Genomic DNA, 141,838 nt, shown 5'->3' with positions numbered 1-141,838 from the left:
TGAGACACGGATTTGATCGAAGTAAACAATCTGAAAGGATGCAGCCGCTTCAATTACTGCTGCTCTTCATGGTTAGATAACCTCCTTGTACTGCTTTCACTCATTTAAAAATAACTCTATTAGACTGGAACAACAGCAAACAGAGCCCTGCTGTAAGATAACAATTGGTATTGTGTTGTTGCTGCTATAAAAACACCTTTTTGGATCAAATATGATAGGAAATTGTCAACTCAACATGGCTTGACAGGGCTGCATCCGACTTTGTTAGTTATCAATGCGGAACTAAATCTGGATTAACACAAGAATAAAGATTAGTGATTTGAAAGCTATAACCATGTATCATCATTTCCATTCAAAGTGTTATGACCCAGAAGAAATTAAAACAAAGGAAGCAGATAGAGGCAGAGTCTTGCTCGCCAACTGAACACATGGCTGCTGATGGAGATATTGCCTAATGCCGAAGTTAAACATGTGACCTGCCTCCAACAATACGACACAGTCTCTCTTAACACTTAACTTCCTCCAGTTTCCACACGATGACGGTTCAATTGGGGCTTAAAACCTGTTAAACCAGAGAGACCCCGGTACCGGGGCACTGCCGCAACATCTTGCAGGAAACAGTGTCTGAGGGCATGTTCATTTAATAAACTATGAATGTTTTATATCCATGTAACGGGAAGAAACTCATCTAACTGATCATTAACGCTGAGCCTCTGAATTAGCAACGAGCGAAAAATGCTAACAGATGACTGCACCGAAATTCACTCACAAAACCTTATTATTTATCTTTGCTGCACATCCAACACATCGTTTCACATGGTGAGGTGACACAGAATCGAAGGGTACCCTCATTATCACTCAATTATACGAAATCGCGACTTTATAAACAAAAACAGACATCAAAACATGTTGTAGCTAAAAATGCTAACATGGCTCACCTGTGTCGTAGTCTGGTCAAACGTGGTCTTCAATGGCATTAAAACGATAAAAACGCTGCTGAAGTTAATCCATAGGTTAATCCAATGTGTCTGTGTCCCTTTGAAATGATTTCTGATAATCCATAAGCAATAAACCTGCTTTTCGGTTTCCCGATGTCAGAGCTAGAGACAACTTCACTCTCATGTAAAACTATGTGGGCGAAGCCCACACCTTTTTGTTTTACCATGTGTGTGAGTGGGGAGATTCCCCTTCGATTCTATTGGCTCTAACGGTCAGAAAGAGATGTCAATCACCAAAATCGACCAATGGGTTCCAGAGAAACGGTAAAACCCCCATTTCCACCCAAATCACCTCAGAGGTGGAGTTTTTTTGGCTAAACCTCTCTAAAAAGGTCAAATGTCACTTGTTTTGCATCAATCTTGATACAGGGTACTTATTATATGTTGTACTTTGGATTCCTAAAGCTTTTAGTCTACCTTACCATCATCCAAGGGTAGTTTTCACTATAAGTACAAAATAATTTGTTTTATGTTCAATCTGAATTTTCTTTAAAATAAAAAAACATCTATATTGTTCGGACTCTTCTACATCTAACGCACATGTTTATCATTACTTTGAGGAAAAATATTATTAATTTAACAATTTTAGAAGGGAAGATATGGTCATTTGTTCTGGGAATGTCATTTTCGAGCCTGAGACCTGAAAAAAAAAGGCTCAGGGCTAAACTGGTTAAAACAGACCCCACTAAACCCCAAACACTATACCTTCTCTGATGACATCCATCCTTGACAGGACCAGTCCAGAAAGTGCACTGTCCAGCAACTCTGCTTATATAGTGAAAATAATTAAAAAGCAATATCCCCATGAATTACATCCATATTGGTTTATTTCGCACTTTGGGATTTAAGTTCAATTCCAACTTCTGCTGACTTGACTTGAAAAGTTGGTACAGACGTCCATGGTGCCCAGATGATGTATTTCTAATACTTTGAGAATCCCCTTACAATGTTTTTACTGTCACTATCAGGGTAGCATTAGTGGTTTTGAGTTAAATGTCTGTGAATTTATTGGATGGATTCCAAAGAAAATAGGTACAGTCTTTCCTGGCCAACTGAATTTGAATAACTTTTAATATTACCTGACTTTTCATTTAGGGCTATCATTACAATATTTAATTGTCCAGTACTTTGGTTTCTGATTAAATAGCTACAGAACTGATGACAATCTCATCAACAACAGATGTACTTTGTTCATGGTATTTAGAAATTAACAATTTAAAATAGTTAACACCAGCATGTTAGCATTATCATTGTGAGCATGTTAGCATACTGACATTAGCAACACTGAGCAGCCTCACAGAGCCGCTAGCTTGGTTGTAGACTCATTAACCAAAACAACAATCTTTCCCTAACATTAACCATATGGTAGTTGCCATGCACATTTTCCAATAGCAATGTTCTGTTGATAGGGTTGAAGAAAAGAGGACTGAGAATGAAGCCTTCTACCTCCCACAAAGTCCCCAAAAGTGCCTAATTGTCTGTTTTGGGCAATACATTCCAAGAGAACACCTAATCAGGATTTGGGGAAAGGGGTTAAAACTGAGATTGAGGCTTCCTGGAAGGAAATGCCACTCTCAATAGATTTGAAAAAAGTTTGTGTTTGTGTGTTGTCTTTGTTTTTTCCCCTGGGGGTAGTCAGTAAAGAGGTTGAATGAGGATGAATGACAGAGTGTGAAAGAAAGAGTTTGTGTGCAGCGTTCTCTGCTAAGCTCCACACAGGACCTATCATTACCAGATGTCACAGTGAGGGTGGCTGCCAGGCGAATCACTGCTTATTGCTTTAAACTCCGTCTCTCTGCCTCTTTCTCTTCGGCTCCTTCCTTCTTTCTTCTTTTTCCCTCGCCCTGTCTCCCTTCTCCTGCCCTCTCTCTCTCTTTTTTTCTCCCTCGTTCTCCATTTCCAGCTGTTTTTGGAGCACACAGCAAGAACCAGGGAAGTTCTCCACCAATTGTTTCTGTCCTCAGAGGAGCTTGGCGGTCGGACCCTCCCTCCTTCTATCTCTCTCCCCTCTCACTCCTCTGTCTCTCTCCCCCTCTCTCTCCTCCCCTTGTTGTGACAGAGCACACCTGCTTGATCTTGGCTGCACGCGCTCTGAGTCCAATTACCCCATAGGCCCTCGCAGCCACTTCACAGTCTCATCCCCCCCACTCGACTGGATTTTTGTGAGTCAAGCTCATCTCTTAAACTATCTTTGCCTTGCTTCAACTGAGAACAGGTATGTAACTCCTTTATCTCTGACATAAGAAGAAAGTATGAGTAAAAGTGGGTGAAATGAGGTTTTTTTAAAAAGAGAGATTAGAATAGTTTTAAGAGAATTTTGCTGTAAGGTGACCTTTTTTATGACAAAGTCTAGTATTCCTTATTCAAAAATCAGACTGTTTGCTGATGATATGTTATATGATTTATGTTTGTGAAGATAAGAATCCACCTTTTTCTCTTTGTGTAGTTTGTTAAACTGGGATTGAGTATGTTTGTTCCACCTCTTCATAAACTCATGTATGTATATTACATATATGTTGCCAGGTCTTGTTCCCACAGCTCTCTTGGCTTTGAGATGAGAGACCTTTAATAATTTCCAGTCCAATCTGCATACAGCTCAGTGAAAAGAGCAGCGGCTATAGTGAAGGGGGTGTGGTAGTGCAGTTGATGCTGGTACCTCACTCCTCTGCCAAAAAACGTATTATCCTGGCCCGTCGTTAATCTGCAAGGTATTCAACATTAAGTGCCATATGGTGTGTTCAGCATTTATTCAGATAGCATTTCTAACTTTGTTGCTTTTTATTAAAAGCATTTGGACACAGTGTTTGTTGATTGTTTGGATGCAACCCATATGGAAGTGCATCGTTTTGTGAGTGAGCTGTTTTAAACATGGCACTCTGATTTGTATTGCTTACATAAAAACAAGGGTGTGAGTGAGAGGAATGCATACAATTAAGATTCTAGAGAGAAGACTTTAGTTGGAAGTTTGGAAAATACTTTTGTTGCATTTATTTGTTCCCTTTCTCTTTGTTTAGCTTTCTTTCGTTCTTTTCCTCCCTTTTTTTCTTTCCCTCTGGCAGTCGTGCAGTCTACAAACAAATGAGGGGGAAAGAAACTGAAACAACAATGAGGATTTATTTGTGTTTATTCAGCTCATAATTGCTTGTCAGGACATTGATTTGGAAAAAGTCGTTTTTCCTGCTTCTCACACTTTCCATTTCAGCAGTTCACTTGAGAATGCAACCAGACGATTCGAACCCCAATCTCTTATCTGTCTGCTCTGCGGCCCTGTTTCTTCTCAAAGTCAAGCTGCCCACCGTGGCTTCGGCTGCTGGGTTTTTCACAGGAGCAGAACAGGAACTAAATTGCTAGGGGCAACATAAAGTGAGAGGCTTTGAAGAGGCAAAAGAAAAAAAGCTGTACCTGGCAACGCACGGTTCCATTAATCCCGTAATGGTACAGCTTCCTCTATCAAAGGGAGGACTGAAGGCTTCCCGGCAAGCCACCACACAACTCTTAGCTAACTCATTACATCCTCTTTGCCAGAAGGGAAAAAACCTAATAAGGCTCAGCTGCTCTGAATTGAGTGGAGTGAAACTGAACAAGGGAAAAAGTGAGACAAACAAACTAGAATGCAAAAGTGGGATTTATAATCAAATACAGACTACATTAAGGCATAAACACAGTTCTGAAATAAACTCAGAACAATGAAAGTACTTCAGTAGTTTATACTTCTAAGTTGAACTGATGTTTAACATTTAAACCAGACATGAGTGAAAGGAAGGTTGGAAGGAGACAAGGCCCAGATTTGCTCTCAAGGCTGCATTTCTTTCCATCCGGATTTCAACTCTCTGGGTCAAGAAGAACAATGGAATTTAATGGACATCAGCCATGAAGGCTTTTCCACCCATTGCTCACTGGAATAACAGAAAGTTCCACATGTCAATCTTTCCGGCCAAAGGTTTAAAGGTCAGACAGGGAAAGAAAATACCATAAGCTCGGGGAAGGAAGGAAAAGAGCACAGAAAGGGAGTAGGAGATGGAAAGAGAAGAAAGGTTGGGCAGTTAGTCCACGTCTGTGCAGCGCAGACTGTTGATAATGGGACTGAGGTTGATGGCAGGCCGACAGCTCTTCTCATGGAACAGCTGAAATGTGGTTAAACCACTCGTTGGCTTTCTCATGCCATGGCTCCAAACAACAAGAATGCTTTAGAGACCCTTAAATGATCCTTCAATAATAGTTATGGCTCTGACACTATTTGTTCTGCATGAAGAAATGTTACTGATAGTAGTGTCTTGGGCATTGTTGAAGCCAAGAACATCCAATGCAAACATACATGGGAACTTGGATGGCTATTTTCCAGACAAGATTAATTTGGCCTCTCACTCCGATTACAAAAATGCTTTGACTCTGAAATTGTTTGTTGGCCGTATCTTTGCATATTTTCAGATACACATGTTCTCACTTATAAAATCCCCTGATATATCAGACATTCGTTTAAGAAGAAAGACCACTGACTCCTCACACCACTGCCAAAAGAAGGGCTTGTGAACTCCCTTTTTTACATTTCTACATGAATATTGATCAGGCGTTGGTGTGTAACTGTGGGAGGAGAACTCATATTTATGTGCTGATGGGTTAACAGGGCCAAACGTGTTTTAAACGTCCTGTGGCCTTGTAAATACCTTTCAGTGATTCATTGCTGATAGACACTGAGCAGAAGCAGACTCAGGCCAGAGAAGAGTTGGAGAGGAGGGGATGGAGTGGAGAAGGGAATACAGGATGGAGTTGGTGCCTGCTTTATTTTCTTCCATTTAGTTGTTAAAATGAAAACATCCCATGCTCAAGTCTCTTTCTTTCATGCTTCAGAAGTTTGAGTGTTGATATGGTAAACGTTGTGCGGATATCTCATTCATTTTCTAAGCTCGATAGTTTCAATGGAAGGCAGTGACAGAGGAGAAGTGACAAAGCAATGGAGGGAAAATTACTTTACTCCCTCATGCGAGCCCTGCTTCCTGTCTGGGAATCATTAGTAATGCTGGGGCCAGACATGGGGGAAAGTGGAGAGAAGGGATGAGACAAAAGAGAGACACGGGAGAATTGGCAAGGTCACCGACACCACAGGAAATGTCAACCTCCGCCCATTTTTGTTCTTGGTCCGACTTGGGATGATGAATGGCAGGTTTCAGTGACGCGAGAGAAGAAGATAGAGATGGTTCGTGTTGCATTTACCACACATCCTTTTCTGGGATGTGGCAGATTGTAAATCTTTTGAAAATACAGACTAAACCTTCTCACGGCTACTATTGCTTTTAACTTTTTGATACATCTTTTCTATATCCACCATAGTTCCACGTGCAGTGCTTCAACAGGCATCGGCTGACCATTTGAGTTCCTTTCAAATGACTACAAATCCTGTTTCAAGTCACCACAGCCTTATTCAGAATTAGACTAAAATCAAAGATGAAGATGTAATCTTCTGCATGTTTATTTAGTCCATTAGTGGGAATGCAGTGTTCCTGCTACATTTGCACTGATTATTGTCAGCCCAGATCTTTTGAATAAAGCCTGTCCCATTTCCATCATGAAAGGTGTCATACGGTCGTACCTTAATGTGATGCTCATTTCATAAAAAACTTTGGAGATAAAGACTTTAGAATTATATACTTTTAATACCCTATACCCAAATAGTAAAACCATATGTTAAATCTTTACAGGGTGAACATAAATACAAATATATTAAAGTTTCATCTCAATATGTAAAATGTAAGAAATGGTAAAAAAAAGTCAGATCATGTTTATTCTAGGCTGCAGGGCACAACAATTGTAACATCAATGTTAGACTTCCAGCTTTGCATAAGGATTGCTCTGTTATGGGATAAAAGGTATTCCCCTTATCGATTTGAAAGACATCTTCTTCAAGGGGATTAGAAGTGCTGATCCTGGAGAGATGAAGTGTGTAGCAAGGTCAAGTCATGTTCCAGCATGCTGAGTTGGCAGCCCTCGCTTTAGCATGCTCACACACACACAGACACAGGTGTGAGGAGTCTTGTGCTCAGTAGATTCTTTAGGTGTGTATATATGTGTGTTTCTGGGGTAGGGGGGCATCATTTCAAAGCAGGCCGTCCCGCAGGGCCAGGTGTGGTGTGTGTGAAATGAAAGATCCAACGCCCTGGGCACAGCAGGTTGTCTCATGCATAGAGGTGAAAGCTGCTAAAGGCCTTGAAATTCAGATTTTGAAAAGAAAATTGAATTTGACAATAACTCCTTGTTCTCTGTTTGGAATTAGAGTGACCTTCATGTTCACAGGCACGCCTTGGTTGACCATGTACCAATTCATTCACAACTCTTATGTTCATACATAGCAATCCCCTCAATCTCCGAATTCTAAATCCCTTAACTCAATTATATGTATACCATCTATAGTTTATTCTGAAGATGTGTTCACAAATGGTTAGATATTGTCCAATTTTTTTCCGGAAAATCCCTTATACTCCCTTTCCCTGAGTTTATCTTAAAATCTGGCTTTAATCTCATCACGAACAAGGCCTGGTCCTGATTATGACTCACAGAGTAGCAGTAATTCTTGTTTTTGCAGTAATTCTGCGGTCATTAAATGCCCATAGAGCTTAGCTTGAGATCACTCTCGTTCGGTTATCCTTTTGCCTGTCTGGATCACATTAAAAGCTGCTGAAGCATTTATGGACATAGGTTGATGGATTGATGGCAGCACACATGGAGGGTCATTTGAAAATGCAAATGTGCGTGTACATATTTATGTGCTTTTGGCCATGGGTCAAAGCAGGGAGATAAGGTTCAGTACCCAGGGGTGAGACCTCTGGTATATTGTGTGCATTACTCTTCCTTTAAGCAGAGCTGGTACCCCGTCTTTGAAGATAATTCTGAATGTTCCAACCTGCAAGATGTGCCAGATGTGAAGAGTTCCTACTAGTAACTTTTATCAGAAGGGATACACTGACTTTCAAATACTTTCCAGAATTGGCAATTCATGTATTATACTATAAAATAAACGAATCTGGCAACCAAGCAGGATACAACAAACCATCAAAGGGATATACAGTCACTTTTTTACCCAGGATTGTTTTGCATTACTTAATCCATAACGTCGGCTGCCAAGGTTTTTGTTTGATTGAGCTTTCGGCTGCGCTTCGATAAGAGAGCCTGACACAGCCAAGATTACTCAGTCTGCTGAAGACTGGAACAACGTGTACTCTGGGTCTACTGTATGTTCAGACCGGAGCTTTGTTTCAACGCCCCCTAAGTACTTCATGTTCCCAAATGGGATAAAATGGCAAAAGCTTGCATGGAAAACTGCATCTACACTTCAAACACTGTCTGACACAACTCTGGGCTCTTAGTGCCGACTTATGAAATCACCTTTTTAAATGATTTTTTTTTTTTTCCGCTTCATAGCAACAGAACAAGAGTAGAAAAAAGAAACATTAAGAGGCAGAGCTATCCCATCCAACACAACTCCCCTCTGAATGGAAGTGATTCCAGGCTTTGTCATACTGTATGCAAGCACTGTAACCACTAGACCGAGCTGTACAGTGTGTCAAAGTGGTGGCTGTTTTGTGGACAGGAACTATTATTACAGCCTGTGTAGAGAGTCCCTCTGAGCCTTGATCCCATGACCCTATGTGACCCTAACCTGAATATATACTGCATCAGTGCATCTCTTTCTCTTGCTTTCCCCCCCAAAGACACACACTTTGGAACACTTTTAAAAATATTTAACCCTTAACATGTATTAGTTTTACTCATTCCTACAGTTTACACATATAAAGATCCACACAGCACTTGTGCACTTGATTTCATGCACTTAAAAACCAAATATGTTTGCTTTAATCACAGCGATAAATATGCAGATATTAACTCAAATGACAGAAAGTGATCAAAAATAGCACAAGATTTTCACCCATGCACACAGTCCTTATAAACATGCCCAGAGTCCCTTTCAGGTCTGGCCAACTAATGGTTTTGGATCAGTTTCATCATCTTGGTTATGATGTTCAGGTCAAGGCCTGCTGCAGACCGGATTCTCCCAAATCATTTGTTAGCAGCTGCGGGTAAAGTCCGCCCTTCAATTATTGTGGCACCAAGAGGGAAGTCAAATTTGGTTAAACGCATGACAAGCAGATTGCTGGGTCTTTAAGACGCTGCGCTTGTGTCTCTGTGTGTGTGTTGCTGTGTGTAAGGTCAGGGAGTTTTGTGGATCTCTACACTGAGTTTCAGAGGGTGTGTGGATGTATCAACTGGTCTGTGGCTGTGTTAAGAAATAGAAGACAGCATACATGTAAAGGAAGCAGGACTCTCCCAGTGGCTCCACTAGCAGAATAGAAGCTAAGGACTTTAATGGCAAATAAATGACTACTGTGATTCATTGCTTTTGGATAGAAAATGGAGCACAGTGGTGTACAGTGGCAGCCAATGCAGATGTTATGTATCAGTCAGTGTGGTTTCTATGTCCTTTGCCAAAGGAAGTGACATTCACAAATTGTATTATGGTATCAAGATAAGTTGGTAGCTAGTAAATACAATGAATTTTATAAAAGATTGAAAGAGTTAGCTTAAAGTGAGGGATGAATACAGAAATATAACATAACAGTTAAAAACAATTGGCATTATCCATAGGTATGGGCATGACCAGAATTTAACCCAGACCATATTACTTTGTGAAACAAATCTTTTTTGTTTGCTTTCTATTTCTTACTAACTTTCATTTGGTGCTTCTAGGGCTTGTCCCTGTGGACAGAGTAATATTGTGTAATTATCTCATTTTGGTTTGCGCTAACCCACGCTTAATCTGCTTTGCCTTAAACGGACCAGTTAAATCGCTTATTTGACCACCCTCACAAAATTGTTGCACCCAAGTGTTTAACCTTCCAGACCTCAGCCCTCCACCTCTCACCTCTGCCCTTTGCTCCTATGGACTTCAATAAATGTCCTCCTTCTCTCTGCCCAGTAAAATGATAACCTCTTCTTTAACAGTAAATGAGAAACAAACAGTTAAGAAGAGTATCGTATTTTCCAAACTAATCATAGACAGACTAGTTTGAAAGTGTATCCACCCAGACCTTTGAACTGTGTGCTCTCGTCCTCAGGCTCCCTGCTCGTAGCGCCATGAGGTCGGCCTGTCTCTCTCTGCTCCTGGTCACCGCCTGCTGGGCCCTGCCCTTCCGCCAGTCCGGCTTTTTAGACTTCATGATGGAGGACGAGGCGGGATCAGGTCAGGACGAGAAAACAGATGTCTCTCATCAGGGTCCTTCAGTCCGTACCTCGCCAGAAGGACCAAAGTGCCCCTTCAGATGCCAGTGCCACCTGCGAGTGATCCAGTGCTCTGACCTCGGTAAGAAACTGGACCCCCCACTGAAGGTTCATACGGTTGTGTGTTTTCCCAAACATCAGTCATCTTGATCAATCGTAGACCCTTATAGCCCTTCAGCCAAGTCTATTTTCTCAACACGCCTTCTTCCAGTTTCTTGTCTAAAGCAGGCCTAGATTTAGCTTGACAATTGAATGGAAACACAGCTTATGTGACTTTATTTAAATAATGGTTGAGAAATGCAACAACCTTCTTGTTCACATCCATTTCCAATTAAGATTTCAATGAGCTCGCTTAAATGGATGGGATGGGATGAGGTCAGACCAGTGTCTGCAGTAGTTGTATTTTACTTTTATAATTCAGAGTGACATTAATGTTTTCAAAATAGCAAATCGCTCCACCGTCCACCCAAAGCCACAGGATCATTCCGGAGGTATGTTATGTCACGCATAATTGCAAAGTCCTCCAGAGAACATGACTCCGATGTTGACACCTTAATTGCTAACAGATGGTGTGAGACATTTCACTTCCTGTAACAATTACATTATTTGCCCATTTTTGTCCAAACATATTTTTAAACATTGTTGGTGATTGAAGGTTAGATTGGGGATTTGGAAAGTCCCGAACAGTCCCCAATTTTAACAAGCTTATTTCCCAATGTAAAACGTACTCACCAAGGTTGAAACTCTATAATGACTTTGTCGGCTTTTTAATTCAGCGCAATCACAACAATTTACTGCAATGTCATTTTGTTGTTTGGGGCTTATCCACTCTGTTTGTCTTCAGCTTGAGTCATCTTATACACTTTGTCATAGAAAAGTCCCTGACCTCATTTATTATTGTATAAAAGTGCTTCGCTTTGCAGTTGTGTTTTTTGACTCTGCTTTAATTTGGAAAGGATGGGCCACAGACTTTAAGGAGGCAGATGAAGGACAGGAGGGAGTGACACAGATGGATAAATGAAAAAACTAAAAAGAGGAGTAGACAGACATAACCAGCTCATAACCTTCTGGATTAATAGGCCTAAAATGGACTGTTAAACTCAGTTAGGCAGGTGGCGCAACAGTCAGAGCGACAGACATGATGTTCAGGAAAAGGCTGGTTCCATTACATCAGTCCTCCAGTGGGCCCCTGTCAGCAGCAGCACTTTCTCCACAGAGCTTTATTCTCAACTCATGCATTGGCGTTGTTGGCTTCGTGCCTGCATCTGTTCCCCAGACCTGCTGGCCCGCACGCAAACACACACACTCGCACAGGATTAAAAGTTATATGTATATATTAGGGCACACACACAGGCCTGGGCAAGACAGAAGCGTCTGCTCACCATCCCAACGCACCCTCTCGCTTTTGTAGATTTGTCTGAGTTAGTTTGCATCTGGTAGTATGACAGCTAAAACATTCAGGGTAGAAAATGTAGCCTCAGGTTCCGATTTGCTTATATTTGCCAACTCTGTTAGAAAGAGGTTTTAATTATACACAGACTGGCACAACTGCTTAATGTCAGTTGTCTTAAGCTTAAATGGCACAATCAACAGCCTCACTGATTTAAGAGTGACTGATAATGGTAGATGTGTAGTAATAAATCAAAACGTACTCATATTCCATGAGGCAAGCAGGCCATTGGTGATGCAGCAATTAACTTTCCCGGACACAGCGCCAGACAAGAACAGGACATTATATAAACAATGTCGTTAATGCTTGAACGTTTCCAAGATGGCTAAATGAGTACAGCCCAAAGCAATCATCACTTGATTTCCTAATCACCTTTTTTAAAATAGAGTGATTCATAGTGACTATAGTAATGAGTGGTGCCAGACTTAAGGTCACGAGCCAAGTGGCTATCAGCTGAAAAGTGAGATGCTGACCAAGACATGACACTCAACAATATTTATGTGCACTAGTCAGCTCATTTCATTGTTGTTAGAGTGTTATTTGTGTATGTGTTATATAACCAAGGGTTTGTATTAGAAGTACAACTGTAGGTATTTTTAATTCTTTGTCTTCTTATTTTACGATAATGAATGTTACTAAATGGTGGGAGTAGGTCAGGGTTAGGGTTAGGGTTAGTTTATGTTGGAATGTCATTTCAAAAATAATTTTATCGTTTTGGTGTTCGCAAGATACAGATAAAAAACGGGTTAAAAGAAAATGTGAGCATCAAAAGCTGAGTCTTACTTTGAGAGGAACAATAGAAAACAAAGTGTGTGCAAGTATAGAGGTAGACCGTGTGGTGCTACAATAATGGAGGTGACCACAAACAGCTGTGATGGTTTGTGGGTCATCTACTGCCGAGTTGGAAAGGCTGACAGAAAAGCAAACGTAGCTGAAGGTATTATTTGGGTGACTGAGCAGAAGTCTTCACAAGCTTTTAGGACAACATGTCTCCAGACGTATGTGGACTGGAGATGAACAGTGTAAGCTTCTTTGTTAAACAGTTTATTCTACGCCTATTCCTCTGAAATGTAAACTGCCCATCATGAATCTCTGTGTATTTTTTGGGTTACCACGGATGCAGACAACCATTCACCGTGACTCCCAGCTGTCTTCTTTCAATGTTTTCTAAAAGCGATCCACTCAACCAAACAGGCTTCACTACAGATGCCATTTTCTGTGTCACATTAGCCATGACGTTACGCGATAAAGTCCAAGCTAAACGATTCGACGTGACCTCAGTGTCCAGGTATGCAGTCGCTTACTTACTCCAAAGGAAATGTGTTTTAAGGTCCATTTCCACCATCTGTGCCCTAGAGCACATCAAATACTTATTTGGTCCCTTTGGAATGTCATTATAAAACCCATTCTTTCCTAGACTCCCTAGATTTTATGGAGCATGCTACGTTGACAAAGCAGACTTTGTTATTTCAAAGTGTCGCTACTGTGAACTCAGTAACTATTTTCTGCTCATCCAGGTTTCTTATTCTCTGTTTTTAAGGGCGTTAAGTTCCAGAAAAGTAAGAAAGTACTTAAACAAAGCATTAAATATGTATAACTTAATTAGCAACAATCAAGGTAAAGTTCAGAAAGAAACTTTGGTAGTTAGTTTTTGATCAGATTTAGGCCAAAAACTAATCTCTCACTCAAAAAATGTTATCAGATTTAGTCTTGAATGGTACTTGTGTTATTTGTGCACGGAATATTTAAAATAAAAACTTTTCATTTCAAACTAATGTGAAAAGTTATATAAGAGCTATCTCTCAAATGAATCTCTGAAACTGGTCCAACTTTGGCAGAACATTGTGTCAATTCTCAAATTAAAACATTGAAAATGAAATATATATAGACCCTTTAATATACAATGGACATGATTTACAGATCTATACGTCCTTAGTATTTCGGTAAAACTCTACAACTGATGAAACAGAGCACTAAATACTCTAATCATGATCATAAAGATGAGTCGGTAGCTGTTTAGTATCCATTTTATGTTGAAATCAGAGTGAAGTCACCACCAAACCTCAAGTTTAGTTTCCCATTCTCAATCATTCTGATGTCTGTAAATATATTCACCATCAGGTCTGAAGACCGTCCCTGAGGACATCCCAGCTGACACCACCATGCTGGACCTGCAGAACAACAAGATCACTGAGATCAAGGAGAATGACTTCAAGAACCTCAAAGGACTACATGTAAGAGAACTGTCATCTGCATATGCAGAGCTTCATGTCTGTGTATCAGTCCAACTGTTATGTAATGGTTTTTGTATGTAACCTTTAACCAAACTGCAACCATTTATCAATATTAACCTTCATGATCCCCATGAGGAAACAAGTGTCATTGTTAATTTATTAGGTTGTTCTTAACGGAAGAGTAAAAGGGCAAAGCCTAATGGGAAATAAAACAGATTGATGATGTCCGATTTTGTCATCATGAGAAAAAAGTTGAAATGTGGGAGTAGAGTAAAATGTCAAACATCCAACTTTTACAAAAGATTCATTTATTATACATTTACTGAACAGTTTAACTTTATTCTCTGCATTTCAACTTTATTCTCGAAATGCCTGGCACCATTAATTTATTACTACATAATAACAGTTTTGTGTACCGTGTCGTCAAATATTTCCGGAACAATTGCTAATTTCACAAACATGGACTGCACTTCACCTCCCAATCCCATCCCAAATTATTTTCCGTCCCCTTCATATATCCTCCACTCCCCCAGTCACCAGGTGCATGGAAACTATTCACCCGTTGGCCTTACACCCTAACGCCTCCAAACTTCTGGAGATTTCCTGCTTGCAATAAATACCTCCGTCTGACGGCCAGGGCTGTTTCCTCTGTAATGTAACTGGCCTCTCAAGGGAAGGGACCACATACTTCACATTTCCTCGTGAGAGTCCTCTGAAAATGCTTTAGGGATAACTCTGTAGTGGACTTGAACACGACCCTCAATCTTAGGACAGCAGCTTAGCTCAAAATGTCCTTTTTTGCAGAATCTCATCTGGAATCATTTTTCTTTTACAGCCCCATGGTGCATTTGCAGCAGGAAATGTTTCTGAGTGAAAGACAAAACATTGAAAGCCGTTTAAGTGTAACGTTTCGAAATGCAGTTCATATTCCATAACAATGGAACAGTAGACACTGTGAATTCAAATAAGGAACAGACTGAAAACATCCTTTTAAATTCCAGAGTGTTTGTACTCCCCTGGAGAGTTTTGGAGATAGTGGTAAAACTCAACAACCCCAAGCAGCAAGAATAAAAAGATATACTAGAATCTAATCCCCCTGGTTTTCTTCCCTAAAGGCTCTGATCCTGGTGAACAACAAAATCAGCACCATCCACCCCAAGGCTTTCAGTCCTCTGCACAAGCTGCAGCGTCTCTACCTGTCTAAGAACATCCTGAAGGACATGCCCGCCAACATGCCCAAGAGCCTGCAGGAGCTGCGCATCCACGAGAACGAGATCTCCAAGATCAAAAAGGCTACCTTCGAGGGCATGTCCCATGTCATCGTGATGGGTATGAGAAAAACAATATTATTTTTGCAGATATTTATTTGGATAGCAAGCCGTTTCAAGAGGTGAGTGTTATTCTTCAGCAGCTGGTCACATTCCCAGATGTATGTCTGTGATTTTAAGCACGTATACACTTCAGTGAAAGTGGTGGAAATATTTACATAGATAGAACCAAGTGTTTAAAATGTAAAAGGAAACTCCACTGCCAAGTTTCTAGTAGTTTCATCAAAACAAGATTCCCTTTTAACCTAAGTTAAGGGTTGTTCAACGTGCTGCAGAACATTTGTTTTTGGATGTATTGAAATATACATCTCTACATATACTTGACAGTGCTTTAGATGTTTCAGGGCAAACAATGTACCCTGTCAAATGGTGAAAAATCTCCCTCGGGTCACACTGGGGCCCTTTAAAAGCTGTGAAGGATAAAAACAGTCATTTTAGACAGTGTTTTTTGTATATATTGTTCAAGTGCATCCTTGCATGTGAATAGTACATTTGATTGATTTTGTTTTGGAAAGAAAGAGACCAGAAGAGAATTTTGCCTCATGGCATTTCAATGTTGAGACAAGATTTACACCTAGTAGTCTGGAAGTGATGACACTGCAGCCTGTTAATGTGTTGTTTTGTAAGAAAATGTGTTCCTCTTCAATCCTTTTTTCACGCTTGTCATTTGATAACTGATCTCTAACTTCTTGTTTCACAAATTACCAGTTTCATTTTGTTATTGCTCAACTAAAGTGTGGATTCAATCATATTAAATGCAATGATAAAATAACTTTAATCTCTGACCAATCAGGAAATCTGGCGTGGAGAAAGGCTGCGTTGCAAAGACAAGCTATTCTGTTGCCCAAGACGTTGTTTACTCATGAGTCAGCTCTTTTTTTCCGTAACACACCCGGAGAGGGATGAACTTCATAGACGTGATCCGTTCCGGCTGTTCTCTCGTGTTTTTCTTCTTTTTGCTCACAATTGTTTTTCTTCTATTCATTTGTTTTAGAGCTCGGGTCCAATCCTCTGAAGAGTGCAGGAATCGAGGCCAATGCTTTTTCTGATCTGAAGAGGGTCTCTTACATTCGCATTGCAGACACCGAAATCACAGAGATCCCTAAAGGTAAAGCGCTCAATTTTATTTCCACAATTAGTTTGGCCTAATACAAATTGTATCCAGGGTCGACTAAAAGCCTTATATCAACAGAATGCATGGTGGATTTAAGTCCACAGCAAAACTAGAGACTCAACGTAAACAAAACAAAACGGCATGGTCATTCAAAACTAGCCTGTCTTGGGGAGGGAACATATCTGGTGTGTTTCCTTGAATTATACCTGAAACCCCAACCCTAACCCTAACCCTTGGAGCTGAAATGTAATTCCAACTTCCTGTTTATACATCAAAGTCACTACATAATGTAATTTACTGTTAATCTTTGTCTTGTGGGTTGCCAGGTCTGCCCAGCTCTCTCTCTGAGCTCCACCTGGATGGAAACAAGATCTCCAAGGTGACCGCTAGCAACCTCGAGGGCCTGAAGAACCTGGCCAAGTAATAACAATTATGATTCTCTCTTAATATATAGCATTATTAATTCATTATAAAAATGTGATTATTTAACTACTTTTAAACAGCTGTCACTGTGGTGCCAATGTCATTGTTCATCAACTTTTTCCTTAATTTTCAAATATTCTCCTGCTGACGTATGCTGTGTTAACATGTTGTTTGACTTTTTTTATAACATTATTACATAAAAAGTAGATATAGATCTATTTAAAGTTAAGAGTTAAAATTTGACAACATTAGCCACCATACAGTACTTGTCAAGGACCAAGTGGTTGTAGCCGAAAAAAGTTACTGTTTAGTATTTAGCAAGAGGACTTAAATGACATACTCCCCTTTGGAAACACAACTTCTGCATTTCTTATTCTGTTTATGGTATCAGTTTTTCGTTTTCTCATCCTTTCATTCTCGGGTTTGTCATAAATGAACTTCACATGGAACAATAGTTCTCGTATAACCATTTAAGGGATTTACTGTTAAAAACGTAAAGGTCCCATGTCATGCTTTTCCGGTTATTACCCGTCCCCTTGTGTGTTATGTAGCTTTTTCTGCATGTAAACGGTCTGCAGAGTCAAAACCCTCAAAGTACACCCTGTAGCGAGTAAAACTCTAACACAGAAAAGACCTGTCTATATGCTGCCCCAGAACGCCTCGTTGGAGATTTCTCTTTTTCCATTGTTTTCTTCCTGGGTACAGTGACGTGCCCATACCCAAATGGACCAATCCGTGGAGCCGTTACGTTACGTCCACGGAGCGGTTAGGTTAAGGCCACACACACACACACACTCAATCTTTTCTCAGCTGCAGCTCCGCCGATTTCTTCTCCATGAGACGGCGGGACGCTGTGAGTCGGTGGGTGAGCACACACACAAACTCCCAGCCAGGCTGCGGGTGTGTGTTCGGGCTGGGTTTCGCTGTGTCTCGCTGTCTCGCAGACAGCCACTGGGCTCATAGGGAGGGAGGGGCAGGAGCTCCAACAAGCCGTTTGGGACAGGGAGTGAATACATATACTATACAGAGATGCTGTATGAGAAACCAATGTGATTTTGGAACATTGCACAATATAAATCTATTTTAGTAGACATCAACAATGGAATTATGATCAGTAGAAATGGCCATGACATGGGACCTTTAAGGGCTAAACACAGTTTTTGGATAATCAAAATAACTGGTTTGCTTAGATAAATGTAGACTCACTGTGTTTATAAGATTACTGCTCATTGTGCCAAAGATAGTATACCGTTCTTGAACAATGAGGGCTTTGATGCATGTGTGGATGTTGGAGAGGATATGAGCGGAGGATAGTTTTTATTTCCCCTCTCTCATAATAAAAAATACACTGGGAAAGTAATGGCCTTAATGACAGCTGTAATTCCTTATCTTCATTTCCTCTGTTTGGGGATCATTTTGGCAGCCAGAGACATGTCATTAACCTGTTAAGCCCCAATCCTGTTTTTCAGGTCTCAGGCTCGAAAAGGACATTTCCAGAACAAATGACCATAACTACACTTCTAAAAGGGGAAAATTAATAATATTTTTTCTCAAAGTAATGATAAACCTTCAAGTCTTCAAGTTCCTGGTTTCTCAACTCGCCCTTTTGTTCCTTGATCTTTTACACATAGCACTTTTCCATGTCTCATCTTTCGTATTTTTTCCGCAGGCTGGGTCTGAGCTACAATGAGATCAGCTCTGTGGAAAATGGCACTCTTGCTAACGTCCCCCACCTGCGAGAGCTGCACCTCGACAACAACGCTCTCACCACTGTTCCTGCTGGCCTGTCCGACCACAAGTACATCCAGGTGTGTACTGCATTTTAATTACTGTACTTGTATATTATTACATTGCATTTAGCTGACGCTTTTATCCAAAGCGACTTACAATAAGTACATTCGACCAGGAAGACACAACCTTGAAGAAAACAGAATCATATAAGTACATCAGGTTTCATAGAGCCAAACATTTCAAGTGCTACTCAACTGGCCAGTCCTTTATTAGTATATAAGTGCTCTGTTAGCAGTTCTTTGTTAGTAATTCTATCGCTCGAAGTGGAGTCGAAAGAGATGAGTTTTCAGTCTGCGCCGGAAGATGTGCAGGCTTTCTGCTGTCCTGATGTCAATGGGGAGCTCATTCCTATATCTGCTATTAATCATGGTTTGAATAACAACAGCATCACAGGAAGATTGGTATCACAACCATTTAGTTCCAGCAAATTACCTCTGCTCGAGCACTATAGTTACATGTGTCATTATATTACAGTATAAAAACAGTCAGCTCATTTTCTCCCCTCTCAACTATACTGGAAGAGTTTACTTTGTTGCTTTTTTGCATTTTATTTGTTTAGGTTCACGCTGCCCGATTACAAGTCAACTAAGGCTTTCATAACCAAAGCCACATGGATTCATTTAGTTTGTTTTTTGGGTAAATTGTTGATAGCCAATCATACTAAATTGTTACAGATTTTGACAGTAGGGGGGAGTATAAACAGACTTGGTTCAATGCCCTTTAGTATGGCCATCCCATAAAACCTTTTAAAGGGAAATTTCATGTTGTTGGCTCGTTAAATATATTCACTACTGCTGAACTAAAACTGCACACCTGTCACACGTCTTTTGTGGTTATTTTGTGAGGTTTTAATTGCATTGTTCTCAGCAGTCATAACTAACCAAACTATTATCAAAAACAATAGTTTGGAGAAATACAGTTGTGCTGAACTGGATTCCCCCCCTTACAAATTGGGACAATGAAGTAGTCATATCAGGTAATACTAAAAGACAAAGGGTTTATATATGAATGTCTGAATATTTGAAACTCGAAACCAGCATTTTTTTAAAGTAGGATGTTAAACCAAACTATAATATCACATTGTAATATCAGGACAGGCCAATAGACTAAGCGTTCTTAGACATGGAACTATTTTTCAAGTTTTTGTGATCTTTTGCATACATTAAACAATTTCTGTTGTTTAAGATGGCGATTTTACTTTGCTATAACTTTTTTCAATTGTAAAGTTGTCTGTGTTTGGACTTCTGACGCCTTTGGAATCTGTAATTAGCATTATATTGTCAGCCCCAGTGAGCGGCATGATTAAGGCTACTGTGCTGCAAACACAATGCACAGCTGCTTGGTTGTTTTTAGCCATGTTTATATATGTTTTTTATGTGCTTCTGTTTTTAAAAACATGTAGGCTTGCTTGTTCTCAATGTGAAGCAGCATCAATCTTAGTCATTGTGAAGTTTTCCCACAGTTTTAAGTTAAACATTATAGAGCTATATTATTCAGTGGTGACATGTGATTATCTTCTTAATGCACTTCCTACTCAGTGACCAAAGGATGTCATTATTTAAATCCCTTGTCTAGGTGATCTACCTCCATACCAACAAGATTTCAGCTGTGGGAACAGAAGACTTCTGTCCTCCTGGTCTCAACCACAAGAAGGCCATGTACTCTGGCATCAGCCTGTTCGGCAACCCTGTTCCTTACTGGGAAGTCCAGCCCATCACCTTCCGCTGCGTCTTCGACCGCTCCGCCATCCAGCTCGGCAACTACAGGAAGAAGTAGAGCGTCCCGCGCGCCTCCGCAAGGAAGTGTGTGTTTGTAAATGATTGTGTGAAAGTTTTCTAAGTATGCATGTATGACTAGAGCCTCACAACACTGACCCCCGGCAACACTGCCTCCCCAACAAATGACAATGCCATTATTCACAAAACTTTAGTGGACTTAAACGCAACATATCATTTTTATTGTAGCTTAAAGGTTGGTGCAACAGTACACAGTTTACACAGCAAACACCAGCATACTACGGTGATGCTCTCACACACAGCACATCATTCATAGAAATAGCTAGGCAAGCACTAACATTGCAAATATGTTCTTGCATACATGTTATTTTCATTTAACGGATACATTGAAATACAGAGGTGATTTTTAACCAAATGGGAAATGTTTAAAAACCTACTTTAAGTCAGCTTTCTTGACCTTGAGCCATTGTATGCATTTTAAGAAACCTGGCCTGTAGAGCAGGCAGCAAGGGGTTAACTTGTGTTTTAAAATACCTTTAACAACTGGTATACTAGAATGTACTAGATATTACCTGTGTACTAGGAATAGCATTCAGAGTGTATTATTACCTTGAAAGAACTTTGAGTTTCTATTTGTATTGTTCTCAATTCAAGGGATAAAATCAACCGTGTCTTCTATCACATTGTGATTTCTTGTGCTGATTTAGTTTTGGGTGTTTTTACATTTTTTCTTCATCACACCTCCTATCTTGTTCCTCCTCCTAGTGTATGTTGTTCCATACAAAAAAACAAGGTGAAAATAGCTTATAAAAATTTAGAATAAACCATATATGTTTTAAACAGAAGCCATTCCCAAAGATTTATATGCATGCTCTTGTTTTTTTTCTTGCAACTTGAACCTGATGCTTTGTGGAATCCCTTGTTGATGCTTGTCTGTATCTCACGCTAGTTTCCCTGTCATTTATTTTTTCCTTTTTCAAGAATAATTGGATGGTGTATGTGGACCGGCATGCCCACTGCAAAAATGTTGGTGTGAATGTTGTATGTATAGACGCTGTATATAAATGCTGTATAAAAAACCTCTCGTTTTACTTAAAAGGCACAAGCACTTACCATAGCTCAGACTTAATATATCAGCAACAACGGTGTTCCTCTTTCTTTCCGGAGCAGGGGCTCCAGCTAAGGTGTCCTGAACAAAATAAAAATACTAATGGAAAAAGTAGCCGTTTTTGATGGATGTAATGATCACATTTAATTGTGGATGATGTGAATGATGATTTGTGCACCTGGTCACTGGATGGTGCCACAGTAGCTACAGCGCTCAAAGAAAGATGGCTGCGGCTTCCTGGCAAACGAGGTCAAGAGGAGGCACAGGTCAAATGTACTGAGGAACAGGTGAGACATCTTAACGATAAAGAACAAACATATTCATTAGGTGAAGGTGCAGACACATAACTATGATAAAAAGCTTTTCAAGTTGAAATGTCCAATAAGGTCGCCATGTTTGACCCATCAAAAAAATTCAAATGTTTAGAAAATTTGTTTTTTTATTGCCGAAATATGGCTTGTAACAATTTGGCACCATGGACACTTTTAACAACCAATTATGAATCATTTATACTTATATCAAACACTATGTCTTTTAACTAAAGCACTAGTTCTTCTGTTAACAATTCGTCACAATTAAAGGTATTACAAGATTGAGACTGTACTATAGGTCTGATTCCAGGGCCGGACTGGGACAATAAGTCAGGCCGGGAATTATACACCCAGCCAGGCCACTACCAGTTTTCTTTTGTGCCATTTTCCTGGATTTATTTGTCAATATTTACAGCGTTGCTGCCCATAGTGATAGCCCTAAACTTTAAATCTACTACCCCAAAATAAACATATGGACATGGGTTACTATTTAAAAAAGATGTGCAAATCTATTTAGGAACCTATCCATGTGAACATATTTTAAGTGGAGGTGGACCTCAAATCCAGGGGGGTCAGGGGGCATGCTCCCCTGGTAAGATTTTCTTTTTAAATGTTGGACTTAAATGCATCAATCTGGTGCACTTTGAGGGGGAAATAAAGAGACTACACCCATATGAAACAAAACTACATTTAAATAATCATAAAATCATAAGAACATGGCCATAACCAATAACATACCATATCCAATATGAAAAAACATTGAAACTTGTTTATTTGTTTTTGGTTCATTTATAGTTGTGAGTGTGTCTGGGCTCCTGAACCAGCCTCACCCGTCTCCCCCTCTCCCCCCTGCTCCTCTTTGAGGCAGCAGCAAAGACTAGTTTTAGCTCTCAACAAGTTTTTAAAGTTTATCTTACCATTTTTCACCTAGTTAACTTTTTTTTATTATTCATGCATATTTTACTAATCACTCCCCCTTCAAAAGGAAATATGTGTTTACATAAATGGTGACTAAACCGTTTGAGACCCACAGAGAACTTAGACTAAGTTAACTATCCAAACACTCAGAGTCCTTTACCTCACCTGAGCTGTAGTTATCAGCCTCTCAGTCTGACAGGAGAGGACTCTCCTCCACCTTGTTGACAGCCCATTATATCCGTTAGCGCAGATAGCTAGCACCAGATGCTAACAACAACAATACACGTAACCGGTGCACGCTTTCTCTCTCGCTCGCGCCACACATACACTCCCGAGCTTGAATGACACGAGACCTGCACGAGACCAATCGAGGGCATTAGTATTATCTGTATGAAAGTGGCCATGTCGGCAGGCCACATCATGTAGACAGCCAGTCACCCTCTGTGAGTCAGACCCACATTTGTGCAGCGTTGCGTTCACAATACATACATAAAAAAAAAAATCGTCAGGCCAGCAGGCCACTTAACAGGCCAGGCCATCGGGAAACCTCCCGGTCCTCCCGATGGCCAGTCCGGGCCTGTCTGATTCTACATTCTATGTACGTACAAGGGGGCCATTGCTCAATTTGATGTTCTCATTTTATCAATTTAACTGAGACGTAGCTACCTTTGCTTTAATTAAATCAGCATTAAACAATACATTAATTAAATATGTGTAAATTACACTGAAAAGAAACCTTTTTCATAAAATATGAAATTATATAACAAATGGTTAACAACATACAGTACTTATTCCAAGTGCATCCTCCCATTTATTTTCTGTATTCCCTTATCCTGTGTAGGGCTCAGGGGGGTGGAGCCATTCCCAGCATGCATTGGCCAAGAGTCAAGGTACATCACAGGATGTACTGTACACATTTATAGGACACATATGGATCTATATATACAAATAGTCCAACAACGTGTTCAATTTAAAGTCTTCAGTCCACCATGTCTATGGTTTGGGAAATAAAACTGACACAGGGAGGACATGTTGCTTCACACAGCTTCTATAATACACAATCTTGCTGTCACTGGACAAGGTGAATTAATGAGCCACTCAGGGATTCATCATGTAAAACGGGAAGTGAAATGGTTGGGTGGAAGGTCTAAAAATAGTTCTAATTTATGGTAGATTATTTTTGCTTCCAGCTACCTCTGCAGGCTCTTATTCATTTTGATGGGTTGTGTGGTCTGAGGTTAAAACAATATTTGCACACAGACCATTCCTGGCCTCTGATATTTATAATCCTTCAGTCATTTAAAAGACTGTAATGGGAATATTTAGGTTAGAGAAGAAGGAATGGAGATCCCTTTAGACGTGTGGTGGTCGAGACTCCTGCCTCTGGAAACAGGTTTTATGGTTTACCGATTGTTTTATTATATTGCATTGCATGGCTTAGAAGTGATACATGTCAATAGTTAGTTAGTTTAATAGGTTTATTTGTCCGCTATTGTTCTTCTTAATGGGGCAGTTGATACCAAAACAATTAGTACATTACTGCCACCAACTGTTTATTCTGAACACATTCCTTTCTGTTTCTTAATTTATCATTTGTTACTATTGTTAGACACATAGACCAACCAAACACATTTTAATGTAAGAAACCAAAACTAAAATAACATTTGAGTTTAAGAGTAAATGATAGCAATAAAATCTGGAAAATGTATTAATAAATGCTTGGGTAGAAGTCGTAAATGATGTAATGTGTGTCATAAATGAAGACATTATAACAGATTTTGTATTTATTCTTCAATTTATGCACGTTGAACGTTGGCACTTTTGACCCTCCATAGGCTGCTTTCCTTACTAAACATTATTGGTGCGTGGCGTTAAATTACGTATAAACAAAAGGCATAAACCGTATAGAGATTTAATGAGTTGTGATTGGCTCAAAATTCTCCCCCTCTGATATGTCTTGGGGGGGGGGGGGTTCAGACCACGACACAGTGAAAAGCATCAGTGTTTGAGCGCTGGCTCTCATCCCAACACCTCAATTTGAAAAGCAACGTGAATGTACTTCAATCTGTTGCCCCCATGTGGTGGCTATTAGTATAGCACTTAATATTCTTTGTCTCTCTCCCCCTTCACACACTTGCAAAAGCCGTTGCAACTTCATGTCCTCACCAGACGTCTATCTTTTATAGACCATGGGCACTTACACTTATTACTTTAGGCCCATTGCCAGTATTTGTGTGTGTTGGTTCATGTAGATTGAGGTTACTGCGAGGAGAAGTACTTTGAAAAAAAATTCAGTTGTGTGCAAATATGTATCCATCAACTGAATTCGTAGCATATTTGCACATGCTGTACACTCATTGCTTAGTGCGTTTTGTGTGTGTGTGTGTGTGTGTGTGTGTGTGTGTGTGTGTGTGTGTGTGTGTGTGTGTGTGTGTGTGTGTGTGTGTGTGTGTGTGTGTGTGTGTGTGTGTGTGTGTGTGTGTGTGTGTGTGTGTGTGTGTGTGTGTGTGTGTGTGTGTGTGTGTGTGTGTGTGTGTGTGTGTGTGTGTGTGTGTGTGTGTGTGTGTGTGTGTGTGTGTGTGTGTGTGTTTATTTGAAGTGCCTGTCTTGGGGCATTTAGGAAACCAAAGAAAGCTGAGCAGCTTCACCGTGTTGAAAGCAAAGACTGGTGATCCTGCCAGAGAGCTGATACACATTCATGCAGAAGGTTATTTAAATCTGCAAATCCAAACTATCTTATGCAGTCTACACACCAAAGCCTGTGCTTACCTGTCTATATATATATATATATATATATATATATATATATATATATATATATATATATTAAATTATGCAATCAAATTCTCCTATCAACACCTCAAAATGTGTTAAGCCCTGTTATTACTGTGTTTTTACTGTTGCATTTTAAGAAGAAAAAACGTTATGATCATCCCTTAATTTAGAGATTGTAAGAAGATCCAGGATAGAGATACAGGTAGTTTAAACACAAATGAATAATTGTGTGAAGCAGATCTTCTCGTGTGATTTTAGTGTCAGCACGTGTGTGAGAAGATGAGAGAATCACTTGGCCTGCATCGAGATGAGCCTTTAAGTTTTTAAGTGCAGTGCTTACCACGTGCCACATGGTAGGACAGAAGGTGATGTCTGGCTGCTGTCTGAGATTTTATTAGAGGCCTCTCTGTGTCCATGCCAAGAGGTCCAAGAATATCCCTGTTTGCAAATATGCTTGCTTAGGATCTCCATCTGTGTACCTCTGTCAGAGCATGTGTAGCCCTATGTGTATCTTAGTTGTAAAGTATTTTTTTGTCTGTCCGTGCGCTCGTATTTATGTGTCTTTAAATGTGTGTGTATTGTTGACTTGGAAGTTAAATTCAGAGAGGATAGTTTACACTGCACTCTTACAAGTGACAGATTGTTTGACATTTCAGTGTTTCTCCATCCATCCATCCATCCATCTTCTCCCGCTTATCCGTGGTCGGGTCGCGGGGGTAGCAGTTTCAGCAGAGAGTCCCAAACTTTCTTTTCCCTGGCGACATCAACCAGCTCTGACTGGGGGATCCCAAGGCGCTCCCAGGCCAGAGAAGAGATATAATCCCTCCACCTGGTCCTAGGTCTACCCCTTGGTCTCTTCCCAGCTGGACGTGCCTGGAACACCTCCTTAGGGAGGCGCCCAGGTGGCATCCTAACTAGGTGCCCGAACCACCTCAACTGGCTCCTTTCGACGCGAAGGAGGAGCGGTTCAACTCTGAGTCCCTCCCGGATGACCGAACTTCTCACCTTATCCCTAAGGGAGACACCAGCCACCTTGCGGAGAAAACCCATCTCGACCGCTTGTATCCGCGATCTCGTTCTTTCGGTCATGACCCATCCTTCATGACCATAGGTGAGGGTAGGAACGAAAATGGCCCGGTAGACAGAGAGCTTTGTCTTCTGGCTCAGCTCTCTTTTCATCACAACGGTGCGGTAAAGCGACTGGAGATTGGATGGCCCGAGGGAACTCGGTCATACGCCTTCTCCAAGTCTACAAAACACATGTAGACCGGATAAGCGTATACTCCCAGACCCCCTCCATGATCCTTGCGAGAGTAAAAAGCTGATCCGTCGTTCCACAACCAGGACGGAATCCACATTGTTCCTCCTCAATCTGAGGTTCGAAAATCGGCCTGACCCTCCGTGTTTCTCTTTATGTTTTATCTATGTTATATAGGCTACTATATATATTCTTAGTTGATTTACTAGTTCTGCTAATCAGCCGTGCAGGAACGTGCATGTTTTTAACTTTAAAATCACCAAATGGTAATGTTTTGTTAAAATAAACTGCACTAATGCAAAGATTAACGTTTATTCTAACAACTGATTATAAAACTAATGCAAACATAGACATGAGATAGAGTTTAACATTATTGCATCCAGTTATACTCCTAAATACTAATTCGTATGTCAATAATCTCTTAGCATAATATGCATTGAATGTTTTCCTCACACAATGTTTACTAATGGTTTCTTGATTGCAGACAGAGAAAGATAAAAGCAGCTTTTCAAATCTAACCAGCAACCGCCAAAATGACAATTAGCTATTATCGTGCTAGCTGGTGTTAGCAAGCTAGTAATTAAGCTAACGCTAGCTCTGTAAGGTGGTTGGAATTGCTGCCTCTGACTGGCTCCTATGTTGACTCAACCCAGTCTCATGGCATTTCGTGTTCACCAACACGATTTTTAATCTATTGATTCGTGTTCACCAACACGATTTTCCCCTTTTTTTCGTGTTGCACAGCACGATTTTAAAAGCAATGTATTTCTACTGGTAATGACGCTCATGGAAGCACGGCATTCGTTTGTGTCGGCTGCCCTTAAAGGCAATGTGAGCGTCCATTCTCATTGGATAATGGAGAATTGTACACCCGAAAGTAAGTATTCCCCTTACTGTCGATTGATTTTACAGTGATATCTGCACTACTCATCGACTAAAAAACACCAGATTATCCTTGTTAATTACACAACATTGATTGGTTTAAATTGTGTGCAATTTTTTTGTATTTTTCCCCTTCGATTCGGAGAAACAAATCTTTTTTTGGAGTAAAGGATGGCAGAAGACACTACACTACCCAGAATCCCCAGCTATCGTTTGGACTACACCATGTGCTCTGTTTGACAAACCCCGTTTTTTTTCACCATTCATTCCAATGGCTGGCGTCTATGTCACGTGATCTTCACATTTCTCCCTGCAGAAAAAAAAAACATGGCCGAACTTCGTTTTATTCTCGGTGGAAAATGCCTCTTTTAAAGTTAGTTTGGCCATTAAAATGCGTTTTGATGTCATTTGATGCGAGAAATATGAGTTGTTATTTCAGATTATGTGTGCAGTGGATGTACATGATCTTTAGTTTGCTAGTTATTACGAAGATTACTTCAGGAAATTGCGTCCATAGAACGTTTTCATTGTTACCAAGGTGGTTGCTAAGGACGCTGCTATCGATATTATTTCTGTTATGTTGTGTAACTGTTTAATGGTGTTATCTTTATTGCTACCCCCTTCCACGTCAATGTATAGTGTTGGTCCACAGCGCAAACATATTAGTTTAACAAAATCTGCATCTAAAGATAGCCTACGTTATTTCCCCCTGTGCAATTCCAGTCTCACATCTCACAGCACATAGTCATTAACAAATACCGGAGGCTCGGCGTAACCCTCGGAGCACACTCTCCAATCACAGAGCTTGAGGACTATCACAGGGTTTGTCAAACAGAGCACATGGTGTAGTCCAAACGATAGCTGGGGATTCTGGGTAGTGTAGTGTCTTCTGCTATCCTTTACTCCGAAAAAAGATTTGTTTCTCCGAATCGAAGGGGAAAAATACAAAAGCATTGCACACAATTTAAACCAATCAATGTTGTGTAATTAACAAGGATAATCTGGTGTTTTTTAGTCGATGAGTAGTGCAGATATCACTGTAAAATCAATCGACAGTAAGGGGAATACTTACTTCCGGGTGTACAATTCTCCGTTATCCAATGAGAATGGACGCTCACATTGCCTTTAAGGGCAGCCGACACAAACGAATGCCATGCTTCCATGAGCGTCATTACCAGTAGAAATACATTGCTTTTAAAATCGTGCTGTGCAACACGAAAAAAAGGGGAAAATCGTGTTGGTGAACACGAATCAATAGATTAAAAATCGTGTTGGTGAACACGAAATGCCATGAGACTGGGTTGGTTGACTATGTGACTCATATTGAACAAGAACACGGATAACTGTAATAGCGTGCAGGAACACACTTTTTTTTTTTAAACACAGCATTGTCATTGTGTAGAGCTAGTTAATCTTAAAGTGGTATGAACGTTAGAGTAAAAATGGCACATTAGACTGTGGCTTAAGTCCTATGTAGAGCAAACATAACCCTCTTTGGCTTCTTTACATGATTTCAAACTGTTTATTTTCACTTTAAACATCACAAGAGAGATGGTTTTAACGATGAGGACTATTAAAATGTTATTAGCAAACATGATGCTGTCTTGGTTGATGTTTTTTTAGTATTAAAGTTCACCTATTATGCAAAATGCACTTTTTTACATATTTTATGCATAAATATGTGTCCCCGGCAGTGGCGAACCGCCAGTGCCGTCTAGGCCCTCTCTGACGGCCTAAGATATTCTACTAAATACATAATATTTAAAAACATTAAACGCATTTTTTTTTTAATATATATTTTTAAAAAACATATTTTTAGTAATATTTTTCATTAGTTTTACCAAAATAACTTCAAAGAAATAAATCCTTCGAATCTGCCTATTCAGTCTCTGTTTGAATGTGAAGGGTTAAATGAAAGAAGCTTGTCTCTGCGAGGTGAAGATAGGAGCTGATTGGTGGTTATGCTGTAAATTCACAGAGGGCCCCATATAGTAACTGAACGAGAGAGTAACGTCAAATGACAGTACAATTGACCAATCATATCTTCCCTCTAAATGGGTGGGTTTTATTATCACGGACTTTATGACAAGTTCCGCCCGCTGTGAAGCTTTTCTTGTTTCCATAGCAACAACAACTTCCTGTCAACAGCATAAACTCACCTTCAAAATAAAAGCATGCCAAATTACACTTAAGACATACAACTGCAACGAAAGTAACAAACACAATGCAATATCCTTTTCAATTTCAAAGAACACGAATTGGGTTATTTATTTACAGGTGTTGTTTTGTGTGGTAGAAGGTTGCTTCCATTGATGCGTTTTGCACCCCGAGCCGTTGTTTTGATATTCCGCTGAAGTATACGCTGTGAGGTAATAACTCTTTATTACGGGGTGGGTGTCAGAGGGCCTAGGTATAAAAGTCAAGGCTCGCCACTGGTCCCCGGTGTGTAAGGAGACTCACAAAGTGTCAGAAAATACAACTCTCTCTCTTTTCCTCTGTACCCACATCTCTAAAAACGGGGGTACAATGGAGCTGATCCAGATTTGCTGCGGTCATGACGTCATTACTAAAATGTGGGCTGGCTTAACGTTGAACTCCTGGCAACGTTCCGCCCACCGTCCAACCTTTCGTCCCCATGTACAGTCGGCTAGCTGAATCCCCTCCTGCAGCTGTGTGTCTGTGTATTTAGCAGGATATCTACGGGAGGGACTTGGAGTAAAGTTGTTATATATATATATAATAGGGCTGTCAGTCGATTAAAATATTTAATCGCGATTAATCGCATGATTGTCCATAGTTAATCGCGATTAATCGCAAATTAATCGCACATTTTTTATCTGTTCTAAATGTACCTTAGAGGGATATTTTTCAAGTTTTTAATACTCTTATCAACATATGAGTGGACAAATATGCTTTATATGTGTGTTTATTATCATTTGAACAATGACAAATATTCTCATGAATATTAAACACAACAATCTCTGAACATTACAAATATTCGCCTCAATTCAACCTGGAACCTCTCATACAATAATACAATACAGTGTGTGTGTGTGTGTGTGTGTGTGTGTGTGTGTGTGTGTGTGTGTGTGTGTGGTGTGTGTGTGTGTGTGTGTGTGTGTGTGTGTGTGGTGTGTGTGTGTGTGTGTGTGTGTGTGTGTGTGTGGTGTGTGTGTGTGGGTGTGTGTGTGTGTGTGTGTGTGTGTGTGTGTGTGTGTGTGTGTGTGTGTGTGTGTGTGTGTGTGTGTGTGTGTGTGTGTGTGTGTGTGTGTGTGTGTGTGTGTGTGTGTGGAGAGAGACACTGTGATGGATCGTTGGAGCTATGTGCAACTCAAGGCATATGCTCAAATGGGAGCAGCCTGGACGCTGCAATCATGTTGTGCGCACTATCCGTACTGAGTGTGCTGACTTTTCGTACAATGTCCCACTGTCTGGCTGCCTGCATAAAGTCAAGTGCTCGGGGAAATGTCGCTCCTCTGTTTTCATTTAAACAGCTCCTTATATCCGTTAGCGCAGCTAGCTAGCACCAGATGCTAACAACAGCAATACATGTAAGGTATGCCTCGCTCGCTCGTGCCACACATACACACACCCTCCCGGTCCTCCCGATGGCCAGTCGGTGCCTGCCGGTGAGCGTGGAAGTGTGGTCTGCAGGGTCTGCCACAAGTGGGCGGCAGGAGCGGGGCTGTCAGCATCAGCTTGTAGAATGTATTTTAAACTTGATGCTCTCTGAAACTACGGGGCGGCCGAGGACAAAAAATACACATGCGTTAATCGCGTTAAAATAATTAGTGCCGTTAATTTTTTTTTGCGTTAACGCGTTATTAACGCGTTAACTTGACAGCCCTAATATATAATACATACAATGGCACTGTTCTAGCGGTAAACACTTAATAAAGAACATGTCAAGCTATGTGCTGTATCAGAAACAATGCGCAACGTGTTTTGGAAGTAATATGACCTTTGTTTACATTGGTAAGCATCGCTAACACGAATACTTCATTCACACCAACGCAACTCCGGTTCAAGCTCCGTGCTAGAGCTTTTCAGGTTCAGAACCAGTTCTTCGGTTTAGCTCTGGCTCTTTTCACACCGCCCAGAGTCCGACTGGTAATGCGTCGTTGCGTCATCGTTTGCGTCATGACGTAACCGTTTGCGTGCCTGCTTCATAAAGCCAAACCGCGCGGATGAAATCAGTTGCATTCATTTCTTATGGCTCTATCTGCAGCTTTTCCGGAGTCATTTCTGTGGTTTAGTTATATTCTTGTAAAAAAGTGTACTCGTGTCAATAACGTTTTTTTTAAAACACAACTGCTTCCGAGGTCGGTCTTATTTCTTAAGGTGGACTGAACCATGAGTGTGGAGTAACATTGTATCTTTCATTTAAATGAACTGTAAACTTCACCCAGGTATTTAACAGCTGTTCTCAAATGAACACATGAAGTAAAGTTTAATATTTATAGTTTTATAGATTTATAACGAGTTATAATGAGAGGTGATCAACGTGAATGCTCAGGTTCCACCTTAACACGCAGACACGTTGCTTCACCATGAGCAGAAACCTTATACCAGAGCCTTTTCTTATCAAGCTACACATTTGTGGAATCAGCTTCCAGTTTGTGTTCGGGCGGCAGACACCCAATCCGTTTTTAAGAGTGCGCTTAAGACCTTCCTTTTTGATAAAGCTTATAGTTAGGGCTGATTAGATTCAGCCCCTAGTTTTGCTGATATAGGCTTAATTTGTCGGGGGACATCTTACTTCTTCCTTCTCTCTGTCTATACCTGTGTACTCTCATGTTCCGATTAACCCAGCTTCCCCAAATTTCTCTCTTTTTGGTGTCTATATACGCTGGGATCCGGAGTCATGGATGATCCTGCGGTCCTGTGTCCTGCATCGCGAGCCCTGGATCTTGAGTCGTGGCTGTGGTCCTGGATCATAGGTCCTGGATGGATATCCTCGTGGATTCATCTTACTATTATACACACATGCATTTCCAAACATTTGGACTACCTATGTTGCAAATGTATTATCTTTTCAATTTACACACGGCATCTATTGCACGTCTGTCCATCCTGGGAGAGGGATCCCTCCTCTGTTGCTCTCCCTGAGGTTTCTCCCATTTTTCCCTTTAAAACTGTGGGTTTTCTTCGGAAGTTTTTCCTTGTACGATGTGAGGGTCTAAGGACAGAGGGTGTCGTATTGTCATACTGATATTTTGTACAAACTGTGAAGTCCACTGAGACAAATGTAACATTTGTGATATTGGGCTATATAAATAAACATTGATTGATTGATTGATTATACAGTCTATGGCAGAAACTCTGAAACTCTTGTTAAGTTTCTCCATCGTTGTGTACAAACTGGATAAAACGCGGGCTTTTTGTTGATGTGCAGGAGTTGATGTTGTCTCTGCCCCTGCCCCCGCCTCGACGTAAGCGTGACGTATGTGGCAGGGTATCCGCTAGGATTTTTTCTCGCCGGTCAAATGTCCGGGCAGAATTTATTTTACCGGATACATTTGAAACTTACCGGTCATATTTCAATAATAATAATAAGAGTTGTGTAGCAGAGTTTCCGTTAGCAGGTAATTACCGGACTATGACCCGATATGCTGATGTTTAAAACACAGTTAATGGGCTCATTTTTATATTGCTTCAGTTTATAATCGTAACAGATCGAAAAATTCAGATTCATTTTCCAATAAATTATTCCACAAACAACAAACAACATAATTATTACATTCAAACAAACTACTTGTAGTAGATAACGTACATTATTCAAAAGTTTACATTAACTTTGAATAATAACACGGGAGAAACGGATCCTCTCTTTTCCTCTCTCCTGACAGCCCGTCAGTTTCTCATGCAACTCCTGCAGCTCGCTAAACAGAGGCGGGGCTTCAGGTGATTATGCAGAGCTGCGTGTCTCGGTCTGACTCAGCAGCTGATCTGATCTCTCTCGCGTGTCCGGTTATACTTCACTCGCGTTTATGTCCATATCGATCAGATCCAGCTCTCCTGATCGGCCTTTATAGAGAGCACCGATCAAACTATTAAGAGTGAATATCGGCCGATAATGACCGGCGGCCGATCTATCGGAGCCGCCCTAATTATTACCAGACATTTTGACCGGCAGGTTTTGAATTTACCGGTTTTTAATACATTTTACCAGCTAAAAACCGGTAATTACCGGCTAACGGAAACCCTGGTATGTGGTGCTTTTGCTCTGGCCGGACAATTTTTTAGTGCTTGAAACGAACTGGATTCCGGAGCTAAGAGGCTGCTCCGCTGCGGTGTGAAGAGGAAAACCCGGTGCTTTTCAAGCTCCAGCTCCGAACCGGCCCTGAAACAACGTTGGTGTGAATGAGGTATCAGAGCTAACGCTGTACTGGAGAGAATATGTGTAAAGAAGCCGGATGCAAAAAAGGTACTCACCTTGTGGTAAACTCGCGAGAGAGAAAGCTTTTGAGCTCCATACTGTTTCAGAAATAATGCTTGATGTGGTTTGGAACATAATATGGTGTTTAATCATGGCAGCGTTTAGCTGAGTTTCTGCTGGAAGACAGCCTTCTCTTCACAGAGCTCACCGCTTGCATGCAGAGGCTCAAAAGGGGCATGGCCAGCAGCAGCTCGGGTTACATTTAACGCCATGGACCCAGAATCAGCTTTAATATCCATAAGTTCAAGAGTTTAACAGACCTGGTAACGTTAGCCATGTCAACTTTGACACTGACGTATCGTACACGCGGTTCCATCACGTTGAAGCTTGCCGGTAGGCGTGTCTGGCGCACGACCAACAACCAATCAAATTAATCTCCCGCCCTGGACACACAAGCACGCGGTTTGATTGGCTAGCGCTTGTACTGGCATATGATTTGATTGGCGCTTCCGTCAACGCTTGAAAAGTTTAACTTTTCTCAACTTTCACCGCGAGCAACGGAGGCAAAGCGAAGCAACGGAACCGCAATTCAGTTCGGCAAAGCGTCACGTCACCCCATTCAAAGTGAATGGGAAGCGTCTCCGTTGAAGCATTATTTTGTATCCGTTCGGAAAGGATGGAAGTAATCAGAAATGAAACATGAGTGGGTTTATAAGTATCCATCGCCAATTTGTTCGAGGATGTCATCCATCATTTCACATTTGTACAAGGAACTCAGCAAAATGACTGTAAAAGGACAAATCAATTACAAACAATGATAAAAGTCAGTCTGAATATGGCGTGAAAAACAGGATGACTAATGTCTGATGTGTGGTTCTCAGCCTCAACAAAGTCAAAGGCCACCAACCCTCAAAGAAAAAAACCTACTCTGCAAGTTACAGATGAATGGCACAATGTTGAACGTGCAATCTCTTCTTACGTTTATCCCAGGGTCTCATCTAATTTTCCAACAATTCCATCGCATGTATAAATCAATAGTGAAATCATTAAGAAACAGTACCTTCTGCATTATTGGTAACTGTCATAAAAGTGGAATTATACAACAATACTAAACACCACAATATCATAACAAGTAATCCACCAACTGTCAAATGAATTTTATGCATTTTTGCAAAAAACAATTGGACTTAAAGGCAATGTGAGCGTCCATGCCCATTGGATAACGGAGAATTGTACACCCGGAAGTAAGTATTCCACTTACTGTCGATTGATTTTACAGTGATATCTGCACTACTCATCGACTAAAAAACACCAGATTATCCTTGTTAATTACACAACATTGATTGTATTGTGTTGGAGGTCAACCAATCACAGAGCTTGAGAACTAATCACGGGGTTTGTCAAACAGAGCACATGGTGTAGTCCTAAACGATAGCTGGGGATTCTGCCATCCTTTACTCCGAAAAAATATTTGTTTCTCCGAATCAAAGGGGAAAAATACAAAAGCATTGCACACAATTTAAACCAATCAATGTTGTGTAATTAACAAGGATAATCTGGTGTTTTTTAGTCGATGAGTAGTGCAGATATCACTGTAAAATCAATCGACAGTAAGGGGAATACTTACTTCCGGGTGTACAATTCTCCGTTATCCAATGGGAATGGACGCTCACATTGCCTTTAAGGGCAGCTGACACAAACGAATGCCGTGCTTCCATGACCGTCAAATCCCGCCGCAGATGGGAATACATTGCAATCAGTTGAAAGCTATTTGCGTCCCTTTATGAAGCTGAAGGAGCCTAGGAGCGTCACCACTGCACGCCACGGGACCCTGACCAAACGTAGCTCCTGGACGATTATGGAGTGAGAGTGTGTTGCTGAGACCTATAATTTATTGATGAAAAACAATATAATAGGGACACCTGTTAAGTCCGAAGGTCCCCGCCGGCAGGTACTTTCGTTTTTTTTTTTCACGAGACTGTGTCTCAGGGGATCTTAATATTTAAGAACCTATCTCAGCTAACTGACGAGACAAACCATTTTTACCAAAACAAAACACAAATCTCATAAGAAGCATCTAAATGACCCGAGCGAAAAATGCTAACCTATTACTGCACCGATACTCACTCCTAGCTCCCTTATTACTTATCCTAGGTCAGGCATCCTCAAAGTCTGGACTCCGGTCCAGATCCGGACCGAACCACAACTGTCTCTGTACTGTAGCTAGTAGCCTAGTTTCACCTACCGGGGTGGCAACTGACACCCTAAAAATAGGCCTTGCCACCCCAGTTGGCAGCTTTGTTTTGAAAGAAAAGTTGTGGCTCATCGGACATTTATGAGAGAAAGTCTCTAATGTCCGAGTGCAAGTGAATGCAGCACAAGATGCACGTCATGTAACCCCTCCCCCGGTCCTGGCGCGAGTGTGGACATATGATTGGCGGCGATTTCATTTGAACGGGACGGCGCAAAACGAGAAGCATTCGGACCCAAGCACTGAAGGAATGAGGTATTTGCGGTCTACACTGACAGAGAAGAGACTGTCAGTTTGGCTGTACTCAACATTGAATCAAAACGCACTAAAGCTGTTGATCTTAATACGTTTGTGAGGCGTTTTGCTGAACAAAATAGTAATCGCCGCATTCAGCTGTAAATTAATAGACAACTTGATGCTCTGCTCACGGATGAGCATACAAAACTATTAAGATGATGACCTTACGTGTGTAAATATATTTTTTTTTTCTTTGAGGGGGTCTGCCCCCAAAAGACAGTTTTAAGTCCTGAGAAAGTCAAATAAGACGGTGTGTCTACACTGCCCAGCCAAAAAAAAGTAACCACTTTGATTGAACTAGGCCAGTAGGTAAGGACATTCCACTGGATAATAACTGAAGTATAAAAGAATGCATGACTGAAGTGATGGAGACCATGTTGCAGGCAAACAAAAAGAGGAAATAACAGGTCAAATCAAGCAAATCCCCCTCTCAGATTCCACAGCAACCAGAAGAACATAAATACTGGCTGGTGATTTGATTAATCAGCTTTGTGATGGAATAAAAAATGCACAGTGCATTTCCTTAGCTGTGGGTGAGTCCACTGACACCACTGACAATGCTCAGTTGCTGGTGTTTGTGAGTTGTATGATGAGGCAAAGGGGGAGTACCCCTGTCCTAAGTGCACATCCAACACATCGTTTATGATCGCAAGGAGACACAGAATCGAACGGTGCCCACCTCAACACTGAAAGATACAAACTCGACGTTATCAACAAAAACGTACATCAAAACAAGTGGCGCTAGGTAGCCCACAACGCTAACATGTCTTACCTTGGTTTTGTCTGGTCTAAACTGGTCTTCAATGGCATTAAAACGATGGTGTAGTTAATCCATAGGTTAATCCAATGTGACTGCGTCCCCTTTGAAATGTTCTGATAATCCATAAGCAATAAAACAGCTTTTCCGTTGCTTGATATCAGAGCAGCGATATTTCTCCCCTCTTAGGCAAGCTAGCATGCGCAGAGAGGCTACCATTTTTTTAACATGAGAGTCTATGGGACGATTTCCCTTCGATTCTATTGGCTCTAACGGTCAGAAAGAGATGTCACATGTCAAAATCGAACAAGGGGGGCCAGAGATATGGAAAATCCACCCAAATGGCCCCAGAAGAGGGTTTTTTTGCTAAATCTGTCTAAAAAGGTCAAATATATTGATTCTGACTTTTCTACATCCAACTCACAGGTTTATCATTACTTTGAGAAAAAAGATTATTAATTTAACCCTTTTAGAAGGGAAGATATGGTCATTTGTTCTGGGAATGTCATTTTCGAGCCTGAGACCTGAAAAACAGGCTCGGGGCCTAACAGGTTTTAATGTTGCTCATTAACTTGAATTAAAGACAAGCCACATTCAATTCTGCCCTTTACTATTTCACACTGGGCAGGTAGCACAAATATACATATGAATTCAAAAACAATGCATGATTTGGATATTCACTGAAGAAATACAACCTATGAAGAAATGTAATACCAAGCAAATTGACATATATATTGTTGAAATGTAATATATGAGTAAGATAAGTAAGATAACAAACCATCTCAAAACCTTCGTAATTAGATAATTTGCATGTTTTTGGTGGATGTCTTAGGTCACCTTTGAGAGGTTTTACACTATTAACCCAACAATATCAATTACTTTGCCACATGGCCTGTGGCACATTGACTCTAAGTCCACCTATCACTGAATGTTAGTGGAGAAGCAGGCCATTGTTATACTTCTGACAACAACAATCTTGCTTTCATATTGTGGAGGTTTTTAGAGGCTCTGTACTTAAATGACAAACAGTTTGTTCTGGTCCTCAAACAGCATTCTTTTTTAAGTGTGAAGGGGCACAAAAAAAGTGACTCACAAAATGACTTGCAGTGATGTGATGGATTATCCTCCCTACACCATTTACAAGGAACTTATCAATCCAATGTGTTAAATGTCAATAAATCAACGTGAAATGTCATAGAACTATCTTGGGAAACCGAATATATTGAGTTAGAATGTGACGAATGAACGTTTTCCATACAGGAGAAATGCGTCCAAGATGGCATCCAAGAATGGTATGTGAGTAGAGTAACAGACCGCACTGCGACCAATGCAATCCAGACGTCAATTCAGGGCATGCTGTGCTGGTGTGATGGACGTCGTCCACCAACAAATGGGAGAAACATTTGGTCATTTATCTCCTCCACCCCCTTTCTTAACTGTGCCTATCTGATGAGTAGAACAACACCCACGTGCATTTTGGTCATGTGTATCTCTATTTGTGTAGATAATAACAGGTTTACAGTACTTAACAGAAAGTAACTATTTTGATTGGCTTTAACTTACATTTCTGACCTTACAGTTCCATTTATTTGACAAAAACAGAGGAGAGGCAATGTTTTCCTTCAAATGTTATGAACTTCTTCTCTGGCTGTCTTACAACCTTTTTGTCATATTTTCCAATGCTTTATTGACGAGTCGAGAGGTACAGCTGAATGTATTTCTCTTCAAAACCGGCTTATGGGTTAAATGGCTGCCAGAGATCGTTTTCACATTTTTCCATGCAAAGCTTCTCCAACTCTTTAAATTGTTCCACAAACAGTCTCCCCAACTGAACCCGAGTGTCTGCTTGCACACACTCCAAGGTGGTTGTTTGGAGGACAAGTAGAAGAAGAAGTGATTGATCTGTGAAGGTGATAAACATTGTAAAAGGTGAAGGTGTTATTTAGAGCATCTTACTTGTTGTGTGTAATAGTTGTGTTCTTTGTTGCATTTTGGCTAGTTAACAGTAGTTTTTGGATGTTGCTTGCTCAGAAATCCATACCGATGACTCCTTCAATTTATGTGACGACCTGACTAAAGTTGAAGCCTCCCCTCCTCCCTCTCCTTCTCTCCATCTACCCCTCGCTGTCTCTCCTCCCCCTCCCTCCTTCTTTCCCTCTGTGTTTTTCTCCAGAGACCTCAAGCTTTTGAACACCACACTGTCTTACCTACTGCCCTTCCACCCCACGCACACACAGATAGAGAACCACAGGTAAGCTTGCATGTGGTTGCATGGATTTATGATTTCCTGTTTGATTGTTTCTCTGTATTTCTGTTTTCCGGGTGAGATTATCAGCTGTCACTGTCAGGCTTTTGGGCAGTGGCTAGTGCAGAAACAGAGAAGGCAAAAATTCCTGTGCATGGAACAAAAAGAAAAAACATTTTAGAAGTTTGAGGATTTGCATAACGTTTCAGAAAAAAAGGTGTATTTAGCTAGATCTTGCATGTTTATACAGAACTGCAGTGGCTATGTAAACTGTTTAATAGTTTTCTGTGACTTTGGGGAAGGATCTGTTCTGCACTTGGATCCAGTTTCTGCATTTTTTATGTGTCTGGAACTAATCAAACTTGTTCTGCATTGTCTGCAGGGTTGATGTTGTACAGTCATGATCCTAAACTAGTTATATGTCTGATTTAAGTTGTTCATTCTGTTGGTTTTCTTTGTTGTATATAAAATGAAAGGATTAACATCCCTGTATTTAGTGCTTCATACCATCAACATATGTTTAACATGAGTGCATTGATGTACGTATATCTTTATCATGTACTACTCAAACATCTGTTTTGCATTATTGCTCAATAGCTTGTTTGTGTAGAAATGTACCAAGTTGATAGATGAAGTGCTGCAGATGAAGTAATGCAGTTAGGTTGAAGCTGCAGCTGCAATGATGTGGCTCGACACAGATCATTGAATCAAGAAATCTTGCACTCATTGGACTCTTTTGTGTTAAAGTTTTATTTTATCCTTCACCTTTTTATTTGATGCATTAATACATCCTACTTTGGCTTTTGAGGCTTTTATCAAACATATCCATTAATTAGGGTTAGGGTTCAATGCTGTTATAAGTTAACATTTGTTGCTTTTGACCCCTCTAACATATCTTCTGCTTTCACTTTCCTTCTGTCTGTTGGATCTCCAGAAGTAATGTTACCTCTTCGTCTACCCCTGTTGTTCCTATTGGTCAGTGTGGCCCTGTGCCAGAATGATGATTATGACTACCAACCTGCTTCCCGGCATGGGCCCTCAGGGCCTAACTGTCATCAAGATTGCGACTGCCCATACAACTTCCCGACGGCCATGTATTGTGACAGCCGCAAGCTCAAGTTTGTTCCAGTAGTCCCTACAGGAATCAAGTACCTGTACCTTCAGAACAACCTGATAGAAGAGATCAAGGCAGGAGTGTTCGATAATGTTACCGACACCCTTCGCTGGCTGATACTTGACAACAACCAGATTACCAATGCTAAAATAGAAAAGGGCACAATCGACAAACTCAGTGCCCTGGAGAAATTATACTTCAGCAACAACAACCTGACAGAGCCAGTCATCCCTCCCTCAAAGTCCCTTGACGAGCTGAAGATTATGCACAACCAGTTGTCCAAGTTCCCTTCTGAACTGTTGAGTGACAAGGAGAACTTGACCTTCGTCAATGTTCAATACAATCAGCTAACCTCTGATGCCATTGTGGGGGCATTTAAAGGGCCGAAGAAAATGCTGTCCCTGGATCTGAGCCACAACAAGCTGAAGAAACTGCCGGCTGGAGTGCCCGGTTCACTGGAAATCCTCTACGCTGACCACAACGAAATTGAAAGTGTTGGAGCAGGCTACCTAGGCAAGCTTCCCTTGCTGCAGTCCCTGAGGCTCTCGCACAACAAGCTGGTGGACTCCGGAATCCCTGCAGGAGTGTTCAACGTGACTTCACTGGTGGAGCTGGACCTGTCCTTCAACCAACTGAAGTCCATCCCTGAGATCAACGAGCATCTGGAGCAACTCTACCTCCAGGCCAACGAGATTGAAAGTGAGTGGAAACTCTTTACTCTTGTTTGACTATTTTTCTAAAGGTGCTTTGTGGATCTCTCTTCATGTTATGTCTACATTTAGAATGCCTCACAAAAGGTTTCCTCATCATAAAATATGTAAAGTCTACTATTTGGAATATTTGAAATTGTGAACTGTTTAAAACCATGTATGGTCGTCCTATTTGCTTTCTTTGCAGGCATATTGCTATGATTCTTTGGGCGTTATTGCCAAAGTGTACCTTTTGAAGCCTCGTATAAGAGGTTTTGATGGTATATAATAACTTTTGAGTCATTTGTTTTTCTGCCAACATCCACAACCTTCTCTCCATTTTTTGCAGAATTTGAGCTGACAAGTCTTTGCAAGTATGTTTCGACTACAAGCTTTTCCCACCTGAAGCATCTGCGTCTGGACGGTAACATGGTCACTCACAGCAGCATGCCCCCTGAATCCTCCAACTGCCTGCGCGTGGCCTCAGATGTCATATTTGAATAAGGACCTCCCTCAAATATATGCCCTCTCCATGACCCCCTCTCCACTACGATGACACAGATCAGTCCAAAGGCTTCTGGATTAAAATGATGTAATATCTGTAATGTCCTCTTCATCATATTAATTCATATCTGGAATTAATCAAGAGCTGGGCACATTTGAGATACAATATATGGCAATACAAGCTATCAACAATTTCGCAACATATCTCATGCAATCCAAACATGCAATAAAACGTTTGGATTCATCAAACATCGTACAAGAATTTGGGATATTTGGCTCAAGGTACGATGTGTGATCTCAGTGATCTAATGAACATGACGGTATACAAAATACAAACAAATGTAATAATTAATGGACCAAAAGTTTTATGAATAAAAATGTATTCATTTACTTTGATAATAAACACACACATTCCAAACTTGAATTTGGTGATATTGAATACAGACCGAATGGAGTGAAAAATGGCTCCAATGTCTCAATTCAGTCGTCAATCGTGATTTTGTTGTCTGTCTTGTGTGTTCCAATGTTAAGCATGTATAATACAATGTGGGTACAATAATGAATCCATTGCTGTGCAAAGGACCAGTAAATAAAGGACTGCGTTCTCAGATTCCAATGTATAATGCCTGATGTAAGAAATTATGAGCAAATATAAAGAGTAGTTACATAGACATATCATTTGTAAACAACTTAAATTGATCAAATTGGTTTTAAGAAAAATACCAGTGTTTGTTAGTCGTGTCTGCCTTCTTCATAAATGGTGCATTGGCTGAAATACCATGTTTTCTGAATGATTGACTTCTTTGAGCTATAAAATAAAACAAATCGATAATTAAACCCAACCAATAAACCTCCTTAATGCCCAAGAGAAGAAGAGAAGAATGAAGGAGACATGCTTAAAAAACATTGGTACTAACCTTGAAACTACTTACTCAGTTCAACCTTGAGGTGATACTGTAGGAGGTTTTTCTGGAAATCATAAGTCAAATGTTTCTTAACGTGAACTCATTTCTAGCTGTCTACTTTTATGTGCATTGCTGATTTGTATACATTTGCATTACCTGCATGCAACCAATGGTACCATTCTTTTATAATAAACTTCAGCTTTTGCAGTTAAGGCGCTCTCATTGTTATGTTGTTGTTCACCATGTTTAAAAACTGCTTCTTATCAATACAACTTGGCAGCAGTGTCATTTGGGTTGATGTTATTAGAATAATGTTTTTTTTAACGTGATTTTTGTGTTGCCTTTGACTTGGTAACTGCTCTTGGATTTGCTTTGAGGAAACCAAACAGAGTTCAATCAACTATGTTTCCAGCATATTTGTATGATGAATAAACTTTGAGCATGTATGGAAACAAATTTGTGAAGTCATCTCATTTGATTGAGCATAAACATAATTAACATTAAGGATTGCCCTGCACATTTAATTTATTTGCTTATCTAAATGTACTCAAAATATACTTCTAACAATAGTGAATGTTTTTTGAATAATGGTTTATTAATTGTTGGTAAAGCAAACATTAATTATATATAAATCCAAAATAGCCACTATTTAGGTGTGACCAGATTATAAAAGAAACATATATATTTTGCTAATTTAATAAAACTATTAGTTATGCAGGCTTTATAAGGTATGTTTTATTAAAAGTTGTCTGAATTAACCAAATGCTAGTATTCTTTTCATTAATGTCACTGACCACACAGTGAATTTGCTGTACCCAAACCTTGCATAATAATCGTATTGCTCTTCAATGGTTAAACATGTAGTAGCCAGTTACATTATAAAACCTATCTCACAGTCTGCTTTTAAGAACAAGCTGAAGCCAAGTGAAAGCAGCCAACAAACAAAACAATAAGTTAATGGAGAATACGTCCATTACTACTGGGCATGATTATTTCCACATTACTTCTTATCCTGTAAAGTGTGCTTTTTTTGGCAGCTACCATCTTCCTTTCTGGCCTGTTTTCAAGGAGTCATACCTTGTGGTTTTCCCCTGTTTGCCCATATTTTACCTTGTATTTCTCAAGTCATTCATTTACTGTAGTTACAGAGAGAACCTATGATCTGTCCCCCATTTCAAAGCTGAGGAATGAAACAAAAAAACAGCTGGTCCTGGAGGGATGCAGGGGTTGCAGGGTTTAGCACATAACCACAGTTATGAGTTTTGTTATTTCAATGAAATTAATCTTGGATTATTCTTTGGCACAAATCAATTATTATTTTTAGGAGCACATTAACAAATGTGGTGGTCTGTATTATGAAAATATTTATAACTTCATAAAGTTGTCAATTCTTGCTGTGGATTGTTATTGTGAGATCATCAGAAAAAGACTCTGGATTATGTCAAAGCCTAAAATGTCTGCTATTCATTATTAGTTGATGTCTTCCAAACAGTATCAGTGTCCAAAAAGTCTGGGAGCAACTGCAGACTATTCTCCTAGTTTTGTACTTCTGTAATTATAAGATTTAAATAACATTTTTATTCTACAGTATTGAAAGACAAGACGTTAAACTGACTATTTAATAGTCAATTTCTTAGGATGTATTTTTTGACATAAACCACTTAATTTAAAGTATAGATTGTGCCCTTCCAAAACTGTGTACCAACTGTAACAATTACCACTAATTGATGTTGACCACATGTGCTGACACCACTAGTTTCTTCTAAAAGTCTTAGTCAAGAGTTCCTTACTAGAGCAGACACTATTTAAGATGGTTAGTTGATTAGATTCCTGGCATTTACATATTATGTAAACGGCTTCCAGATGTCCCATTTGATTTAGGCTACTGCTAGGTGTTTGTAATTAGATCCAGCTGTAGGGTTGAGTTTAATTTTATTTTGACTCGCTTGTGTAAATGAAAGTCGTCTGTCTTAAGGTGCCGAGTGGTCATTTAAATACATAATTATGCCATTTAATACATCCTGGGAGGTACAAATATTATCAGTCTACTCACAACCACTACCATTACAACATGCTACATGTTTGTTTTAGCAGCTTTCACATTTCCCCTGTTTTAATATGGTCATTCGTACCGATCCCCAATCTAGGACAATTTCCTCCTCTTCCTCCTGTGTTACCCTTATTTAAATCATGAGTGCAGCTCCTGCTGTCTGTGTCTAGACAATAAAGTTCTTTTATAAAACCTTAAACCTCACATCCTCCTGCTTGACGATAAGTGAAAGTATAATCAGCTGTTGAAGACTGGCAGCCAAATTCCAAAGACCCTCCTTTAGTCCAGACCACCTCCAGCTGTTCTCTCTTTTTACCGCTGTTGTTATTATTATTCCTTGTCTCTAACTTGTCTTTAGAGTCTCAAGTCAGACATTTCAGAATTGCTGTTTGCTATCCCCCTATCTCTTGTACATTCTCCTCCTTTTCCCTTAAAGTTTAGACAGATGTGTATACACACTGCTGGAGAACAGTGACAGATAGAAGGAGGGGAGTCAGCAGCGAAGCAAAAGATTGAAGCAACCCTAACCCTAACCCTGGAGGGTCAATGACCACTACATAAAAAGAAAGAGTCAGAAACTCCAAACTTGGTACACACAAGCAGGGGGGAGACACATGCACGCAAATCAAATGTGTTGATTGTACCACTTACCGTTCCGCTGTTATATGAGGATCATACCTTTTTGCAAGAATGGGTTTCAATGACTGCTACATCAAAGGAAAAAGCTAGAGGCGACAAACTGGGTACACATGACAGGAAGGAGGAGACCATCAGATACGCCACATTTCATGACTCTTGCACTCACCATTGGGGAGGTTGTTTTTTTTATTCTAACCCCTATTCCAAACCTAACCTTAACCCATAAGGAGCTGAATTATCTAAATAGGTTAAAGGCTCCACGTTTACTGGAATTACACATGTCCATGATATTTGATGGATGAGCCAATATAAAATGAATAAAGTAGAACTTTAGTATTGCCTATCTTTGATAGTGATCTGGGGCTCCTGCTCTACCGCACTAGACAGTGTTGTATTTCGGAGCTGTTTCTGGCATTGACCAGGTGTTCAAATTCTCTACAGTGACAGTCAATCATATATTATCCCTTGTAGGCATGATGGGAAAAACTGCAAAAAGAAGACATCTGTTTGAAAAAGAAATAAAGAAAAACATAATCCACCTGGTGTGAATGTCTGAATGAAAAAGCCCTCTGTAAATTCACCTGACAGCCTACAAAACACAACGAATGGCCTGTCAGCTGAAATGAGCCATGAAATGGTCGTGCACCCAAATGGACCAAATGGTTAAGTTGGGTGGAGTGACAGCAGTTTCACACTTAACGCCACGCCACACTGATGAATTCACATTTTATAAAAAACAAGGGGATAAAAAAAAAAGAGGCGGAAAAAACTGCTGGGCTGGCAGAAAAGTAGATAACACCATTTCTGAAAGGACATCCCAACTCTCCCACAATTGTCCTCCCACAGACAACACATGCTCCATCCTCTTGGTTCAACTGGTGTCCAAGGTGCAGCCTTTGGGGAATTCAACTTACAACAATACAAGTGTAACAGGGGACACTCATCAGAGTTCATTGGAAAAACAACAAGAACCAAACAGCACCTGACTGAATGCAGACCTCTCACACCTGTTCGGGGAGCAGGTAAACTTGAAACCTGATGTACTTATATGATTCTGTTTTCTTCAAGGTTGTGTCTTCCTGGTCGAATGTACTTATTGTAAGTCGCTTTGGATAAAAGCGTCAGCTAAATGCAATGTAATGTAATGTAATGTAATGTATCTTTCTTCAGTAATACATCTGTTTAAGAGAGGAGGAGCACAGGCTTGGGCAGTGCCGTTTTCAAATGTTTTTTATCTGAATTATCTTCATCTTTTGATGTGCTGCACCTTGCTAGCATCTGTTCCAGTACTTGCAGTTTAAATGTAAAAGGGGTGAAGGAACCTTGGAAATTAAAAAAGTGTTTGAAAGTGTTTATGGGCACGTTGTTACATGCCGTTTTTCTTTAATTTGGTCTAGTTTATGAATTACAATGCTTAATGTCCGGACATAGATAGATTGATAGACACAATTGTAATCAATCAATTTGCTAAACTATGGCTCAAGTGTATACATAACACATATCTTGGAAAGTAAATTTCACAGCCAAACCAGTTATTTTCCGCATTATAATTATCCATAAACACAGTTACTTTCTCAGCTTTATAGGCAGAAAGCCATGTGAACTTTTCCAAATGTTTCAAAGTCATGTGGATTTAAGTAGAGCCTTCAAATGAAACCGATCCTGCAAAACATAGCTGGCTCGGACACAAAGCCCCTTGCAGGAAATCAGCATTATCATATTCCTCTGCATGTGTTACTTCTCAGTCTACCAGGCAGATTGTAGTCAAGATGTATTCATAGTAATATATATTTATTTAAGATGAGATACATAAAGCCCATAATGACAATTTTCAATGATTGGGATGTTCAAAAATGATTATGGATATCTCTAAATAACTACACATGCTGTGATTAAAAGATAAAGAAATAGAGAATGGCATGCAAGGAAGTGAGGTGTAATGTCCTACACAGCCAAGATATTTAGTACAGTAAAGTTTCCATTCATCTTAATAGGAATGTGTCATCAAAGTACAGTTTCTCTTAATGTGCGGAGGGCAATCACCGTTCATAGACGCACCTTGGCAAACAGAGGAGGAGCTCTGATGGGATTGCATGGCTGATCATGGATAAGTGTTGCCCCTATCCTCACACAACTCAACTGTGATTATCTACATTCAAGCCTTTACCGGCGTCATCCCTTGGAATCAGCACGATCTCATGTGAGCGTGTTTAAAGGTCACCCATCCTTACGCTGGCTAGTTTCTACATAAACAATTTGCCAGGTCAGTGTGCAGTGAAATCCCCAAGATTATGCCTGACCTCCCTCTTATTAAACCATCACCTTACATGTCTGAAGACAATGTTTTGTACTGAAGCAGTCTTTCATCTTAACGCTTTAGCAGTATGGATTCCCTCTCTTTCAATGTAAACTAAGGTATTCATCAAAACAATTTACAGCATTTACAACAGCCAAATATGTATGATGCCCCACTTGTTACGAAAAAAGAAGGTTTGACTCAATTGAACCCCATGACAATTCAAAATGCTGTTGCATTCAAATGATATTCAGTATAAAAAGATCCATCTTTTTGACACAAGTGAGGTCCATTTAAACATTTACACCAAATCTGACCCAAAATGTATCAAAGTAAGGCCTCATCCTTCCAGGTGAATGATGGTGATCATGTGCTTAGGGTCTTGGTCTAATTGGCATCTCGCTGGCATTCGGAGACAATCCTCTCTGCACCACAATTATAATGAGCTCTATTTGTTGACTTTGTGTACATTCTAAAATCTCTGTTGACTGCAAACAAGGTCAGACTTTACAATTTGCATAGATTTGCAGATGAATGAATCCTGAATCCGATCGCACTTTGGACCCTGGACAAAAGATTGACAAAGGACACCAAGGGCCAATAAAAAGAGGACGGGTTGTGAAGCCAACAAACAAAGTACACTTAGGCTTGTATTAGCCTGTTTGTAAGTGGGCCAGGTCTTGGTTTAGCACATTATATACTAACATGGGATTATGACCTGTGATCCTGAGAGAATCTCATTGGCCAAGGGAAGCTTTGGTGTCATCATGAGTCACAGGTTGAATGAAAAACGTGTGGTACAAATACAGAGAGGAGAGAGGTACAGCCTCGTCTTTTTGGACTACGCCCAATTACTTGCTGAGGAACAGCAACACAGGCAAAACGGACTTTACCAAGTTCAAGGTAAGATGGGTTTCTGGAAAGCAATGAACAATGAAACATCTGGTTGACATTGTTAGTAGTTTAGTAGAAGTTTGTCTTTCGACAACTGATTGGATTTTACCTTTGTGGAAGCATGGATCAGGCTTTTATTATTTGCGCCACATTTCGTATCCCAAAGCTGTGTCAAGAAGCTTTGACTGCTGTACAGTGAAAGAACAAATCTTTAAAAGCAGGTGTGCCGACTTTGACTTTGAAGTGCGTCCATCCTTGGAAAAGTGTGGAATACCCCGAAATGAGTTCCAGACAAACGTTGAGTGCATCAAGAATTTAAACAAGCACCAGATGACAGCTGAGATGAATCAAGAACATGCTTATAGATGGTTGGAACGAAGATGATAGCTGACTTCAGATTATGTTCATTTCACCACTCTTTTTTGTTTTTACTAGGGCTGTCAGTCGTTTAAAATATTTAATCGCGATTAATCGCATGATTGTCCATAGTTAATCGCGATTAATCGCAAATTAATCGCACATTTTTGATCTGTTCTAAATGTACCTTAGAGGAATATTTTTCAAGTTTTTAATACTCTTATCAACATATGAGTGGACAAATATGCTTTATGCTAATGTTTATTATCATTTGAACAATGACAAATATTCTCATGAATATTAAACACAACAACCTCTGAACATTACAAATATTCGCCTCAATTCAACCTGGAACCTCTCTCATACAATAATACAATACAAATGGGTGTGTGTGTGTGTGTGTGTGTGTGTGTGTGTGTGTGTGTGTGTGTGTGTGTGTGTGTGTGTGTGTGTGTGTGTGTGTGTGTGTGTGTGTGTGTGTGTGTGTGTGTGTGTGTGTGTGTGTGTGTGTGTGTGTGTGTGTGTGTGTGTGTGTGATGGATCGTTGGAGCTATGTGCAACTCAAGGCATATGCTCGAACGGGAGCTGCCTGGACGCTGCAATCATGTTGCGCACTATCCGTGCTGAGTGTGCTGACTTCTCGTACAATGTCCCACTGTCTGGCTGCCTGCATAAAGTCAAGTGCTCGGCGCAGTTGTGGCGAAATGTCGCTCCTCTGTTTTCATTTAAACAGCTCCATATCCGTAAGCGCAGCTAGCTAGCACCAGATGCTAACAACAATGCACGTAAGGTCTCTCTCTCACTCGCTCGGGCCACACATACACACACCCTCCCGGTCCTCCCAATAGCCAGTCGGTGCCTGCCGGTGAGCGTGGAAGTGTGGTCTGCCACAAGCGGGCGGCAGGAGCGGGGCTGTCAGCACAGTGGCGTTTTCTCCTGGAGGCCAAGGGAAGCCAGGCTTCCCCTGTTTTTTCGGATTGTAGTTATAATTTAAATAAATAAAAACACTTTTTTTTGTTTCGATAATTCTCCTTTGCTGTGTGTTGCTGCCGGCCCGTCTCTCCCCCATTCTCATTGAGTATTTTACAAAGAGTGAAACAAACAGCGCCCCTCTAGATGTTATGGTGAAACAGTAGATTGCACTCACTGTTGCGAGAGGAGGCCAGCCGAATCTGGCTTCCCTTGGTGGAAAAAAATTGAGGGATTGACCAATCAGATGAGGCTCACGTGATGCCCCTGCCAACCTGTGATTGGTTAGGGCCATGCCAAGGGAAGCCAGAGGCGGCTGGCTTCCCTTGCCTCACAATCCAATCAAATCGCATCAACTTAGTGTTGCAGTGACGCTCCTAAAATCCGGAAGTAAGCTGCTCTCGGTTTCCCTCGACAAAAAAGCAATGGGAGTTCTCCATAGGATTTTGGAAAATAGCTCGAAATAAGGTCAGTGGATAACGAACCTGTTAGATAAATGCAAGTTTTGTTCAGTCGGATAATATCCACATGTCTACCCTACTTTTATAATTTTCGAATGATAAATCTAATCGATAGAAGATAGATAGCGCCACTGCATCACTCTCACCGCCGTTAGAAAGAAGCAAGCAACTGAAGCAAGTGCAATTATGGAGGGTGGAGATTTGGAGTATTTCATCAAAAGTAATTGTACTAAACTTCCGTTACAGCAGCAATAACAAATACAATCTGATGACAGGCCGATGCCCAAACTGGAGCAGCGAGGAAAAAAGGAGCGAATCGGACGTAAAACGTTAAAGGTCTCCTGATTTAGTTTGTGAATGAATGAATGTTATTAGAGTTTGGGCTGGAGAGTGCGTGCGGACCTGTCGGTTAGATAACAGGTGTTTGCAAGTCCTGCATCTGATAAAAATGTGTATAAAATGATACCGGGTGCTGTAATCACTCATCTGGTTACGTTATTACATTACATACCACCACACCCCCGACCCAAAAGAAAGGACGTATTATTGGCTTCCCCTAATTTTTTTCCCACACCACGCTACTGGTCAGCATCAGCTTGTAGATGGTATTTTAAACTCGATGCGCTCTGAAACTAAGGGGCGGCCGAGGAAAAAAAATACACATGCGTTAATCGCGTTAAATTAGTAGCGTTATTTTTTTTGCGTTAACGCGTCATTAATGCGTTAACTTGACAGCCCTAGTTTTTACCCTTCTCTGTTACATAGCATTGATTGTATTGCACTCTTAGAACTGTTTGTACCCCTGTTTATAGTTGTAGCATCAATAGCATTGTTGTATCAGCTGTACAAAACAAAGCAAGTGGACTTCCAGATCCATTGTAAACTTAGCTATACATGTTGCGATGAACGTCTATTGAATATTGTGCATCTTACAACTGACATGTAAAACCTGAGCTTCAAGATTGTCCTAATGTAATTAAAGTTGACCTGGCTCTGCATCCTGTCTCTTATCTCAGTTTGTCATTGGTAGGCAAGGAAATGATCTAAAAAAAAACGTGTTACCTCGCTCTGTTGGCACCTGCCATTGGAATTTAACTATAATGACATTAGTGGTAGAGCATGTGAAATGTTGCTAATTTGGGCCAGAGTTTAACTAATTTTGGATATGTGCTAGCCGTATGATTAACAGCATTTAAAGTGACTGTTTTTCATATTTCTAGAGTGAGAAAGGCTAATCTAGGATCACGAAACATGTTCTCAAATGCAAACAAGTACGGGTCATCAGTTACAATGGGGTTATGATTTCTTAGGATCTTATCTATTATAATGTATTTGTGCTGTATTTGTTCTTAAATGTTGTTTGCTTTTATTCTGTAAAGCACTTTGAATCGCCACGTGCTGAAAAGTGCTATATAAATAAAATTGCCTTGCCTTGCCTTATCTGATCCTCTGTACCTTGGATGTCTAGCGCATTCAGATGTCTATTTGCCTATAATATTTTCTCTCTTTTCCTCATAGATTTGGAGGAAAAATGGCACTTCTCCTGGGCCTTCTCTGCACCTTGTGCCTGGTTGGGCAAGTTCTTGGCCAGGACATAACTCATGAGGAATATTTGGCCCAGATTCAAGCCTGCCCTCGGGAGTGTAGCTGTCCCCCCAACTTCCCTCGTGCTGTCTACTGTGACAATAAGGGCTTGAAGAGTATTCCCAAAATTCCTCCACACACATGGTATCTTTACCTGCAGAACAATTTAATCGAAGTGCTGTCAGCAGATGCCCTTCGTAACGCCACACAGCTGCGCTGGCTGAACCTGAACCGCAACAAAATCACTAGTGAAGGAGTGGAAGAAGGTGTCCTAAGTACAAAGCCTAACCTGGCGCACCTCTACATGGATGACAACCTCTTGTCCTCTGTGCCATCTGCCCTTCCAGCCAGCCTGGAGTCTCTACGTCTGTCCCGCAATCGCATCTCCAAGATCCCTCCTGGTGTCTTCATTGGTCTGGATAAACTTAACCTCTTGGACCTCCAGGCGAACAAGCTGATGGATGATGCTGTGACCGAGGTGAGCCTGAAAGGCCTAAACAACTTGGTGCAGATCAACCTGGCCAAGAACCAGCTGAATAGCATGCCTATTGGCTTACCTCCCACCACTACCCAGCTTTTCCTTGATGACAACAACATTGAGAAGATCCCCGCTGGCTACTTCAAAGGTTTACCAAAAGTGGCCTTTCTGAGGCTCAACTACAACAAGCTTGGCAGCAGTGGAGTTCCCAGAGATGTGTTTAATGTGTCCAGCATTTTGGATTTGCAGCTTTCCCACAACCAGCTGACTGAGGTTCCCCTCATTCCCGCTGGCCTTGAACACCTTCACCTCGACCACAACAATATAAAAAGTAAGTCTGACATTAACCAAAAGCACATACTGCTACTTGTTTTGATGCATGTATTGTGTAGATTCATAGTGGGTTCGTTCTATGTGTTCATTAAATAGGATTGTGCATCAGAGAAGTATCCTGAAATGCTTTTGTAAGTCATTTATTGCCTTTGTTTTTACAGGTGTAAGTGGCGCAAACATCTGTCCTGTCGCCGTTGAGGCTATGGAAGACTCCTCCAACGAAAGTGTTCCTCGCCTGCGCTACCTCAGACTGGACGGCAATGACATTAAGCCACCAATTCCCAGAGATGTCATTCTGTGCTTCCGTCTCCTGACGTCCATTGTCATCTAAGATCCAAAAAAAATCAGCATGTTCTAGAAAATTCAAATGTTCTCAAAAAATGATGATTATCTGTGAATATGGCATGAGTAATATTTGCACCTATGAAAGTTTCTTCAGTTCCAGATACCATTTACATTTTTCAGAAAAATTCTAACTAAAAAGAAAGTACAACATTTACAAGGAACAAAAGATTTAAACACGCTTGGCACTTTGTTGACCACTACTTGTGCCTTATGTTGGTGTAACATCTTTACATACAATTCAGAATTACAATCTGATTGTAATGTAGCATGACAGTGATTAAGATGGATAGGAGAACAACATGTGTTTCATTTCATTTCAATCTTTATTTCGAACAGATTAAAAAAATAACAAATAAAAAATAACAAATGTGAAAAACAGAATACCGTATTGTTAAAATACAGTATTTATCCACATTCATGAGAATATTTATATATTCAACAAAAAAAAGTCTTCATATTAATAATAATAATAAAAAATCATATGTGTCCGAAAGGGAGTAGGAGGAAGCAAATGCTTATTAATTCCCGCCCCTTACTTGATCAATGATTGTCCTTTAAATCATTATGCAAGTTATTCTGGTATGTTAATAGCAAGTTGAGGACACATTATTGTATTATTCTTTTTTATAATATTTCAGGAAAACCTTAGCTTTATTGTAGACTTGAAGCCAAATTAATGTATTTTGTTTCAGGTTTGTTGTTTTACTTCGGACAATGCTCTATTTTGCAGATATGCATATTTACCATAGATAATAATTAGATTTCATATTTTAAGAAAATATGTAGAAACCTGTGAATATTCATGGCCAAAATCCATAATGTTTTTTAAACAAAAGCAATACATGTTTATGTTTTTTAATGTCAAAACGTATTTTTTAATGTTGGTAATTATTTGTCTGAATGAACCGAGCAAGAGATTGTATTTTATTGTCTTAATTTGAATAAAAATCTGAAAAAAAACATGAGAAAATGACCTTGTCTAATTTGTCATTTTATGTACAACTCCCGTGTTTAAATTACCTTAAAATCAACCTTAAATATAAGAAAAATAATACATTTGATATATCCACACCGGTTGATCCAAAAATTAACTCTCAAATATAATCCATGTTTCTGTTGGCATAACAATTTGATCTCAAAGTTAATTACCAAGCTTCTACATAGGGGATTAACTCTACAGACTTCTCATGTCTTTAACAATGCACTCTGTATGGATATTTTATTCAATGCTTGGCAGAAGAAAACTCCATGAATATGAATCCCAGCCTATATGGCAGGTGCAGAAGGATTTCTGGCTTTCTCGCTACGTCCTTTTCCCCTCACTCATCAAAAGGTCTAGAGTTACCATGGGAGGGAAAGAGAGGAGTGGGCAGGTTGAGACAAAAATCATTGCCAAATAAAGCTGACAGTGCAAATCTGGGCAGTACTGTGTGTTTCTTTTTTGTTTTGTTTTATCAATGCCCACTGAAGACAGTCTATTTAGCATGTCCTTGAACACACCCACATTGGTGCAGAACTGGAAAATAAGTACTTCCCGAAGGGATCTTCCTCCCTCACCCCGAAGAAGTTCATTCTCTGTCATGTCATGATATAGTATCCCACGACTGAACTAAATTGGTAAGCCACAATCTTAAGCAAGCGATGGGGCAAAGAGAAAAGCAGCTTCAACGGAGAGGGAGGGCAGAGGCCTTTCTCCAAGAGGGGACTTCCTCTCAGCACCATGCTAACAGGGGCTCCTCACAGAGCTCCCATTGTGTGCTAGGGCCCGTGGATCCCCCCCATACATGAAAGCAACACATGCCAGAGTTTCACTTCAGGAAAAGGCGGACAAATATTTCAGTCTGGTTGAGCTCTTAAAAAAATAAAGGATACGCTTGTAAGGGATACAAAGTTGTTTTGCCATTGGGGGGCCTTTGCTCTCTTTTTCTTTCTGTGTCTGGTGTCTGTATATATAAGTGTGTGTGTGTGTGTGTGTGTGTGTGTGTGTGTGTGTGTGTGTGTGTGTGTGTGTGTGTGTGTGTGTGTGTGTGTGTGTGTGTGTGTGTGTGTGTGTGTGTGTGTGTGTGTGTGTGTGTGTGTGTGTGTGTGTGGTGTGTGTGTGTGTGTGTGTGTGTGTGTGTGTGTGTGTGTGTGTGTGTGTGTGTGTGTGTGTGTGTGTGTGTGTGTGTGTGTGTGTGTGTGCGTAGTGTTTAAGGGGGTCGTGCATGTGGGTGTACGGTATGGGGTGGGTGCACTCTGACTGACCAAAAGCAATCTGCTCTGGTCCAATCGGTCTCAGTGCCTACCTTCACACATAAGCAGCAGGGCACTCAGGTCTGCCTGGCGCACAGACTTACACCTACACACACACACTCGTCACATTAACACACACACACGTTTCACACACTTCACGCACACACCCTCCCCTCGTCAGGGCACCCTGCTCGACCTCTCACCATTGGCCAAATCCCGGAGCCCTCAGCATCTCCATCACGGCTGAAGGGACCATTCGGGAAAGCAGGAGACAGAGGTAAGCGTTCTTGGTGTATCTTCATGCTGGCTCAATGGATCTTTGGTGCAGGGGATTAGGCAGGCAAGAGAGGGTCTACTTGCCCCTCCAAAAACACAGCTATTCACGATTTGCAGTGGAGCTTCTTGGCTAATTGGTTGTTGGTGCAGCAGCTTTATTTTTTCACTCATGGGATTCGCTTTGGTGACTTAAATGTGAAACTTTGTTGTCCTTTGGCAATAGCAGTGGTTGAAATATGTTCGATGGTAAAAATAAAATGTAAGTTTCAGTAGATGTGATTCGGGTGTGCGTTCCCGACAGGTGTCTTTTTTTTACAACAAAAGTAATACTGAACTATTTTGCAGTTTTGACAGCTGCAGCATTGTTTTGACATAATATCTGATCATGCATGAATTTTGATTCAAGAGATTCTACAAACTTTTCCCTCAATTTCTGTTTTTAAAAAATGGTATATATATATTTAATTAGCTCCCACTAATTCCAGAAATTGTGCTGATAATCTTATTTGTCGTTCATATTTTTAAAAATTATGATTTATTTATTTGTGTCACTTTATCACAGTTTTTAAGTTCTTTTAGGCCTTTTTGGAATACAAATAAACGTGTTGGCAGTTTGTTGTTCAACCTATAGCAACAGGATGTGTGTGAAATGTGTTTAAAGGTAAAAAAGCTAGAATGAGTGGATATCAGGAATGCCAAACACGAAGCCAAGCATAACACGGAGGTAGTCCGGAGGCTATACCGATACACACACATACACAGTTTGCACACACAGCACACTGTGATGGCCTGTATAAGCACACCTCTGTCTCCAGTATAGTCCCTCTTTCAGTGTAGCCATGCTGGATTTCATAGCCTCATGACAGAAAGTCTATTTCAGTAAGGATGCTGACCAGTAAGCACACCTTTTCTCAATAGGGTGCACTCAGTTCATGTTGGTCATTTCCAAGAGATAATGACAGGAGTGTGTGCAACATTAGTCAATCCATCTGATATCAACAAAGATTGATTCATGACTTAAATAACCTGATGCTGGTCAGTTTTTTATAATCTGTCCTCATCCCAAAAATAGCAGCAGAGGTTTCTCAATATTCTCTCTCTGAAAGATAGGTGTGTTAAGACAGAGTGTGCATCTGTGCAAGGATGTGTCTTTTAAAGTGTGCGTGTGAATGTGTGTGCGTTGTAGCACCCTCACTCCTGAATGAAGCTTTTCCTTGCAGCCGTAACTCACTGCCATCCTGTCCACAAACCTCATTGGAATTTGGAGTTTGAGTGCTGAGACAAGCAGCCACCGGGCCTCATAAAGGCCCTCTGTAAAGGGTGAGGGGTCGAGTTAGCATAGAAACCTCTCTCTCTCTCTCTCTCTCTCTCCCTTGCTCTCCCTTGCTCTCTCCCACTCGTGAATCTTTTTCTCACTCTCTCCATCTAACCCTGAGGGCCAACACCTTGTCCACATCTCTTCTCTTCTTCCCTCGCTCTCCGTTTCTCTACCCCGGCCTAGAGGACTCTCTTTAAACTTTTTTTCTTGGATTTGAAGTCATCTATCCCAGGCTTGCAGTCGTGTAGCTACACCTGCTATCAGTGTGCTATCAAGTTCCTCTACTGACAGATGATTGAATTCCTACGCACCATGTTTGTGGTGCCATCTCATTAGGCATTAATTAACTTGTGCTAATCGTGTAAGCACGTTCCACTAGGGATCTTTGAACTCAACGAACCTCACTAAACTTGGTAGATCTGTGCTGCTGAGGAAATTAACAAGATTAGGAACAGCAGCTATCTGGTTCAGGGCCGTGCAGTAGATCTGCACCCAGTGAAAATCATACATGCTAATTTGAGATGCTAGTTGAAAGACCTTCTTGTCTGCACAGTGCACACCTCAATAATTTTGTTGAATCTGCCAAAACCTTTATGGGGTTATTAGTAAAAAAAAGACTTAACTGTGTTTTATTGGAAACAAAGAAACCCAACATCTTTTTCTTTTAAATACATTTAACGCCATCACCAAAAGATCCTACACTGAAATTATATTTCCTGAAGACTCATTAATGGTCCCATGGTTTCTTATCAGATCAACTCTGACTTTTAACCTTTGACACGTCACAGGCGAGCACTGATTTGAGCCAAGATGGCTGCTCCCTGGAACAGTGAGCCTCTGGCTACAGTGAAGCAAGAGGCCCTCATATTTCAATCCCTCCAGCTGTCTTCACCTCAGTAATGAAATCACTGACCTTAGTGTTGTGAATCAATGTCAAGCAGCATAGGCTGGTTGTACATCCAATATCATGAAGACATGCCTTGTTGAAGCGCTTCTAACGGGGGCGGAACAATGTTTTAATACTTTATTCAATTATTACAGACTATAGTTTTGTACTGTACAAGTAATGTTTATATATCTTGAATTTCTGCATGTTTGTTCCTTTTTTACTAAAGCATTAAGACACATAACACAAATACATTGAAGACATTTTTCAACTGTACATCTATAAATGGACGTTCCCTGTTTGACTTGAAGTATTTCTGTCTGTGTCAAGGTGGACGACAGTATGAGGATGCTTGTGCGGCTCGTTTGGGGACTCTTCGTCCTCAAAGCGGTGGTGGCTAGCCCCAGAATTTCCCGACAAGCGGACTTGGACACATACGATAGTGCCAACTACGATGTGGATCTAGACAATTCAAATTTGGAGAACCAAGATAACTATGACTATGAAGAAGAGCTGACAATTGATGATCCTCAGGTAAGAAACTGTATCGATTGAAAAACAATGTATAGGCGAAATATTCAAATACCATGGCCATCCATTGTACAAAGGCAACCATTGTGCTTTCAACGTTCACATTATCTAATATTCATATTCCTCCACTGATTTAGAAATCGGCATACACATTAGTCTACGGTTTGTTTTTGGTCACCCGGCAGTTCAAGTAATGAGATGCGTTTTGGCTTTAGCCATGCTAATTGGGATTGACAACAGATGTATGCAAAACAATTTATTCATTATAAAGTTACTGGTGAGTCTGTTTTATGGTGTTCAATCCATGATGCATAGCTGAAGGACACTAGTTAACCCTCTAACCATAACCCTAACCCTAGTTGTTCTCGTCACCAATGCAAAGTTGAATAATCACTGGAAAACTTGTGAAGACAGACTAAAAATATAATTGTTTCACAACAACATGATATGTTGCAGGCTCCTCTAACTCCCATCCTTTAAGGATTCCATCTAATTACACAACTCTGTAATATTGGCAATAATTTGGTTGATTTTGAACTGAGTATAGTGCACAAAGCTGGACAGCATTTTGTCCATTTTCCAAATGGCAACAGCTGTTGCCATTTGGAAAATGGACAAAATGCTGTCCAGCTTTGTGCACTATTATGGCCAAAATATTTCACTTTTATACCTTGGCCAGCCACCATTTAAGTTATATGCAACAGAGTATCCACAGGCTGAATTATTTTGCATCTGGAGTAGTTTTCATACCTGGAAGGAAACCGTATTTATGCCCCATGGATATATTGGCTACAAAATGTAAGAAACATTTTGATTTGTTTGTATGTTTGTTCTTTCTTGTTGGTCTGCATTTACAAGAAACACAGGAAACACAGATGGATTATTTTGCATGTGCTTGAACTCAAGGACTCCTGTGCTCTCTGGGACTTACTTTTCTCATTTTGGTTCAAGCTCCGTAAAGCACAACAGCTTTTTAAAAGATGAGTGCAGAAGAGAGGCAGAAGGTTTGATGGATTCCACAAGTGCCCTTTAAATCAGTTCAAGTTGAGTTTGATGTGGCAATGCTGCAGGGCATGCTGGGAATGCAAGCTTTAGCCACATTTCATGTTGCCGTTTATACCTCTTTGTAACACGGAAATTAGTCCAAGGCAATGTCAAGATGTTGGATTTTCAACAGGCTTTCTCTTAGCCAGGGATTTAACTTGATGTGGATAGCACTCACACCAGTGCTGTTATCTCAGACCAATCCTACAAGCCAATGCAGATTTAGCAAATATGACAAGATCTTGAAAAGCAAACAACATAAAGCAGTGAATTAATTTAATCCACTGTTGCAAAATATAAAAACGTTTGCCTTATTTTCAAAATGATAAAAATATGTTGAGTTTTACAGCTGCGTGCCACACATGGGAGTGTTCAGTGTGGAAAAGTTATAATGTGCTGGGAAATGGTTCTGATAATGTCCCTTTGTTTAACAAGCCTGCAGTGACACAGCACATTGCCACAATAATTCAGGGTCTTTGGGCGCAGGAAAGGGGAAAACAATACCATTAGAGCTATAACAATCTTCCCCACGTTGTTGTCCCCATTGAAATAACAAAGTTTGGACTCATAATTGCAGCCTTGCGTGTTGAGAAAAAGCGTGTTGCAAGGACATTTTGTTTTGTTTCAGCTTAAGATATACTGGTTGCTTAAAAAGAGCGAGGATTAACCAGATTTTATTCACACACACACATCAGATGTCAGGGGAGAAGTGAAGCAGTGATGAGCTCCATGCCTCTGGAATGCTGACTCTTTACTTTCCACATCCAGTTCTCTGGTGGTATTTCTCGTCTTTCTCCTCAGAGCTTGTCTCTTTTCAGAAAGGTTAAGGCTCATCTACAGTGTTAGCCAAGCAAATCGTCTTCAGTCAGCTGCATACAATGGTCTCTGCAAATGCTTTTATCACCAGTTTTATACTAATTTAGATGTCTTATATAGTGTCACACATATTTAGTCATTTTGAACTAGACTTTAACACCTCAGGTATTAAACTTTACATTAATGTCTGAAGCTGAGGTTTGTGCTGCTGTTGTTTTGGATTGCAAAGTACTGTATAGTAAGAAGCCGCCTAAAGTTCTTCATTTGCTCCACTTGGAAAATAACTACATAAATACAATGTTACAACATTATCCATAATTAACAGTGCTTTAATGTAGTGTTCTTTTTAGATTTTGTTTATTTATATTGAGAAATCATTCTTAATTGTTTCCAGGATTTGTCTCCTCGAGAGATATATGAGAGGATTGATACCCCTCTCACATCTGTGTAAATATGAAGCTACATTCCGTTAGCTTAGCCTAGCATAATGACTGGAAAGAGGAGGTAAATAGCCAGCTGTTCTATGGTAAAAAATGTATCAAAACTTGACTCATTCTCACAATATTAAGTATTTGTTTAATCCGTACTAAAGTGTAAAAACAACGTTACATTTTTAACAGCCTGGATTTTGTCTGTCATCAATCTTCTACTAGCCAATAAAGAGAGTAAGCATATTTCCTGTGCATATATTACGTTGGCATTGGCTTTGGGCTGGAGAAGTTAATAAATATGGTTGAAAATGTGCCTTTCATTTTCTCAAGACTTCATAAGCATAATTAGACGTTGTACATGCTGTGCAATATCAGGGTGAAGAACCATGAGATGGTTGATCATTTCACATCACATTTTTCTGTGATGATCCATACTGAAGCAATCCGTTCGGTCATTGTGTTTTTTGATAAGGAAACAGCTGGTGTAGTGTGAGGATTTTATGGAAACTTCACTTTTCGTGCTAAATGCACCTACTGATTGGTACGCTATATAGTAGGCCTACAGCAGTGACATTTGGCGTCAGTTTGATGCTCACATTCAACGTCTTTCCCTGTGCATTCTGTAGGCTATTCCCATACTGTTTCCAGAGGGGTTTTTCAATATGTTTGGTTGCCAGCGTCTTCTTTCCCCTCGGGTGTAGATGTTTGCTTTGGGGAAAGGGGGGAATGAAGGGGAGAGCTGCAGCGAGCAAACTGTGTGCAAGACTTTTCAAAGGCCTACCTTGTTGTATCCCAAACTGTGTCTCTGCCAAGCTTTAAAATATGACTGGACATCTTTTCATTGCAGCATTTAAAGTCTTTGCATGCATTTACCAAGTTATATTTGTTACAACCAAGCACTTGAAGGTTGTACTTTGTAAGGGAGTATTTACTGTATGTCTTGATATACATTTATTTTGATACCTCTTACCTACATCTGATTACCGCGGTTGAAAGCAGCTGAGAGAACTAAAATATGGATTTGTGCAGCTACCATGTGTGTCTTGGTTCCACAAGGACCATTCCCTTTTTGGAGGGTTGAGTCTGCCTTGTTGGGCTGAGAGTGTCAGGTATTACCTGTGGCGGTGTGTGGGGGTTCAGCGCCCTCGTCTGGAGAGGGATAGAACTGCAGGTTATATCTGAACGACTGAATGCAATTATAATACCAGATGGATAAACCCGAAGCTTTTAATGAAGAAACCACAAAGCACGGTGATTCATCAAGCTTGGTTGGTTAGGCAGAGGTGTCTTTTCATTTATTGCCCAATATAAAACATAAATGCTGCAAAGCCTTTGTTTATAAAGCAATTAGATATTTTGAGGAAGAAAACATTAACATGACGGCAGGTTGTATAGTCCTTAAATGTATCTAAAAGCACCTTAAACTAAATATAACCAGTTACTGTAAAATGAAGCATTTTGGGTCACATAATGTGCTGATAAAAACATTTCTAAAAAGATCCAAAAAAAATGTTTTGTGTATGTCCTCATTGACAAAGTGATTCCTATGCATTCCTCCATTCACAGTTCTTAACCATGTGAGAATTAACAAGAGCTCCAAACTCAATACAAAGAAAGTTTCTTTGTTGTGGCATTCATGGCAAGAAGACAACATGTCTTTCAATGATTTGTATACCTGTTGTTATGGAAAATACTACTAATGTACAATAATATATTAAGTATGTGTGTGCTATGAGTGCTAATGGTCAATGGCAAGTAAAAAGGTCCTTCACTTTTATCCCGTTGGTACACAGCAGGTGTTTTTTTTACTACACAAATGTTTTTTCATGGAGGTTGTATCTGAGTGGTCATTACTTTCTAGACTCTGGATAAATCTGCGCACTTGGCTGCCATCTTGTGGTAAAGATGCTAATGATCTCATGGTTCTTTGTGTTGGTCCTTGATAACATTGATGTGGCCAATTGGACTGTGTCACATAAGATCCAAGATTATTATTTCTGAAGGCTTCTCATGTTGTTTGATTTCCTTTTTTCCTTCTGAGTGTTATGAATCAATTGTCTGCCTGCTATGATTCAGTTTCCCAATACTAAGTAATAGTAAACAGTTAGTAACTCTATGCAGTGCATAAAGTCTATTAAATAAGGGGGAGACTGTTTTCATCTCTTGAAATCACTTTTAATGGATTACATTTATAATTGATCATACAGCAGAGGCTATCACCTTTATGTCATTGGCTACCAATGTTCAGTGTATTTCTAGTGTATTTCATTTCTTAATTAAGATAGCATTTTATACTTGACCAAACATTGAAATGTCTAGGTTAGATCTGTTCTGTAGGCACAACATACAACATGCAACATACTGAAACCCAGTATATTGTGTGCAATAATAAGAGGATAATATTTGCTTCTTTAAAGAATATTTACCAGAATCAGCTAACATGGAACAAGCACACAGCCATGTGCTTCGTTGACTAGTTTTGGGGTTATTATTTGATGTACAGAAAAATAAAAACAGTTAATATCACCCATACATTTTTTACTCAAAGCTGCTGTCTTTCCCTCAGATAGAGATTGGAACACTCGCACCTGACTACAACTACCCTGTAACCGAGGCTTCAGAAGAACAAGTAGAAGAAGAGGAGGAGGAGGAGGAAGAGTTGCCCCTGACACGCCAGCTCGTTCCTCAGGGTTCAGGGGGCTCTGGGGTTCTCATGGGCCCAAACACACAGAAAGGTCTGAAAAAGCACACACTCGTAAACATAGAGTTCAGTGGGTGACAGAGAGGGCCTTGCTCCGGTCTATATGAAGTTGTAAAAGGACAGCAGCCAAAGCTCCTAACAACGATACTCTAATCTATTCTCTAAACTCTTCTTCAACAATCATCTTTTCCATGTGCATGTCTTCCATTTAACTAGCTGTTATGGTTAAATGTGTCCTTTTCAATGACTTTGTCCATTTGTTACCAACCACTTAACCTAATCATCACTGTTAGCTCCATGCCTGATTAATGTTCTGTTTCACCTGTCTGTTTATTAATACCTAATCTTGTCTCTAACAAGAGGTGGAGCTGCGTCTGACGCCCATTGACATCCTTCATGTGTCCGGGGATTTTGGAGGCTCGTTAGGGTCCGGGGCCTCGGGAGCTTCTGGGGCTTCTGGGTCTGGAGGCTCAGGAGACCTTCTGGTCTCTGGTGGCTCAGGGGGTTCCGGTGATATTGTCTTTATCTCCGGAGCCTCTGAGGAGCTCCACAGCTCTGGGGGGTCAGGGGAATTCTTGGCATCAGGGGATATCTTGATATCTGGGGATCTCTCGGGCTCCGGGGATCTCTCAGGCTCCGGGGATCTCTCGGGCTCCGGGGATCTCTCAGGCTCTGGGGATATTTCTGGAGCCTCTGGAGATCTTGGCTCTGGGATTTCTATTGAATTCCCCCTGGGCTCTGGGGCCTCTGGAGACCAGTCTGGTTCTGGGTTCTCCGGAGATCTCCTGATTTCAGGGGCCTCAGGAGGCTCTGGGGTTTCTGGGGACGGTGAGTCCGGTTCCTCAGGGATAACATTGATATCTGGAGGTTAGTATGCCTGCCAGAAAGGCTTTTGGCAACTCTATTTCTTGATGTGTCTAAAATCACCTGTCATACTGATTGTCTTGAATTCCATTTAACTTCCTTTTTAAATGTAGTTAAATGTTGATTTGTTTGCCTGAAATCTTACTTTATTGTTTCTCTTTGTACGTTTTCATAATCATGGTGCTCCTAGCCTCATGTGTAATCAAAAATGTGGGTGTGATTGATTAATGGGTTGATTGATTGTCATCTGATCCCTCCACCTTCCTAATCTCATGTCTCCTAACCCCAACCCTTGGCTCTAACAAGAGGAGGAGCTGCCTCTCATTCCCGAGACTATCCCTAGCGAGGCATCAGGTGCTTCAGGGGAGTTCTCGGGAGCTTCAGGAACCTCAGGGGCCTCTGGGGATCTGGGGATCTCTGGATCCTCTGGGGCTTCTGGTGCTTCTGGCTCTGGAGACACAGTGGTCCCTGAGGTAACTCTGGTTCCTGATATTGATAAAGGTCAGTATCTAATCTAGACATATGTTTAAGGCAAGGTTAAAACTAAAGTCCATACCTGACACTCAAATCGGTATTTCAAAAAGTCAATACTTACCATGAACAAGGTGCCAATGCCATTGCTGAGGCAATGAATCTTCTTATGAACTGGCTTTGCTTTTTGAGACCAGCAGCTACAAAGGTACCCTGTGGAGTTTCTGACCAACAGTAGTGCTATAGAGAATGTGTTTTACGAGTATACCTAAGGAAGAACATGCATGCGGTACATATTTCTGAAGCTTGTTTCACACTATTGTTCTGAATAGTGGCGATAAAGAGGAAGCATTATGTTGCTTCAGGAAATTCAGTGAAGAAGAAGACTGCTAGCCATTTAACATGTATGTAAACCTCCAGTCCGCCTTGGTGGCAATGGGAGAAAAGAAATCCCCCTAGAACGCTTTTTGCAAATGTTTTATGAAAACGGTCACTATCATTTATTTGTCAAACCTGAAGAATACACTACATGTGTTTTGTATGATTACCAGAAACTCCACAGTGCACCTTCCAAAAGAGTTTTTTAGAAATATAAATGCTTAGAACGGTATATTCAAACTTAAGCAATGATTTTATTTATGTACTTTTTTTAACATAATTGTTTATACCAAGTCCAATGTTGTTATCTAGCCTTGTAGACATTGGGACAACTTACAACCTAGAGATGAAATCGCATTTGGACTCGCTTTCTCGAGCATTTTGTGCCCATCACCTCTCATATCATTAACTCCGACAAAACGTTTTCATTTAACTTCCATTCGTCAGTTAAATGCCATAACCGCTTGGTTCACACTGCAAATAAACTGTGTGTAACTTACCACCGTGGCAACCAGTGGGCTACTGATTGCCAGTCATGTCCATGCTGATCTAACCTGTTTCTTTAACACCTAATCTTGTCTCTAACAAGAGGAGGGGCTGCTTCCGACCACACCAGAAACCCCTCAGGAGGGTACTGGTGGTGTAGAAGGGTCAGTGAGCTCGGGTGAACCTGACGAGCCTGATGAGCCTGAGATTGACAGGAAAGGTCAGTATTTAGATACACAGAGAAGAATGATAACAAAAAAATGTCCGTTCACTTTGGAACTTGTCAACACCATGATATCCTGAATCCTCATTTGATTGACTTGCCCTTTGGATTACTGTCCTCTGATTATACCTCTTACTTTTTCTTATTGTATTACCTCCCTCTTCTTTGATCCTTCTCATTAATGTGCTCCAGGTATGCCCACTTGCCTGCTGTGCACGTGCCTCGGTGGTTCGGTCTACTGCGATGACTTGAAGCTGGATAGTGTTCCACCTCTTCCTAAAGACACCACTCACTTCTACGCCCGCTACAACAGAATCACCAAGATCAACAAGTCTGACTTCGCCTCCATGAGTACGTTTGAAAGAAAATGTAGAAATGCAAGACAAGAGATTTTCAGAACCTAGTATTAAGATGATGTTTTTTCACATCCTTTCAGACAAGCTGAAGAAAATCGACCTAACCGCCAACGAGATAACGTCCATCGATGAGAGAGCATTTTTGGGTCTTCCCGAGCTGGAGGAGGTGTTGATTCGAGAAAATCATATCTCTCAGCTGCCTGCTCTCCCAGAGACCATGAGCTTGATCGATGCCAGCCAAAATAACATTGGCACCAAGGGTATTCACAAAGAGGCGTTCAAAGTACGTACAACTCCATCCCCAGTCAATAAAGGCCAATGTGTCAGTAGTTATAAGGTTGTTTATATGTTAACGCTTCTATATTCGCACTTCCAAGTTTATTATTATGTCTTGAGGTGCTAGTCTTGGTTTAAAAAAAACAAATGTAATTACAAACATATTCATATACAAATGTTTGTCATATCTAGGTTTAATAATAACATTGGCGTATACAACATCGTTTGATTTGATTGATTCTCCAACATCTTTATACGTTATATAATTTGAGAGTATTTGATATTTTGGTGTTCTTTACAAGACATAATTGTTATCAGAGGTGGGAGAAGTATCCAGATCATGTACTTACGTCAAAGTAGAGTAGAGTGTAGGAATACTCTGTTACATGTAAAATCCTTGCATTGAAAATGTTACTCAGTAAAAGTACTCATTCTGCAGATTGCCCCATTTTAGAATAATATATGATATGTTTTTATTATAATTATTGATGCATTAAAGTGTTGGTAAAGTTGAAGCTAGTTTTAACCTCTGAATTGAAGTGGAAGTACAAAGTAGCAGAAAATATAAATACTCAAGTAAAGTGCTAGTATCTCAAAATTGTACATTGCTTGAGTAAATGGTTGTTTATTTTTGCACCACTGATTTTTGTATAATTTATCTTTCTATCCAGGATATGACCGGCCTGTTGTACCTGTACCTCACAGACAACAACATTGATTACATCCCTGTGCCTCTACCAGACAGCCTGCGATCTCTACACTTACAGGTACATCTGCTTTGGCCCCATGGATCCTCAATTCCCATCAATGGCCAACACTAAAATGCTTCTGTTTTTTTACATGTTTGAATTTGATATGAAAATAAGGGAAATGAGAAAGCAATCTGGAATAATAAATCAACAGGCTATCTTCACCCACAAAGGTGTTTTCACTTTGGTCTGATTGCACCTCTTCTCTTGTCAAAGTGGGTGGAGCTATAATGAAATGACATGATGTCACTAAACTTCACAAACCAATAAGAATGGGTTTTGCCCTAACAGGTGCAACACAATCAAGCTGGTCAGAGGGATGTCAAGAACTCACACACAAGGTCTCATTCGGCAGATTGACAACACCTGTGTGGGGGGGGGGGGTCATGGGATAGCCTTTAAGAAGCTAACTCAAATGAAAGAAATCCTTCCATGCAGTTTCTCTGCACAAAAGCTGCAAACACTTCCTGAACAGCCCGAGAAACCAGACGTATTAATGCCCCCCTAACAAGCAAACACTGAACGTTTTTGACACTGGTATCCTACTGAATCCTTTCCAAAAAGCTTGTTTAATCTGTTCAGGTTCTGCTTTCAACAAACAAAACAAATTGACCCCGATAGAGGACACAGGCCAAAGTAGTCATTAACCATTCAAATAGATTTGTATATTAAAGTGTTGGTGGAGTTTCACCTCCTTGTACTTTTTACCTCAATCTTTTACAGAGTATGTAAAATTGTGTTGGAAAAAACTTCTCTGATTTAAAATGAATAAATATGAAAATATAAATATATATTACACATGACTTTCCTGAATGTACAAAGCTGTGAAGGTTGATGATCAAAGAACACATTTGATATCTAGCTGAATGACTGTATGATATACCAGAAGAAATAAGCAGAAATTATCCACATTAGAGGGAATGAAACTGCCTTTTTTGCACAATAACTATTGGAATCTATTATAATAATTGGGTCATTTGACTATTTTTCTTATTTTTCCAGAGTAACAAACTACTTTGTCTTAGGGAGAAAAAAAAAATCTTGCCTATATAAGGGGCTAAAAGTCATGGACTTATGTCAAACAGCAATATAAGGCGATAAACCCTGCTTTATTCTAATCTATAATGATTACATTTCTCCATGATAATATGATTTATCAAGAGTTACATACGCATTGAGACGTATCTCATTATGTATCTTCCTATCTTCTACACAGCGTAACAATATTCAGACGATGCACGAGGACACGTTCTGCAACCTGAAAGACTTCAACTACATCAGAAACGCACTGGAGGACATCCGTCTGGACGGCAACCCCATCAACCTCAGCAGGACCCCGCAGGCCTACATCTGCCTGCCCCGCATCCCCATCGGGGATCTCATCTAACCACAGACACAAACCTACACTGTTGCACACGGACTCACACAAATACAACCACATGCACACATCTTTGTACATATTGACACACCAAAGCCACACATGCTAACTATTTATCAATACTCAAAATTAAATTAATTGCAATTACAAACTCATACATGCTGCTGACATATATTATGGATTGGTAAACATTTGTGTGGAAATGTATGTTCCATAAACAACGAACAGATTCTGGTGATCAAGCACATACATACTGCTCTATCTTTCTGTTGTTTTAGACTTTTATAACGCAACGTAATGAATTTGTCACTCTCACATTCCCTCACAAAATGCATGTTCACACACATAAGAACTTTTTCATAAGCCAAACTGTTCCGCAACTTGATTTATAGAAAACAAGACAACATTTGGAGAAATCAGTTTATTAAAAACCCTCAAATGTCATGTACGTGTCTGTTTTAGTGTTTGTTCATGACTGGCAAAAAAATACAACCAGTAATATTTTTTAATGTTTTGTTTTGTAAAAAAATAATATTAATATAATATTAATGACAAATCTAACACTTTTGGAAATGTATACTAGCATAAACTTATTGAAGCTGGAGCTTAATGGAAGGTACATTGAGTATCTAATGCAATAAAAGACGCATTTAAACACAATCATTTGTTGTAAAGTCTGTACTGTAATATAAAAATATATATTCTGAAAAAAAGATTTTTTACATGAACTGCAATATTTGGTATAATTCATTTCAGAGTGATGTTTAAACCGTGCACAATAGTCAATACCAAAGACTCTAATGTCTAGAGTGGATCAAATAAAGAATATTGTTTGATTTGGGAGGGGGGGGGTTGTTGATTTTTATTGTGGATGGGGTTAAGAATAATGCTAATAGCTTGCTATTGTGTGCTCTGTATGGAATAACCACAAGTGAATAAAGTTGTTTTGAAGACCTCTCCAAACTAGGAGTGGCTCAAAGTTTTCATTGATGGTGAATGTACATTTTGATTTGTATGGACTTAACTAATTTAGAAAACTGCTCAAAAATACTTTCTCCATGGATGTGTTGTGCAGAGAAGCCTCATGAATCAAAAGTTTTCAATAAGTTTTTCAAACAAGTTGAGGAACTGCTCCTTCCTGTCTGTGACATCTGAGTGTTTCCGCTTGCGGCTGTCTTCTGTACCGTCCTCAGTCCTTTCTCCGGGTGCAGAACGTCTCTCCAGCCTGGCTTTCTCTCTCTCCAGAGCCAGCCGGTCCTGTCTCACAGCCTCCTTGTCCCTGTCCAACATCACCTTCTCCCTCTCCAAAAGGGCCTTTTCTCTCTCTATGATCGCCCTCTCTCTTTCCAGGGAGGCTCGCTCTCGGTCCAGAGCGGCGATCTCCCTGTCCAGCACCGCCCTCTCCCTCTGTAGCACCTGCTGCTCCCTCTCCATCACCCGTTTCTCGCTTTTCATCAAGTCCCTCTCATGCTCCATCTCTTGCATCATGCTTCCGTCCTCCGTGATCTCCTCATCCTCGTCTCCGTTCAGGGTGACCTCAATCTCAGGCTCTCCTGCGATGGAGGCCATAGAGGAGCTAGGTACCATGGGTATCTTCCTCCTCTTGCGTTTGGAGATTGAGGGGAAATGAGCGCTGCGGGGTAAGGCCTCGAGGAGGGGGGTGTCGCCATCCAGCCGACCCTCCATAGCGTCGTCCATCACGTTGAAGAAAGGCCAACCTTCAGGGTACACTTTCACTCCAGCTGGAGGGTTCTTTAGCCCCTGAAGAAGAAAAGTTAAAAATCAAAAACAACATTTGTAAAAGTGCTTGATAAATCTATGGGGTTCTTTGTTCCTGTACCTTGTATCTCTTCTTCAGGTTTTCCCATTTTTTGGATGCTTGAATATGGCTCATCTGGTAATGTAAGCGCATATGTTGTAGGATTGCCCTGAAAAAACAACACACAAAAACATTAGAGCTAACACAATGAGTTGATCTATTCAATATATATCGAATATTTATTGAGTCGATAAATCAATAAGTTGTACTATTATTTTTTTAAATATATAAATTCCCAAATGTCACTGGTTTTAGCTTTTTTAAATATGAATGTCAACAAAAACGTTGAACTTGATGTCCTACCTCCATGCCCACATGGACGTATTTCTCTTTCCAGAGAAGAGGTTATTATTCTTAACCCTCAGCTTCACAAAGTCTTCAATTTCCTTGACACTCACTGAGGGAGAGAGAGAGAGAAGAAAATTGTTAGAAATTACTTCATGAGGGCTTTTGTAAAATATAGATAAAAACTGAAACCCTCAACTCAAATCAAGCATAAAAACGTATTAAAAATCAGTTTTTTTAATGCAGTGTGCAGACTGCATTTCAGCTGATTATGAGCAGTGTCACCCTTAATTACAGAACGTGTACCGAATACTGGAGTCCATACCCTTTTTAATTCAATTAAAACATAACACCATCTCAAACTGTAAAAAGCAACTAATTTAAAATGAAGTTAGCAGACCATACCAATCTACTGTGTATTAATGTGTGGCCTCATGGTAGGTCTATGCTCACTTACACAAATAGTACATAACAAACACAACCTACATACCAGTGTGTAGGCCAGTTTAAATAGCCTGCGTGTATTAACCATATTCCTTGTTATTGTTGAATTAATTCTTACTTCCCGGGCACTTCAGCGTGGAGCCCACTTGCTAGGATGCTAGGTGCCCAAGCTAACTCTCATTATCTGTGAGTTAGTTTGAATAAAACATAACTTTTCCTGCTGCTTATACTTACTTTTATATGTGTACTCCACGGGGCACACTTTATTATAAGTGGTGCTCGTGTAATCGTGATCTTCGTTTTCCATGTTTCCCTCGTTTACGTTCTTCGTTTAGTACCCTTCGTAGGAAAAGACGGGAAGGTACTTCCGCCTTTAGAGGGACCTAATCTTCTTCTTCTTCTTCTTCTAATAGAGCGGGTATAGGGCCGTATCGGTTCACCATTGCCATCTAGCGGTGTGGAGGTTTAGCATACTGCTAAATAAAATAGTAATATTACATAGAATCCAGCTGTTTTTGCTCTCCCACGCAATATTTGTGAACCTATACAGTTTACAATAACACTTTGAACGTTACATTGACATTGCATATTGTTTAACTGCTTGAATGTGTATTCCTTTAAGGAGTTGTGTAGTTCAAATCAGCAGTCGATCTTGCTATGATTTCACATCTGCATTACCAGCTGCTCGTCAAACAGCGTGTGGGAGTGGCTGTATATATATAAGTTAGGGAAACGAAAGTGTTAGATAGAGAATGGCGTCTGCCTGTCGTGAGTGCTTTTTTAACATCATTATAATAATATTCATACTATAATAATAATATAATAAGTTACTTATGTGTTTTTGTTTTATCGACATGCTTAGGTACCCTTTTGCTCTGGCCACTGTATGTTATTATATGCAAAATGAGACATTTTGAGTTGTAGTAGATGTTGATATGAGGCAAAATCAAAAAAGATTAATAGAAGTCTATATGCCACGTTATAGGGGAAACACGATGAAAGTATTACCTCGCAATCGGACAGTCAGACACAGATTTATAAGAAGTGGCGATGATTGTTTGAAAACATGACATAAAAGTTTCAGTTTCGTTTTTTGATGAGCTCTCTGTTCTACTCTGGTTCTACTGAAGCCCAAACATATATAGTAATAATCATGGTTTACTTTAATTTCTCATTTACTCGGAGTTAAATTAAATTCAGGGTTATTATCTTTCCTTCATTATACATTATTTTTGCAACGTGTAGATCATGGCCATAAAGCATAGGCCTACTGGATATGATCTAATGACCCAGCAGGGGGCAGCAAATAAAGATAATAAGTCATTTTTTTCAATATTAACTTGCACTTTCTTTTAAAATGTGTTTTAAAATGTACTTCAAAGAATATCTTATGGCCCTTTATTTTAAAAAACGAATAATTAAAAAGTTAGCTTTGATTAATTGTTTACCATTTCTCATTGAACAAATATCAGTACAGAAAACAATTGCAACATAACAACTAAAAGTGTCCCCACTTTTCACCCTTAAAGGATAATGATCATGTTCAGTCATTATCAATGGGAATTTTGTTCAAGTGTTCACCAAATATGTAAACACATTTTGATGTGTGTTTTTCATTCTCAATTATTGTTTTGTGCCATTGTTCCCAGATGCTGACGAGGAAAAGCCCTCTAGTGACCCTGAATCCTCCTCTGAGGCGGAATCAGACGCCAGTGAAGAGTCTGACAGTGACAGTGATTCAGATGAAGGAGATGGTTTTCAGGTTGGAGAAGATGTTTGAGTCAGCATCTATTTATTGCACATAAAGCCACAAGAGGTGGATCCATTTAAGGCCTTACGTATTTTTTAAGGCAGATGTTATTTGCACCCAGGTGACTTTAGTGGAACATGCTAGTTGTATAGCTACATTGGCTATTTACACCCTGGGTGTACTGTTAAAATGTAATAAATACTTTTTTTTAAATAGTTACATTATTGGAATATCATAGATGTTATGCTAAAGAGAGTTTATTGCCATGTTTGACACCTTCTATTTTTCACACTGATGTAGAACTTTACTTTATTTACCAATTGAGTGATTCAAAAACTTTCCATTTTCAGTTGGATGGGAACGGGCCCTGCAAGTATTACAACAAAGGCCGGTGTCGGGATGGTGAGAGGTGCTCTTTCCAGCACGTCTGCCAGTTTGCCCTGATAGGAAGCTGTCGCTACGGGTCCAAGTGTAAGCTGAACCACCCCACAGGCGGGGGGGAGCCCTCTGGGGCCAGCAACCGGGATTCAGGCCGATCTACGTCTAGTGGTGAGGAATGTTAGTCCCGATTTTGTTGACTGGAATTATCTTATCGACTCATCAATTAGTGGTTTTGAGTCACTACAAACGTCACTTTTTACTTTGCACACTGTCATTTTTCAAAAAATGTAATTCTACATTTTGTCTTTTTAACCAGACTCAAAGCTCACTGATGGTAGATGCTACCAGTGGCAGCTGAATGAAAGAAATGGTTGGATGGATGTTGCCAATGATCACATCCTCGAGGCCCAGTATTCGCTGCCTCACTGCAAAGGCATTACAATCTACAACACACGATACGGGTAAGAGATAACAATGCAGTGCCGAAACATTTTCTACATCAAAAACGGTTTAATGACTGATCTCTCTGTCTCTGTCTGTAGGGCAGTGAGTATAGATTTTAACCGGATGAGAGTGAATGGAAAGAGTCTGAGAGTGAGACGTTTGGATGATGGAAACACTGTGTGGATCTGGTACTGCACACTGAGTCGAAAGTGGATCAAATATGGAGACAAGGTAGATAGAATTAAACGTTTGGACCATGTGCAAAAAAAAGTCCCTAGTTTAACATTTGATCTTCTTGGTCAATTTGACAATGAATACTTTTTTTTCTGGACAGGACTCAAAGGGCCACCGCAGTCCTGTGAAGAGCTCTGACATAGAGAACAAGTTCCAGAGTAACCCAACAAGCTCTGTCACGTACAACGTCGGTGCTAAAACCTCTGAGATTAAATTCAGAGGTGAAGTATACTCAAAAAACCTTCACCAAATGCACATGTTTACTAATCCTGTCCAACTAAATCCAAATGTAGAACATTGTGCCATTGGGAAGTACACACCCCATGAGAAATCAGGGTCGTGTGCACACATTAAAAGCAAAAGTTGTGATAATGAAGTCAGGAATATCCCAACAAGAATCTAAAGATATAGTGGAGGACCGGACTGCAAACCTAAATAGAAAACTATTTCTGAAGTGAAATACTTCCCAGGGAGTAAAAACCAAACAGCAGTCATTGAAATGTAAATACAACTGTAGAATTGAATAATGTCATTCAAACATATCAGCATTCAAATGTGCAGAAGTGTGCTCTTGAATGTGCGCAGATTACCTAAAATCAAATCCCAATCTATGTGTGAACTGGATTGTAAATTGGCCTAATGTTAGTTTCTTCTTAGAAAGCAGCTTTATTTTATTCTTTTTTTTGGCAGAAATGCGACAGGTGTCCAAAAAGAAAAAGAGAAAAGTAACTCGTCGACCACTGTTCCGACAACAGCTCGCAGGAGCACAGTGAGTCTGGATTGTGTGAATAAACCATTTCCCAAAGTCAAACCATTTCTTCAAATTAATCCAGAATTTTATATTTACAGAGCTTCTCAAGCACTATTAGCTTTCCAGAATCTTTCTATGGGCTCCAAACCACAGTGGCAGTTTGAGGGGAACAGTGGAACGTGGCATGTGTTCAAACACAGGGCAAGTTATCTGGTTCCATTAAGCTAAGAAATTGTATCTGTCTTTGTTACGAAGTGCAAAAAACATGATGTTTCAAATGGTTTCAGCAGAGAGGAACGTCGACTGAATGCTCAGTAACCAGTGATGAGATCGAGAGGAAGTACCAGCAAAACCCCCAGAGCAGCATGACCTTCGACGTGAAGGGACAGACCTACAAACTGGATTTTGCAGGTAGTTATTTTTCAAAAACTGTAAGAGGACACATTTTTTTTACTGGTTAACTATTTACTAATAAGTTCATGAGTTTATAAATCGTGGTTTGTTACTAGGAAATCCTATAAAATACATGTTCCTGCTAAATAAAGGGTGAAAAAACAACTCTCCCTGCTATAATGAACTGTAAAGTTGCTTGAAGAGTAATCCTGAAACACAACATACAGTAGAGCATTTATTTATTTTATTTTCCCTCTGCAGCGATGATCCAAACCAACCTTAAGACCAAGCGTTCACGCAGGATCCGACGTGTGCTGGTGTGAGAATTAAAGGAGATTTGGAAGAGCTCAAGAAGAAAATCTATAAAACAATTGTGCAATACCATATTTATACAATCAATTCAATCTGAGATGTGTTTATTTGGGGTATTTGAAGCAAACTTAATCATTGCTATGAATTGACGTGGCAGTACATTGGCGTCTTTACAGAAGAAATACATAATTCAGGATAAGATGGAATGATGCCAAAGACTGTTCTTTTTTTATTTGGATTTTGTACAAAAAAAGCTTTGAAGTTTACCAGCTCACCTAAATGCTGCCTGACAAGTTTTACCTCAGATTATGGATACTTGACACATTTGCCGTTTGCAGAATTTTACACACACACACCGTACAAATACTTACTACCATACTATAAGATGACATTACACATTTTAGCTTAATGAGGAAAAACACTCCTGGAATGATCAGACTTATATTTTATTATATATTTCATATATTTCTTATATTTCATATACACACTGCCTGTTATGTTATAATATCATTGATTGGTTTGGCAATATGTCTAATGCAAATTCAAGGTAAATAATAATTACCTTTTTTAAGTGTTTTATAAAAGTCAGGGGGTTGCATAATGCAATATAAATATGTAATTATTTCTGCTCAAGATTCAAACTATTGGATCTTAAGGTTTACTCTACTTCATACATATGCATTTTCGTTCAATAAAAATGGATCTAACCCTTTCATGCATGAATTATGAAAGCCTCAGTCAGGATTTTTTTACCAAGTGTTATTATTGCTCTTGGTGCATGAAAAACAAGATTTGAACTTTTTTTTTTTTAATCTAGTTTTTTCAAAGAGATTTTTATATGTCCACTCAGGTGGACAGTATGCGTTTCAAGAATAACGAGGGCCAGGGGCCAATTTGAGGCCCCACGCACAGTTATTTGATGAGTGCTACTGGAGCCTCGCAGCGCGAAACCGTGCCGCGCCACCCTAATTGCGCCACATAAGCGCATAGGTGCGCCTCAGATGAGGCCCCCCTCCGCAAGGTGTGGCCCCACACAGTCTGCATGATCTGCCTGTAGGGAGGGTCGGCCCTGGGAACAACAGCAGCAGTACCAGTATGAATTGTAGTTGAAATATAGCCAGTGATGCATGACGTCCACTGTAGTGGACAGGTGGTTAATCATGATTTCCTGCCAACATAACATCAATACTTTGATAATTTATGAATTATATGATTCCTTAGTTGTTACTTGATGTCACCACCTTTTTTATACCTGCAGGGGACGCTTTCCATAAAAGGATTGACAGGATATAGATGGGTGACTTGGTCCATGTGGCTTTCTGTCGTCCATCTTGGTTTAGAGACATGTATCATGCACTTACACTGACTTGGCACTGAGTGGCAGTGTATGGGATGATGCAATAGGGTCCTATGTAGTGGCTGATGGTGCAACTATGCAAAAAAAAACAATGCATATACAAGAAAACACCTTTTGAATAGCTGTCCACTGTAGTGACCTCTATGCATGAAAGGGCTAATGTAATATTGTTTTTTGTTTTAATATTTTGAAAATGCACTATATCGACAGCTGTGTTATCCTAAATAAATCCCTGTAGACAAAGAACACAAGACATAAAAACTTCACTTTTAATAATATACAGTTGCAAGAAAAAGTATGTGAACACTTTGGAATTACCTGGATTTCTGCATAAATTGGTCATAAAATGTGTTCTGATCTTCATCTAAGTCACACCAATAGACAAACACAGTCTGCTTAAACTAATACCACACAAACAATTATATGTTTCATGTTTTTATTGAACACACCATGTAAACATTCACAGTGCAGGGTGGAAAAAGTATGTGAACCCCTAGGCTAAAGACTTCTTCAAGAGCTAATTGGAGTCAGGAGTCAGCCAACCTGGAGTCCAATCAATGAGACGAGATTGGAGGTGTTGGTTAAAGCTGCCCTGCCCTATCAAAAATACACACCAGTTTTGAATTTGCTATTCTTAAGAAGCATTGCCAGATGTGAACCATGCCTCGCACAAAAGAGCTCTCAGAAGACCTACGATTAACAATTGTTGACTTGCATAAAGCTGGAAAGGGTTACAAAAGTATCTCTAAAAGCCTTGATGTTCATCAGTTCATCATAAGACAAGTTGTCAATAAATGGAGAAAGTTCAGCACTGTTGCTACTCTCCCTAGGAGTGGCCGTCCTGTAAAGATGACTGCAAGAGCACAGCGCAGAATGCTCAATGAGGTGAAGAAGAATCCTAGAGTGTCAGCTAGAGACTTAAAGAAATCTCTGGCACATGCTAACATCTCTGTTGACGAATCTACGATACGTAAAACACTGAACAAGAATGGAGTTCATGGGAGGACACCACGGAGGAAGCCACTGCTGTCCAGAAAAAACATTGCTGCACCTTTGAAGTTTGCAAAAGAGCACCTGGATGTTCCACAGCACTACTGGCAACATATTCTGTGGACAGATGAAACCAAAGTTGAGTTGTTTGGAGGGAACACACAACGCTATGTGTGGAGAATCCAAAGGGTTCACTTTTTCTTGAAACTGTATGTATATATGTGTGCATACAAAATACAGATGCAGCTTCCTCAAGTGAGATTAAAGTGTAACCAGATGTGGGAAGTCACTAAATTCATTAATTCAAGTACTGTACTAAAATACAATTTTGAGATACTTGTACTTTACTTGAGTGTGTCCATGTTATGCTACTTTACTTTTTTATTTTACTCCACTACAATTCAGAGGTAAATTGTGTACTTTTACTCCACTACATTTATTTAATATCCTTAGCTTCTTTGCACATTTGGATGAATGATGTGAAATATAATCAAGTCTTAAATCAGACTTTAGTTCCACCTGGAGTAAATTCACAAGCTACCCTGCAGTATACAAAGTCATTCAAACTAGCTGCACCTTCACCAGCTTTGAGAACACTTTAATTATCAATCATTATAAAACATATCATATATATTATTCTGAAATGGACCAATCTGCAGAATGACTACTTTTACTTTTGGTACTTTAAGTTTAGTTTGATGCTAATACTTTTATACTTTTACTTCAGTAACCTTTTTATTGCAGGACTTGTACTTGTTGTAACAGAGTAGGGGAGAGTGGGGTAAGTAGTGCCTTTAAAGCAAGGGGATTACAGTAATGCCTCCAACTAAAATATGTACATATAGTTTAGGATGTTGTGCATCCCTGGGAACAATCACTTCGGATCTTAAATAAACTGTTTGAGAAATATAGCTTTAGAAAAAAAAGTGGTTTTGTGGCACAACTTGCCCCCGGTGCGGGATAAGTTGTGCCATTAGAGACAATACACTGGGGTAAATTGTGCCATTGATAATTGAAGTAAAACAGATAATTGTAATCTCACAAACAATAATGCTATATAAAAGCAAGACAAATTCAATACAAAATTATTTATTTAATGTTTATTTAAAGTTTTAACAACATCAGAGGCCACTTTTCTATAACAAGGCCGTTGAACACCTAACATCCTACTTGTCCAATGCTGCAGGGAAATATGAACTTCTGTTCCCTTCTGGCTGTACCACCGAGTTTTGTGGTGTGGCCAATTTGCTTAAACAAGGCCTAGCGCCACATGAACACATACTCAGAACAAAATTAAAATTCCAAAATGAGCACCTAATCATCTGCAAATCATCTGCATCTGAATCTCTTCACAGATTCGGCCTACTACTGAACATCCCACTTGTCAATGCTGCAGGGGAATGTGAACTTCTACTCCCTTCTGGCTGTACCACCAAGTTTTTGTGGTGTGGGTAGTTTCTTGAGCACATCACCTCTAGGGATGACTCCTTCATCATTCTCTCTAAATGTGAAGATGGGCTTTCCATCAACAGACCTCTTACAACTTTGCTTCAGAAACTTTGCACTGATCTCGTCACCTTCAACATTCTCCACCAATCCAACATAGTTATAGGATTTGGATTTTTTACCTGCAAACTTCACAATGACAAAGTCACCAGTAGACAGATCCTTGTCACCATCATCATCATCACTCTGGACATCTGAACTCTCATAATGAGTGGCATCGCTAAGTGGAATCGGAAAGTCACTCTCTTCTGAGCTACTGGAGAGCACTTTCTTTTTGGGCTTGGTTGGTTTTGACCCTTTCAGAGCCCCCTTCTTATTTCCACTCCTTTTCTTCTTTTCAGCCCGTTCCTTTTCTCTGCTGTGTGTCTTCTCCAGGCGATCTTCTGCCTCATCATTGGTGGTGGAGCTTTCTTCTGAGCTACTGTACACAGCTGTTTTCTTCTTGGTTTTGGTTTGATTTGCAGCTTTCAGAGCCCTTTTCTTCTCTCAAAAGCCAGTTCACGGCATTTCATGACACCTATGCCATGAAACCTTGCTGCTCGTGTCTTAATATGGTCAGCCAGCTCTTTCTCCATGTTCTCATTGAAGACTCGTTTGGCAACTGCTGTTCTTTCATAGCCTGGCTTTGTTACTTCTCCTATTTTTTTCTTATCCATATATCTTTTTATGGTCATCCTGCAGATCTTCATCTCCTTTCCAACCTGACGTATGGTCTTCCCCTGTTGCACCTCTTTCACTGCTCTTTCCAACTCCTCAAGAGGAGTTGAAACCATGTCTGTCTTCCTTTTGTATTTGCGTGGCATGATGGATTTTGGTCTAAAATTAAGAATGTCACATAGTTTTAGTGATCAAATGTAAGAATACAATGTACAATAACAATAAAATACAATAAAGTAATATATAGTAAATAATCATAAGGCCCTTTGGCACAAATCACCCCAAGCCCACCATTTTGAAAAAAATACATCCCCCAGCTGTTTTGACCTAGCATCATGCTAACTGTATAGACTCATGGTGTAGCTTACTAAAGCACTAAAACATGTGTGAACTGTTTTCAAAGTTGTCTAAATTGTTCAAACACAGCAATCAAAAAACCTTGATCATAGAAATGTTACTTTGGAGGGCAAAAAATGGTTTTTTTAACTTAAATGTGCTTACCTGAATTGGAAATGGGGGACCCTGATGTAAACAAGACGAAAGTCTTTCTCTGGTCTGCATCCCCTTAACAATTGTATGTTTTGAGCTGTACTGTACTGTACCCAATATACAAGCTGTTAATAAACTTTTCAATCAATCAATCAATCAATCAATCAATCAATCAATCAACCTCTCAAGCCATGTGTCTCCCTTCTTTGCAGGATGATTGAAATGGATGCCTCTTCAAAAAGATGTGGTCACATGACCAACTTCTTCTATGGTTTTCTAGATAAGATAACAGGGGTGGCAATACTTGCCATATTACCCCACTCTCCCCTATTCCTAAACTCTGGTACTTCTACTTTTACTCAAATACACGATCTGAGTACTTCTCCACTTCTGAGTGTGACCTTACTGAAAAGATCATGTTGTTCATTCCTGGTTTTGTTGCGTGAGCAATTCACGTGCAATCTGTGCGTGATAAACCTGCCCTGAAACGAAAGTGAAAGAAAAGCTTCTTTAAAAAGTAAACCATCACATCAGTTTCCGAGTAAGAGATATTCAAGTGGATTTAATGGAACTATAAAGGATATCGTTGCAGTACCTTTTTTTTCTTTTTATTTCCGTTTTTGAAACAGCCTTGATGTTATTAGGACAATATTTCGTAACATCATGGTGAGTCTTCGTCACGGAATCACTTAGACTCTAAAAGTTTCTTTGTGATGTGAGATGAACATATTTGTGTTTGTTTCTCACAGGAAAATGCTGACGAGATGAACCATTGGCAGGAGACTGCAGGTTTGTATGATATTTAGAATTCCTGAATGACTTCTTAGTACCTGAAGTGTGCATCTTAGCCTTTCAGCTAACTGCTTCCTATCAGGACTGTCGACGTTTCCAAGAAACAAATGCTTCAAATTGGAGTATAACATGATTAAAAAGTATGAAAGAGTGATAGAGTACATGACAATAATATGACATATTTCGATGAAGTCAGACATAACTTGGGTACTTTTTTAACCTTTCGACTAACTTTATTAGCACACTAGTGTCAAACATTAACCTGAGTTGTCAAAGCTCTTTGTCATCAATAAAACAGATAGATAATGAGATCCCATATGTTGTTGTTTTACAGTCAATGGGAAACATTATGAGTGGCAGCTGTCAAATGGACATCTATGGCTGCCAATCGACAATGACCATTTGATCGAGACCCACTACTGCCAACCTGGAGCTAAAGGAATCACCATCAACTTCAAACATATGTTAGTGTTTTACTCATCTGAGATTTACAGTTTTCAGCATTTTTTAAGTCATAATTATTATATATATTATACGTTTGAACAATTGTTGCAGCCTGTCATACAGTATTTAGATACTTTTTTTATTTTATTTGCATTTTAAGAAATTATTTGATTACAACTCGTACATAAAATAACTACATAACAATCCAGAAATCAGGAAACATTAAAAAAAATCATGAAATGGTCATTGTATGTGTTTTGTGTTCTATAACTCACCCATGTTTGCCATCGGTCATCAAAGACATGATTCTCATGGCTATTTTTTTCATTCCTTAAATTTAATCTACTAGATTTTTCCATTGTGAGTTGATTAAGTTATTGTCTTTTAACCAATTCCTTGTAATTTGTTCAATAACTGTTATTCTTATTATGAAAATAAGTAGGAATCTTTGTTTTTCCTCTGTCCTCTGGTAAGTTAGTAAGTTCTTGTTTAGAGAAATGCCAAAAACATTTCTCTTATTGTAGTTAGATTCTTAAGGGAATAAAACTACATTGGTCATGAGGATGGTGACAAATGATAGATTACTCAGAAGTATGTGGTGTTAAAACATGCCGTATAACATCTTTTTACAATCCAAGAAATATCTCAAATGTAATCCCATGTGTCTCCACAGGAAGGTGTTCATAGAATTTGATGAGCTGCTGACTCAGAATGTAGATCTGAAGGTGCAGAGACTGAGTTTCCTCCCTCAGGGCCAGACGGAGGACATAGGCTGGTACTTCAGAGATGACCAGCTGTGGCGTGAATTTGGATCCCAGGTGAGGGAAATCCCAGGCAACTACCATTACATTTATTCTAGCTGTGGAAGAAGTATTCAGATCCTTTAAAGTAACAATGCAGCGATGTAGAAATACTCTATTGCAAGCCTTAAGTAAAAGGACACAACAAAACAACGACATGTAGTCATACGCAAATCTGTTTTAAGGTTTTGGACTTTCTTTCCTGTCCTTACATTTTGGTGAGATATTCAATTATTTGAACATGCATTGAAAAAGGAAAATAATCACATAAGTGGAACTCATTGAATCAAATGTGGCCCTGACTATGACGTAAATAAGGTAGCAACATAGTAAAGTCCAAGTACCTCAAAGGTTTACTAAACAGTTTTTAGTAACACGCTTTCCTCCCCAAGAGCTCCAACATGCAGTCCTCGTCCATCAGCAGTGGAGATGTGGAGCGTCAGTTCACTCTTAACCCTCGAGGATCTTTCAACTTCACAGTGTGCTCCTCAAGCTACTCACTCGACTTCTCAAGTATGGGATATTTTTTTATCTTTTGAGCTCAATAAATTCAATATATTTGTCTTTATTGATCCAACCGATTTTATTCGGCAGTCATGACACAAACAAACTGCGTCACAGGCCTGCGCAGAAATCTACGAAGGCGTCCAAAATTCACTTTCAACGCAGAGAGGTGAGACTTTATCTGTAGGAATCATAAACTTATATTTGACTTGTTTACATGTTTAAATATACACTAAATATGACTAGAAAGGCAATTTCAGTAGTTAAACCCTGAATAAAATGTGTTTTTCTCTGCAGCCGTTCCTCCACTTCAGCTTCCTCCTCCAAGCTCACAGGTGGAGGCTACAGGTGGGAGTTCATGGGAGACGAGGGTATATGGACTGAATACAAAGCAAATGTAAGTAAGGCTTCTAAACCATTTTTTACTTTCAGCCCGAAACACTAACTTTCTTAGTTATGATTAGTTGAATATATTTAAAGGTCCCATGTCATGCTTTTCCGGTTATTACCCGTCCCCTTGTGTGTTATGTAGCTTTTTCTGCATATAAACGGTCTGCAAAGTCACAAACCCTCAAAGTACACCCTGTAGCGAGTAAAACTCTAACACAGAAAATACCTGTCTATGCTGCCCCAGAATGCCTCGTTGGAGATTTTTCATTTTCCATTTCCATTTTGGGTATGGTGACGTAACCATACCCAAATGGACCAATCCGCGTAGCCGTTACGTTACGTCCGCGGAGCCGTTACGTTAAGTCCGCGGATTGGTCCATTTCTCAGCCTGAGACGGCGGGACGCGGCGAGGCAGTGAGATACACAAAGACTCACAGCCAGGCTGCGGGTGTGTGTGTGTGCTCGGGCTGGTTTCGGGCTGGGTTTCGCTGTGTCTCGCTGTCTCGCCGACCCCACGCAGCAACCAGGAAACCACACCAGTAAGCCAGCTCACACTGTCCGCTCCTCGCAGTAGCGAGCCTCACAACGTCCCGCCAACACGGCACCCAGACAGCATTCTCATCTGGTTGTCATTACTGGTGTCATTTTCTGGTTGCTAACGCCATTGTAACACATAATCACTGATGTTCCGCTGTAACGGTGGTGGACTCATCAGAACAGAGTGGGCGAGCTGACCAATCAGAGTACACTGGGCTCACAGGGAGGGGGGGGGGGGGGGGGCAGGAGCTCCAACAAGCCGTTTAGGACAGAGAGTGAATACACATACTATACAGAGATGCTGTTTGAGAAACCAATGTGAGTTTGGAAAATTGCACAGTGTAAATCTATTCTAGTAGACCTCAACAATGGAATTATGATCAGTAGAAATGGCCATGTCATGGGACCTTTAACTTGTCTGGTGAATAATGTAACAGTTACAGCGGCATCTGGTGGTCAAATTACAAATGCTTCCCTCTATTAAATGGACCTATGTTTTCTATTTGTGTGTAGGTATGTTCATTTGATAGCGCTGCCCTTGAGAGACAATACCAGCTGAATCCTCAGGGCCAACATCCCTTCAAGATCAGAGGATTTTCATACACGCTCGACTTCTCTAGTAAGGAACACACATACAGCTACACAGCCACTCCTGCTAAACAAAACAATCAATCGTTTTGCTTTAGTAGAGGAGAGCAGTTTGAATTGCCATTAAAACCCTGTACGCTTGTCTGTCGTAGGCATGAGTCAAGTCAATGACACTATCGGGACCAGGAGAGCAGTGAGGAGGACTGCTGACTCTGGGAGTCAACAGGACAGCAGGTCAGGAGATACATTTCACCCTTAAACCACCACCATAATAATCATTAATAACCTTAGTTTAAACACATACCATACTTCTTATTTGAATTAACCAAAGTCCCCTCATTTGAAAAGATACTATACTATAAAGTATATTGCAATTTCAGGGGTGCCTCTTAATTAATACTATACTTCATCTTCCTAATAATTCATTTGGTTTGTGTTATTAAGTAGAAAGGGGTCAAAAGACAAACACTGAAACCCAATTACACCTTAAAATGAAAAAACATTATTAAGAAGTGAAATGTTCCTTATTCCCTTCTCATTTGTAAATGCATTTTCTGCTAGACTCATGTCTCTGTCTCTTATGTGCCAAATCTGCCTGGCAACACCAGCTCATTTAATGTGGCAGTAATATGTGAACAGTGTATGCTCCTGTGAATATGTTCCACTTCTATTATTCTATTCTGCAGTTTGGGCACTTCACCACGATGGCAGTTTCAGGATATCGGTGGAATGTGGAAAGATTATTTAAATTCCAAAAGCAGCATTTCCAGTCAGGACATTGAGCGGCAGCACCAACAGACCCCGTCAGGCTCCATGAAGTTTACCGCCAACAGGTTTAGCTATGAGCTAAACTTCTCAGGTGTGCTAAAGTTCTGTTTTGTAATGTCCCCCTTTCAAAATAAGGTGGTAATTTCACAGTAATGAATCATTCTGTTTATCAGGAGTCTAAATGTGCATTGTTTTCTTTTCGCAGCCATGACTCAGAAGAACATGTCTACAACCACCACCCGATCAGTGAGGAGACTCAGCCAGTGACTGTGGGACGTCAACAGATGTAGAAGTTGTCTTAATGTTGATCCTCACACTGACCTCACTTCCTGCCTCAGGTTGTCTCTCAATAGAATTATTCTGCATTGATTTTCACAAACTGTCTTTCATTTTGCTTATTGAATGACACAATAGGATTACTTTAAACATGAAGTTGTCAGGGATTTTTCATATTGACTAATTTAAAGGGGACCTATCATGCAAAATGCACTTTTGTACGTCTTTTATACATGAATATGTGTCCCCGGTGTGTCAGGGAACTCACCAAGTGTCAGAAAACACAACCCTCTCTCTTTTCCTCCATACCCAAATCTCTAAAAACGGGGCTGTAACGGATCTGATACAGACTGATCCAGATTTGAAATATCTCTGACGTCAGAAACAAGGAGCTCCGCCTATATGGGAAACTCCACCTATCAGGGGAATGAGAGGTTGCGTGGCATAACAGCATGGTAACATGACGCTCGTGCCTCGCCCCCCTCCTTTGCAGGGGAGCGAGGTCAGCTGCAGCTCATTTACCACAGAATCAGCCCTTGCAAAAACAGGGCTGGAATACAGCAAATAGAGCTAAATGAGGCATGGCTAAAATGCATGTCTGTTTGGTATTTTGAAAAAAAAACTTCACAGACATGTTTTATATAGGTATGGCCCTACAACATATTATTCAAATATAACATGATAGGTCCACTTGAACGTATCCCCTCTAGTGCCTTATAGTGGCATTGCTTTCTATGATTAGATTTAGAAGCTTTGGTTAGGTTACTTTAAAACATCATAAAGATACGTTTTTGGGGTTTTAATCAGGTTGCGTTCAGATAAAAGGGGAACTCCACTGATATGACATTGCTCTGTCTGTTTACAGGTATTGGGGAGCACTCTTGCTTATGTGGGGATAATGTTGTATAAAGCTATTAGGACACCAAATATAAGTTAAATCTGATCAAAATTGACTCGAGCGATGTCAAAAAACTTAAATAAAAAAAATAGAGTCGGTTGGCACTAAAGACAATTTAAAACATCTTGGGGTGTGGAGAACTTATCTTTGTTTGAGGCTTCAGCTTGAGGCTACAATAGCAGCAAGTAGCATAACACTGCCAAACCTTTGACCAGAATGTCAACCGCCAAGTTGCATTGTGGGTAATTTAATCACAAGTGCGTGAAATAAAAAAGAAATACCTTGTGTTCTGCTGCATCAACTAGGATTTATTTTTGTTTAAATCTGTCCGGCAATATTATAGCACAGACATACTGAATCAGGGAAGTAGCCTACTATTAATGAAAGCATCCTAACATGTTTATGATTCATGAATGCTGTCTTTTAATCAGGGTTCTTTAAAAAATAAAATTAATATATATATATTGTTTACCTTTTTTACCTTGAACCAAAAAGTTGACTGAGATGTATATTTAAAGCTGTCTGCTAATGTGCATAAACATTTCAAAAATACTGCCATTTCTGCACTTCATTTCTACATTAAAGTGATTTAAACTCCACGGTCTGATGCAGTGATTCAAGCCATCACACAAATAACCAGCAGCCTTTGAGAGGTTTGATTGTGTACTTTCCTTTATATGTACAGATGTTCAGTGAACCACCTCAGAGACCAGCACCTCAACACGTAATACAAGGGCAACACTACACACATATCGACAGCAGTGGTATACAAACAATCTCATTTGGGGTTCTGCTAGGATATGTGACGCACACTTCACAGATCACATCCACTTGAGATGAAATCAAAACCACCACACAATTTACGCCAAATCACTGAAACATTTGTAGTCTTGTATGACACAGATTGGGGAATGTAGAGTCAAAATCACACTGCCATGCGGATTGAAGGAGCTCACCTTGTTAAAGAGGCATTAATACACAGAAACAAAAATTGAATCCAGTAACAAACAGCATATTAACAATCACTGTGAACACACTGTGACCGAGGTTCATCTAAAAACCCTAAGGTGGTGTAGTTATCTTCCAAAATGTAAGATTTAGAATGAGTACACATTTTTTGAAATCTGACAATCCTATGTAGTTTTCTTTCTGTCGGGTGTAGATTAATGTAAGGAGCCATTCCATGTTCACGCTTAACAACCAACAAGGATTATTGCACCAACTCATCTAAGGCCTCTCAACCATTATCACAGGGATGTAAAAATGCCAAGGCCCTCACAGAGCAACCCATCTTTAAATAACTATATCATATATACACTTCTTCATAACCAGCACTGGTCCTCAGACAGCTGAAAAGTGCTGAAAATATATAGCGATCATCTTCATCATTGTATAAACTGGTCAACAGGAAGGAGGATTTGGAGACGCTTATAAACTTCCGAATAGTTTTTCACTGGAATCTTTACCGGAAAATAAGCTTTAGATCTTTTGTGGTCAAGTTCAGTAACATGCGACAAAGCAAGTAATTTGAGAAGCAGCGGATTAAAAAGTGAAATTATTAATACTTGAGTAACAGATGAGTGCTGTCTGTCTAATCCTACACATGTACCCATGTAAGGCACAACAGCCTAAGCAGTGCATGTGGTCCTTCACGTTTGCCTTTAGCATTAGCATCTTTTTAAAGGACGCTGCTGTAATAGCTACTCCACACATCCCATTCCACTATAAGACACATAAATCGTCCATACTGCATTTACAGATGTTTTAGTTACCAGAGGAGGTGAAAGGTTCGTCACCAACCAGAGAACAGTAACCCTTCCCTTTTCAACATGCTTGCTTGGAAGTCGAAACAAGCAAATAAGAGCATGTTTTGCAGCTTTTGAACCTGATGTTGAAAGAATAAGACAAAAGGGTAAAAAAAAAAAGAAGAGAAAACTGGATCAACAGTTCACTCGGAGGTGCTGCAGAGACACAGTTACCATGGAGACGGACTGCAGTGGGGCTACCTCTCCCATCTAAACTGCGACTGTTGGGCTTTCCATTTTCCTCCTTTCAGATTGACTCTGGAGGATCTTCCTGGATGCAGATCAGTGCTACTCTGACATTTTTTTTTAAGCCAACTCTCTGATCCCTTTAGACATGCAGCCAATCCTAAAATAGTCCAGAGAAGCAATAAAGATACAGCAGCCTGAAACTGAGCAGATGTGAAGCCACTTTTTTCCTTCTTTTTCTGCCAATTTTGAGGGGTGATTCAGCCACTCGTGATATGAACACAAAACTCTCCTGAATTAACTGAGTTGGGATTCATCTCAACTCACGACGTTGGGACGCCCGAGAATGTCAAGTAGAAAATCAGTAGGAAACCGCAGCATGTAAAGAAACACAGCTTAGAAGAATTAGTACCCACCCCAGCCTTTTGTCCTTGTGGTCAAGTAGAAATTGAATCAGGCGCAGGTTAATTTGCCAGCTGAATGTGAGCAGAATTTATACTAGATCATGTTTAAAAATACACACAGCAACACCCTTGATCGGATTTGAAATCTTCACATTCAATCAGTGTCTTGTTCAAGGTTCTTTTATCCAAAATTACTAAAATAATATGTTTAATCTGGCAATCTAGCCGAACAAGTCTTTCAGATCGTTGTTGACAGATGCGCTATGTTTAATTCCACTTTGGTTCAGGGGGCTGGGGGCAGCAGCAGAGGGTGGAGCAAAGTTCTGCGGGCTGAAAAAAGGGTTTGCTTGCATCCCGAAGCTGCTGGGCACCCCTCCCATAGCAACAGGAGCAGCGTGCATCTGAGTCTGAGCGTTCTGGGCCGAACCAAACTGATTGAGCCACGGGGCGTTGGTGCTGGGCGGGGCCATTTGGTTGAGGGTGACTTTGGGCTGGCTGGGTTTAAAAAGACTGTCCAACGCTGACAGATCTTTATTGGTCTGCCCGATGGGTCCTTGACTCTGCGTCAGAGCTCCGAAGTTGGGGGTGCTGGTGGTGGTTGCCATGCCGCTGTAGAGGCCGGGGCCCGCAGGACGCATGCCCATCCCCATGCCCCCTGCCTGGAAGCCCATGGACGGGTTGAAGCCGTTGGAGACCGGGGCGCCCATGGAGCCCACCATGGGGCCGGGGGAGGGGAAGGCAGCGATGGTGGAGCCCTGCACTGGGGAGGGGCGAGCTGTGTTGGCCAATGAGAGGCTGTTTAGCGAGGTCATGTTGTTGAGCAGGCTGCTGGTCAGATCTTTAGTCTGCAAGAAAAACAAGATGCGGGTTTAAACTCATCAAGTGTTTTATAAGGAGACCCTGAGAGGCAACAGAGTATGACAAATGTTGGTGATATATTGTTTTTGAGTCAGATTTCATTATGTTTGTGGCTTAGGAACGGATGAAGAAAGAAGAGTTTCGCCTGCATGATTTTGTACATATATTTTGTTAACACTAAGCCCGGCATGGAGAAATCACCTGGAAATAAACCATGAGAGATTTCAGTCCTATTTATGACATGGTGTAGTAGCAAACACTTATCAACTAGAAAAATGAAAAATGTTTCCCATACCAATTGAATTAAGGGCTTTAGAAATATCATGTAGGCAAACCTTTTCTCACCTGTACTCAAGTCATAATTAGAGAAGGGAAAACCATTTAGATCAGTCTTAGAAAAATGGATTTCCACATTTGTCTTTCCCTCAGTTGCCTCTCCGTAGTTAGTTTTCTGTTCACAGATTTTTTGAGGCGTTACCTTGGTGTTGGAAGTGTTGGCTGCTTTGATGCTCTGAGGCGCTAAAGGCTGCTGGTTCCTCAGCTTGGCGGCCTGCTCCTGCTCCTTAGCCAATCGCTGCTTCTCCTCCAGAGTCAGAGACATCTATGGGGGGCGCAAAACAAGAGAGACCATGGAGAAATTAGACTGGTACCTAAAGGTGGACATTTCTGGATATTAGGTATGACATTGTTTTCATACTCTATTAGGCTGTGGGGCGGCTGCTGCAGGTCCATTCTCTTTCCCATTAACCCCTGAGGAGCCAAAGATATCATCAATCTGAAAAAAAGACACATTTAAAGTGAATTTTTGCACCACAGAAAGGTATAAAACAAGAACTTCATTGTAAAAAAAATGGTGTTCACACAGTACTTTAAAGATAATCTCATGTTGTCATAGAAACACCCTTTCACCTGGTTGCTGCTGTTAGGAGGGCTCTTGTTCATCTCTGTCTGGTTCCCTGGGTTTGGGATGTTTATACTCCTGTTAGAAGAGACACAATGAACTGAATCAGGAAGCAAAAGGATTTGAACGGAGGCATTCATAAGAGCATGGTTAGTCATGCCATTATCATATTCATGTGCTAATTGCTTTCTGAGACAGATCCATTACCCCAGATAATAGTTTGTATAAAATCCACATTAATATGTATAACCATTTCAGATTTAGTCAGAGAGATTCCAAAGGAGGATATAGTGGGGGGTGATTCATTAAATGTGACACGCACCTCTGCTGCTCCTGCATGCTGTGCAGCTGCTCCAACTTGGTCTTGTGTTCGGCCTCCATCCGATTCAGCATTTCCCGAATGACCGCCATGAACGAGTTAAACTGGGATGAATTGGACAATATTACATAAAAGGGAACAAAAGCAATTATGCAGATGATCAAAATATGTCGCATGTGTGTTGTACCTGGCTAAGGTTGAGGTTGTTGTCTATACTCAGAGAGACCAGGTGGGGCAGGCTCTTGGTGGCAAGGTGTTCTTTGGGGATGCCCAGCTTCTTGTGGCTGAAGGTGCACTTATAGATTCCTACAAGAATTCAGAAGTCAAATAACCAATCATTAAGTGTTTAAAATATGCCAGTAAGCAGTGATGCATACAGGGACATACAGTATATGTGACTTTGTATTTGTTATTATCTATCTAGCAGAGGTGGGAGAAGAGATCTTGTAGTTAAGAAAAAGTAGAAGTACCAGAGTGTAGGAATACTCTGCTACAACTTGTACAAATTCCTACATTCAAAATGTTACCTGAGTTAAAGTACAAAAGTATTAGCATAAAAATATACTTAAAGTACCAAAAGTAAAAGTATTCATTGTGCTGATTGGTCCATTTCAGAATAATATATATGATGTGTTTTCTAATGATTGATCATGAAAGTGTTCTCAAAGCTGGTAAAGGTGCAGCTAGTTTGAATGACTTTGTATGCTGCAGGGTAGCTTGTGAATTTACTCCAGGTGGAACTAAAGTCTGATTCAAGAGATGATTATAATTCAAATCATTAATAAAATGTTGAAAAGTAACTAAAGGTATTAAATAAATGTAGTGGGTAGAAGTACACAATAGCCAAACAATTGACTTAAGTGCAGTGCTTGAGTAAATGTACTTAATTACTTTACACTACTGCTTTCTAGAACGTTTTAATTCAATCGCATGTTAATAATAAAACGTTTATTTAGAAATGTGCATTTTTCTCCAAAACTGCATCAGGACATTCTCTTACTTTTCCTCCAACAAATAAAAAAAATACAAATATCTCAATTTTCCAGATCATTCAAATTCAGCTAAAAGAAAGAAATGCAGTCAATCATATTTATCTCCAACATATTTGTATAACAAACTGTTACAACTGTTTAAGGACTTCAATTTGACATCATGATCTGTGTGTGTGGCTGTTTTTTTATTTTATTTTTTTAACAGGTATCTGAGCAATGGTTTATCTCTAGTAGAAGTTGAGTGGAGTGTGGCTTGTCCTTTTTCTTTACCCAGAATCCCCATGAGTACTGCTGGTTCTCTGGAGGGGATCTGTTGTAGGAAGGGCAGGATCTCATCGATGACGTACCACTTGTCAAGATATTCCAAAATCTTCCCCAGACACACCAGGGAGTTCACTCGTACCTACCAATAACATGGAAAGATACTTAAAACATCTAAATACATTTGAAACTCAAACATTTCAGTAGTTGGTAGAAGAGTAGAATAAAGGTGTTACAAAGGGACAAGGTCAACAGTATAGACACCTAAAAGGAATCACTGTAGAAACACTATTGTTGCCTGGGAAACAGTACAAGCTGAGAGCAGAAAATGTTGATATTGGAGACTCACAGCAAGTGAAGAGGTCTGTAGGCAGGCAGATTTGATTCGAGGGATGAGAGCGTTCTTCATGGACGGGTAGTCGATCAGGTTGGCAAACGTTGGGATGATGTTCAGGCACAGCTCCTGCTCAGCCACGGATAACACACAAGTTAGGAAATCTGACATTTATATGATGCCAATGCATCAAATCTAACTATGCTCTGAAAAGCAGCACTGAAAACACAAGTATGCCATGTTCAGTAATTGATTTAGTGTTGACTTCTCTGCTTTACAGGGTCTCCAACTGCCTGAGTTTACCTGAAACTCAGCAAAATGTAAAATACTAAGCAGCCCTACCCCCCCCTCCTCATACCTGGATCTGTACAGAAGGCGCTTCCAGGGCTCTGTAGACCATCGGCAGCACGCTGTTCTTAATCTCCTCTGAGGGGGTCTTGGTCAACAGCAGGTCCATCTTCTGAAGGAATATCAGCAGGATCTGTGCAACACAGGGACTCAGTCAGGAAAACAAAAGCTCATGTTGTTCTCTACATATGACTGAAGTAGTAAATGGAAGAGGCGGGGCTATAGGTGGCTGATGATGAGCATTAATTTAGACAGACAACACAAACTAGTGACAGGAGCATATTCACAGCAAAGACCACTCACCATGTTACTAGCCTGAAGATGCATGGGAAGAGAAATACAGAGAGAGACAAGTCTTGATAAAGTGACAGACCAAAGCCAAACAAAGCATGCTCTTTAGATATATTTAATCAAATCCCCAAAACACGAAATGATCATGCAAGGATTTAAAGAGGGAAAGCACATTCTAGCCAAAGCTTACAAACAATAGTCATTTTTAACGCTTGTTTCTGTGAGGGTGTACCTGAATGGGCTCCTGCTGCTTGAAAACAGGCGTGAGGTCGGGCATGATGAGCCGGACGTACTCCTCCTTGGTGCACTGCTCTGCGATCAGCAGCACGTTGGGCAGCACGAAGGGAACCATGTCCGGGTTCACAAACTCTGAGGTCAGAGCCGGAAGGATCCGATACACCACCACTCTCTGAGAGACAGGAGTGGGTCACAGAAGCCATGAAGGAATACTCAGACTGTAATACTGCATGTTCATGATGAGTTCTCAAGGGACCACATTAAGGGAAGACAAAACAGGAACTAAACATGTCAAGAAACTGTGCAAGAAATTGACTCACAAGTGCATGTTTTTGTACTGTGCCAGTTAACACACAACTAAACAGAAAGAGAAGCACTGAAAGCATCATTACAGTAACATCAGTTATTCAAAAAGTTGGACCTCAAATGGACACGAGATGTTCTTTTAAAAGTCCTGATATAACAGGGAATGATAGGTCTGAAATCAGTAGTCCTTTTGGCTATTTTTATTAAATTCCGATAAACACTTTTGACCTGATAAAGGTTGCATTCCCTGTACAAAATGCACAAGCAGTTACCTTGGGGAGTTTGGGCAGGACTTTAGGGAGGCCTTTGTAGAACTGGGACTTCTGTAGATTGTCTCTCTGGAAGAGGGAGTCAAAGTACTGCAGGGTCACAGCACCCACGTCGTCAAAAAATGGAATCTGAACAAAACACACAAAAACAGAACGAGAAAAATGTGTCCTTAAAGAAAATGCAGATGAAATTAGATATCACCTACATACGCTTTCTTTGTATCTCCAGACATGTAGTGCCAACAATGCAAACCTTGGTCATCTGATCAGCATCCGGTCGCACGTTGGGTGTGACGCTGAGCAGCATCTTGACGTGTTCCCGAACCTCCTCTGGGAGCTTGTTCAGCACTGCTGGACTTATGCTGCTCAGCTAGAATTGAAAAACATAGACGGAATGGATCACAACAGAGATATTCCTAAAAATCAAGTCATGCAGCAGACTACTAAATTGGCGGGAGCTCAAGTCCTCAGTAGCTTGTCCTGAAGTGTGTCCATTTGATCTTAGCTCCACCCACCTGGTCCAGTTGCCTGCTGAAGCTCTTGAATATGTCGTGCTTGTTGACTTGGAAAACAGGCTTGCCCTCGTTGAAGACGGCATGCATGACCACGCCCAGCGAGTACATGTCGGAGGCGGAGTCACAGCTGACGGACAGGATGTACTCGGGGGCCAGGTACTCAGGGTTAGGGAGGGAGAGTGGGGGGAGGTTGGGCTCCCACTCTTTACATGTGTACTTAGGCTGAGGAAGATGAGAGAACACGAGGAGATAAAGATGTGACAATACTCCAAGATGTTAATTTGGTAGAGCATTACAAATCTAAGTGATCCAACACACCTCAGCGTCTGAGGGGTTGTTGGAGGAGATGCTGAAGTCAAAGCCCATGATCTTCCAGGCTCCGCTCTTGTTCAGGATGATGTTCTCTGGACACAGGTTGCCGTGGACCATTTTCACCCCGCTGTGGAGAAAAGACAATCCCTCGGAGATCTGAGGGGAAGGAGGAATGAAACTGTCAGGGTTTGGTGTTAAAGGGTGAAACAGTTTCTGTTATAACTACAGGATTAGTACATGGTTTCTATGGCAGTCATCACTTCCTTATCTTATATAAGCTGTGGAAAGGCAAGAAATCTGTAATTAAGATGAGACACATGGGGACACATGTGAGAACATAATGATTTTGATTTGATATACTTTATTAATCCCCGTGGGGAAATTGTTTCTCTGCATTTGACCCGTCCTAGTGTTAGGAGCAGTGTGCTGCCATTTTGAACGGCGGCCGGGGAGCAGTGTAGGGAACGGTGCCTTGCTCAGGGACACCTCGGTAGCACTTGGTCTTGCCGGGACTTGAACTGGTGACCTTCCAGTTGCCAAGCCAAGTCCCTATCGACTTCGCCACCACCGCCCCCAAGTGAGGTAATGAGGTCTGATATACTTCAAGGAGAGGCGTGAAATGGAGCTGGTACAACTGTACTAGCATATGAATTCATATTAGACTTTCCAATACAGACTTTCCAATTGAATTTAGCCACTACTTAGGAATCACCGTTTGATAGAGATGTAAAAGCTTAGAAATTCACAGACATATTTTAGTTCATAAAACAAAGGTGAAAACTCTTAGGCTTGTTTTCACCACAGAGCATCCTTCAGGCCTCTAACCAAAAACCCATAAAAACCCCACTAACTTAAGACTTGTTCTCATTTAACAATGTTTCAGTATACATCTGACAAATGGACACTAAACCAAAAACTACAACTAAACTGTTATTTGCCAATGAGCAACAGTGTGCACATCATGGTTACAGATGTTGATGATTACCAAGACGTTTATTATATACAAAGCAAATCATTGGCAACAAGTCATCCAATTGACAACATATTAAGATAATCATGTGTTGCAGTTTAAGCCAGCTAACCTGTCTGCACTCTCACCTGCAGCAGTCCAAACTTGGTCTCCACGTCGTACAGTTTGTACTCCTTGATGTCGGTGGGCAGGGGGGTGGGCAGGTTCTCCCTCTGGCCCAGCACGTTGGCCAGACTGGCAAACACGGGCTCCGTACAGAACGCCAAGCAGTCTCTGAGGGCCACACAGAACATCTACTTCAATATCATTTGAAACAACCGCTTTGTAAATGTGGAGTTATTCCTCAACAGACACTTAGAGCAACATGAGGAAAGGCAAAACAGAAACATTTTGAATGTTAAGTTTCCCCAGTTGTAAGTTTAAAAGAAAAAGTGGCAAAAAGAAAGTAACTTAAAGACAGCGTCAACCTTTTCTGGCCCTCAGGGGCATAAATTATTCAGTCTGCAGAGTCTTTGATCATGACAGGCTCCTGCTCACATATGCACAAACAGAGGCAGGCAAATACATTTGTTATGCAACTTTGTCAAGCCCGTCTCTGAGGTGTGACTCTTTCCTTGGTATGTGTGTGTGTGTCAGTGTGTGTGTTTGTGTCAGTGTGTGTGTGTTAATCACCGTGACTCTTCAAGAGGATGCTGCACAGTCAGGAGACGCGGGTGACGCAGTCTGGTCAGCTGTTGCACCCCTTTTTTCAGCGAATCAACAATTTGGTCCTTCTCAAATTTCTGATACTTATCAACCGTCTTCTTATCAAACACAAATACTGCGACTTCCTGAAGGGATAAAGAAGATCAACAAGGCACTGAAATGCACTGAAATGAGCTTCAACAAGGCACACAACACATGCATAGTCAGATTGTTCACATTTAAAATCAAACCTTTATGAATGGGGAGTGGGCAGGGGGGGGATATCAACACACAAACCTGTTTGGTGGACTTCTTGGTGCCGTTATAGATCCTCCAGCACAAGCCAGGACCCCCGCTGGCAATATGTCGTCCAACCTCAAACTCCCGTGTCACCGGGTTGCCCATGACAGCGCTGGTGACATCTGCCGTCACCTTGGTGACGGTGCTTTTTAGCTTGTTAAGCATAGACTCCATGTTCACGCCTGACCTGGCAGCTAAAGTGAGAGTGGTGAAAAACAGTGACAGAAAAATAAAAGAGGTACAGAACAGTCAGTCAAATGTCAGCAAAAGTATTTTCAATCAATGAAAGAGGCAGCTTCATAATAAACCTTTCTAGCTCAGCATAAGCCTTCAACATTCAGTTTGACACACACTTTAAGGCACCTGCTTGAATGTGCACATCAGAGTGCCCACTGGCTGAGGAGAATAAACACTGCATCAGCCCAAGCTGCCCTCTGAAATATAAAGTGACTCAGGGCAAACTAAGCAACACACCCCACGTTAAGTCCCTCTTTCAAAATACCTCAGAGTGACTTGAAAAGCATGTAAAGCAACAGGAAGCCAGACAGAAGAACATGGCTGAGAGTAATGTAGCCAAATCATTTCATCGTGAACTATTTCTTCAGGGGTTTCTAGGACTTTGATGTTTATTTCACTGCAACAAGGTTGAGTAAGCTACTGATTATACATTGAGATGCACACAGTACTGTCTGCATAATATATTCCTCACAGATTCATGCATTAATAATAATATTGAGCATCCGTATTAAACGGATCAACAAACTCTTTATCAGAAATTGACGGCCCTTGCCAAAAGCTACCCCAGCCAATTCTGTTAATAGAATCCCTGCTTTTACTGTACTTCTAACACTGTATATAATGCTGATATACAGTGTTACCCTGCACTTCCCTAAAGCTCGGACACTTATGTATCCTCAGCCATTGCCAACTACTGTAACACTATATGAATAGCAAAATGGAGGGTTCACAGACATATGAAATCTATCAATAAGTCAGTGTGTTCTTAGTCTTCGTCCTTTTGTACATTTCTTAAAACAGCCAGATGTATTTAACCTAACACAAAACAATATAGTGCAAAGAAGTAGAGTTGTGCTGAGAGGGATGCAAGATTTTAGGTCTGATATAATAAATTGTAACAGAAATCACAATAACACTGCCATAACTGTGTCATTGCTCCTGGTTTACTGTGTGATGGATAGTGGGTGGTCTGCAACCAAAAAAGACAAACCAAAGGAAACAAGATGTTCTAGATGCAGATCTATGGGTATTAAGCCCAATAAATGAACCATATTTGATCAAATATTTCCCCTAGCATTAGGCTAGATTTAAAGATGTAATCTGCAACAGGTTTTAAGGATGTGCAAAAAAGCATATGTGTTATTATTATTGTCATTTTGATGTCAAATTACACGTACCTGTCAACATTATAATCTGCCCAGACAAACAGAGGTAGACCGAGCAGCGTTTCTGGACAAACACCTGCACGAGCCTAACTAGCCCAGTAGCTAGCTAGCTAGCTAGCCACCAAGGTGTCAGGCAGTTTATTATTACGAGCTTACTAACATAGTTATGATTTGACAGGGTATTCATTAGGTTAACCAACCATTTCAGCGACCGGTTGAAGCATGTAAATGGTTTATATGTCGCTTGTCAGGACTGTCACGTTTGATTGGGAAATAGCTGTATGTTAGCTAAATTAATCGCCTTGTTTAGCCTGTGACCAACGCATCAAAACAAGCACAGCACTGTGACACTAACTAAGCAGTTATTAGGTACATGTCCTCAACATATGTGGCTTTATAAGGATGACATCCTCGTTGCAATATGTTGGATACCGTGAAAGACATTTACAGCAAACCATCGCAGTAGCTACCTGCTAACAAGCCAACAATGCGCAAGTACACAGTGACGATTCTGTCATTACAAGAGAGATGGCTTCAGTCCTCACTGTCCCTCCGACAGCCTCCAGAAACATACCTTATGATGAAGAGAGCTCTCCGTTGTATGTCTTGTTATAAGAAGACTTTCAGCTGTCAGTAATGGCTGAGAAACACAGCCCCCATGACTTCACTGGCATACGAAATGAAGTAGCTAGTGCGCTAGTAGTGAACGAACAACCCTACTTCCGGGTTGTCAGGCTCATCAACGTCATCAGAGTTTTTTTATTATCTATTTTTCAGGCACTCCATAAACAAATATACTTTGCAAACAATCTCGTGATTCTCAGTTTTCACAAACGTTCCAAAAGAAATCACAGATTTGTGTACAAATAAGTTATGCTGCACATATTTATGGTATATTAAATCAGTTGTATTAATAGCAGTAACCATTTCCACACACTGCAAGAAAATGCACAAAACATTATATTTGGATACTAAATATGAACCAACACTGAGCAAAAAGACTGATATGACAAAACTTACTGTTTCTGATATTGTGTCTTGATTTATTTGATATGCAATGTAACTTGACACATGGGCTAAAAGAAAAAAATACATTAGAGTTGTTTGAGAGAAATTCAATGAAACTTTTATTAGACGTGTTATTCAAACAGAAAATAAAGCTTGTTTCAGCATCATAAAGTGCAATCCAACATGATTTCAGTGTATGTAAAGAACAAAAGATACTGACTGAGATAACATTTGTACATCACTTATGCATGACCATGGCTTCATTTATTAAAAGAATGCAATCAAATTGATGCGTTACCAAAGATTAAATAGGTTTCTTCAAATAACATTAAGTCATTATTAATTACACATCTTCCATAAAAAGGATCATGGTCCAGCTTTCAAGTACAATTCTAAAAGGTTACAATTAAAAGGCAATTCCATGAGAATGGCACTAAAAGTATTCTTAAAACCCCTGAAAATAACATCTATTAACCTGATTAGCCTGGTAGAATATTGCACCCTAGCAATTCATATTAGTTTTCATTCTTAAAATCTTTAAATAAAGGTCTGTCTTCATCTCTAACAAAAACAAGTTAGTGTTCAACCTCATTCATTATTTCCTGTATTTCCACTAACCACACAGCCTGCTACAGTAACACTGGGAGACAAAAGAGCCTCCCATAATATGGTTATTCTTGATTAAAGTACTCGGCATTAATTCTGCAAACCACAGCTCCATTTCCAAAGCTATTCCAATAACCTATTCAAATACAGTCTCCACAGCAGGACCAAGAAGCACATCAATTATTTCAAAAGCGGTTCAACACTTGCAGCCTGCAAACAGCTGGCTACATCTGGTGTCTGATCACGCTTAAGGGTCATTGTCTTCAGGATTCCCTTCCGTTTGCATACACTACATTCTACAGTAATACCAGGACAATCCAGCACAGAGAAGCAAATGCCCTCAGTAAACATTATTCAACTTACAACATTAAATCAGCATCATGATTCTACAATTAAAAAATGGTTACTCATTTGACACATAATGGCAAGTGCAACAGATTGCTACCCATGTTAAGGCCTCTGATGATAAAGATGGGCTGATAATGGATGATGTATAGACTCGTGCAAACTATTCACAACTATAATTAAGCTTTTGACTTGCGATTTTCATCAGATAGATAATGCATCTATTGCTATCAATGTGGGATAAAAAACGTGATGCAATATTTGCAAATAAAACCAATATTGTAGGCCTCTTGAGAATTAAAAGGAATGTATGGAAGAAATGCGTCATTGCTCTAGTAGCATCATTTGTATTGGTTTTGGTACACATTATACAATTATTATCATTCTTCAGTGTAAGCGCTGTACCACTACAAACTAGGGTTGTGAAGTGCACCTGGGAATTCAAACCAATAACCCTCCAGCTGTGCGTTTTAGAAGGTGCTGGAGAGATGCTGGAGGAAGACCACGGGGTGATGTTTTTCAAACTCTTTGAGCAGCCTCCTCCTCTCTTTGACGGGAATGGTTTTGCTCGAGGCAATATCATGAAGAAGTTGTTTTAGGCTGTGCAGAGTGGTAGCCTCTCGCTGATCCTCGTACTCCTCTGGCGTCACCTGCTGGCAGAATGTGAACGCTGCAACACACAGAGGGGGTCGTTTTTCACGTACAATTCGAAAATGTATTTGTGTTATTTCATGTGATGTTAGAAGGTGTATTGTTAGCAAAAGTGTGCACATTTATTTAAATTTGACTTACTGGCAATTGAGTCAGGATCTTGGCCCTGCTGCATCGTCCTCAGTGTTCTCCTCACAGATTCAACAAGGGACGTAGGAGTCTGTATTCATTAAGGGGAGAAAGGATTATTAAAATGATGTTGAAAGTTACAAATGTGAGTAATTTTTCAACTTTATTCAATTACATCAGAAAAGCATGTTAGTGATAACTGATCAAAACATGAAAGTGTACCTTGATGAGCTCAGTGCAATTGTCCATGAGGAACAGCACCAGGGTTTCGCTTTGGCATCGAGTCAGTTCAAGATTCTGGACGATTGCTCTCTGAAAAGTGCGGCACACCAAGGCCCTGTTATCGATCTGAAAGGAAACATATCACAAAGGAAACGGTGATTCAAACACATTTTCCACTGATTCAATGGTGGATATAATACTACAAAATAAAGTTTGGATTAGAACAACAAAAAGCAGTTGATCTATGTATAAAAAAAGACCTGTTTTTGCAGACGGCAGGCATCTGGGTGTGCTGCTGTGGCCATAAAGGTCAGTAGTCTCCGGAGTTCGTCTCTGACGCTCGTCTCTAGCAGCCGAAAACACAGCTGAGATGCTTTGATGGCATCCTGCACCTTCCCCTCATCTGGAGAGACACGGTGAGGACAGGGGATGTAAAATATCAATTATCTCTACGACGGATTCATCTTAATGGACGGACACAAAAAAATCACAGTTCACAATCACATAAACCAATAAATCAGTGTAAAGTCTCACCCAGCAGTTTCAGAATTGCAGCATGTATGTCCAGGTAGCGTCCTGAGAGGAGTGGATATTTTTCCTGTCCACTGTAGTACTTGGCAATGGTGTCAAAGAGCAGTTTCTTTTGTCTGGCCATGTGCTCCGCCTGGTCGTCTTCTGAGAAGGTGCCACCTTGTTGGCTGAGCTGTTCCCCAGCAACCACAATCAGCTGATCTGGAAACAGCTCTAAGCAGTCTGCTGCTGCCGACAGCCACCCATCCAACCTGTCAACCATGAAAGAGAACAGGTTTTTACAGTGGAATTCAATGTATAGAGACATTTCTAGACTGGTTTGAAGTTCAAACACGCATCAATTCAAGAAGCTGTACAAAATCATATATTTTTTAAGAGTTAGGGTTGGTACAATGAACATGTGGTAATTGTTGGATTTATCTTTGATTGACTTTGGGTTGTACATAAAAGCACTGGTGTAGTAAAATATGTAAGTAATGGATGGAGAAAGGTATACTTATTTCTACTCCTGTTTGATTATGTAATTATTTATATTGTTTATGAGAATTTCTTGTTGATTTCATTTGTATAATTGTTCTGTTAATTATTTGAAAGAGATTGAAAAAATACAAATCTCAGTAGATTTCTTTTTGTATGTCTACTTTGCAAAAGAATCCTGCAGTATTGATGGGAGCACTGACTGGGGCAGGTGCAGGCTGTCGGGCAGCTCTCGGTCCAGGCAGGTGTTGGAGATGACCAGGTCCTGTGAGGCCAGAGGAGCTCTGCAGGCCTTCAGCTGACCTCTGGCAGGAGAGGTCAGGATGCAGTCCAGCATGGGCAGCTCTACGATCTGCAGCAGCTGCAGCAGAGTCTGCTGCTTCCATACTTCATCCACCACTACGGAAGAAGGAAAGAGGTACAAATATAAGGAAAAAAAGACGTCCATAAACGGTCATAGGCTGTTGTTCTCTATACTACTGAAGAAAGAGAACTCTATCTTACCAGCTTTGGACAGAAAAGCAGCAGCAGTGTGAGTTGTTTTTAAAGATGGAGACGAGGCTGGTCGCAGGTTGATGTTCCTCAGCAGCCTCTCCACCCTCCGATCTAATGGTCCCACAGCGAGGGGATTACAGATCGTCCGCACCTCATTCAGCCTTCTGAAACAACAACAAGCATGATGGAGCTAAATACAGAGTTCCCACACATTTGAATGGTCACAGGTTTAACATTTGTTATGACTTCTCAAGGACCAATAATATAACTTTCACGACAATTCACAGCGTATGAGTACACATATACAAACAGAATTGCATATTGCACTTACAATGTTTATTATTCTATTAAAACATTTAGACAATTTGTTTGATCTCTAGGGAGAACTAATATTTCTACAGGTTTGAAATTCAAATGATTTGCTTTTTCATGATGGTGGAAACCCTGTTTTTAACCACTTAGGTCTATTTAGAGAAGCTGAACCTTGATATAAAAGTAAGGACCTTTTGGGTATGTCTGTTAAGGCTTACAAACACTATTGAATTGAATAGTTAATTATGAAGTTGTTTAACTTCTGAAGGGATTATTTACTCAACTTCAATGCTTCATTTTTAGGAAAAAACCTGGCAAATACATCATAAAACATATAATAAAATCAAAGAAGCTGTCAATGCTGCCAATATCAATATCAATAGCAAAAATGGCTTCTACACTGCAGAAAAAGGACAGGGAATTGAAAGTAAAGTCTACCTGTAACTCTTCTTCCTCTTTAGCCCCTGTTCCTCTGGAGGCATGTTTTCTGTGTCACTATTGCACTCCTTCATGGCAGAATTGGGTGACACTTTATATTCCAGAAAACGGTAAAGGCTGCAGCTGCTGTCCTCAAAGGTCACTTCTTTGTCCCTGCGAAACAGCTTGGTTCCCACTGGTTCGAACACCTTGGCCTCCATCAGAGCCTGGCACAGTCGAGCAGCTTTGAGGCGAGACACTTCACTCGTGCAAAACACCACATTCTGCATCAGATAGCTGAGGACGGCATCCACAGCGTCTGAGCCCGTGAAACATTCGGCATGAACGCGCAGATGCCTTCTACAGCGCCGCACCTCCACCTGAGTCTGCAGGGCCCGGATGATGTTGTGCCACAGCTGGGTGGCCCCGAAAGGCCCCGAGAAGCCTGTTAGCAGACAGAGGGTTAGAGGAAAAGGAGACAAAACAGCTTGAAAAACAATTACAATTTACTCATAACCATGTTCTGTGTCAAACTAAAGGTGAACATGAAGAGCAAATACTGGATTGGGGAAAATAAGATATGTAAGAACAAGGTAATGACATAAGAAATAATGACCAATTAACATTAACAGTAGTTTGCACTGGCATATTCATTGTTGTTTTATTGGAAAACAGTAGTGTTAAAGTAGTGTAGTAGGTAGAGGATTTACTCAAGTACTCTATGTGCAACGTTTAGGGGCTTGTCTTAGGTATTTTTAGAGGGAAATCTTTCAATTGTCTCCACATTAATCTGACAGCTACAAGTATTTCATTTACAAATTACAATTCAATGTTTCATCCAAAATATATAATGAGCTAATAAAAGCCGATACTTTTGTTTTAGATTTAAGAATTACAACAGTTACTTACCGTAATAACAATATCATAACATGGTAATATGTTTACCTACTTTTTTTAAGGTACGTAAAGCAGTCACACTTTTTCGAACAACCAGTACTTGCTACACTTCGCTAAAGCTACTTTTGAAAACAGGACAAACACTTCTGTGTACCATATGCTGACACCTTATGCAATGTCCCTGAACTATTATCCATTATACAATTTACCAAATGTATTATCCATTATACAATTTACCAAATCTATTTGTACGTTGGGTTATTATGTCAATACTGCACAGCGACTTTGCATTTCTTATACACGGCTGTGCTGGTTTGTGTGGTTGTATTAATATAAAGGTAGAGTTATAGCTATATGCAAACGTATTAAGCGTAAGTGCTAAAATCTTACCATGCTGTATATTTTCACGAAAACTTCTCGTTTGGCTATTCAACCTTCTGAAACGAGGAGTCAAATCGACCGCCATCACCAGAAATGCGTGACGTAATACGTTTGAGAAAGAAGACGGCGCACGTTCTTCTTCTTCGTCTTCTCTCGGTTTTTGGCGGATTACAAACAACTTTAAGGTGCATACCGCCACCTACTGTACATGAGTGTGAATCATCATATCATTCCATCTCTTCACTCATGGACGTATATCTATGATCTAATAAAAAATGAATAAATAAACAAAAAACGTCAAATAAACAGAACAAAACAACAATCTATGATCTATTCTAACCTAATGTTAAATTATTTTTCCTACCCCAGTTTCACTCAGAAAGGTTGATTGATTGATTGATTGATTGAAAAGTTTATTAACAGCTTGTATATTGGGTACAGTACAGTACAGCTCAAAACATACAATTGTTAAGGGGATGCAGACCAGAGAAAGACTTTCGTCTTGTTTACATCAGGGTCCCCCATTTCCAATTCATCATATCATTTAAGACATATAAGACATATTTGACATACAGATGGCTTATTTACAATTTACATACAGGTGGTTTTTTACATACAGATTGCTTATTTACAATTTTCATTTTAGATTTCGTTCTAATACATCCTAACCGGACATTTAAGACATACCAAGTCTACAGATATACAGTTAGTAACAGAGTCTAAAATGCGAGTATATACATAGATGGGGGGGGGAAGCTGTCCATTGTACGACAGGTTGAGATTTGTACCATTACCGGGGCCAGTTTTGCAATGCTCTCCCCCGAAGGTGCTCTTTAAGAGAGGTTTTGAAGGTAAGTATAGTTGTACTTTCCTTTACAGTTGTGGGAAGAGCGTTCCACCTTGATGTGGCATAATTGCGAAACGTGTATTCCCCCTTTTTTGTGCCAAATCTGGGTTTCACATGATTTGTGGGTAAAAGGTAAACAGTGCCTTTCTGGTAGCTCTTACTCCCTCCCTCTCCTTTTGTTCCCAGAATACCAACCACACTCCATTCCCTCTCTGCCTCTAAAACGTTATCCTTTAGTTTTTCTCTTTCAGCTTTATAGATGTCACAATGTAACAAGATATGTTCCACATTTTTCTTTAACTCCACAGTTCCCACACTTGTCACTGTCACTTTTCCCCATGACATACAGAGTACTATTCAATGATGTGTGATCCAGTCTGAGTCTAGCTATCATGATTTCCTACCTTCTGTTTCTTTCTTTCTAAATATTAATTGTAATTGTCTTTTGAACTTTATGATACACTTTGCCGTTCTGGTCTTTCTCCCAACTTTTCTGCCAGATCTCCATCCCTTTTTTCTTAATGACTGCTTTTCCTTCTCCTTTACCAAGTTGAACTGGTAATGTTATTTCCTTTTGTAATGCACTTTTTGCTAATTTATCAGCACAATCGTTTCCTTTTTACCCCCTCATGTGCAGGCACCCAGCAGAACTGAAGATATATACCGCCTCTCCCTGTGAAGTCTTACACTAGGCTATGATTCAGTTCTATGAGAATGTCTGCTCTGACAGTTGTTGTTGACTATATGCTTTTTAATATGGACAATGAATCTGTGCATATCACCACCCTATCTGGTCTGACCTCTTCAACCCACTGTAATCCTATTAGTACTGCCAGCATTTATGATATACACTGATAATTGATCAGATGCTCTTTTTGAGATCGATATTTTAAAGTCTGGGATATATATATACCAACTCCAACACACTCTTCCTTGTTCTTAGAACCATCTGTGTAAATGTTGAGGAAATTGTAGTACTTTTCGTTCAGGTACATACTCGTTTTAATTCCCACTTCATTTATTTGCCACTCTTTTTTCCTTTCAATGATACTCATATTAGCTTCTGGGAAAAGCCATGGGGGAACACGGCTAAATGGGCTTGCTTTGGCAAACGTGATGATCTCCACTCCATATGCCCTCGTTCTCTCCTTACTCGTCCAGCCAAACCCACGCCCCTGGAACTTTGCATATTCCCAGCAATCCTGTAGTATTCTGTTTGTAATATTTTCCTCTCCACTTCCGTCCAGTGGCGAGCCGTCAGGGCCCTCTAGGCCCTCTGTGAGGGCCTAAGATATTCTAAAAAAGAATATTTGAAAACATTAAAAAAAAAAAAAAAAGATTTAAATATTATTTTTTATATTTTTTTGTTGTTACATTTTTCATTAGTTTTACCAAAATAACTTGATTTAATTGTATTTAAAATAATATTTCCAAAGAAATAAATCCTTCGAATCTGCCTGTTCAGTTTCTGTTGGAATGTGAAGGGTTAAATGCCGTCTCTGCGAGTTATGTGAAGACGGGAGGGCTTGTTGGTCCCTCTCTACATTCACAGGGGGCCAGCTATAGTAACTCAACGAGAGAGTAATGTCAAATGACAGTACAATTGACCAATCATATCTTCCCTCTAAATGGGCGGGCTTTATTTTTGCGGACTTTATGACAAGTTCCGCCCGCTGTGAAGTCTATGCAAGTGGTTCAGTGACGCGTCCTAAAACCCGGAAGTAAGCTTCGCTCGGATTCCCTCGACAGAAAGCAGTGGGATTTCTCCAGAGGATTTTGGAAAATAGCTTGAAATAAGGTCTGTGGAAAACGAACCTGTTAGATAAATGCACGTTTTGTTCAGCCGGATAATATCCACATGTCTACCCTACTTTTATTATTTTCGAATCATAAATCTAATCGATAGATTTATGATCGATAGATTTATGATTAGCATACATTTGTTCATGATGGCTCACTTCAGTGATAGTGATGACAACGTTGCGAAATTATTAACCGAGTCATTTTCAAGATTGAGTTACAATGATAAACTGGAGTGGCAAAGGATCAGCTGCATGACCCCGCCACCAAGTGCTTCATCCAAAAGGACAGGAGGATGGACTTTCAGTGATTTGATCATCAAAGGTAGGCCTAAGTCATTTTCAATGTGGGCCGCCGTGCCGACTTAATTCATTTTTAATTGTTACTTGGCTGTGGGTGCCCTGTCATGATAGGTGTTTATATAAATGGTGTTGTTTTGTGTGGTAGAGGGGTCGCTGTCATTGATGCGTTTTGTACCCCGGGCCGCTGTTTTGATATTCCGCTGAAGTCTACGTTGTGACGTAGTATATCTTCTTTTCTTTCGAGGGAAGGGGGGTCAGAGGGCCTAGGTATACAAGTCACGGCTCGCCACTGCGTCTGACCCAGTATGATAGAGCAAGTTTCTCTCTTCTGATCTCCAGAGGTGTCTCTCCTGCTTCTATCAGAACTGCATTAATAGGGGATGACTTTATCGCTCCAATACACAGCCGCAAAGCTTTATATTGTATGCTATACATTTTTAAAAGCGATGTTTTTGCTGCTGCTCCATACACCATACACTCAAAAAAAGGACTTTGGCTGGCTGGTACATCAAATAAAATGTAACAACAACGTAATAATTTCATGTTTCCAAGATGAACGTGATGAAAACATGTATGGTTGGCATGAATCGCAACAACTTCACATTTATTAGATTCATTCATGTTGAGATAAACTGACACAAAGGGATTAGGGTACATATGATTCCCACTCCAGAGCAGAAGGTGGCGGTATAACCACCAATAAACTGGATACCAACAGTCTATTACTTTTAAATGTTCACGGTTGTAAAGATGTGAAACAACAAACACGGCTTGAACAATAAGGCATGCTACATTCTTGACTGCTCTTGGACACTTCCATGGATGACTTCCAGACTTTGCCATGGTTTGATTTTGACCGCGATCTGGCGGGAAAGGTTTTCCCCTGCATCCTGTGTGCACTCGCGATATTTGGGCATAACCGTAAACTTAACCATCATCATCGCGAGAGAGGATCATTGAGACAAGAAAGACCGTTGGCGCAAGTTGGAGGAGGTAAGCAGAAAACATTGTCATCTAACTGTGAAGCTGTTAATAAATGTCATCAACTGCTAGTCCATGAGCGATATTGTGGTAACGTTGATAGTTAATTTGTTATTTAGTTTCATTTTTTATCTCACTTAAAAAGCCGAATGAGCCGACGAACATGCTAAAGCTAACGTTGTTAACTAGCTAGTCTGTGTAACTGCCAGTTAGGGAGATGGTTCAAATATAGGATATCAGGATTGAAAACTAAATGACGGTAGCATTACCCTGGGAAAGTTAAACGGAAAGTGTGCTACCCCAGGCGCTTATATGTCAGTAATATCAGCCCCTTTTACAAAGGCATGTTGCGCCGTTATTCGGCTGCGTCACGTAAATTAGCTGCCAAGCTAGCTGCCATGCGGAGCTGACTGCCACTGTGGTTTTCGCAGTTTACACACGCGGCTGCTACATGCAACACACACACACACACACACACACACACACACACACACACACACACACACACACACACACAGGGCAGAGAGCAATTTGTCTAAACATCTTGCAAAAGTACACCACACTCAGACAGAAATGCACCGTCTTTTAAATTGAAGAACTCTGTTGAATTGGTTTGGATATGACTAAGTAATTCGTCAACTTCTGTCTGATAAGGGCACTGATAAGGTTCGGTGTAAAAAAAAGCAGATGTAATGATGAGTCTTAATTTACAGCAATATTGCGAGTTCTCTGTGTAACTTAACTTTCATGTATGTTGATTGGTCTCTCAATTTTTCACAGCAATTTGTGACTGCAAAAGTTCCTGTGGCGGCTGTCCGACCGCAAGAGTGTCCTGTCTAACCGTACCTGTGTCTGCAATCCAACTTCATCAGTGAGGTAAAAGGTGTCATCTGCCATTCTCAAGTTCATGATTGAAATGTTTTTTTTATTTTTTGCTGGTGATTTTGTTTTGGTGGGCAAATGTGGAGGTGTAAGGAGTGTAGTGAATCTCTTTCTGGTAGATATGAGTTACTAAAGCATTTTAGACTACAGCACCGGCATAGGCAACGCTATCCATGCCCACACACAAACTGCCCATGTACATTTAAGACATGGAATGCTTTGCACATTCATTTAAATAGAGCCCATCCCAAACAAAACTCTCAGGAGCAGCTGGAGTTGTCAATATTCAGTTGTCATTTGTGCACTTCGAGCGATCTTCCTAGGAGAGGGATTATTTTGTACACATTGGAACTCATTTTAAGAGTCATGAGACTGTTCCTTGTATGTTTGTGGGTTGCAGTTTTGAAACAAATATATACGCAACATTTCACTCTCACAAAAACAGGAAACACAAACCGCATACGTTGAAAGATTTCAAGCCAGGTGTAGTTAGAACCACTCTAGTTGCACAAGAATCCTCTGATAATCCTGTGGAATACGCACATAATCAAGATGACTCTGCAGTTGAAGTACACAGTGCTTGTTCAAGTAGTGATGTGGATGTAACTCAGAACTCTTCCAAAGTAATTGAGAAAAACTTTGCTGCATCGTTGCTCAAATTAGAGCATTTTGCACATGTGCCGGGTACAAAAATTGATGCGTTTTTGGAAGAACTGCACTACTTAAGTTCAGCAACATTGCCCCTCTCCATTAACATTCTTGAAGGTGTATTTCAGAAACATAGTCCCACAACTGATAAGTCTGTGATAACAGAAGTAGCCACTGCTCTCTGCGCATCAAACCCTTTGCTCAAAGCCATAGGGAAGGGTGGTCCCCTAAGGACATCTTATCTCCGCAATTACAAAGACAGCTTTAATGTTGTAGAACCCATAGAGTACATACTTGATGCCAAGGAAAAAAGGAGTTTTCAGTATGTGCCTGTACTCAAGTCTTTGCAGCAGCTCTTTCAGAGGAAAGATGTTGTAGACAAGGTGGTTGAAAACCACAGAGTGCAGCAGAGTAATAGGGGGACTGGTGAACAACAGACTTACAAATCTTCCCAGGATGGTTCACACTTCAAGGAAAACGGTTTTCTATCAGGGGATGACTTGAGAATTTTGTTGACTATATACATAGATGACTTTGAGATTTGCAATCCTCTGGGTACTTCTCGCAAGAAGCATAAGCTTTGTGGAATCTACTGGACTTTGAGTAATTTGCCTCCAGGCTCACATTCATCACTATCCTCGATTTACCTGGCGGTCTTGTGTAAAACTGATGATGTGAAGAAGTATGGTTATGACCGTGTCTTACATCCTCTCAAGATATGATAACTCTAGAACAAGTTGGTGTTTTCATTCCATTGCTTGGCAGATGTCTTAAAGGCACCATTCAGGTTGTTGCGGCAGACAACCTGGGAGCTCACAGTATAGCTGGTTTCAATGAGAGCTTTTCTGGTGGATATATCTGCCGATTTTGCACAGCAACAAGTACAGACATTCAAACAAAAGAGGTAAAGTCAGGTGCATTCAGTCTAAGGACAAAAGAACTCCATGACTCTCGTGAAATCAGCGCAGGAGAATGGGGCAAGCTGTTTTGGGGTGAAAAGACATTGTTCCATCACTCAATCTCTTGACCACTTCAGTATTCACACGGGTTATCCTCCAGATATTATGCATGATATTTTTGAGGGGTTAGTGCCATTAGAGCTTGCACGTTGTTTGGCATTGCTAATATCTAAGAAATATTTCAATCTTGAAACCCTCAACAAATCTATCCTGCAGTTCCCTTATAAGTGGGCAGACAAAACAAACAGGCCACATGTGATCCCACACACATTTTCTAAAAGAAAAACAATAGGTGGGAATGCCCATGAAAATTGGGCTCTGTTGAGACTACTCCCATTCATAATTGGGCATCTGGTGCCTGAGGGTGAAATTGCATGGCAAATACTGTTGGACTTAAAAGACATTGCAGAGCTTGTGGTTGCTCCAAGACAAACAGATGAGTCAATTGCCTATCTTGAGGGCAAGATTTCAGAGCACAGACAAAAGTACCAAGAACTCTTCCCTGATGTGCGACTGCTACCAAAGCATCATTATCTGGAGCACTATCCACAACTGATCAGGATGTTTGGTCCTCTTGTGGGCCTCTGGACCATGCGTTTTGAGGCCAAGCACAGTTTTTTTTAAGCAGGTTGCGCGACACACCAATTGCTTTAAAAATGTGCCCCTCTTGCTAGCTACTAAGCATCAGCTAATGATTTCCTATCAACTGGTATCATCCAGTTTTGATGAAGCTGCCCTGGAAATCACAAAGGTCTCAACATTGCCTTTGGATGTATTGAAACAAGAAATAGCTCAGACTATTGCCCAGAACTTCCCTGGTACAACTGAAGTTCACTTAACAAAGTGTGTGTCAAGCAAAGGGGTAACATTCAGAAATGGGATGATAGTTGCTCATGGGTCTACAAGTGGACTGCCTGACTTTGGAGAGATTCTTCAGATTTGCATTGTACAGGAGAGACTATGTTTCATGGTGAGAAGGCTTTATGGGTGGTATAGGGAGCATTTCAGAGCCTTTGAGCTGAGTCCAACAAGAGAAACTGTTTTGATTGAGCTTGAGGAACTGGCAGATGACTATCCTTTGGCAGACTACTTTGTTGGACCTCTCAGAATGGTGACATTAAAAAGACACATAGACATATGAGGTAACCAACAGATTTAACATTGAATGGTTATTTTGTCCTCGCATTGCTCTATTGAAATTAAGATTAACCCTTGTGCATCCCTTGAAAAAAAAGTTCTGTATAACATGTAGGCTAATTTTGTCATCCCTCTTTCACAGACGGCCATGGCTACTCCAGTGAAGCTCAGAATCATTTTAGGAGAAAACAGTTCCCAGAGATTGATCCTTCCAGATGGGATTCCAGAAGCTGTCACTGAACTCACACAGCAAATTAAGAGGCAGTGTGGAATAGAAGGGGAATTCAGGCTCCAATTCATGGATGCTGAGTTTGGGAATTAATTCACCAACTTGCTGTCAACATCAGATGTCCAGGACAGAAGTTCCATCAAGGTCATCTTTACATCAGTTGCACCTGCACAGCCTGTTGTCTCCCTGCCCCCTCCCTACTCAGCTGCTGCCACTTCCCGCTGTCTAAATGACTCCTTATCTCTCTCATCTGGAAGCTCCGTCAATACTGACATACTGTCTTCTCCTGAGTCCACGTCAAGATCATCTGGATGGCCCCCTGTCTTCATTGTGCCCCGGTTCTCTTACGACACTGAACTACAGCTGGACAGGGCCAACGCTACTTTCAAAACGGACGGAACATTGTTGAGTCCTGACAACAAACTTAAATCTGCCATTCTTGATGGCTTAGCTGAGAAGATTATAGAGTACAAAGTAGGGCTGTGCAATTAATCGTATTTTAATCGCGATTACGATTATGGTTTGCGACGATTATGAAAACAGCATAATTGACAAAATACGATTATTTTTGCTGGGTGCGCTTTCGCCCCTCCCTAAAAGCCCACTCGGCCACGTGGGAGTGACATGTGTTGTGAGTGTTCAGCGCGAGCGAAGATGTCAGATCAAGAGCAGCAACTCGTTAAAAAGAAGGGTACAACTATTTCCACTATTTGGAAGTACTTTGGCTTTCAGGAGTCCGACGTGGAGCAAAACAAAGTACAGTGCAGGATTTGTTACCAGGTTGTGTTGGCACCACACGCCAACACAACCAATCTCTTTAATCAGCTGAAATACAACCACAAAGTGCAATACGACCGGGCAGTAATACAACAAAAAGCAGATGCCCGCTCGACTTCATCCACCACATCATCACAGTCATCGATTCTGGACGCATTGTACAGAGCAACGGCCTACGCGACGAGCTCGCAGAGACACAGAGATATTACAGGTGCCATTACATTTCACATCGCTAAAGATATGTGCCCAGTTAGCACTGTTAGCAACCAGGGCTTTAAGCAACTTGTCAACACGTTGGACAAGCGTTACGCGATGCCGTCTCGGTATTATTTCAGCAGGTCTGCGCTGCCTGCGCTATATGACAAATGCCGTGGGGAAGTTGAGAGAGATGTGGCTTCAGCTGACTACTTTGCTACCACAACAGACCTATGGTCTAGCCCAGGGGTGCCCAACCAGTCGATCGCGAGGTGTCTAAAAATAGAACAACAATATTCTGTTTTATCGTTAATGTCCTGTAACATAATCTTCCTGTGCCAGAATAATGCACTTGAACGCATCAAAGCTTTGTGATTGGCCGGCGTCACCCCATGTGTCGGGGCGTGGCTGAGGGTCTTCAGTACAGGTGGCAATATCGTCACCTGCCTGCGCTCATCTCTGAAACCAGACCATGTCAACAGGCTGGTGTTTCTTGCGAACAATCTTTAAGAGATGACATGAGCAGCCCTACCAGCATTTGCCATGGTGGCCTAAACATTTTTATTTGGTCTTAAATTGTAGTTCAACATTTATTTCCTGTTACTTCTGGACCATGACGGTTGGCCAGCCTTCAACGTTTAACTGAGTGGAATATGTTGAATATGTTTTACCAAAATGTTGGCTATATGTTAAGGAGTTTTCAGTAGGTTGTGACAGTGCACTGCATCATATTTGATTTCATTTATTTTGGTCTAATTTATTTTTATTTATCATATTAATAATATATGTTTAGTATGGTTTTGGAAGTGCGCTCCAACATATTTGATCTTGTTTATTGGTAAAATATTATTTGTTTTAAAGTTCAATAAATGGTCAATGAATAATCGTCAAAATAATCGTGATATCAATTATTGACCAAATAATCGTGATTATGATTTTTGCCATAATCGCACAGCCCTAGTACAAAGTCTACCTCTCTGACAGTGAGTTTGAGGAGGTAGCAAAAGCTCTTGTCTCATCACATCCATGTTTGAAAGAACCCGGTTCTTTCACTGGATATGGCGGATGGAAGACGAGCTTGAAATATAAACTTGCTAACTACCGAACAAAGCTTAGGCGGCTTGGATGCCCCGAAGTTGTAGTAAATGCCCTAAAACACAAACCTGATGGCAAATGCAGTCCTGCCTATGGTGTGAAAAAGCCGAAAAAAGCAGAGGTGAATTACTGCCCCACCTACCCATCCGGGGAAACGGCAGAGACGCTTGAAAAGTTAAGAGTGACCCTTCTCTCAGAAGTAATACAAAGGAATAATGAGGACAAGGTGGCAACATTGATGGAAAAGACCTTTGCATGCAGAAGGCAAGAGGTTGTTCGGCAGGCACCATTGATAGCCGATTTCAAAACCAGGTGGCCGGCTCTCTTCCATGTGCGTGAGGTAAGTGAATGAATGTGTGAAGGAACGTCCCCTTTTTACTTTTATTGGGATATATATAGTAGACAATGAATGCTTACGGACTGCACAGTATGTGCCATATAAAAGACATATTGACAAATTCTGAATTTTGTATGTACAGTGGCATTTGTATGCAGGAATCATATAAATAAATACATGATTTATGCAATTGCATGTCTTAAACGGACTGAACTGCTAAATCAAACCTGTGAACAGTGACATCAAAATAGCCAATCTGAGTTTTGTGGGTTTTGTTTTTTTGTTGTAGGTGAATGCAGAATTTAAGAGAATCACAACAATTAATTTGCAATCCAAGTTCTTCTCTTCGCTGGATATTCACTCTACAAGCCTGATCGACGTGTATACCAAGAAAGGTGGAGTTCAAGGGAAGAAGATCAAAAGCATCATGCTTCCCATAACCCAGGTATGAAAACAATGTAAAGGTGACAAAGAAACTGTAGGAGCTGTACAAAGTCTAGGATGTTCCATGAATAGCATAGCATCCGGAGCATTATGTTTTCGATATTTTTTTGATACTTAGCACCACATCCATTCCCCCAGTGGGGGTCATTGTATCAGAGTGAGCGGCATACTATTATGAAGGCCTAAAATAACGCACTACAAAGCTGTCCAGCAGTTATTCCTGGAAATGGCAGATGTTCCTACCCCAATGGTCAGAGTGTACTGTAGGGCTGCAGCTATCAATTATTTTAGTAATCGAGTATTCTATCAATTATTCCATTGATTAATCGAGTAATTGGAAACAGATTACCTTTTTAAAGCAAAAGTATTTCTTCAATAAAAAGCCATTTTAAATATTCAATAATTGTTTTCCTTTTTTAGAAAAATGTATTGCTTAAATTGCATAGTATATTATCTGTCCAAACTAAATCCATTTAATTAAAGTGCAATATTACATTCAGGGTTTTAAAGAAAACATTTGTGAAACGGTGAAACCCAGACTGCTTGTTGTTCTTAATGGGCTTTTTTATTGCATGTTCTCTGACCTGCATACTTAGACTAACAGCATTGACGTGAGACGCGAATGCATCCTCAAAGGTCTTTGTGTCTACTTCAATGAAGATCCAGAGAAGCTGGTGAAGGAATACATGGTATTAGGGCTGTGCAATTAATCGTATTTTAATCGCGATTACGATTATGGCTTGCGACGATTTGGAAAACAGCATAATTGACAAAATACGATTATTTTGCTGGGTGCGCTTTCGCCTCTCCCTAAAAGCCCACTCGGCCACGTGGGAGTGACATGTGTTGTGAGTGTTCAGCGCAAGCGAAGATGTCAGAACAAGAGCAGCAACTAGTTAAAAAGAAGGGTCGCGGGGAGATTCCCAGTCGATCGCGAGATGTGTCTAAAAATAGAACAACAATATTCTGTTTTATCGTTAATGTCCTGTAACATAATGTTCCCGTGCCAGAATAATGCACTTGAACGCATCAAAGCTTTGTGATTGGCCGGCCACACCCCATGTGTCCGGGCGTGGCTGGTGAGCAGTGCACTAGTTCGCTGACGTTGTCCGTGTCAACAGCATGGATGGTCAACAGGAGTGACAGTCCGCACACACACAAGACCGCAATTATGGCAGAAGCAAAAAAGCCCAAAATATATAATTTTCACTCCAAGTGGGAGGATCATTATTTTTGTATCTATTCCAATTCAAAGTCCATCTGTCTCATCTGCAATGCGAGCGTGGCTTTATCGAATAAGGGTAATTTAGGAGCGGCATTTCAAAACAGTACACAAACGCTACGAGACGGAATTCCCTCCTAATTCTGCCCTACGCTCCCAAAAGGGGAGGGGCCTGAGAGCACAGCTAAATGCACAGCAGTCCATTTTCACCAGGCCCAACAACAAGAGCAAGGCTGCTACCAGAGCATCTTATCGTGTCAGTCACGTTCTTGCGAAACACATGAAGTCTTTCAAAGACGGCAAAGTTATGAAATAAGCTTTCCTGGAGGCTGCCGATGCGCTTTTGTGGGACAGTAAAAATAACAGCAGCATTTCAACAGGTTTTTGATATAATAAAAACTCAATTTAAATACCGTTATTAATCTGCTGTAAGTTTTAGTTTGTTTGAATTTATTCATGATAATTATTGTACAAAATGGTATAAGAATGCAAACATTAAGATCTGTTCTGTTTAAATTGATTATAGTCTATCAGTTCAGAAACTAGTGTTGCTTGCATCCTATTTTAAAGGCATTTATTTGTATACTCTAATAAAATGCAACAAAAAATGGGTTTGATTCTATTAATGTTGCAGCAGATTACTGTGTAGCTTCAGATCTGAGTTGTCTTATTAGTAAGCCTCATTTATACTTTTGTAGCAACACTATTTTTATATAATGGCAAAGAAAGGGTTCTTCAGAGTCTTTTCTTTTTTTCCTGTGTCATATGTGGCAGCACTGCCACAAGTTCCTCTTCAGAGAGGGTCTTCAGTACAGGTGGCAATATTGTCACCTGCCTGCGCTCATCTCTGAAACCAGACCATGTAAACAGGCTGGTATGTCTTGCAAAAAAATCTTTAAGAGATGACACGAGCAGCCCTACCAGCATTTGCCATGGTGGCCTAAACATTTTTATTTGGTCTTAAATTGTAGTTCAACATTTATTTCCTGTTACTTCTGGACCATGACGGTTGGCCAGTCTTCAACGTTTAACTGAGTGGAATATGTTGAATATGTTTTACCAAAATGTTGGCTATATGTTAAGGAGTTTTCAGTAGGTTGTGACAGTGCACTGCATCATATTTGATTTCATTTATTTGTCTAATTTATTTTTATTTATCATATTATTAATATATGTTTAGTATGGTTTTGGAAGTGTGCTCCAACATATTTGTTGATCTTGTTTATTGGTAAAATATTATTTGTTTTAAAGTTCAATAAATGATCAATGAATAATCGTCAAAATAATCGTGATATCAATTATTGACCAAATAATCGTGATTATGATTTTTGCCATAATCGCACAGCCCTACATGGTATGTTGATTTACCTTTTTTATCTTCACAAAGAGGAGGATGATCATAGTTGGAATGGATTGTGTTTCTTCTAAAACTAACCCTTAGGAAAATGTTGCCTTTACATTTTGATGATGTTGGATGTGTTAATGCTTTTTGGAAACAGTGTTTTTTGTTCTTTCTTTTTTTTCAATTTGGAAAACCCAAACTACATAAAGCTCAATATGACCGATTATAGAAATGGGATGTAATGCACATCAGTGAAAATCACTCTCCTTATTTGTTTTTCACAGAGCATCGACAACAGCAGTCAAACGGCAGAGACGGTCTTCGGAATATTTGTCATTCGACACGAAGGTGCAGAGCCTGGGGATGACCCCGAGAACGTTGGGATCATTCTGGAGGGGGTCGAAGTGTTGGATGAGTTGGGAAACGTATCTTTTGCGGTGGCGATGATGTTTGCTCTCGTGTATGCTCTAAACTTGAGCTACCCTCCAGAGCTGAAGTTTACATTTGAAGCACTGCAGAAAATAATGATGGAGCTAGATGGAAACAGACTATCCACAAAAGGACAAGTCCTCAAAACATTGCTTTCCCGTGCCTAATGTCACTGTTTTGGGATCGCCTCATCTTCCAAACACGCAGCCATCAGAGATTCGGTGACTCACCTCTTTGACAGAAATGTTGATTGTATGCAAGAAGTATAAAAGTAAGCATTCAAAGTTGGCTGTAGCATGGTTAGGTGGACCTCACTGAGCAGAGGGCTGTGCGAGGAGGCAGATGTTACCATGTTGCCTTATTTGGTCTACTGTCGAAACTCAAGTTTGTTATACTGTCCACCCTAAAGTTGAAACATTTTAATATTTGGGAAGAAACTGTGTTTTTTCAAGCATCTGTCAGTGTAAAGCTATTTTGTGAAATATATATTCACTGTTATATTTAATATCTGTCAGTGTAAAGCATTGTTTATCTTTGCCTATTTTGTGAAATATATATTCACTGTTATATTTAATACAGTGAAACACAGTCTGCTTGTTGGTTGAGATGGTGTTCTTAATGGTCTTTTTGTATTGCATGTTCTCTAATCTGCATACTTAGACATCTTGTGTTTGTGTTATGTTTCCACCCTTGAAGCTCACTAGACTGTAGACTGTTGAATTTCTGTTACTGTTCACTCTAAACGTTTTAAATGTGTAAACACTCAAAAGTTATTCTTTGAATGAACTGGATTAAATCATGGACAGTATTTCCACATGATGAAATGGCTTTCTTTCAGTTTTAAGCAATTACGTTGACCCAACCCAGGTAAATCAAGTTCGTAACAAACCTTATAAATAAGTAGTATCAATCCTAATAGATTACGTTGACCCAACCCAAGTAAATTCAGTTGGACCAATCAAATTGCTTAATCTTGAAAGAAAGTGATTTAATCATGTGGAAATATTGTCCATGATTTAATTACGTTCATTCAAAGAGTTATTTCTTTGAGTGTAGTCTATTGTGGACCTCATAATTGATCTGTAAATGTCTATTAATGCTTGTTCGTCTGCGCCCCACTTGCATCCTACAGCTCGCAATAAATGTAATACTTTTTAGCATTTTGTTTCCACTTGATTAATATGCATTTTCCATGTGTATTTGCTATCAAACCACAGTATAGGTATTTGAACTCATTCACCTTTGTCATTGGACAATCATATAGTGTTAACTGTTGGCCATCAATCTTGCGTTTATTTGTAAATACCATGTAGCATGACTTGCTTTCTGACATTTTGAATCCCCAGTTATATGACCACCTCTCCACTTTTTTAATTGCTCTAGCTATATTCTCCATTACGTATGGGGCATTTCTTCCCCTCATCCAAATAGCTACGGACAGCGTTGAAAACGACGGCGCACGTTTCTTGTTTCTGTGTCACGTGGTTTGCCACTATTGCTGCTGCTCCCATACTTTACATTATTAAAAATACATAGCCTATTTTATTAAACATAAGCTATCTTAAGTTATAGAACATATATCAAATATTTGATAAAATACTTAAATTCAAGTACTTATTTAATTTGAATACTGTTAGTCCTGCACAACGCTCCAATATGTGTGCACATCTGTATACAGAGCTACCTCTTTCTGCACAGCTTTTCACTTTTTGTAACAATCCTGCACATGTTTTTTTCTGAATCTGATATTTCCCAATTGTTTAATGATTTTAATTCAATGATATGTTCAAATCTGATGTTAACCTGTTCAAGATAATGACATGTGGTCATCCAGGCAAGGCCTACCATTGAAATGATGGGTCAAAATAGGGAAATTGTCAACTAGGTTACCTGTCAACTAAGTTACCCAGTACTGTAGTAACTGTAGTAACTTAGTTGACAGGTAACCTAGTTGACAATTTGTATGACATGGAGACATCATTACACATCATTATCAATTGATGTTTGCACTTCTGCCTTGAAATGAACATAGTGCTGATGGTTAATAATGTGTCCAGTCAACTATGTTATTTGCGTCAAATGTTTGACTTTCATTGTCAACGATGTTGCACCTAATATTTTCGCATTTAAAATAGTGCTTCTGATATCCTTTAGTATAATGTACATCTACACAGGTTGGAGTTTTACATGACATCTCTTGAAACTATCAAAATGACCTGTATGGTAGTTTTATAATAAAACATATCCCTATCCCTATGACAGTGCTGAACATATCACATGAAAAAACAAAACTTTAATACAATTATTTTTTTAACTTTTTCAAATCAATGGATATATGGTAGAATAGACTCAAGAGCCTTTCAAATTGGATTTTACTTGAAGTGCAGGACTTAATGAAATGATTGCAATGACATTAAGTTTGTCCGTAACATATACAAACTGAGTAGTGAAAACATACTTTCCCTTAAAATAAAAAAATGTTTAAGCTTTGCAACTAGTGGATATGTTACACTGAGGAATATACTAACTTGAACCACTGATTGTTCTATTGAGAAAGAACACTTTTTTTGTACTGTTTTGTTGATGTGAAATGTACCCTAAATTATAGAATCAGATACAATTTAACAAAAAAACCTTCTGTTCTTTCAACGATTGTTTGCCTGATCCAGCCTAACATTTCCCCGTAAACCCTAAGAATCCAATATGCACATAGTAGAAATTCTTTCTTGTACTAGATAATGACTGGATTTTCATGTTACCATATTGTGCCTGGTGTGATCTAATTTCCTTCATAATAATTGTACAAATTGAATTAACAATGACTCTACAGAAACCTTGTTGAACATATTTACCAGTGACTTTAACTCCTCCCATGCCACAAGGTGTCTATAATGTTTCTACTACTGTCTGATAACTCCATTGTTACCTACCGTCGAATAAAAAAAGCCCTTTGGATTTTGAACTTAACTTAAACATATCCTCTAAATGGTGTGTGTGTATGAATTGTATGATGTAATGTGTGTGTGTTATGTTATCTTATTTGCCAGTTCCAAAGACACATTTCCATTACATAATGGACAATATAATATTCTGAGTCTGAAAGGTGTCTATTAAGAAATAGGTAATTTTTAAGCATGTTTACCTATATTTAAGTCACGTACAAATGTGTAGCTGTCAATTGAGGTACATTTTTCTCTGTAAAGGCAGCTACATGTTTCTCAATGATGACAGACCTGTTCTCTCAGCAACACAACACATTCTCACTCCCAACTCGGCCTATGTTGAGAATGTGTTGGTTCTCTCCCTGTTTAAAACCAGGAATGTATTTACAGAAAGCAACCAATAAACTGTGATTTATAGCTACCATAGATATGTTATCAACCCTCTCATGTACTTACTTTGTGTTGGACATACAACAAATGTTTTTTTTTAATGAGAAGCATTGAACAGTTTGAGATCAACTATGGAAAGGGTTTGGAAAGGTAAGGTGTCGGAAAGATTTGACCAGCATTTAATCTGCTTGTTGTCATGTGGCATCTGAGTGGGCAACATTGAAAAATTACAATTACCTCCAGAGAGGCTCTGCAAGGTCTGCAAGTTTTGACAAATAAAGAAAAAAGAGAACAAAACATCATAATAATTTTACAATCAGAAATCATCAACTTAAACATACCACTCAGTATGAAGAAGGACAGTCATTTGAATGCATATAAATATTGTAAAAAAAACATCCTGTTGCTTCGATACTTCTCTCTAGTGGCTTCCAGCAATACAACTGTTCACTCCATCTCAACCATATAATATACCAGCCACATCAAATAGTTTTATTAATGTTATAACAACTCTTAACCAAAATGTAATGACTTCCCTTGAGGTAGATTTGCTTTCAAATGTGGGGCGAGTCTAAAAGACAACAATGTAGAAAAACATCTTGTAAAAGTATATTTAGTTATTACAATAGGCCTACCCAAACTTTATTTTATTTTATCATCGGTGGCGGAAACGTTTAAAAATACATTTCCATACTTTAGATGCCGCAAAGAAGCCATGCTGCGTTCACACCGGACGCGAGCTCACAGCTCCTCATATCTGTTCAGAAACTGGACAAAAGTTGAAGAAGAACAAACCACAGACTGTCTGTGTCATGGCGAATACAGTAGCTGGTTTATTTATGTCTGTAAGCCGTTGTTATGAGTGTGGAATGAGCATATACAACGTTAGCTTAGCCTGGTCGACCCAATCTCCATTCAGAAAACAAGCATTTTAAAAGGTTTTTCGCCTGCCGTCATGTCTGCAGACTTGTCAAGCATTAATTCATGGGTTTTAATAACTGGTATCAGTATGTTGTTATTTCGGCATCATTTAGAAACGTGTATTACAATTTTATCACGGTAAAATGTGTTCATTTTGTTGTAGTTATAGCTCCCGAGCCAGCGCGTCTTGTTTGAATGATGCGAGTAAACACAGCTGGCAGCCGCGGTGAAACTCGAATATTCGATACAAATATTTAGTTCGGTTCGGTTGTTCATCTTTCAAAAACAAACTTCCCTCTGTCACTGAGGTCACATCCGTAAACAAGACGTCCTCTCCTGAAACAAAGCGGAGCGTACCATTTCTACCAAGGGCGATAGAGTATAATATTGTATTATATTGCCTTTACCGGGATGAAATATGTGTATTTCATTGTAAAATACTGCTGTTTTATTCCACATACTCCAATGTGTACTCAAAATCCGTTTATTACAATTATTTGGTGGTCGATCACCCCTGTGTGAGTAATAGATTCGCCTATGTGTCCTTAGGGCCAGCTGGGGAAACGACAGTCCTTTAAACGAAGAGACGAGCATTACAGGACAAGATCGACGAATCTTCCCTTCAGAGTTGAGCTATTTTAGGTACCAGTCTCCCTTTCTGGAGACTTGAATGAGGTAAAAGTCGCTTTTTAACATTGTACTGTATTTTAAACCGAGAATCACTGGTGTTGTTGACAACTTTTACGTCCATTTTTACTTTACGTTTGGGTTTGTTGTGGGGCGGAAACTTTGGTACAGTCGTCGAAGCTTCCAATTGGCACGATAACGCTAATGTCTGCCATGCGAAAGGACCAATTTCATGACTTATTTGTCTGTTATAGACACAGTGGTAGGTCAAATAACAAATACGGTGAACACTGCCTAAATGTCAACAGCATAATGTCTTTATTTCGACAGTTTTTGTTAGGGTTCATGCGTGGACATATAAATAACATGTTCGATGTGAAATGTGCATGAAGTTCTTGTTTTGGTCTGCTGCTCAGATCACGTGTACCCACTGCTCAGGCGTGTTTGGATTTTTTTTTTCTCCGAATGGTGAGAGACAGGGAGCTGCAGCCAATAACGAGAGTCCCCGTGTGGTTAGCCCCGCCCCCCTGCTCCTGTGCTTTGTTTACATTACACTGCAGTCGAATCTGATCCGAGAACACTCTTTGTCTCTGCAGCACTTACTGTAACAATATGGACCTCACATTGCATTCTTCTAAAAACCTGAGGCTATAGGATATGGATATTGACATATGTATTGTGAACAGCCCATTGCATTCCAGTGCTGTATCTTACAATCTACAATAAAGGTACAACGATTGATTGTCATATATGTCAGATAGTAAACAATTAAACTATTGGACTTATTTTTGCAATACTTTTTTCAGGGGACAAGATTCCAGCTTCTTAAATGTGAATATTTTCTGGTTTCTTTACTTCACCATGACAGTAAACTGAATTGCTTTGTCTTTTGGAGAAATATATCAATTGTTTAATTACATTACATTTGTTACATTTGTCACCATTGTCAACCATTTTATAGACAAGCGGCTAGTCAAAAAAAACATCATTAGTTGCAACCAGTATTTGTTTTTGTCATGTCAATACATGTCGGATCTTGTTATCTTGTTTTTTGTACACTGCAGCATTTGACCTAACATTCAGACTTCATTAAGAGGAGTTCTTGTAATGAAGCAGCAGATGACTGAGTAGATCTAATCCGTAATCAGTTTCCAGAACTGTACTGCTCCCATCTCTCTCCTATAATCTCTGAAAATTAGCCTTCTTTGTTGCCGTGACCTAGCTGTCGAGTCTAGCAGATGATGTAACGCATGAAAGGAAGTCACACACCCCTCACCCCTTGAGCTATCTTTAAGCTAAAAGAGCAGCGAGGGAGTGTGCGTTCATTTTTGGCATCAGATAACTGAGACCAGGGACAGCCAATGGTCACTCTGCCAGCAGTGGATGTCCTAAACAGTGCTAGCAGATTAGAACATGAAGAGGCCTTCTTCAGTAAAGGTGTGACAGTAATCCAGGTGAATTTATACCATTTGTGTTCTAATGGTACAAACATGTACACAGCTTCCAGGATACAGATGGGTTTTAGCTCATATTGGTCTGAAAAAAAGTCGCTTTCTTTGTTAATGTATTAATGTGTTAATGTATGTATATTAGCGTGGGACAGGTGGAACAGGATCGTGTTGTAGGTTGAGGAGCCCTCTGTTGTCCTGTATTGCCCTGGAGGAACAAGATAGGCCTAGACAAAGTCTCACTTTTTGCGCTAATTTAAACCTAGGCATGATAGTGGGTCCTGTTTGTGTCCTGACTTTGGGTAGTGTTGTCTCCCTCTGTGGCAGTAAACACAACAACTCCCTGCGTCATCATCACTGAGTTTAACAAGATGTTCAATTGTGCAACAAGGCAGCAATCTCTGTTTCCATAGAGACTAGCCCACCGGCAGTTTTTTCTTTGTTTACCCGGTTTTTGTTGCAATCTATTAACTGCTCTGGCAGTTAGGTAAAGGCTTAGTCTGTTGTTTTCTACTCAGTGGACTTATTATTTGAGACATTCCTTAAAATACAGCAGTCTATGGTTTTGTTATTGTCTGTTTTGCTATGGAAGATGTTTTTAGTTTTTAGGCAAAGTTATTCCCTAAAGCTACCCAGCACAGTTGTAGCAGTTAATAACACATGTTAGTGACCATTTCATCCATTGAATGCACTTTAGTTTTCAAATATATTTTTACTTTAAAAATTTACTTTTTCAAATATATGTTTACTTTAAATTGGCTTTGTGTCAAAATCAATGTCTTCTTATAGAAACATCTCACATTGTGCAACAGTTTGGCACATTTACTTGTTTTTGGACAACAACAGAAGAAATAATCTGCTTTTGGCCGCTCTGTAAATACTTTTTAGAATGTTTAATTTATTGTGCGGTTTGGTCTTTTCATGGGATGTGTTGCTAATAAGAAAAGAAACATCAGCTGTCTGTGATATTTTTACTATGGTATAAATACCAATAGCAGTTTCCAAGCAAAGGGGGAATGATTAACTTTCCATTCTTAACCTGTTCCTGTGCTGCTGTGAAAGTTGTACTCATTAACTTGTCACTTGCTGAACAAGTTCAATTAGAAGAAGCGTTCAGAAATCACAGTTGTAGTCAACAAGCTAGGTCATGTTACTGATTTCTCATGTGCAGCTGTAACCCAAGATGCCTCTCAATGATGAGCGACCTGCCTCCGCATCCGGCGGGGAGAAGCAGGACGTGGAGTCGTCATCAGAGCGCAGCGACAGCGTGACCTCAGCCAGCTCCCGGGAGAGCTTCACCAGCGACGACTCCAGCAAACACTGCACGCCCTCCTGTGAGTTCACCCCTCAGACTCTGACGTACTGATTTCATTCCTGTGTGCAGTCATCTTTTTCTCAGGCACTCTGGTTTGTTTGGTGTCAGGCTAAACTTTGAGAATGAGTATTATTGATTCTGATAATATTTCAAGACTTCAAAGATTCATGATTCAAAGGCTTTATTGTCATATGCACAGTAGCTAAAGTGTAGATATGGCAATGGAAATCTTAAGTCCCAGGCTCCCCCTACAATGCAACATAAATATATATGACATAAACATTAAAACAAATTAGAAAAACTATAAAAATAGTGCAAGAAGAAACGGAGTAGAATAAAAATGTGCAAGACCAATGTGCAATTAATGCAGATGAAGTAAACTAAATAAATACAAATAGCTAAATGTTGTTAGTAACAAGTAAATGTTTTTTTCTTCGAACACAACGGTACATTTGATGTTCCCACTTTTCTGTTTCAGCTCTTAATTGTCTATTTAGTAAGGTTGTTCAATATTCGTTTATCACAGCAAGCCCACCCAAAACCTTAACTCTGGATGAAGTGATGGAGTCTGCCAGAGACCTGTCCAGTCTCCGCCTCGCTCATGAGATCGCCGTGAACCACGACTTCCACGTGGAACCAGAAAGCCTCCCTGAGGGCAGGTATGAAACATTGTTTGGATCTTGATCATGTTATGTGGATTATTAATGAACCTAAATACCAGTCTGTGAGGTTAAGCTTTACAAAAACAATTCACATGAACTGGATCACTAATTGCATTAGGCTTGATGCCATTTTTACTATATAATGGCTTGTCTGCTCATAACTAGAATGATTAGCAACTGTAAAACCACCTTGAAATGTTATTCAGCTACTTCAAGATTAAAAACATATGAATGTTTTCAGTTAAAGACAAGAGGTGGAATTACTCAAAATAAATTATCTTAATTGTTTAATCTGCATGTTTAATGAATTAAAGTACCTTTTTTATTTGTCTAAACGATATTGTAGAAATGATATAGAGACACTAACTTTTGATCAAACATATTCAATATGATAATAATTGGATGGCATTTTATAGTAAAGAGCCCATTGACCTTATGTTACCATTTTTACTGTATTCAACAACATCTGTCCGTCTGTGTTTATGTTAATCTTTAGCACAGCACTGAAATAAACAAAACAGTGAAGTGGACAGAGACATTCAGAGGGGGGAAGGGGAGGAGACGAGAGGAAAAGAGAATCATTTATTTAGTGGAAGTGCAAAGAAAGGGACAGCGGAAGTTATGATAATATCAATAATAAGGCAGAAGTTATCTTCTGCCTTATTATTGATATTATCATAACTTCCGCTGTGTGCTGACTTTCGATACTTAATAAAGGAGGGGTTTTTTATTTTTTTTAAAATGACCTAAACCAGTTATTCAGTATTTTGGCACCATCCCCACCCTGATAACGACACTGACTTTTTCTCCTTCAATGCCCATTTCATGAATGGCCATTTTTTCATGACTGATTACATCCTCAGCCAAACTAAATCCTCCGTTTCTTTTTTCAAGTCTTACTAAGCTAGTTAGAGATACTCTCCACAAGGCCTTCTGGGACATCCTGGCGTCCGAGCTGACCGACGACCCTCCTGAGTATGGGCAGGCCATCAGATTATTGGCGGAGATCAGAGAGGTCAGCACACACAATGAGATGTTTACAGCTTCACTGTAAGATTGATTCTCGCCGAGTTTCCCGACATTTATCCACAGCGCCCTCTCCCATTTTGAAGATACTTTTGTATCTGCTTCTCTTCATCTCTATCACCTCCTTTGTGGCTACTATATGTCACCAATCGAGTAACATTACTGATCAAATGTAAGACTTATTATGATTTTTGCCTCTGGACAGATTGTATTGTCCTTTCTTAATCCGGGGGCCAATCGGATGCGGACACAGATCATGGAGGTGCTGGACATGGACCTGATTCGTCAGCAGGCTGACAATAATGCTGTAGACATCCAGGGGCTCGCCTCCTACATTATCTCCACCATGGGCAAGTTGTGTTGTCCCATTAGGGATGAGGAGATCAAGAAGCTCTGCCAAAACTCAGATAACATGGTGACAATGTTCAGGTAAGCACACATTCAAGCTTTTAGAGACATTGTGACCAAAGATAGATTTTTCTGTAATGCATGTTTTACCTATGTTGCTATTATTAAAAGCAAGTCCATCACAGAGGCTCTTATTTTTGACACATCAGGGAGATCTTCCGACTGCTGGACCTGATGAAGACTGATTTAATCAACTATGAAGTCGATACTCTGAGGCTTTTGCTGCAGAGGCACGGTGCGGAATGTGAGAGGGAAATGTTTCAGAGCGTTCTGGACAAAACTCCCAGTGAGTGAACAAGGGACGACTTTCTCTACAGCTTTAAACACTGTCTGTTTTATCATTTCTGTTGCAACACAATTCATCACGTTTTAGAAAATATCAGATTTGAATGTGAGAAACATAAAGTCGGATATTATATCAGTGGAATAAACACATGACTTTCTTATTATTGACAGAAGAACCATCTCCTAAATCTGCATGACTTTTTTTGACTACTTTAGGTGCTTTGAATCACACCACCTCGTGGCTCAAGTCCGCCCTGGAGGAGCTGACGAACAATATCCGAGAAGAACAGACTCACAATCAGGGGAAGGGCCAGCTGGTGCCCGGGCCCTTCCAGGCCCTCAACATCGCATTCCTCCACATCCTCACATGGGAGAACAATAAGAGCCCGCTGCCTGAGGTGAGAGACACCTTGTTGTTTATGTATCTGAGAAAGAAAGAGTGTCTGGTGTTTGTGTTTTGAAGATACAATACAATTTCTGTTTTGTGAGTAGTTTTTGTCTTAATATAAACATGCTTATAACCAGAATCAGAATTCCTTTGTTAGTCCTGCAGTGTGGAAATGTACAGTGTTACAGCAAAAATGGCATAGCAGGTAAAAGAGGCATGCAATAATAAAGACTGAGCTCACTTATGAATTTAGGTAGAAAAACACACATTTGTAGTACAATACAAATTAGTACACATCCATGGCTAAAAATGAGTAGCAGCAATTTAAAAACACGAAGTTACATAAGTATCATATTGTGTTGAGACATTTGAGAATGTGATTGTATTGCACAATCAGTGGCGTTTTTATATGTACACAAGTGGTGGGGCACGAACAACTTGGATGTTCATATGTAAGCTTCTGCTGCTTTTTTAAACACGTAAACAAATAGCTGTAGGCTATCCATGGTTCCAATAGAGGGTGGGGGGGGGGGGGGGGGGAAGTGTCAAATGACATACTGTCGGAAAGCCTTGAATAAAGAGCACGGAGCAACACTGTGAGCGCATACATTTACGTACACAGCGTGGGGATTGTAATGCACCTTAATACATGCAGTAAAGGGCACCATCACAAAGCAATACATATAAGGAAAACACAGACACTCATCACCGAGGTCACAATATCAATCGATCCAGCAGAGCAATAGCCTATAGGCAAAGCACAGCAAATCAGCTGCAGTAGATGGTCAACTTCAGCCATTTTCTTTCCGTTTTACAGATTTGAATCGCTATAAGCTGCTCTCTCTCGTCTCCTCTTCACAACTACACTTTTCGCGGCACACGTACTTACAGCCAATCAGCTCTCTGAATTATGAGATGACGTTTTGGTGGGGTTGCCAGTACTTTGCCCCACTGGTGATTATTTTGTTGCCGCACACATTGAATAGAAAAATACTCTGAGCATGCGCAGTGTAGTTTTTACAGCACCCATTCATTTTGACAGCAGAGAGAGGGGCTTGCCCCACATCGCTCAACACGGCTCAATAGGCACACTGTAGACACTAATTAGAAGAACGCAGACTAAAACGACGAATCAGATGACTAAACATGATCTTAAAATATATTTTAAGATATATATTTTTGGAATTATTATTTGAATGACTTTCTGCTGACACTAGGTGGGGCTGTACCTGCCCCTAATGCTGAGTCGCCACTGTGCACAATTCAGGTTTATTGCACAAGATTGCAACAGTCCGTAATGTGTTATTATAATCTGCTTAAAACACTGTAAATATTAAATATTATATATATAAATATTCATAAGGCTTTTTTAGAACAATCATACAAAGTTTTTTTGTCAATCCTCAATTATGACAACAACTATGATTCCCCCTGATTCCTGTCTTTATGCTTGGCTAAGTTTTTCTTCTCATCTAATCTCAGCAAGTTAACAAATAAGTGTATTTTTAAAAAAAAGTCAAACTAATTTGAACTTGAATTGTTTTCCTTTCTAGACCTTGATGAATGACGAGACACGTTTGCAAAAGATCCAGCAGCAGCTGCAGCAGATTCAGGCGGTGAACGAGGTGCTGCTCATCATCTTCAGCACCATCGGGGGGGCAATCCAGGGTCTGCCCCTCCTGTCCGACCGCCTGAAGAGGATGACCAGTGTGCTGCTGGACGGGATGCACAGCCCGTCAGTTGTCTTTTTTGTATAACCATGATCTAAGATTATTTTACATGGAAAAAAGAGCTCTAACCAGAACCTTCCTCATATTCTCTGCAGGGACTTTAACCAGGAGGAGGCACTAGAGGGCGTCAGTGCTCAGATCTGCAGCGAGCTCAACAAGTCTTTGACAGAGAGGAGCTACCCCCCGTTGCCCCCCGCACTGCAGGCCACCCTGACAGGCCAGATTCTCAGCATCACTCAGAAGGACAACCCCATCCGCACTCTCGTTGGTAAGAGAGGATCCAAATGAAAGAGGATTATGCATCAATGTCAAAAATGCATAGTATATTTATCTGTCTGTTGTCATGCAACTGACAGTTTGATACATACTTTGTTATACTCATTACAACTCACCATTCCTGCTCATACCCGGCCCGCCATCTGAAGCGCATTATGACGCTTTTCTTTGTTTTAATAAATACTTAAAAGAAACATAAATACATGAATAAAATAAGTTATAATAAAATATTGTTTCCACCTTGTTTTTAAACTTAAAGGTAGGGTAGGTAATTCACTTCAGAAACACTTTTTGTTATATTTCATGGAATGCTCTTAACATCCCGATAGCAATGAATAAATTGAATGCTTTGACAATAAATATATACAAATATTTCATCTGTGGAAGCTGTGGCACTGTAAAAAGCACGACCAATCATCTGCCTCGGCCCGCGGCAGATGATTGGATGACCTACCTGCCTGTCAGCCTTCCATCTCGTGCACAAACTTATCTCGTGCTCTCATTGGTCATGTGCGCGTTCGTGTGTGTTGGAGGAGGGGCTCTGTAAGGAAGTCTGAAGGAAGGGGCAGATTTGTTTCGGTTGTGTACTTTCAAATTCTAGCGCACTCAAGCTGGTTTCTCCATTCTTACCTACCCTACCTTAACACATTAAGAATTAAACATGCATGCCGTCTGGCAGTCGGTACCACAGCATCAGGAAAAAAACCACCAGACTCAGGATCAGTTATATCTCTCACAGGCTCCGCCCTCTACTGGACTCTACTGGACTCTATGGGTACTACCTTACCCTGCGAGCATTCTCCCACTGAGACTTCTATAGACGTAGCCGGCCTTGGGCGGGCCTACCTGAATGCGCGCGCATCACACCGTATAAAAGGAGGCCTCACCTCATGACTATCATCCTTTTCTCTTCAGCAGGGGAGGTGATTCCACGAAAGACTGAGAGACGTTTAAAAAGAGTTATCATACCTCCAGGGAGTCGCCACTGCTATATTCGAGTGTTTGGGGGACCAGGATATGGCCGAGGCGGTGCCATTCACGTTCGGCATTCCTTCCGGGTCTGGCGTCCATGGAAGTCCACCGCCCAGGGCTGTACTCTCCCTGGATGATGATCATGGCGGCGGGTGTGTGGGCTACTCACTCATTGCTAGAGATGCCCCCGCCTCACCAGGTCAGAGCGATTATTGGGCCGCAAGGCCGAATAAGTAGCTTGGTCCACGGGCCTTGCCCCAGGCCCGGTTCCCCCGGGGACCGGTGCTCGGTGGCTTCACATGATATAGGGTCGACCCTACTTCATCACAGGCCGCCGCCGCCGCTGCCCGCCGTGTGATGTCCCTGGGATATCACGCCGCGTGGCAATTTCCAAAGAGGATCGTGTTGATCTCCTGGGAGCCCCCGTGTTTACGGAGGGCTCTTTGGCTCGATCTCCTTGCTCACGGGATGAGGAATAGTCGCAGCGTGGCTGCTTCTTGCCCATTCCCAGAGGAAGAAACACTGTCCTACACTCCCCGCCCCCGCTGTAAACCCCAGTATATGGAGCCAGCAGGTGGGCGTGTGCACGTGAGTGGAATAAACCGAGTGCTGTCAAAGCACTGTGCGGGTTCAAGAGACGCTATTGCCGGCGTGCTGTTGTCAGAAAACACACCTTGCCTGGTATAATAGCCCCGATTAATGCATTTCACCGTTGCAATGGGAAATACAGCATTAATACGTGGGCGCGCGGCCCTCGTGAGAGTGGCCGCGGTGCGTTCAGGGACCCCCGCAGGAGAACGGTGGTTTACGTTTGTAAACTCTAGTTCTGGAGTGAGGTATGTGTGTGGGAAAAATGCATTCAGTAAAGACTATTGCATTTATCCCAGAGTAAGAGTAATTTCTCTCCACAATTCCACTTTTCCCCATAATGTCCGTTTCAAAGAGACGGCATTGTGACGGCGCGCGCGGCCCCCCTCCCCCGAGGGCGGGCCACGGTGCGTTCAAATACCTCAGTAGAGAGGTGAGACGAAGGGAGAGGTGCCGACACGGAGATCCCGTGCCTGCGGCACCCTCCACCTCTTCGGCCCACCCCGTGGAACCGGCGTGCCGGCACTCACGGGGACGGGTTTTCCGTCTTTACGGATCTGGCTGGCGGGGGGAGAAAATCTCTCCGCCCGGGACGAGGGGGCGAATCCCGCCTCCTCCCTGTATAATGCACAGATCACTACGTTTTCTAAATAGAAATCCACAAGGGCCACACTTACACACAATGTTAACCGTACAAATTCCCCATTCGCTGCCCCATGCTGCAGCTACTGTAAAGGAGGTGGCTAGTGGGCATGCGCAGATGAGAGGGATGAACCGCAGGGAGTGCTAGCTAAGGGAGAGCACTATGCGGGTACAGGGACATTATGGCCGGCGTATTGCTGTCAGAGAACACACTACGCCTAGAGCAAAGACTCCAATGCAGTTTTCCGTAGTGGTAAAGGCTGCATTATGGCGGAGCCCGCACTCACACAAGAGCCCGTGGCGGTGCGTTCAGGGACCTTAGTAAAACACACTACGCCTATAAATACTCCGATGAATGCTGTTTACCGTAGTGGTGAGAACAGCATTAGGGTGGAGTGCGCGCTCACACAAGAGCGCGCGGCGGTGCGTTCAGGGTCCTCAGTAAATAATCGGCCCTTTCTGTGTCAACCCTCCAGGGGCAAATCTTCCCTTCGCGGGGAGTTTTTGCGGCGGAACGGGTCACCAGAGAGTATCACAGCTTCATAGCTGCTGCCCCACACCTGAGGGCTTGTCCATTAACACAATGTTCTAGGGAATGGAAACTCAGCTGTGGGTGCTTCACCCGAGGGTGGTGAAGCAAATCTGGGCCCAGTTCGGGAGAGCGGAAGTGGATCTGTTCGCCAGCCGGCGAAACAGCCACTGTGCCCTGTGGTTCTCCGTGGCTCGGAGCGACGACCCACCCTTGGGGGTGGACGCGTTTGCACACGAGCCATGGCCAAGGAAGCTGCTATACGCCTTTCCACCGCTGCGTCTCATTCTCCCCCTCCTGAGGAGAGTGAAGCGAGAACGTCTGTCAGTCATCCTAGTGGCTCCGGATCGCGTTGGGGCGCCGTGGTACTCAGAGATTACACAGATGAAGGTGGGCCAGCCCTGGGCGGTTCCCGAGTTCTGGGGGCGATGTCTCAAGAGGCAGGTGCAATCGGGGCGTTACCCACTCTCGGCCGTCCTCTCCAGGTTTGGCTCCTGAGAGGGACAGGCTGAGACAGGGTGGATTGTCTGATAGTGTTATTCAGTCTATCCAGGCAGCTAGAGCTGGATCCACCACAGCCTGTTACAGGCCAAGGTGGCTAGGATTCCAGCGATAGTGTGAGGAGCGGAGAATAGAGCCCCTATCTTGTGAGTAGGCTCTATTTTATCCTTCTTACAGTTACTGGTGGACAGAGGGCTTGCGCATTCAACAGTGAAAGTGTATGCAGCAGCCATCTCGTCCTGCCATGAGGGATTTGGCGGCAGGTCAGCCTTTAGTCAACCACTGATGTCGCGGTTTTTACAGGGGGTCAGGAGGCTGCGCCCAGTAGTGCACGCCTCCACCCCACAGTGGGACCTGCCCCTAGTGCTCGAGGCTCTGGCCTCGGGGCCGTTTGAGCCTCTGGAGCTCTCCTCTCTGAAAGCATTGTCGTGGAAACAGCTTTGCTTCTTGCCTTAACGTCAGCCAAAAGAGTGTCCGAGTTAACTGCTCTGTCGGTGCACCCGAGCTGTTTACAGATTCGGAGTGACCAGAGCGGCGCGACACTCAGACCGAACCCCTCCTTTGTGCCCAAGAGCCTAAGGAGTGCGTTCAGGTCAAGGGCTATTCAGTTAGGGGGTTTTAGTCTTCCCCCCCATGGTGGGACCAGGGAAGCTAGACTGCACCTCCTCTGCCCGGTGCGTGCGCTAGCATGTTATGTGGAGCGCACGGCTGCCCTTAGACGCACCGAACAGCTATTCGTGTGCTTCGGGGGCGGGGTGATCGGGAAAGCTCTGTCCAAGAAACGCCTGGCAGGCTGGCTCTGCGAGTGCATTGCACATGCCTACGGACAGGCAGGGAGAGCCTGCCCCACGGGGGTTCGTGCACACTCCACACGGGCTGTGGCTGCGTCAACACTCAACGGTGTGAGTGTGGAGGATATATGCACAGCGGCGTCTTGGTCGACGCCAGGCCCCTTCATAAGGTTTTATCTCTTGGACATGTCGGGCTCTTTCTCCTCGTCTGTGCTTGCGGGGGCAACACAGGACTGGTAGGGGGAGGGGGGTTGTGGGTCAGTTGGCATCTGACCCCCTCCCCGGACGTAATGCGCCTTCGCTGTTCTCTGGCCTTCTGAGGGTCCCGGGAGGGGCGGGGGGGGCGCACTGGGCCCTTACAGGGCTGGAGGACTACTCTCCTCCTGTCGAGAGGCAGGAGGGGGGTAGCCCTCCACACTTTAGTCCACACACTCTGCACGGGGTCAGTGTTTGAGTGTGGGACGTGGGCTCTGACGCTCTCCCTGTTATCCTTAGGGATTCAGGGAGGCAGGCGTGTAGTAAGCCCATTCGGGGCCGAGGGGGCTCTCCCCATCCGTCTATGGGCGGGGGGGGGGGGGGGTCCCCCGGCACTGTTTTTTGAGCACACTTTCTGCGAGGCAAGCGCAGCAGGGTGTGCTCTGTCAGCCACAGCCCAGATTTCTCCTCGGTTACAACCGGGTTAAAGGAGAATGTGGGGCAGCAGCTGCTGACCATAAAAGCCGGTCAGGGGCAGTAGGGTGGAATATTGTTGTTGGACGACAGTGCGCGTATACATCGCGGCTCCACCCACTGTATCCATAGAGTCCAGTAGAGGGCGGAGCCTGTGAGAGATATAACGTCGGGTTACGTATGGTAACCCTTGTTATATTAGCACAGGCGGAGCCCTCTACCCAGGGCACTGTCTGTCCTATTCCGCTCGCTGAAGAGAGGTGTAGGATGATAGTCAGGAGGTGAGGCCTCCTTTTATACGGTGTGATGCGCGCGCATTCAGGTAGGCCCGCCCAAGGCCGGCTACGTCTATAGAAGTCTCAGTGGGAGAATGCTCGCAGGGTAAGGTAGTACCCATAGAGTCCAGTAGAGGGCGGAGCCTGTGCTAATATAACAAGGGTTACCATACGTAACCCGACGTTTCATCCCACAGGCAATACGACTATTAAACACCTGAGTTTGCACTATTTTAATTTTTATTGTTTTTTTTATATAAAAAAATGTATGTCTTGTAATTGCCCTGTTGAGGAACCTGCGATCTAAGTTCATACATTACATAACTACACCGTAGTAGTGTATATGTTACGACAATATACCTTTGAATCTTGAATGCATCCTCAAGAAGATATTTTGTATTAGCTTTCCCAAACATGGATTTCTTCTTGGCATTTCCTAACTGCTTGTTCTCTTTGTTTCTGTGCAGAGGACCGTGTGCAGCAGTACTTCATGGCACTCATCTGTGATCCTAAACCTCAGAGCAAACTTGAACAAGTACCAGTTGGCTTGACTGCTATCAAGCCTGAACTAGCATTGTTGGGAGCAAGGTTCATCTCTCTGGTTAACTACAATAAAACAGTTTATGGACCTACCTATGGGGGTATCTTACGGAAGCTGATGTTCAGCAGCAGCCCGCCACCAGCAAACCCTCCTCAAGACACCGCCCAGGACTCAGTCACCTCCAAATAAAAATAAATCCTAACTTTAAATTATGCTGTCTTAGTAGTGTTTCTTCTGCTTGTGCTCGAGAGCAAAAAAAGTGTCCAGGATTTTGCAAAAAAAAGAGTTTGTCTGCATGAGTATCTTTGTGTTTGACTTATATATTTTAGTTTTGACTTGAATTAATTGGTTGATAATTTCTCATACGTTTTATTTACTACTTTGACTTATATGCCATGGAAATACTTGTTATATGTCTTTAGTTGTTATGTTTGTTACATATTGAGGTACTGTAGTTGTTACAGTATTGCTGTGTTGGTTATTAGAACCCGTGGGGACAGGAGAGATGCTAAAGCAGATGTGTACTTTTATAAAGATTTAACGTGAATATATCGGAAATTGTTTTTCTTTTTTTCTGCCCCCAATTAATATAATAAATGTTTATATAAAAATAAAACATTTGACCAGTTCTTAATTTATTTGAGGAAAATATGTGTAGATGGGTATCACACAATATATATAAAAAAAATACAGCTATATGGTTCCATATTATCTTGAAAGTCGTACATTGTATTATTGCATGATATTTAATCTCGTAAAAACATTGACCTTGTGTGATTGTGTTTTAGCTTTAATGCTGTTCAATTATTACATAGATTCATAAATTAAAATTAACAAAAGTATTCAACCATAATACATACTATTGATGTTACATCGGATAATGAATACAAATTAGATTTTTACAATACCAATTGCTGACTAGACTGTTGAGGTAAGATGGGAAGTTATGATCAACAGACATGTTAGATTTACAACGTTTTAATACAATTTAGACCAAATTCATTTCAAGTAGCTGCTAATTTTGGTTATAATATTTAACGACAGTGGTGGAATTTTGCTCCACAGATCTTTTATAATAAATTAGTCGAGCTTTGCAGGTCTGAAAACAAGCCTATTTATTTTAAGCATTATACAGTAAATCTTTCAGGTTGCATTATCAGTTCATCCCTGTTCTGTGGAATAAACAACATGCTCTCATATCCTGCTGTCACTAGGCAGCAATGCTACCTTTAAATGCCGTTCAAAAATCTTGCAATTCAGGGGGTTGTAAATTAAACTAGAGAATGCAATTCCTGAAGAAATTGCTAGTGGGAATGCTTTATGCTGAAAATCTGACGCTAAACTGCTATGCTGAAATGTAATGTGTAAGAAGAAAGTGAATCATTTAGATTAAAATGAAATGTGTAAGAAGAAAGTGAAGAATTTAGATTGAAATGATACATGAACACTGGGGGCTTGAATGTGTGATGAGAGAAGAAAAGAAAGTAAAAAGTCTTGGAAAAGCAGCAGAATATTTGAACCGCAAACTTCTGAACTAAGTTGATGGCGAATGATCTGTCGCCATGGCAACAGCATTTGATGACACCCCATAATATGCTTAGATGCGTTGATGGCTGCATCGTTACCAAACCTGTGAAGTATTGGGCTGTTTGGAGTATTTTCACTGAAGTTATGAGAAAAACGTGTTTCAAGGCGAGCATTTTGTTGTCATGGTAACGGCATTTGAAGAAATCTCAAAACTGTCCCGTAGATGTCTTCAAGGCTGGACTGTTAGCACACGTGAAGTTTGAGCACTTTTTGAACATTTTCATAGGAGTTATAGCGACATCATGTTTTATGGCGAGCATGGAAACGGCATATGGTGAGATCTCAGATTTGGCGTAGCGCTCTTGAGGCATTGACCGGTGATATACAAGTGAAGATTGGGGGACGATTGGACAGTGTCGATTGGACTTACAGCCTCATCGTGTTTCATGGCGAGTGGTCTGTCGCCATGGCAACGGCATTTGATGACACCCCATACTACGCTTAGATGCATTGATGGCTGCATCGTTATCAAACCTGTGAAGTTCTGGGCTGTTTGGAGTATTTTCACTGAAGCTATGAGAAAACCGTGTTTCAAGGCGAGCATTGTGTTGCCATGGCAACGGCATTTGAAGAAATCTCAAAACTGTCCCGAAGATGTCTTCACAGCTGGACTGTTGAAGTCTGCTGCATGGCAGTTGGAGTTATGACATCATCGTGTTCCATTACACAGGTGTTTATAGTTGAGCTAACGAGCTCTGTAGAGATCACAGGTTTCCATTGTTCTGAATGAGAGATGAACCTCTTACATGTGAACGTTTTGTGGAAGAACCGTAACAGATATCTGTGAAATTTCAAAACGTGAAGCATGTCAAGGAAGTTGAGTAGGCTATCTGAAGTGTAATTTGTGTGTACTTTCGGGTTAATAATGCTACCGGCTGCTACCGTGAGGAAATATCTGCCTGAAATTACAATGGGCTTCAATGGAGGCATGTTGAACGTTTTTGTCACTTCATTCCCTCAAGAGGCATTTTGTTGAATTATTTTTTGCTTAATTATTTGTCATTTTTCAAGCTACGAGATGTTTTCCTACGTTTATCATGAAAAATTATGTCCCAGGAATGTAGGGTTTGTGAATTATGGCAGTTTAAAAAATATATATGAAGGCACATTTCAAGATTTCTTACCCTCTAGCTGACATCACGCACTGTAGTTTTACAGGAATAATGTCAGAAAGATTTGTAACATTTTAAAGTTGGAATGAGGTTTCTGAGTGAAAGTATGAATGAACAGTTAGCAGTTGAAGTCGCATGAAGATTTGTTGAAGTCTGAAGATTTCCTCCATTGACTTCAATGTTAAAAATGTGATGTATTATGGGATGTAGGCCTATCTCTGGAATTATGAAAGTTATGAATGAGAAAAGTAATAGCCATCGATTCCCGACCGAGCTGAACGTTTTGATGTTTGAACGGAGTTTCTGCGATTAAGAAGAAGAGGGCCAAAATAACCCGGCGGAATAATAATAATAATAAAAATTTCGTGCGTAGAATAAGTTAGTGGGAATGCTGTAAACAGCATTAAATGCTGTAAACAGCATTCCCACTAAATTAACACTTTTTGGATTACCAAGCTTTGTAAAATGAACATGGCGTACAACATTTAGACTGTTTAAAAATGTCAGAAAAAAGGTTCTGTAAACAACAGATGGTTAAAAATATGTATAGATACAATGAATGGCTAAAGCAGGGGTACTCAAATACAAATGTTAAAGGTCCAAAAAAATTGTTTCAATAAGACAAAGGTCCGTTTATTACGGTCATTTAACCCTTTAAAGAATTGCAACAAGATTCTTAACACGAGGTTGCAAAAACAAAAAGTCTCTGTATGCAGCAGTTTTCATTGTTATTGTGTATGTGCTTGATCCCTCAGAGTCGCAGTGTAAGAGCTGTTATGAATAAAGGCAGCTGCACCCTCTTTCATTCAGCGTGATTGCTTTATAAATGTCTTGTGTGTGTCCACAGGGCTTTTCCGTTGCTGGACAACCTGCTGCGTCCATTCCCTGGACGTCAGCTCACGCGTGAAAGGAGGATGTTCAACTACCGCCTCAGCCGGGCCAGGTTGGTCGTTGAATGTGCGTTTGGCATCCTCTCATCACAGTGGAGAATGTTCCGGCGTGTCATCACCACCAGCCCAGAGGTAACAGAGTTGTGTGTGAAGGCCACCTGTGTGTTGCATAACTTCCTCCGCAGGAAGACAATAGGAAGGCCATCACGCACACCTGTCGTCGCAGAGTCCAGTGATGAAGCTCCAGCTACTCCAACCAGGGTCGGCGTCATGGGGGGTCATTCGCGGGCCATGCCCCCCCAAATGAGTCACTGTGCCCCCCCAACGCAGGGTGGGCAAGCCTTATTGCCACTTTGCCGTTTTTTTTTTTTTTAATCATATAAGTTAAAACGTTTCCACCAAAAGTTTTTTGTGTGAAATACATCAGAAATAAAGAATACACATTTGTATTCTTTATGTATTCTTTATATGAAACACAGCCTGAGGTGTGCTCACTGCTGCTCTCTGATTGGTGTGTTGCTTGACCAATGACCCCGACTTTTGTTTTGTTATCATTACGTGGCTGTGTGTTTAGATGAAAGCCCAGTGGCGATCTGTCCATCTGTTATACTGATTATACAGTAAAGCCATCGAAAATAATATGATATACAGTACAGTACAAGTACATGGGTCTCTGTGTTTCATTCAAGCTCGGCTCTCTGTGTGTGGCACGAGCGCATTTTGTCAGTGCGCGAGCGGTAACGTGGAATATTGTTGTTAGCATCTGGTTAGCTAGCTATGCTAACGGATATAAAGAGCTGTTTCTACACCAAGGTGGAGGAGAGTGCTCTCCTGTCAGACTGAGAGGATCTTATAACGTCAGCTCAGTGAGGTAAGGACTCTCAGTGTTTAGATAGTTCACTTTAGTGTAAGTTATCTCAGTGGGTCTCAAACGGTTTGGTGACCATTTATGTAAACAAGTATTTGCGAGGAATAGGCTACCTTTATATGATCATTATAGTCATTAAAGAATAAGAGAATAAATTAAAAACGGGTATGAAATACTATAGGACAGTAACACAAGAATACAGTTGAAAGGGGAGTGATTAGTAAAATATCCATAAAGAAAAAGTAAATCTGTGTACAGTTCTGTTTCATATGGATGTTGAGAGATGTATCCATAGATCTTCATGTTGCTCTCAAAGTGCACCAGATTGATGCATTTAACTTCAATATTTTAAAAATAATCTTCCCGGGGGAGCATGCCCCCAGACCCTCCTAGAGGAGGTTAGGTCCACTCCCCACCTAAAACATGTTCACATGGATAGGATACTAAATACTAAACACTTTTCATATGGTGGCCTATGTCCATATGTTTCTGTTTTGGTGGTCGTGCCACAACCGTGCATGGTCACAGGTCATAGGTGCGCTATAAAATAGCACTACACCCTGCAATGTGTGTGAAAGACAATACACTTTACAGCATGTTTTTTTAAATTGAAGTTGCGTTGGTGTTTGTGTGTTGGTTGTTGACGGCAGTATGTGCCCCCCCTTGGTAAATGATTGCCCCCCCATTTGATTTGTTCTAGAGCCGACCCTGACTCCAACCCTGCGTGATGCACCTAGGATGGGCTCAAACAACGCCACACGCCGATCCATTCAACTGCGGGAGACCTTCTGCTCCTGAATGAGGAGGGTGTAGTGTCATGGCAGCATAAAGTGGTGTAGGGTCACCATGGCTCCTCCAAACCAAAAGCTCTTTTAAGAGCTACCCATTTTCTTTAAAGAGCAAATATTCCAAATGAGCCATTTTAAAATCAAACATTCCTAATAAACATGTTTCTTGAATTGATATTATTATATTATGATATGACTAACAACCTTTTTCTTTCAGTCCTGTTTTTACTGATAAACCACTCACATAAATGAAGCTTCTGGTATATGCAACTGACAAACCACATGAACAAGTGAAGACACAGTATAGCCATAACATACTTTAAATAATGTTTTATTAATGTTGTGAGTGAAGTGTGTGATGAGAGTAAAAACATGTAATGTGGATCAGTATGTGTGAAAAACTAAAAAGTATTATTAATTACAAATTCTCCTCCTCCTGGTCCGCCTCAAAAATGATCTTATGAATGCCGAAGCGGACTCTTGCCCTCTTTGCCCTTGACATCAGCCTCA

General features: G+C 40.6%; 11 protein-coding genes across 19 annotated transcripts; 8 read left to right on the top strand and 3 right to left on the bottom strand.

Moving 5' to 3' along the window:
• Positions 1-2,851: 2,851 nt before the first annotated feature.
• dcn (decorin) lies at positions 2,852-21,560 on the top strand. Of its 2 annotated transcripts, none has more exons than XM_034235848.1 (8): positions 2,852-3,160; positions 10,103-10,347; positions 13,837-13,949; positions 15,065-15,278; positions 16,272-16,385; positions 16,718-16,811; positions 18,484-18,622; positions 20,181-21,560. In XM_034235848.1, exons 2-8 carry the CDS (start codon positions 10,122-10,124, stop codon positions 20,379-20,381), a joined length of 1,101 nt encoding a protein of 366 aa, XP_034091739.1. In that variant the 5' UTR covers positions 2,852-3,160; positions 10,103-10,121; the 3' UTR covers positions 20,382-21,560. The 2 variants fall into 2 exon arrangements, with proteins under 2 accessions (XP_034091739.1, XP_034091738.1); XM_034235847.1 differs by having other exon boundaries at positions 2,859-3,213.
• Positions 21,561-39,444: 17,884 nt separating this feature from the next.
• Positions 39,445-43,190, top strand: lum (lumican). The gene is made up of 3 exons (XM_034235788.1): positions 39,445-39,528; positions 40,457-41,335; positions 41,675-43,190. The coding sequence occupies exons 2-3, from the start codon at positions 40,462-40,464 to the stop codon at positions 41,827-41,829; spliced, it is 1,029 nt and encodes a 342-aa protein (XP_034091679.1). The 5' UTR covers positions 39,445-39,528; positions 40,457-40,461; the 3' UTR covers positions 41,830-43,190.
• A 3,153-nt stretch (positions 43,191-46,343) lies between these two features.
• kera (keratocan) lies at positions 46,344-53,126 on the top strand. 2 transcript variants are annotated; one of them, XM_034235896.1, is made up of 3 exons: positions 46,344-46,445; positions 51,919-52,793; positions 52,957-53,126. In XM_034235896.1, the coding sequence occupies exons 1-3, from the start codon at positions 46,414-46,416 to the stop codon at positions 53,124-53,126; spliced, it is 1,077 nt and encodes a 358-aa protein (XP_034091787.1). In that variant the 5' UTR covers positions 46,344-46,413. The 2 variants fall into 2 exon arrangements, with proteins under 2 accessions (XP_034091787.1, XP_034091788.1); XM_034235897.1 differs by lacking the exon at positions 46,344-46,445 and adding an exon at positions 48,561-48,622.
• Positions 53,127-55,431: 2,305 nt separating this feature from the next.
• epyc (epiphycan) lies at positions 55,432-69,216 on the top strand. Its single transcript, XM_034235898.1, has 10 exons — positions 55,432-55,649; positions 58,183-58,386; positions 63,241-63,409; positions 63,736-64,242; positions 64,546-64,740; positions 65,678-65,794; positions 65,990-66,148; positions 66,234-66,436; positions 67,101-67,196; positions 68,395-69,216. The coding sequence occupies exons 2-10, from the start codon at positions 58,195-58,197 to the stop codon at positions 68,563-68,565; spliced, it is 1,809 nt and encodes a 602-aa protein (XP_034091789.1). The 5' UTR covers positions 55,432-55,649; positions 58,183-58,194; the 3' UTR covers positions 68,566-69,216.
• si:dkeyp-38g8.5 (uncharacterized protein LOC568385 homolog) lies at positions 68,963-71,501 on the bottom strand. The gene is made up of 4 exons (XM_034235899.1): positions 71,339-71,501; positions 70,679-70,772; positions 70,397-70,484; positions 68,963-70,317 (listed from the first exon to the last, which is right to left on the bottom strand). The coding sequence occupies exons 1-4, from the start codon at positions 71,409-71,411 to the stop codon at positions 69,646-69,648; spliced, it is 927 nt and encodes a 308-aa protein (XP_034091790.1). The 5' UTR covers positions 71,412-71,501; the 3' UTR covers positions 68,963-69,645.
• A 267-nt stretch (positions 71,502-71,768) lies between these two features.
• On the top strand, positions 71,769-76,096 carry si:ch211-244b2.4 (uncharacterized protein LOC541512 homolog). 2 transcript variants are annotated; one of them, XM_034235806.1, is made up of 10 exons: positions 71,769-71,872; positions 72,754-72,866; positions 73,205-73,403; positions 73,552-73,696; positions 73,778-73,910; positions 74,014-74,134; positions 74,604-74,682; positions 74,763-74,865; positions 74,955-75,075; positions 75,319-76,096. In XM_034235806.1, exons 1-10 carry the CDS (start codon positions 71,857-71,859, stop codon positions 75,378-75,380), a joined length of 1,092 nt encoding a protein of 363 aa, XP_034091697.1. In that variant the 5' UTR covers positions 71,769-71,856; the 3' UTR covers positions 75,381-76,096. The 2 variants fall into 2 exon arrangements, with proteins under 2 accessions (XP_034091697.1, XP_034091696.1); XM_034235805.1 differs by having other exon boundaries at positions 73,205-73,412.
• Positions 76,097-80,638: 4,542 nt separating this feature from the next.
• On the top strand, positions 80,639-85,883 carry si:ch211-244b2.3 (uncharacterized protein LOC557230 homolog). Of its 2 annotated transcripts, none has more exons than XM_034235879.1 (11): positions 80,639-81,034; positions 81,118-81,157; positions 81,495-81,624; positions 82,278-82,422; positions 82,797-82,917; positions 83,026-83,077; positions 83,206-83,305; positions 84,349-84,454; positions 84,576-84,657; positions 85,110-85,282; positions 85,397-85,883. In XM_034235879.1, the coding sequence occupies exons 1-11, from the start codon at positions 81,032-81,034 to the stop codon at positions 85,456-85,458; spliced, it is 1,014 nt and encodes a 337-aa protein (XP_034091770.1). In that variant the 5' UTR covers positions 80,639-81,031; the 3' UTR covers positions 85,459-85,883. The 2 variants fall into 2 exon arrangements, with proteins under 2 accessions (XP_034091770.1, XP_034091769.1); XM_034235878.1 differs by having other exon boundaries at positions 80,644-81,034; positions 82,999-83,077; positions 85,397-85,880.
• Positions 85,884-87,015: 1,132 nt separating this feature from the next.
• On the bottom strand, positions 87,016-98,769 carry scyl2 (SCY1 like pseudokinase 2). Of its 2 annotated transcripts, XM_034235873.1 has the most exons (19): positions 98,635-98,769; positions 96,655-96,851; positions 96,346-96,503; positions 95,802-95,946; positions 94,710-94,859; positions 94,392-94,613; positions 94,130-94,246; positions 93,880-94,005; positions 93,297-93,473; positions 93,077-93,088; positions 92,784-92,906; positions 92,441-92,554; positions 92,101-92,233; positions 91,026-91,144; positions 90,842-90,942; positions 90,528-90,597; positions 90,316-90,393; positions 90,097-90,219; positions 87,016-89,605 (listed from the first exon to the last, which is right to left on the bottom strand). In XM_034235873.1, the coding sequence occupies exons 2-19, from the start codon at positions 96,829-96,831 to the stop codon at positions 88,982-88,984; spliced, it is 2,769 nt and encodes a 922-aa protein (XP_034091764.1). In that variant the 5' UTR covers positions 96,832-96,851; positions 98,635-98,769; the 3' UTR covers positions 87,016-88,981. The 2 variants fall into 2 exon arrangements, with proteins under 2 accessions (XP_034091764.1, XP_034091765.1); XM_034235874.1 differs by lacking the exon at positions 93,077-93,088.
• A 391-nt stretch (positions 98,770-99,160) lies between these two features.
• Positions 99,161-104,763, bottom strand: depdc4 (DEP domain containing 4). The gene is made up of 9 exons (XM_034235795.1): positions 104,541-104,763; positions 103,275-103,698; positions 102,534-102,688; positions 102,233-102,428; positions 101,556-101,803; positions 101,282-101,424; positions 101,022-101,147; positions 100,812-100,890; positions 99,161-100,689 (listed from the first exon to the last, which is right to left on the bottom strand). Exons 1-9 carry the CDS (start codon positions 104,614-104,616, stop codon positions 100,490-100,492), a joined length of 1,647 nt encoding a protein of 548 aa, XP_034091686.1. The 5' UTR covers positions 104,617-104,763; the 3' UTR covers positions 99,161-100,489.
• Positions 104,764-112,413: 7,650 nt separating this feature from the next.
• LOC117559169 lies at positions 112,414-118,324 on the top strand. The gene is made up of 5 exons (XM_034235851.1): positions 112,414-112,790; positions 114,256-114,723; positions 115,010-115,165; positions 115,761-115,853; positions 118,013-118,324. The coding sequence occupies exons 2-5, from the start codon at positions 114,622-114,624 to the stop codon at positions 118,322-118,324; spliced, it is 663 nt and encodes a 220-aa protein (XP_034091742.1). The 5' UTR covers positions 112,414-112,790; positions 114,256-114,621.
• A 4,616-nt stretch (positions 118,325-122,940) lies between these two features.
• Positions 122,941-136,699, top strand: tcp11l2 (t-complex 11, testis-specific-like 2). 4 transcript variants are annotated; one of them, XM_034235827.1, is made up of 10 exons: positions 122,941-123,085; positions 125,657-125,819; positions 126,327-126,459; positions 127,357-127,477; positions 127,694-127,917; positions 128,046-128,182; positions 128,398-128,579; positions 130,123-130,304; positions 130,395-130,567; positions 131,491-131,688. In XM_034235827.1, exons 2-10 carry the CDS (start codon positions 125,669-125,671, stop codon positions 131,682-131,684), a joined length of 1,497 nt encoding a protein of 498 aa, XP_034091718.1. In that variant the 5' UTR covers positions 122,941-123,085; positions 125,657-125,668; the 3' UTR covers positions 131,685-131,688. The 4 variants fall into 4 exon arrangements, with proteins under 4 accessions (XP_034091718.1, XP_034091715.1, XP_034091716.1 ...); XM_034235824.1 differs by lacking the exon at positions 131,491-131,688 and adding an exon at positions 136,010-136,699 and having other exon boundaries at positions 122,942-123,085; XM_034235825.1 differs by lacking the exons at positions 122,941-123,085; positions 131,491-131,688 and adding exons at positions 123,744-123,765; positions 136,010-136,272.
• The last annotated feature ends 5,139 nt before the right edge of the window (positions 136,700-141,838 follow it).

Source organism: Gymnodraco acuticeps, unplaced genomic scaffold (genome assembly GCF_902827175.1).
Source record: "Gymnodraco acuticeps unplaced genomic scaffold, fGymAcu1.1, whole genome shotgun sequence".
In the NCBI taxonomy this organism is placed as follows: domain Eukaryota; kingdom Metazoa; phylum Chordata; class Actinopteri; order Perciformes; family Bathydraconidae; genus Gymnodraco; species Gymnodraco acuticeps.
The sequence above is the reverse complement of the archived record's forward strand: the minus strand, read 5'-3'. Positions and strand labels throughout refer to the sequence as shown.

Bases quoted from the DNA above. Each gene is read 5' to 3' on its own strand.
- dcn (XM_034235848.1), top strand. From the start codon at position 10,122: ATGAGGTCGGCCTGTCTCTCTCTGCTCCTGGTCACCGCCTGCTGGGCC. The intron at 10,348-13,836 runs GTAAGAAACTGG...ATTCACCATCAG, and splicing joins GATCCAGTGCTCTGACCTCG to GTCTGAAGACCGTCCCTGAG. The intron at 16,812-18,483 runs GTAATAACAATT...TTTTTTCCGCAG, and splicing joins GGCCTGAAGAACCTGGCCAA to GCTGGGTCTGAGCTACAATG.
- lum (XM_034235788.1), top strand. From the start codon at position 40,462: ATGTTACCTCTTCGTCTACCCCTGTTGTTCCTATTGGTCAGTGTGGCC. The intron at 41,336-41,674 runs GTGAGTGGAAAC...CATTTTTTGCAG, and splicing joins CCAGGCCAACGAGATTGAAA to AATTTGAGCTGACAAGTCTT.
- kera (XM_034235896.1), top strand. From the start codon at position 46,414: ATGCAGACCTCTCACACCTGTTCGGGGAGCAG. The intron at 46,446-51,918 runs GTAAACTTGAAA...TTTTCCTCATAG, and splicing joins CACACCTGTTCGGGGAGCAG to ATTTGGAGGAAAAATGGCAC. The intron at 52,794-52,956 runs GTAAGTCTGACA...TTGTTTTTACAG, and splicing joins CGACCACAACAATATAAAAA to GTGTAAGTGGCGCAAACATC.
- epyc (XM_034235898.1), top strand. From the start codon at position 58,195: ATGAGGATGCTTGTGCGGCTCGTTTGGGGACTCTTCGTCCTCAAAGCG. The intron at 58,387-63,240 runs GTAAGAAACTGT...TCTTTCCCTCAG, and splicing joins TGACAATTGATGATCCTCAG to ATAGAGATTGGAACACTCGC. The intron at 66,149-66,233 runs GTACGTTTGAAA...ACATCCTTTCAG, and splicing joins GTCTGACTTCGCCTCCATGA to ACAAGCTGAAGAAAATCGAC.
- si:dkeyp-38g8.5 (XM_034235899.1), bottom strand. From the start codon at position 71,411: ATGGAAAACGAAGATCACGATTACACGAGCACCACTTATAATAAAGTG. The intron at 70,773-71,338 runs GTAAGTATAAGC...TCTCTCCCTCAG, and splicing joins CGTGGAGTACACATATAAAA to TGAGTGTCAAGGAAATTGAA. The intron at 70,318-70,396 runs GTACAGGAACAA...TTTCTTCTTCAG, and splicing joins ACCTGAAGAAGAGATACAAG to GGGCTAAAGAACCCTCCAGC.
- si:ch211-244b2.4 (XM_034235805.1), top strand. The intron at 73,911-74,013 runs GTAGATAGAATT...TTTTCTGGACAG, and splicing joins GGATCAAATATGGAGACAAG to GACTCAAAGGGCCACCGCAG. The intron at 74,683-74,762 runs GTGAGTCTGGAT...TTATATTTACAG, and splicing joins CAACAGCTCGCAGGAGCACA to AGCTTCTCAAGCACTATTAG.
- si:ch211-244b2.3 (XM_034235878.1), top strand. The intron at 81,158-81,494 runs GTTTGTATGATA...GTTGTTTTACAG, and splicing joins CCATTGGCAGGAGACTGCAG to TCAATGGGAAACATTATGAG. The intron at 85,283-85,396 runs GTGTGCTAAAGT...TTCTTTTCGCAG, and splicing joins CTATGAGCTAAACTTCTCAG to CCATGACTCAGAAGAACATG.
- scyl2 (XM_034235873.1), bottom strand. From the start codon at position 96,831: ATGGAGTCTATGCTTAACAAGCTAAAAAGCACCGTCACCAAGGTGACG. The intron at 96,504-96,654 runs GTTTGTGTGTTG...TTATCCCTTCAG, and splicing joins CCAAGAAGTCCACCAAACAG to GAAGTCGCAGTATTTGTGTT. The intron at 94,614-94,709 runs GTGTGTTGGATC...CATCTTCCTCAG, and splicing joins ACAACCCCTCAGACGCTGAG to CCTAAGTACACATGTAAAGA.
- depdc4 (XM_034235795.1), bottom strand. From the start codon at position 104,616: ATGGCGGTCGATTTGACTCCTCGTTTCAGAAGGTTGAATAGCCAAACG. The intron at 101,804-102,232 runs GTCAGTGCTCCC...CATGGTTGACAG, and splicing joins GACAGCCTGCACCTGCCCCA to GTTGGATGGGTGGCTGTCGG. The intron at 100,690-100,811 runs GTAAGTCAAATT...TGTGTGTTGCAG, and splicing joins AGATCCTGACTCAATTGCCA to CGTTCACATTCTGCCAGCAG.
- LOC117559169 (XM_034235851.1), top strand. From the start codon at position 114,622: ATGGAAAAGACCTTTGCATGCAGAAGGCAAGAGGTTGTTCGGCAGGCA. The intron at 114,724-115,009 runs GTAAGTGAATGA...TTTTTGTTGTAG, and splicing joins CTCTCTTCCATGTGCGTGAG to GTGAATGCAGAATTTAAGAG. The intron at 115,854-118,012 runs GTATTAGGGCTG...TGTTTTTCACAG, and splicing joins AGCTGGTGAAGGAATACATG to AGCATCGACAACAGCAGTCA.
- tcp11l2 (XM_034235824.1), top strand. From the start codon at position 125,669: ATGCCTCTCAATGATGAGCGACCTGCCTCCGCATCCGGCGGGGAGAAG. The intron at 127,478-127,693 runs GTCAGCACACAC...GCCTCTGGACAG, and splicing joins TATTGGCGGAGATCAGAGAG to ATTGTATTGTCCTTTCTTAA. The intron at 127,918-128,045 runs GTAAGCACACAT...TTGACACATCAG, and splicing joins AACATGGTGACAATGTTCAG to GGAGATCTTCCGACTGCTGG.